Source organism: Mytilus californianus, unplaced genomic scaffold (genome assembly GCF_021869535.1).
Source record: "Mytilus californianus isolate M0D057914Y unplaced genomic scaffold, xbMytCali1.0.p SCAF_4, whole genome shotgun sequence".
NCBI classification, from domain to species: Eukaryota; Metazoa; Mollusca; class Bivalvia; order Mytilida; family Mytilidae; genus Mytilus; species Mytilus californianus.
Window position 1 is genome coordinate 91946179 of NW_026262690.1, and position 121896 is coordinate 92068074.

General features: G+C 31.8%; 3 protein-coding genes across 6 annotated transcripts; all 3 read right to left on the reverse strand.

Moving 5' to 3' along the window:
- Nucleotides 1-3397: 3397 nt before the first annotated feature.
- Nucleotides 3398-13022, reverse strand: LOC127738889 (uncharacterized). 2 transcript variants are annotated; one of them, XM_052250363.1, is made up of 3 exons: nt 12866-13022; nt 8651-9300; nt 3398-4899 (listed from the first exon to the last, which is right to left on the reverse strand). In XM_052250363.1, exons 2-3 carry the CDS (start codon nt 9297-9299, stop codon nt 4277-4279), a joined length of 1272 nt encoding a protein of 423 aa, XP_052106323.1. In that variant the 5' UTR covers nt 9300; nt 12866-13022; the 3' UTR covers nt 3398-4276. The 2 variants fall into 2 exon arrangements, with proteins under 2 accessions (XP_052106323.1, XP_052106324.1); XM_052250364.1 differs by lacking the exon at nt 12866-13022 and adding an exon at nt 12224-12368.
- A 10523-nt stretch (nt 13023-23545) lies between these two features.
- Nucleotides 23546-43852, reverse strand: LOC127738893 (protein MEMO1-like). The gene is made up of 9 exons (XM_052250367.1): nt 43718-43852; nt 42183-42264; nt 40845-40913; nt 36465-36577; nt 34351-34462; nt 30905-31047; nt 29544-29620; nt 27630-27734; nt 23546-23828 (listed from the first exon to the last, which is right to left on the reverse strand). Exons 1-9 carry the CDS (start codon nt 43767-43769, stop codon nt 23691-23693), a joined length of 891 nt encoding a protein of 296 aa, XP_052106327.1. The 5' UTR covers nt 43770-43852; the 3' UTR covers nt 23546-23690.
- A 7067-nt stretch (nt 43853-50919) lies between these two features.
- Nucleotides 50920-111351, reverse strand: LOC127738886 (steroid hormone receptor ERR2-like). 3 transcript variants are annotated; one of them, XM_052250358.1, is made up of 9 exons: nt 111231-111351; nt 105972-106038; nt 105456-105584; nt 94750-95298; nt 80174-80290; nt 62054-62164; nt 61441-61614; nt 60755-61027; nt 50920-60170 (listed from the first exon to the last, which is right to left on the reverse strand). In XM_052250358.1, the coding sequence occupies exons 4-9, from the start codon at nt 95237-95239 to the stop codon at nt 59929-59931; spliced, it is 1407 nt and encodes a 468-aa protein (XP_052106318.1). In that variant the 5' UTR covers nt 95240-95298; nt 105456-105584; nt 105972-106038; nt 111231-111351; the 3' UTR covers nt 50920-59928. The 3 variants fall into 3 exon arrangements, with proteins under 3 accessions (XP_052106318.1, XP_052106315.1, XP_052106316.1); XM_052250355.1 differs by having other exon boundaries at nt 105456-105587; XM_052250356.1 differs by lacking the exon at nt 111231-111351 and adding an exon at nt 110564-110712 and having other exon boundaries at nt 105456-105587.
- Nucleotides 111352-121896: the final 10545 nt, after the last annotated feature.

Consider the following 121896-nt stretch of genomic DNA (forward strand, 5'->3'; position numbering starts at 1 on the left):
TTTGTAAATACAGCTGTTTCTCAAACCACGCCTCTTTTGGGGAGATATTTAATATTCATAGGTATGTTAACTTGTTAACGTACTGGTTCCAATTGATGATCTCTGTGTTTCATCTCATAGAGACATCACTTGGGAATGTAACCAGTATAGAAAAACATGGTAGCGGCTAAATTTTAATTCTTAGGAGGTCCAAAAATGGAGGTAAGGGTAGTAAAGAATTTTAGTATAAGTTTAAACTCTTAGAAGTTCAGGGCATATAAATGTTGAAAATATGCCGCACAGCCCTATATTTTGACCTTTGAATAAAATAGTAGTGCATATAAACTTTCCGTTCTGGGATATCATTTTTCACGAAACTTCATAGTAAAAGTGTCACAGTTTTAGCCGCAAAGGGAGTTCCTATGGGAAATTGCATTGTCTGTATTTACAGAATTGCAACCTATAGCCATCTATAAAAGACATATGCATTACAAATTGTGAAACGATTCGAACGGGAAAACAAACGGCTTGATATAGGACAATAAAAAAACGAAAACACAAATATGACAGGCAGCGACCAACGATATCCAGTGAACTACAGGCTCTTGACTTGGGACAGGCACATTAAAAATGTGGCGGTGTTAAACATGTTTGTGGGCGCCCAGCCCCCCCCCCAAAAAAAAACCTGGGACAATGGTTTAACAACATAACTTAAGAACAGACTATTAAAATCAGTTGGAAATGGTTTAATTCATCAAGTCGGTTTAAAATCTCGAAAGCATCTAAGATGAATACATAAAACACATAGTACCGATCTAAGGGTACTTCCAGTTATTAAAAACTTGTCCAATGCCAATAAAATCTAATAAACAAATCATGTTTTCTCAGACAATATTAAAGTGTAAAAAAATGATAAACTAAAATTTTATCTTTTATTTTATTCCATGGGTCAAAATGAGAAACTAAAATTTTATCTTTTATTTTATTCCATGGGTCAATCAGGCCAAGGTTCTACGTCAAAACATATGTGAATATGATAGATGATGCCTAGTAGCAAACATTACATGTATATCAGGACGAAAGAATGTTATTGGGATATAGATATGGATGCCCTTTGTACTAGACCGACATATAGAGAAGGATTTCAACGAATTCACAAGGTAACAGTCACACATAATTCTGACCAGTGTTTGATCATACTTTAAATACCGTATTCTATCTAGAACAATTAAAAACGGTAAAACATCTTTGTCATATCTAAATTAACTACATAACTGTCGATTGATATGTTTTACAATTGCAAAAAGCTATGGTAGCTACAATAACCTGACTTTTATACCTAACATTACGCTGTAGGTCCATTCAGCATTCTGACCTTTGCAGGGCGAGTATATCTTATAAATTAATTAAGATGCAAATCAATATAACAGACAACATTTTAGTTACTGAAATCATAAATGAGTGAAACCGGTGCATCGACAGAAGCTATTCTAGCATCACTCGCCATGCAAATACACACTCAATCAAAATTTCACAATCGGTAAAATTACAGATCAAACTACTGTTCTGGTATCTAAAGATCTTAGACTGCGTAAACATGTCGTGCGTGAGTTGAGACAAAGACAACCAATTTATGAAGGTAAAGGCTGATTACTCTGCTTGAGTAGTTTTTATGTAAGGATCACATCTCTGTTTATGAAAGTCTGACAAGTGTTAAAATGCATGAGCATAACATATTGAGTGATATATACAAACGCCATACGATAGAGCAGAAGGTATGTTACTTCTGAGAGATGGGAAGTTGGCCATAAGAAAGGTTAAATCAATACGTTTGACATTTAGTCTAGTTTGAAGTCGTCAATATGGCAATATCAAGGAAATTATCAAGATATGAAGCAATCCTTCTAGTGTCGGCAGTATCCTTAATCTCAAGTTCATTGGGATATATATATGATGCAAGCACTCACTGAAATGTGGGTTTTTTAGTGACAGGACATCATCAATATATCTGTCTGAGAGTGAAATTTAAGAATTTTTTAAGATACTTTTTCCCACCGACTTTGAGAAGGTTCTGTATGAATTCTGCATTATATGACCAAAACTCAGGTAAAGTTTTGCAAATTTTGTTTATGCGACACTTTTATCTATTCTTTTTCTCGAACATTCAGTATGTCACACTTTTGAAATGTTTGATTTCGAGCGTAACTGTTGAACGTTATTTCAGTCACAAGTGTTGTGTAATTGGATAATGATGCAATTTTCTTTGGTACCGAAAATATCAAAATCCTGACAATATGCACGCCGATGGCATCGCCAGCCAAGTCGCTAAGTATTTGCAGGAAAATACGGATTTTTGTTCAATCGAAATTTAGGAAACAATTAAAATGTCAGCATTGCTTCTCCCTTGTGCATAGCTCCGATTCCTTTTTCGGGTGTGCCTATACTTTTGATTCCTTTCAGTTATATCAACTTTTCAACACTCGTTTATTAGATTTTAGATTTTTACATGTTTTGGCATCACGCATCATTGAAAAGCATAATCTGCCGACGTGTGCATATGTTGTGGTAGATGCTGTACTGTTTAGTATTATGAAGCTTTACAAGATAGTAACAAAACTTTAGTAGGACTCGAGCTTTATATAAGTCTCGATGTTTAACTTTTTTTAATTTGAAAAATCTATATATGAGGTATTTAACCGTTTCATTGCTTAATTTAAGTATGTTGTAAATATTTTCCCTTTTACTTACTTTAAATTACGTATGGTTTTTATTTCATTGCAAGTATGGTTTGTGATTAGTATTTTCATCTCAACATTTGATATTTGTTTTCCTTTCAACATTTGATTAGCGTTTTCCTCTAAACATTTGATCTGTGTTTCCTCTCAACTTTTGATTAGTGTTTCCCTCTCAACTTTTGGTTAGTGTTTTCTCTCAACATTTTGATTAGTGTTTCCTCTCAACATTTTGATTAGTGTTTCCCTCTCAACATTTGATTAGTGTTTCCTCTCAACATTTGATTAGTGTTTCCTCCCAACATTTGATAAGTGCTTCCTATAAATATTTCATTATTGTTTTCGCTCAACATTTGATTATTGTTTCCTCTCAACATTTGATTAGTGTTTCCTCTCAACATTTGATTAGTGTTTCCTCCGAACATTTTATTAGTGTTTCCTCTCAACATTTGATTAATGTTTCCTCTCAAACATTTGATTAGTGTTTCCTCCCAACATATGATTAGTGTTTCCCTCTCAAATTTGATTAGTGTTTTCCTCTCAACATTTGATAAGAGTTTTTCTTTATAACTTGATATGTTTTCTCTCAACATTTTTTTAGTGGTTTTCTATCAACATATGATTAGTGTTTCCACTCAATATTCGACTAGTGCTTCCTCTCGATTGTAGTTAATAAAACAAATATATACTCGTAAAAAAGTAAAAGATTTCTTAGGGAGAAACTTATATTCAATGAGTTTAAATTTGTGAAGCACAAGAAATAAAATAAGAAACATTATATTAATCTGAGCTACATATGTACAAAAATGTTTGTTAAATCTGAATACCAGAAAACACAAAAACACAACAATGGGGGTATTTATAATGGACCGAGATAGCTTTTAAATTATCTTTTTTTCTGTCGATTCTCTCATTATACCCTTCCTTTCTCATTCGTCTACAACGATTTTTTTCAGTCTCTCGCCTTCCCTGTCCCTTTTCTTCGTTCTTTTATCATTCTCTCCTCTTGAAATTTCTCTTGTTTCTATCCCTTTCTATCTATTCTTCCCCATGTCTCCAAGCTCCCAATTTTCATCTCATTGCAGGTTCTTCTTTTATATGAATTGAGTAAATGTAAGTCGATATTAACAAAATGAGATGTGTGGTGTCTTTCAATAAGACATCAACCCAAAGACATAAAAAAAAAATTAAAAGTCAACACAATCTGTTCAATAAAAGACACGTGTCATTATTACACTTCGTCAAATTCTAAATCGTTTTGACAAATAGTTAAAAGATTTTAATATAGAATATTTAAGATATGTCATCAATTCCGCATTCCCCAGCCACACGCACAAAACAATTGGATAAAACAAATGGTAACCACTAATGGGGGTTAATTCAATAAACGAATATTGATAGCATAAACAAATATAAAATACAATACTTTGTGTCGGTATAAAAAAAAGATGTAAAAATGCAGCATTACAATTTTCATTTAAATCAACTTTCATGGCCATAACATAAAAAAATATCCCATAAAATCACTATTTATAAACAATGCAGTTTCAAAGCCTTCAGTATCATTATTGCTTGTAAGGGAGAACTGGAGCGGGAGGATCAAATCCCAATGGTGGTAGAGAGGCTGACACTATTTGTCGTTGGAAAAACATCCACATCAAACTTGTCATTGAAGCTCCCATAAACTGCATTTTAGTTGTTGTTGCTGGTGTTTGGAGTATGGTTATAAGTTCCCATCCTTGATTTCCCATATTTGCAATAACATTGTCCCAGTTAGTATCTATTACCATAGTAGACGTGCCAATCCCGGCTGATACTGACCCAGGTGCTTGGTATTCAACCATCGTTCCTTCATACATTGGTGTGTTGTCATTCAAACGAGACTGGGATTTCTCAAATATAAAGATTATGTTTAAAACTGATGTGGTTGAACTTGAACCAAAACCAGTCATACCAGTTGAGGTATCAGCTGACATGTCGTTAAACACTTCTATAAGACGCCACCCTGTTCCCAGATATTGATTCATTACTCCTTGCCAGTCTAATTGTAACCCCCAATTCTGATTTGGCGTACCGAATCCCATGCTAACATTTAACTGCGCCGTAAATTTCAGTGGGACAGCTTGGTACTGGTACAATTCCGGTGAAGGGTGTTGTGGTATTTCAAAGAATAAATCGACACCATAAACTAAAAACAGCAACAATAATAATATCATTAGAAAATATGTCGAATTGAAATAAGTTTATCGAAATTCCTACAGCAGTTAACGCCATACTCCACTAACTGTTATCTGAACCGTAAAAGAAAAAAATTAAGACATATATTTCGTAAACTTAAACATAATATCTTGTTCAGTTTCATTGAAGCACATTCTCAATTTGGTAATTTGATAACTTAATGACAGTCTTTTTTTCTATTTCCAAAATAAGTTATGCCACAGTGTGTTAAAAGATTTCAGCAAACTGTTGTTTGTCTCTTAATATTGCTGTTGCAAGATTCTCCAATTTGCTTGTAGTTTTATAAAACGAATTAAAAAATACAGGTACTATTGTATTTTATGTATACCAAGTGTATTGTATGATTGTAAGATAAAGGTTTTACTACGAGTATCGCATAAACTTTTAACATCACAATGAGGTCAAGGTCTGATAAATCCTGCCAAACAGACATGTACATTTACATCTTACAATTTAACATTACACTTAACATTGACCAAAGAACCATGCAAATGAGTTCAAGGTAAGATGATACCAGCCATACAGACATGTACACTTACGATCATTCCATACATCACGTGTAGTTGACCTAGCTATTACTAATAGTACTTGAAAAACAGACCTAAACACAAAAACTCAACATTGACCAATGAACCATGAAAATGAGGTCAAGGTCAGATGAAACCTGCCAAACTGACATGCACCTCTTACAATCATGCCATACACCACATATAGTTGAACTACTGCTTATAGTATCTTGAGAAACGGACCTACCCGCCTAACTTTAACCTTGATCACTGATCCATGAAATGAGGTCGAGATCAGATGAATCGTGTCTGACGGACATGTAGACGTTGCAAGGAACCCATATTCCAAATATAGTAATCCTATTACTCATAATAAGTGAGAAATTCACATGACAAAATTCTAATTATTTTTTCAAGCAGTCGCTGAACCATAAAAATGAGGTCAAGGACTATGGACATATGACAGACGGAAACTTCGTAACATAAGGTAATCGCATTCAAAGTGTGAAGTATCAAGGTCTTCTATCTTCTGAAATATAAAGCTTTATATATACAAATAGTTTACATCGCCACTGCCGCCGCCTGATACTAATCCCTATGACTCGCATACTGCGACGAAAACTTTCGTCGCTCGCAGGCGAGAGAATAATATCACGTCGCTGGTTTAATTCCCATTATTTAGGATGTTGTTATCCAATCACAACGATTTAGTATATGCTTTTGAAATTATTTCCCAGAGTTTTATTACATTTTGAACGGCGTATTACGGACAAAATAAAATTAATTGATCTTGCCATGAGAGCTAAATCTTGTTATGTTGATTTTAAACAGAAGATGACTTTCAATGGTATTTTAAACAGGTTGTATGTAAGAGAATTGTGTACTTTTTCGAACACAAAACAAATGGAATTATGGTATATAGGTTGTTGGGGACCAACGTTGGAGGCTAAATACCATGATATTCATGCAATCAATAATCGGACAATCACTTTACACAAACGACAAAATGTTCTATAAAAACGACAAAAAAAAACTAGTCTCCTAGGGTGTGCAGTAGTAACCTTGTTTACTACTGATTCGAGTTTTACAGTACCTAGGTTTCTAAGATTCTGCTGTATTCACATTTTTCTTATAATTACTTATTAAACCAAATTCAAAAAAAATATTTATAGTCACTCGCAAAAAAAGTACAAAACTAATATGTGACATTGGTGAATATTTGTGTTACTATTGAAATTTATTTAGGAGATAAACGAATAATTCATATACAAATTCTTACTTTCAAATAAAAACTAAAAACCATGCCTACAAAATCGTTTAACATTTTATTTTCACCTCAACTGACGACTTAAAACTTTCTTCCTTTAAAGGGGCATTAGCTGTCAAATTCGTGTTCATCGATTGACTCAAATTCTCATATTTGATTTATTGCATACTATAACGTATATCCAAATTACAACAGGCATTCTGAGAGTATTGCATGGCAATACATAGTCCCCTACCGGGTAAAATTTTTATCATACTGGAACAAAATGCTAACTTGTTCTATAACTTGTCATGGTGTAAACAGAAAGTAAATATCATGTCAATATCTTCAAGCATGATTAAAAACAGTTTGGAAAACTGATTATATGAGTGAATTTTTTCAAGTCCAAGGACCATAACTCTGCACAAAATTATTAGACCGAGACAAAAATTTGAACTTGATCTGTAACTTGTCATGATAAAACTATATACCAATTATCAATCAATATCTTATAAGCATGATGAAAAAAACATTAGATATGATTAATAGTTCTCTAAAATTAGATATGATATAATACAGTGTATATCTATTTTCAAATTATAATCAAATATAATTAATAGTTCCAAATATTTTTTCTTTCATTTGTCACAAACTAATATAGATTTGTAAGTTATCTATAAAATGTCAACAACTTTTATTTACACAATGTAATGTATTGAAATATATACATTAATAAAAATAGATTATTATCTAATAAAAGGATTTCTCTTCATAATTTTTTTTTATATATATAGCATTCAGAAAATTAGTTTATACTAAATAACAAACAAACCCGCCAAAAAATTCTTCAAATAATTTAACAAAGAATGTCTTTTACAAAATTAGTTATCTCCCTTTGTACAGAAATATGGTTTAACATAGTACTCTAACATTAGATATGGTCCAGAGTTATGGTCCATAACTCTGGACTAAATCATCAGACCGGAACAAAATTCGAAATTGATCTATAACTTTTCAATATAAAACTATATACCAAATATCAAATCAGTATCTTCAAGAACGAAGAAAAAAAGTGTGGAAAGCTGATTTGCCGGACTGACGGATGGACAGACGGACAGATGGACAGATGGACAGACAGACAGACGGACAGACAAACGGACAGATGGACAGACAGACAGACGGACAGACGGACGGAGTGCAAACCTATAGTCCCCTTCGACTTCGTCGGTAGGGGACTAAAAAGTCGAAAAGAAACAGTTAACAATGCATTGATTCTTTATAATGTATCAGCATTTCGTGGGTATTTAAAGAGGCATTAGCTACGAAATATGAAAAAAAAAGAATATGATTTTGTTTTGTTCAATCATTAATAAAAGATTTCATGTACTAGTATTGGATTAAAACAAAAAAGTAATTCATCGTTTTGCCTATGTAAAAAAGATTTTTTGTGTGCCGAATTGTTCAACGAAATCATGGTTTTTCTCGGTGTCTCCTGTGAATATACGTTTGAAACACAATAACCAGAAGAGTATATCCAATTATCTGATATATCGGTAGGCTCAATCTGATTGAAATACAGATCCTGTGTATCCAAGCTTTGCTAACAAGCACAGCTTAGACACGGGATCTGTATTTTAATCAGATTGCTGTACCCCCAGTTTTGTTTTTTTCTTTAGGGCTCATGTAGCTTAATCTTTAGTTTTCTATGTTGTGTTTTGTGTACTGTTGTTTGTCTGTTTGTCTTTTTCTTTTTTAACCATGGCGTTGTCAGTTAATTTTTAACTTATGAGTTTGTATGTCCCTCTGGTATCTTTCGCCTCTCTTTTGTAAGCAGTATATTGGATAAACTCGTCGGACCTCTAGTTCGAATAGGCATAAAATTGAAAGGGACAAATTCGTGTGTTTGGCCTGTATGATTTCAGGATAGTCCTTAAGTTAATTGTACTCACTCCTGCTCCTCGAATGCAAGTGACCCTGTCCATATGCCATACCACTTCCTACTCCCATAGTCTGAGGACCGTACATATTCAGATCTTGTGGAGGTCTGTAACATCCGGTGATCTCTATACAGCGCAGACGACACCCTCGACATGCGTAGTCATTTATCATTTGATACAAATGCTGAGTTTGCGTCTGTGTTTGTGACGATGTATGGGACATAAAATGAACTCCAGTAAGAAATGTTCCAGATTCAATCGATGACTTGATTACTTGCAGCGAAAATCTTTCATCTGGTTGGAATTTTGGTTCATTCTTTCGGAATATTGCCTGTGCCCGAAGTGTTGTAGTAGATGTCATGGACATAAATCCGGATGATTGAATAGATCCCGGCGTTAGCTGGAAGGACAAAAGCCGGTACCCAAGATCATACATCTGCGTTAGATGCGGTACATATGCATTTGGATCTGATGTAGCCATTTGCATATTTGGATTGCTTAGAAATGATAAGTTCATTTGAATAGTAAAAGGAATGTCAATTCTAAGAAATTGGTAATCACATGGAATGCCATTGTAGGGAGGTTGCGTCGGCTGGACAGGCTGTTGTTGTAAAACTTTCCCCTTATTGGAGTATCCGGTTTTGCTTGATTTAGCACCCATTCTGTAAAGAAGAAAATTTTATTATGCGCAATGAAATGCTAAATCTATGACAAATGATGCACTACTTCACCAAAAAAATATAAAATAGTGTCGTCTTTTTTCCTTGAATTTTGATGTAGCATAACTTTTTGACTAAATATACATACACCATGGAACTTCTATTGAGATCGTCAAACTGAAGTTATATGCGTGATATTTTTCATTATTAGAATACGAATTCTGTTCGCAAGATAACCGAAATAGAAGGACAAAAAAAAGAAAATTAAAAAAACAAGTTTGGTACTGTGACGGTAACTAACTAACAATCATAAAGTTAGCGTTATCTTTATGACATTAAGAATATTACTATATCAGGGTAACTTGTTTGTTAATGTTGTGTCGTTCACTAAGGTAATCGTAACAGCTTTAGACTAATGAATTAATTATCATTGTTAAAAAAAATAAATGGAGAATGTGTCCCCATGGACACAGATGATGCCCCCGCTTGCATACAACATTATAAAGGGACATAACTCAAAAAAATAAAAGTGACGCTACCCAAATTTGTACTTGATCTTAGTTTTGTGGTAATAAGTATTGTGTATAGGTTTCATGTTTGGTTGGGGCAAACTTAAGTTACAGAACGGAAACTAAAAATTTTGCAATTTTTCGATTTATAAAGGGGCATAACTCAATAATGGTTAAAGTGACACTACCCAAATTCAATTTGATCTGTGTTTTATCAGTGGAAGGCAAAATTAAACATTGCATTGTATAAAGCATTGATTGTTGTTGATTCAACTATAATCATGGACAAAGGAAGATAACTCCAATTTTAAAAATTACTTGAACAATGACATCATTGATATTTTTAGAAAAATAATGAAAAATTTAGCAAATTTTCCATTTGCAAATTTTCCATTTGTAAAGGGGCATAACTCTAGAACAGTAAAAGTGACGCCACCAAAATTCAAACTTGATCTGTGTATTGTGGTAATAAGCATTGTGTACAAGTTTCATAACATTTGGTTGAGGCAAACTTAAGTTGGAGAACGGAAATGAAAATGTTTGTAATTTTTCCATTTATAAAGGAGCATAACTCTAAAACGGTTAAAGTGACGCCACCAAAATTCAAAGTTTATCTGTGTTTTGTGGTAATAAGCATTGTGTTTAAGTTTGATAACATTTGGTTGAGGCAAACTTAAGTTAGAGAACGGAAACCAATTTTGGGACGTACGGACAGACGGACAAGAGTAAAACTTAATGCCCCCTCCGCTTCGGCTGGGGCATAAAAAAACAGAACATTTGCTTCTATACATGTTGTCATTCAAAATATGCTACATCATCGTTATTTTTTTTTTATTTTTATTTTTTCCTTGTTGTCGGACTGTTAAAATAAAAGTTTAAGGATCGAAATATTCTTTCTTGATTTCATTAGACTTAAAATTGGTAATTGCTGCTTCTCCGCTAAGCACGCGGCTTTTATAATTTAAAAGAGCAAAGACTGGTCGGCTCAGAGTTTGAATAATGTGTGCAGGTAGGGTGGCACGTCTTCCCACCGACTGCTAGTTTGTGAACTAGCACGTTACACATTCGGTTCAGTGTTACAGTCGGTATGGTATAACATCGTATAAAGCAGCTTTCGTGTTTATATAGCATTTACATGTTCTCGTTCTGATATGCATGTGATATTTGCCCACTAAATATTAAACACCAATGCATCCACATCGTCATCTTCTCTAGCCAAGGGTTACGATCGAGGCCCCTCCTCTGAGAGGAGGGGACTGGATCGTAACCTTTGGCTTGCGAAGATGCCACATCGTCATCATCATATAACTTCGGAACGCCATTCAACCCGGCTATACTTATATGACCCTTTAGTTACTTTGGCCACACAGTTACATGTAATATATCGATGGAAAGCTATGTTTAGGGGGTAGTTTTTGGCGTTTAACTTCCTACACAACAACTTAATGCTGTAAGTCTGACGGAGCTACATATACAAGTACATCCGTATATTTGAACGCTTAACAAAATAACTGAATAAACCATATAACATACTATGTCAAAGCTTTACTGACATGCAAAATTAAACCAAATGTAATGTAATTACATATTTTGCCGGAAGCGGGGATTATAAATCTAGGTTTTTCTATAATAGTTTTTGGTCTGATCGTCAAATTATGTACATTCTTTGTTACGCAATTCCAAATAAATACGACTTAAAACTATTAAAGTTTAAAATACATGTTTCTGTCGTTATCTGATCGATAAAGACACGAAATTATAGCAGAGACACATATACACAGAGATTGCCAACTCCGTGAAATCACGTTAAATAGCGCGGCCCCGAATGAGAATCTCGCCGATAATTACTATACAAATCGGGGACCAATAACCCCCGATAGCTAACCAAGAAAAATAATGGGAAAACTTATCTCAGATTAAATCATTTCTTTTCTAAAAAGCTACTAGAAATCGTTGTATTTATGTCTCTGATTATAGCAAACAAATAACAAGAATTTTAAAAGTAGAACTACAAAAATAATTGTAGAGAGCATATGAATATAGACAAAATTATACAAATGCGACATTTTACTCGTTGATCTGTTTGGTTATACTTATTTGCTTTACCAGAGACTTCAAACCATTACAGCTACCAAAGAGATGAAGTACCTTTTCAGTTTAATGAAAAATAAATATTTTATTGAAGACCGTACTTTGACCTATAATGGTTTACTTTTATAAATTTTGACTTGGATGGAGAGTTGTCTCATTGGCACTCATACCACATCTTCTTATTATCTATATACATTGAGCCCATCAGTGAACATGATCATAACCATTAAAATCCAATGCAACCTAGCTCACTCGGGTATCGTCTCATTGTATTAATCTTATACACAAGGAATCTATTAACATTCTATGAGATAAAGGTAACTTACCTGAGACGATTGTTTTGGATCGATGACTTAGTCAACACTTGGAGCAATAGAAAAATTATGTATTATCACAGGTTAGACACAACAGGTGTATCGGGTATTTTACACAGATAACATCACCACGTACATATACATGTATGTCTTCGAAAGAAAATAAACTCCTATATGATCTTCTACATTTTTATTCTATATATAATTTCAATAAGACTTTTATATTACTGCAATGCAATAATACGTATAAAATATTTGCCACTGAACGTTAAGGCAGACAACAATCAATATATGCTAGTGCCGGGACAGTCACATAATATATTATTAGTATACTATTTCCTGGTCAGTGTAACATTTGATTAGGTTCCTGTTGAAAGCCTCTAAATTTTAACCGTCTCTGAAACAATCTGTTATGAAAACAAAATCAAAGAGTAGCTTGTGATGCTTGAACTTCGTCGATATGTACTCCAATATTTTCACATGTTGTCGTATACATGTAATGTCAGGGTAAAAGGCCTGGATATCTCTGGTAATGGCTATTTCAAAATAATGACACAAATTTTATAATCAATAATTGTATCATGATATACATGCGTGTATATATATTATACACACTGGTAACAAAATACTATACAATCTTAAGTTCATACTTACATCCGTTAACCTCTATTTCCACAGCAGGAACTGACCAGTGAGGTCAATTTACTTAGCCGAGTAAAAAAGTCGTATATAAATATAACCACGTAACATAAATTTGTAGAAACTAAAAATAGCGCTTTCAATAAAATAAACAACAGGTAAAAATCTTCATAACACACAATCTGATTGAATTAGAACATACCCACCCCTTCTCGTCCAATGAAAAGTAAGTTTTTCCCTTCTAATTGTCATAGTACATGGCTTAATTTCCATGCACTATGAAATGCTTTACATGAATGACTTTTCATTGTAGATTAATTATGAAAGGGAAATCTTAATAACTACACTAACGAAGTGTACAATCTCCTAAGTCATTTTCCCTGGGAAAATAGCCTACTGATTAAAAATGAAAGAGAATAGAATTATTAAATACATTTTGAATTTTGCAAATGTTTATCATGGTACATATATTTAACAAACAAAAAATGAAATGGGGCAAAGATGTAGGTAAGATAATTTTTTATTCAATTTTGATACCAGAATTTCGAGTCAATTATTTTTTTTTTTTCTTTCAAGAAAACAATGTCAGACTACTGATATATAAAGCAAAGGATTTTTTTTCGAAAAAAAACACAATACATGCACATTCATCAATAAAAAGTAAGCATCTGATTTTGAATGGTTGTTAATCAAATATTTATAGAGTGAGTTTTATAATTATCAAAAAATATACAAATTTCAAAAAGCTGATTTATATAACATTGTGTGCTTTTTAAAATCAAGAAATTTAAGGTATATAAGTATTAAATTTTACCTGAAGCAGAAGAAAAACTCAATGTTTGAACAATTTATCCTTTTTGTCCTCACAAAACTATGTTAGTGCTATTTCATTCCATCCATTGAAATGATCATTACCTATGTTATACATTCCAATTCTTATCAAGGTTTGAATATTACAATGGGAAAGGATAATTTTGTAAGGTCACTCGAAAGTGTGAATATGTTTTAAATTTGTCAGACAATACTTGGTCATGTTTTATGAACATTTAAAACCCTCGGCTACGCCTTGGGCTTTAAATCTTCATAAAACATGACCAAGTATTGTCTAACCTTTACATATATATCCTGTGTCCACGCTTTGCTTACAGATATTTCAATCAGATTTACTTAACACACTTAACCAATTAAGCGTTGTAAATTAACATCACATGCGCTTGCATGGGGAATGGTTCCCCTTTTTAGCTCATCTGGCCCTGTGGGCCAGGTATGCCTTCTCATCACTTGGCTCCGTCGTCGTTAACTTTTACAAAAATCTTCTCCTCTGAAACTATTGAGCCAAATTTAACCAAACTTGGCAACAATCATCATTAGGGTATTTAGTTTATAAAAGTGTCCGATGACCGGGTCACCCCGATAGAACATAGGGGTAATATGCAAGTTTTGTCTATTCTCTTGAAAACCGCTATAAATAGAGAAAATCCGACAAAGGAATTAATGTTCAGAATGGTAAAATCTACCTTCTTGTCCATTTACATCAAAACTGTCAGACGACTTCTTATCTATAGGAGTTATTGCCTTTAAATGACGAATTTTACCATTTTTTTCAATTTTGTTTATCATCTTGAAAATTATAATATACGGAGAGAAATTTGGCCAAAAATAATTAGCAAGACAAGATCTACAAACAAGTCAACATATCCGAAATTGTGAGTGGACTCTTTATTCGAGTCAAAGATTTGTATACAAATCCTTGTTCGAATGTTTGCTCTTCATTGACGATTTTTACCAATATTTTACGTTTTTGCCTATCATCTTTAAACTATAAAAGATAGATTAGTAAAAATGTTCAGCAAAACAAGATCTACAAATAAGTCAAATTTTGCTGAAATCTTTATGCCAAATCAGGAGCCTGTAGTTCAGTGGTTGTCGTTTGTTCATGTCTGTCATATTTGTTTTTCGTAAATTGTTTTGTTATAAAGTAGGCCGTTGGTTTTCTCAATTGAATTGTTTCATATTTTTCATGTCCAGGCCTTTTATAGCCGACTATATGGTATGGGGTTTTCTCATTGTTGAAGGCCGTACGGTTACCTATAATTGCTTACATCCACTTCATTTGAACTTTGGTGGATAGTTTTCTCATTGAGAGAAACTGTAAACAGAAAAAATTATCAGCAATACAAGATCAACAAAATGAGATTTTTGTCATGAATCTGTTCTAGTCCACAATATTGGAGAGTGTCCATTGTTGAAGATGAAAATAGACCTAGATGAGCGACACAGGCTTTCTGGAGCCTCTAGTTTTAAATATATAATATATCAATTATTTAATTAAATAGTCTATAAAAGGATAGCTGACAATTTTGATACTTTATAAGGATAGGTAAATATCCCTCCAGAAAACTAGAAATATTCGTCCCCAGATGCCTTTTGACCGAATAGAGCGAGAACATTAAAATATGTTTAAAATTGTTATACAATGCCATTGTACATGAGGAACTTTGTTGCATCTTGAATATAGACAACCATAATGAAATAGTTAACTTTGTGGACGATTTTCGAAAATTGTCAAGATTATTTTATCACATTAAACAGAGCTAATGAAGATAAATCTCGTTGTAATAACTATGGTTATAAACTGTTACATTTCTGCAAAAATGATAGTTTGTTTATTGCGAACGGTAGAATTGGTAAAGATACTGGAATAGGTAAAGCCACAAGCAACAAAAATAGTTTGAAAGATTATTGTGTAGTAGCAGAGAAGTTTAATACATATTGATAGAAGGAAGGGAGTTGTTTCGCCTTCAACATCTGCTAAAGGATTGCAAACAAGACTAAACATCCTGGAAAAATATTGTCAAGATTGGCGTTTAAGTGTAAATTCCACCAAAACAAAGGTTCTGATATTCAACAAAGCAGGCAGACACATTTGTGAAAAATTTACTTATGAAAATAAGTTGGTTGATAGTGTTAATAATTATAAATATCTTGGTTTGCACTTTAGTGCATCAGGGTCATTTTCATATGCTCAGACTGAACTGTATATAAAGTTTTTGAAGGCTTATTATAAATTGTATAAGAATTTGTTATCACTTAATCCAAGCATAAGTACCAGTTTACATGTATTTGATCATACCATAAAACCAATACTCCTATATGGGTCTGAAATATGGTGAACTTTTAACCCATTTTCAGCAAGATTCAGAGAAAGAACTTTACCATTTGATAAAGTCTATTCCAGTTTAAAATGTGAGCGACTACATATCAAATATAATAAACGGTTTTATGTGTTCATAAAAAAAAAAACCTAATTTTGGAATTTTATCTCAGCTAGGGCGATTCCCATTATATTATGATATAATTAAATCTATGTTCGATTAATGGTATCGCTTGGAAAATCTTGATTCCAGATTTTCTCTTCTCAAAGACGTTTATGTAACATCTCAAAAACTTTTTCATTCAAAAAAACCATCTTGGTATGGCTCTATGAAGTCAATTCTTGAAATGATCCCAGATATCAATCATATATCTTTATCATTACCAAAAATTAATAGCTTCAAAGCTAATATGAAAAAAATTCTAAAATCATATTTTATAGACTTATGGCACACTGAACTGGTAAAGTATTCAGATGGTAAACTTAGAACTTATGTTACATTTAAATCAAATTTTGGAAGAGAAAAATATCTTTCCATTATGGGGAATTATGAACAGAGACGAAGCTTAACAAAACTCAGAATTTCATCACACCACTTAAGAATTGAGTCCGGAAGGTATCAGAGTACTCTCCTAAATGACAGAACTTGTACTCGTTGTAACCCCAGATATGTGGAGGATGAATATCATTTTCTATTCCAATGTGTTAAATTTAATGATCGCATTCATCTATTTCAAGAAATAACTAAAAGTTGCCCCAATTTTTAAACTCTTAACTCTGTCACGGAATAGAAGTTCCTTCATAATATAAGTTCCAAATGGAAAAAATATTCTGGAATATTATTTCCACTGGAATAAATATTACAGCAAATGTTCCTTACGGAATAAATGGTATAGAATATTTGTTCCAACAGGAACAGATATTATGACATTGTTTATAAAAAAAATTCCAGTGGAACTTCTGTTAGACGGAACAAATATACGTTGACAACTGAAGAGATAAACTGATATGGCTTATGAACACAGAAGATGTCAATTTTCACTGATGCTGGTAAATTTATTTCTAAAAATTGTTAATTATGTGGCTTTTTTGTCTGCTTCAGACACGCGGACTGTGTAAATAACACAGCTCCTTGAGCACCGCCCCTTTGTGTTTGTTGCAGTAGGGAAACCTACACTATTCTCAATACCTATTACTGCAGTATATTTTATTTGCTGTGAATAAACTTGAACTTTTGTTACATTTACGTTTGTTTCTCTGCATCAGATACGAGGAGGCTTGTTAGAGCTCTTAAGCTCACAATCCTAGAGCATCGTCCCTTGGTACCTATTGCAGCTAAACAATCAATTATATTTATACATTTCAGGCAAAAATATTATAAAATCAAGTGAGAAGAACATTTGCCACATCTCTGGAGTAGCAACTCTTAAATACTTTTATTTTAACATATAATAGCCTGTATGACTTTATATCAATATTTTAGGTGTATTATATGAATGTCATGTAAAATACTGTATGTTGTAAAGATTATATTTGTTATATGTGTATGCCGCCCTGGGGACCTAATTTGGAAAATAAAATATCTTATCTTATCTTATCGTAAATGAATTTGAAGTGAAAGATTTTGACTCATTGATCTCTGATGTATAACTGCCGATTCAATCATGCATGCAAATGATTAAATAACAATTACAATCCACGATAGTGTGATTGAAAACCAGTTCGGTTGGTTGATCAAAAGAAAAAAATTATTTTATAGACAGTATTGTAAAAAAAATGTTAGTTGATGCTTGGAGTTTGACAAACAAGCTGAGTGAGCTTGAGACGAATAGAGATGATCATTTGAATATTTTTGTTGAAAATCTTAATAATCTGTATACTGATACAGCTGCAGGGCCGTTTGGTTCAAAGCCTGTACCCAAAAGTAAATATTTAAAAATAAATTGCAGCCGTGGTTTACATTTAAGTATCACGAAAAGCGACATGCATTTCATAAGGCGAAAAAATAGCATATTATAAAAAGAACAGACGAAAGTCGGTATAATCTTAAAATTGCTAGTAAAGATTACAATGTGGAGATGAATAGCAGTTTTAATGCTCACCATTTTTAGTTTACATGTAAATCGAGTCCTAGAGATCTTTGGAAAGTTTTGGAGTTTGAAATTATACTAGACCAAACAAATTCTCCTCCTAGTCTCCTATATCTATTGATGTTTTGTATGATTTTTTAAAAATATAAATGAAGATGTTAAGGATGAAAAACATTTTCTTTTGTATTGCAGGAAAAGCACTTCCATTAGACCAGTTTTTATTGAAAAATTAACAAAGGCTAAAAGTATAGAAAATTTTAGTATAAGCCTCAATGAAAATGAAAAATTCGTAAGGGTTCCGCGGAACCCAGTGTCTCGCCTACTTTTTCTGTTAATCGCAGGCTCAACAAAAATGAGGAAGTAAATCAATAAAAATATTCCTCTTGATACTATCTTTTGATTGTAAGAACTTTCTGTCCAAGTTTGGTAAAAATCCAGGATAGTGTATGACTCTAATAAATGTTTAAAAACTTTATCTGCAGACTGAATGTAATGTTAACTTGAAGAAAACAAAATTTCCTTCTAGATACTAGCATTTGATCATAAACAAGCTTCTGTTAAAGTTTGGTGCAAACCAAAATAGTATAAGAAAGTTATTAAAATTTAAAAAACTTTAACCACAGAGTGAATGTGTTGTTTCCTGACAGGAAATCTAAGTCCATTTAAAAGTAAAATACGGAAAAAATGGATTTATTATTTTACAAAATTTCCTTCTAGATACTAGCTTTTGATCATAAACAAGCTTCTGTCCAAGTTTGGTACAAATTCAAAATAGTATAAGAAAGTTATTAAAATTTTAAAAACTTTAACCACAGAGTGAATGTGTTGTTTCCTGGCAGAAAATCTAAGTCCATTTAAAAGTAAAATACGGAAAAAATGGATTTATTATTTTACAAAATTTCCTTCTGGATACTATCTTATGATCATAAACAAGCTTCTGTCCAAGTTTGGTAGAAACCCAGGATAGTTTAAGAAAGTTATTAAAATTTTAAAAACTTTAACCACAGAGTGAATGTAATATTTCCCGGCAGAAAAACTAAGTCCATTTATAAGTAAAATACGGAAAAAATGGAATTTTATTTTTACAAAATTTACTTCTGGATACTATCTTATGATCATAAACAAGCTTCTGTCCAAGTTTGGTAGAAATCCAAGGTAGTTTAAGAAAGTTATTAAAATTTCAAAAACTTTAACCACAGAGTGAATATTTGTGGACGCCGCCGCCGACGACGACGACGCCGACGCCGACGGAATGTAGGATCGCTATGTCTCGCTTTTTCGACTAAAGTCGAAGGCTCGACAAAAAACCATAAATATTCTTTGCCCATCAACACAAAAACAGGTAGAAAGCATAGGTTCCTTTATAAAAAAGTCATTGGCACTAAGGATAGGGGACTCATAATTGAATTTTGAACTATTTTCATTAGTTTGTTTAATATGATAATACATGCTTTTTTCTTGTCATTATGTTAATGTTGTTTTTGTCACAAATCGTATAAGTTGGTTTATATGGCAATAAAAGTTTGATTTGATTTGATTTTGTTAAGAATACTTCAGATACGAAAATTGATATTCCGGAGTGTGATGATGACATAATAAAATAATGATATATTAAATGGTAAAGATACTGCAAATGAAATTTGGCAGTTGTTCAAGATCTTTAATCTAGTAAGGTTTCTGAATATGATATGATAGTTAATGACTGTATAAAGGCAACTATTAACTATGCATATGGTCACCAACTTCCTTTTTGGGCTAATAACCAATCTGTTACCTAGTTTGCTGTGAAAAAACATAAAAAATCAACATTTTATGGCTTCGTGATGATGATACACTTATTTCGACCTTTTGTGGCATTTATTCACCTAGAACACCACTTTGAATGTATACCGTAAAATCACAGATGGTGACCCTTTTATTATTTCTTATCATTAAAATGGAAATTTATGAAGCAACAACATATTGTTTTTTTAAGAAAAATAAAAGTATTTGAATATAAAAAATTTGATGAGACAAATTTAAGAACATTTTTCACCAATTTTATGTGCTTTCCATGGGAGGATCCAGGATTTTAGTTTAGGGGCACAAACTTAAATTTTTTTTGAGGTAAAATTATAGACATATTCTTTATCAAGCTGAGGACAACCAATGCTTTGCAAATTTTAGGGGGGTGCACGCCCGCCACGCTCCCGCCTGAATCCGCCCCTGTTTTCTATTATATGTTTACCTATTTTGAAAGAATTCAATCAGTAATATTTAAGATAATAAAGAGATAAATGCTTTTTTTTTTTGGTCTTTAGTTACAGTTATACAAGCCAAAGTTATATGCATAATTTTACCAAATCTGTGACAAAGTCCATTTAATGTTACTTGCCCGTAAGAGAAATGTTGTTCTACTGATATAAGATTAGAGGGATAAATAAACACAAGAACAGAAAATTACATTCCATTTATTAGGCTTTTAATTTTGAATTGAAAATTTTGTGGAGGCCTTTTTAAGTTGAACACGGATATTTTAAGTCAGAAGTAAGTAAACGACTTGCATGACTACTAATGAATACAAATCTACAAGGGTCTGGGTGGGGTTTGCAGAATAGAGAATAATGGGAAAAAATTGCAGAATATAGGGCAAAAAAATTAAAGAGTAGAGAAAAAAAAAAGCCCCATAAAAATAATGAATAGAGAATAATTGGGCATTAAAATATAAATAATGGTGAACAATAGGCAAAATAGATAAAGAATAAAGAAAAATGATCTAGAAAATAAAAGAATAAAGAAATGAAGGACCCCCATCCAGACCCTCATCTACTCTAAGGGGATTTTTTTTTAAACATATCAAGTGGTGGACATGTAAAAGTGATATTTTCTAATAAAATGCTCTGCTGGGTGGCAGCTTGATACGACCGACCGCAGAGGTCGAACCCTGAACAGTTGGGGCAAGTATGGACACAACATTCAAGCTTGATACAGCACTGAATTTGGATTGTAATTAAATATTTGACACAGCATAGGTTTCTGACACAGAATGAATGTGGTCTAAAAACTTAAAAAATTTTAATTTACCTATTCAAACCATATCATTATTATTTGCTTTTATATATAAATCAGAAATAACCAATTTAAAATGGAAAATTTTAAAGAAAAAAAAGGAAAAAAAAAATCCCCCCCTCTAATTTTCTGAACCCCCTTATGATTCATCACCCCCAAACTCAATCCCAGCCTTCCCTTTGTGGTATGTCACCTTGCAGTACAATTTCAGAGAGATCCATACACTTGAACACACGTTATTGTCTTGAAACTAGAAAAATGCTTGTTTTTTGGCCCCTTTTTGGCCCCAAATTCCTAAACGTTTAGGGTAATTACCCCTAAACTCAAACCCAGCTTTACCTTTGTGATATGGAACCTTGCAGTACAATTTCATAAAGATCCATACACTTACACAAGTTATTGTCCTGAAACTAGAAAAATGCTTGTTTTTTTGCCCCTTTATGGCCCCTAATTCCTCAAATTTTGAGGGAATTACCCCCAAAATCAATCCCAGCCTTCCCTTTGTGGTATGGTACCTTGCAGTACAATTTCAGAGAGATCCATACACTTGAACACAAGTTATTGTCTGGAAACTAGAAAAATGCTTATTTTTGGCCCCTTTTTGGCCCCTTATTCCTAAACGTTTTGGGCAATTACCCCCAAACTCAATTCCAGCTTTCCCTTTGTGATATGGAACCTTGTAGTACAATTTCATAAAGATCCATACACTCACACACAAGTTATTGTCATGAAACTAGAAAAATGCTTGTTTTTTGTCCCTTTTTGGCCCCTAATCCCTAAAATTTGGAGGCAATTACCCCCAAAATCAATCCCAGCATTCCCTTTGTGATATGGGACCTTGTGGTACAATGTCAGAGAGATCCATACACTTACACACAAGTTATTGTCATGAAACTAGAAAAATGCTTATTTTTGGCCCCTTTTTGGCCCCTTATTCCTAAACGTTTTGGGCAATTACCCCCAAACTCAATTCCAGCTTTCCCTTTGTGATATGGAACCTTGTAGTACAATTTCATAAAGATCCATACACTTACACACAAGTTATTGTCATGAAACTAGAAAAATGCTTGTTTTTGGCCCAAAATTCCTTAACTGTAGGTACCATAACCCCCAAAATCAATCCCCACCTTCCTTTTGTGGTATTGAACCTTATGGTAAAATTTCATAGAGAACCATTCACTTAAACTAAAGTTAGAGTGCGAAAACCAATGTGTCTTCGGACGACAACGACGACGACGACGCCAACGTCATACCAATATACGACCGCAAAACTTTTGCGGTCGTATAAAAACAAATCATTTTTTACATTCTTGAAAGAAATTTAGTTAAATGTAAAAAAAAACAAAAAATTTTATTCACATTATGAAATTGATTGACACTTTTGATTCAAATTTTTCATATGAAGAAAATAAAAGATATTTTTCCATAAATGTAAGAGAAACATTTTAACTTATGAAATTATAGTGAAAATATGAATAATATGCTCCTATTTACTGAGTCCTGAAGGCCTGAATTGCTCACCTGAGCCATAGTAGTGTGCCATTTTGAAATTTATTTTCACCTTTTTCACAATGAATTTTTTTCCCCTGAAAAACCTTATAATTTTCTAATACTAGTATATAGCTATGTCAGTGTGATCAAGTTACAATCAAGGCAAATAAAATATCTTCTTCAGTTCCAGGATCACATTAGTTATCTAGGTAAAGTGAGGATAAATACCATTATAATTTTGACTTTTGAATTAATGTATGCCTTGTTCCAGGGTCTGGATGGGGGGGGGGGGGGGGGGGGTATTTTGTTCAGTATTCACTATTTTTTACATTTTAGCACCCCATTATTCTCTAATTCTGTATTTTTTGCCTATTTTTCTCTATTTTTTTTTATTTTTCTCCCTTTATTTTGCATGTTCTGCACATTATTCTCTATTCTGTAAACTCCATCCAGACCCTCAAGATGTTCAAGTTTGCAATTTTGGTTTTTCAGAAAAATTTATGCTTTTCTTTGATGAGGACCTCAGGGAAGATTAAAGAAGAGTATAACAGGGTAACCCTCCTAAAATAAAGTGTTGTTGTTGTTGTTGTTGTTGTTGTTGTTGTTGTTGTTGTTGTTGTTGTTGTTGTTGTTGTTGTTGTTGTTGTTGTTGTTGTTGTTGTTGTTGTTGTTGTTGTTGTTGTTGTTGTTGTTGTTGTTGTTGTTGTTGTTGTTGTTGTTGTTGTTGTTGTTGTTGTTGTTGTTGTTGTTGTTGTTGTTGTTGTTGGTGGTGGTGGTGGTGGTGGTGGTGGTGTTGTTGGTGGTGGTGTTGTTGGTGGTGGTGGTGGTGGTGGTGGTGGTTTCTGAATACCCTTAAATTAAAATATCAATCTAATTTGTGAGGATTAATGTGCATGACAAAACAAAAAGAAGTTTAAAACTGCTATGAATTTTATGTTAAATTGTATAATATTGCTGTATCACAAATCAACATGTACATATGCAACATAATGGAAAGGTTTTGTCCAAACATCCTGTGATGAAAGCAAATGTAGTGACTATTATGCAGAATCTTTCGTCATTCGATCACAAGCGCTCCAGATGCATAACTGACTGACGAGTCTCTCATAGATTTACACTGACTGGATTGTGCATATTTCACAAACTTAAATGACATTTTATGTCCATTTCCAGTTTTTGTAATAGTATGCACTGCCTGGAAAATAAAAAAATACAACAATGAAATATAACATATAAGTTAAGCACTTGATAAGAAGTGAAACATGTATTTAATGAACTTGTATTGTCAAACTTGCATGAAATGAAATCATGAAATCATTACAAAGAAAGTTTTTCAGTTTAAGGTTGATCAAGTGTCTTTTTCTGAGCATCCGTTCTGGGCATGTTGCACAAATACTATTATGGTTTTAAAATGTTTTACCAAGTATCATTCAATATACAAAAGAAACATCTAAAACTTGAAATCTAAAGATTAAACTATCAAAAAGTTCAAATTTTCAGAAAAAATCCTTTTAAAATCAAGTTCAGATAATTATATTAATTTTGATAGGACATTTTGTGTTTTTTCAAGACAATAAGGCACATCCTTGACCACCTATTTGTATTTAATTAGTATTTATGAAAAACAATTCTCTCAGTGAATTGTAACCAATTCTATCTTTGAATGTTTCTTCATTAAGGAAAAATTAAGTTACCCCAATATAACCCATATAAAATAACTGTGATTTCTTTAATTTCAATTTAATTTAAAGGAAAAAAAACAAGGTCCATTACCCCCAGTGTTTATGTTATAGATAATGCATATTTTAAGGTTTTTCTTGTCGTAGAACACACCAAGGGGTATCAGGATTGATCAAATGAAAGACCGACCGTAGGGAGGTCTTTCTTTGAGCAATCCCGACACCCAGAGGTGTGTTCTACGACAAGAAAAACTTTAAAATATGCATTATCTGACTTATATACCGTCAAAAAAATATTGTTTTTTTTATAAAAATTTGCAAAATTTAGCATCCTATTTTACCGACCACACTAAAGTTGGATATTCCTTTCTAATGCGTTCAGGTTTTAATACGCCCTACGGCTCATTTAGAATGTGAAATAAAACTCACTAATTAATCTAGATATAAACCTTAGAAATTATTATCCATACACAATAAAAATATTACTGTAACTGCATGAAGTAAGACACAAATGAATTGTTACCATCTGATAACGGTGTATGAAAAATAATTTATTGTACCAACTTAGTTTATGGAAAGGGGGAGGTGCTATGTTTTTTTTTTGTCGATTTGTAATGACATTTTATCGCTGAAAAGTGATTATTTTTTCAACAATTTTAATTGAATCGAATGAAATATTCAGAATGATTTTCTTTTGAATAGCAATACATTTTTTTAACAGATAATCAGGATATAATTACATACCCTCCCCCAACCCGACCTCATTATGAGGTATGTGAATGTTATTCAATAGAATATAAGAATATTTTATTAGTTAATCATTTGATAGAGTAAAAGGTATACATAAATGTTAAAAAGTTAAGAACTGACACAAAGGGGGCACGAAATCTTGATACATGTACATGTTACACGAAAACAAATATCAATACATGTAGGTCACAGTATGATTTCCTATTCAGTGTGTATCATCCTGAACATGCATGAAATATTTGCCACTGGACTTTAAGTAACCATCAATCAATCAATCTATTCAGTATGAATCAATAAGATTTTCAAAATCTTACACACAAATATGTTAAATCTGGCTTTATTTTAAAGTGTTATGAAAGTTTTACATTAAAATTCATCTCGCATATATGATAATGTCTCTGTATTGTAGCGATAAATTAACAAAACTTCACATTATTTGTTTCTAAAATTAAGATTCGGGCAATGATGATTTTTTTTACACCTATCATAGATTGGAACTTTAAAAAAATAAATCGGCAACAGAAACTATCAGACTAATACAACTTTGAAGTAAATTATAGTTTGCATTTTTATCAAGGAAAATAATGACCTCACACAGGTCATTATTTTATGCCTTGGAGCATATTTCATTGAAACATGGTATCGTCTGGGTTGATTCTTCGAAAGAATGACCTATCGTTCTGAAAGAAAATAACTCCATATAGGTATATAAGTTGAAATTTGAAAGTACACTGACCCATAAGTCTTCTACTGAAGTTTAAGAAAAAATCTATTGGTGATTTTACACAGTGAATGTTGGCGATTGTGGGTGATTCACTCTGATCTCTCTGTATATTCTATTGGTGATACATGACAACGTCATTTCCAATCAGCCTATTTCACAGTATTTTAACAGCACAAGTGATTTTTGTCGAGCCTGCAACTTTTGTCGCAAAAAAGACATAGCGATCCTACATTCCATTGTTTGCGGCAGAGGCAACGTCCACAAATATTCACTCTGTGGTTAAAGTTTTTGAAATTTTTATAACTTTCTTAAACTATCCTGGATTTCTACCAAACTTTGACAGAAGCTTGTTTATGATCATAAGATAGTATCCAGAAGTAAATTTGGTAAAAAAAAAATCCTGTTTATCCGTATTTTACTTATAAATGGATTTAGTTTTTCTGCCAGTTAACATAACATTCACTCTGTGGTTAAAAGTTTTTAAAATTTTAATAACTTTCTTAAACTATCCTGGATTTGTACCAAACTTGGACAGAAGCTTGTTTATGATCAAAAGCTAGTATCTAGAAGGAAATTATGTAAAAACTTATTTCCTGTTTTTCCGTATTTTACTTATAAATGGACTTAGTTTTTCTTCCAGTTAACATTACATACAGTCTGCAGTTAAAGTTTTTAAAACATTTATTAGATTCATAAACCATCCTGGATTTTTACCAAACTTATTTAAAAATTACCTTTTTTAACATTTGTTCATTCAATAAATTTATGTTTCAACTCTTTTATAAATCTATAGATTTGATTGCATACTGTATTCATTTTTTACAAGCATAACTTTTTTCATACATTTCAAACGTTTTATTTCATTAACTGTAAATCTATTATGTGCATTCCCCTATCACACTGAAAACATAGACAACAGCAAAAGTAGGCGAGACACTGGGTTCCGCGGAACCCTTACGAACTTTTCACTGGATAATTATCTAGCATACAAATGAGTACAGGTTATCTCCCTTGACATCAGGGTTACCATCTACCCAGAATGCCAATGTTTCTTCCATCGTGACTGAATGTAATGGAGGTAAAAAATTGTAGGTGAATACTTTGTCCTTTTATTTGTTAAAACAAGACAAATGAAAGAGAATGGATTAGTCTTACAACTTTACATTTAAAGGACTTTCAACAAATCAGGTATAAGACATTTAAATTCATTATTCTTCAAAAAAATTCCATAGAATTGAATTTGATGTTCCTGTGAACCAACTGCTCTGCACACTAGGTTATAAAATGATTATTCTATTTCATTTAAATAAAAATTAATGTATAAAAAACATATAAACTTTTTTTTAAATTCATGGCTTAAAAATGGAGATTTTATAATTTTAAGACAAATTTAAGACATTTCAAGAGTTTTAAGTGCTTTCAATATATTCATTTATTTTGAAAGAATTGGATTAGTAATATTTTAGAAATGTAAATGCATTTTTTTTTTTAATTTTCAGTTATAGTTCAACGAGCCAAAGTTGTATGCAAAATTTTACCAAAATCTGTGACATAGTCCATTTCCAGAAACTTGACCTTAACCCAAACTAAAATGGTTGGTAATAAAAATGTCTTGTCCATTCCAAACTCCATTGCATTCAGTCATCATAGAAAACATGCTTTAATTGTTGTAGAACTGTACCCAACAATGTGCAATTTCAAGTTATATTTGTTGATACATGTAGTCCAGTGAAATTTCGTTCAGTTCCGTGATTTATAAGTTTCCATCGTACTATGCCCCTTTGCAAACTACCTCACAAAGATTATATATCTTTTGAGAACTAACAAATCATATGATACTCACATTTAATAAAACACCTATTGGATATCTTCCACAAATTGTATTATGATATTGCTTTAGATAATCAGTAAACTGTGCTGGGTTCAAAGATTCTATTATATCCATTCCCTGAAAAAAGATTTGTTTAAATGTACATTTCCGTTTGAATGGTTTTACACTAGTAATTTTTTGGGGCCCTTTATAGCTTCCTGTTCGGTGTGAGCCAAGGCTCCGTGTTGAAGACTGTACTGTGACCTATAATGGTTTACTTTTATAAATTTTGACTTGGATGGAGAGTTGTCTCATTGGCACTCATACCACATCTTCTTATATCTATATGTGTACTATAAACTTCTTTGCAATTACAAAAAAAATTGACAAAACTTATTCACCACTTTTTTCAGGGATATTCCATTAAAATAATTGTAGGATAGTAGGAGGGAAGCTTTCTTTTATGACATGGGTTGAGGGTTGTTTCTGATTGTATATCCATTTGATGTAGTAATATACCAAATTACTCAGGAAAGTATGTTGGTTGCTGGGGAATTATAGAAGTCCACATCTAATTTGATGAAAAATCCGTAATTAATAATTCTGCAAAATATATTTGCACTGATTTCACTACTAAAGATGTTGTGAATTTATAAAATAACAAAAATGCATTGTCGTAACTCAAAGTATTGAAAAACTTGAATCAGGTGTCTGACAGATCTATAATGCACACACACACATTATAACTGAACTCATATCAGTAAATTAAAATCAAACTAAATATTAATATTATTGTTATATACATATGCACATTCATGGCTCTACAATCTGTCGATACCTGTATCTTGGCATTGCACAAGGTCATGTTTTTCTCTGACTGTTTATGACGTCTTTGGATGTACAAGTACCGTCCATGTCCACTCTGTGTTTTTGTTAGATGTATTTCTATTTGTATCCATCTGATGAGTTAAGCCTTTTTCAACTGATTTTTATAGTTTGTTCTTATGTTGAACTGTTACACCACTGTCCCAGATTAGGGGAGGGTTGGTGCCTTCAAAACTAGTTCAACCCCGCCACATTCTATATGTGCCTGTCCCAAGTCAGGAGCCTGTGGTTCAGTGGTTGTCATTTATCGCTGTTTCTCATATTTGTTTATAGTTTATTGTTTTGTATAGTTTGCTCTTGTGTTGTGCCGTTGCATCATTGTCCCAGGTTAGGGGGAGGGTTGGCACCAACAAACTAGTTTAACCCCGCCACATTCTGTATGTGCCTGTCCCTAGTCAGGAGCCTGTAATTTATTGGTTGTTGTTTGTTGCTGTATTACCTATTTGTTTTTCATTCATTATTTTGTACATAAATTAGGCTCTTAGTTTTCTCGTTTGAATTGTTTTACATTTGTCATTTCAGGGCCTTTTATAGCTGACTATAAGGTATGGGCTTTGCTCATTGTTGAAGGCTGTACGGAGACCTATAGTTGTTAATTTCTGTCTCATTTGGTCTCTTGTGGAGAGTTGTCTCATTGGCAATCATACCACATCTTCTTTCTTATAATCATCACTGTCGAGCTGATGACTAAATATAAAGAAATTCTGTGCAGTAGTATTGGAGAATTATGCAATGACATTTTTTTATGCATTCACTATATTGAAAAAAATAATAATATTGGCAAACATGAAGTTAGATTTTATACACCATTAAAGAAAATCATTGAATACAGTTATTTATTTGAAAGGTAAACAACAAAAAGTACATTACGAATTTCAGGGTTCGGTATATTACTATGACTAACTTCAATTTTGTATCAGTTGACCTAATGACATTTACAAGATAATCTCTTTTAGTCTGTTATATCACTTGTTTTCTGATGTGTTAAAAATAACATGAAAACATTTAATTCTGTAAATAAAAGACAAACTCTAAATTGATGTATAGCCAGAATGAACCTACCATTTTATCTAATGCTTCTATGGACTGCCATATCTGACCGCATGATTGGTCATGGTAGGTATAATGAAATCTCTGACCTAAAAATATTTAAAACACAGGTTTTATTTAACCCTCAATATCATCTTTATACCTAGAAATTTTAATTTTCTTGGGTGTTCTAAAGTTCTATCTATCAATTTGTGAAATGTATCAATAAATTTTTTTAATGTTATATGTTATTATTATATTATATTGTGTTTCAGATCATTCAGTATTTCCAACACAATTCAGATGAAAGCCACTGATTGATGGATATTTCATATGAAACATTCTATTTCAATTAAGAATTGAATGCTTCTTTTTGTAATTTTAATAGGATGTAAAAGCATTGACCGAAGCACATTTTGTATGAAGCGTGGAAGCACTTCATACTAAAAATGTGGGCGCGATCAACACTGTTACAACTCTATAAAATTACAAAAAGAAGTATTCAATTCTTATAATTACATTATCATGCTAAACAACCATGAAATTACAAGTTATAGCTAATTTTTCGTTCGTTTTCCTATGCAATGTTGTAACATTGTGGGTGAAGGTTTGGTACCATTAAAAAGTTTAAACCCGCTGCAATTGTTTGCACCTGTCAGGAATCTGATGTTCAGTAGTTGTCGTTTGTTGATGTGGTTCTGTAAAAAGTGTTTCTCGTTTTTCGTTTTTTATATAGATTAGATCGTTGGTTTTCCCGTTTGAATGGTTTTACATTAGTAATTTTTGGGGCCCTTTTTAGCTTGCTGTTTGGTGTGAGCCAAGGCTCCGTGTTGAAGACCGTACTTTGACCTATAATGGTTTACTTTTATAAATTTTGACTTGGATGGAGAGTTGTCTCATTGGCACTCATACCACATCTTCTTATATCTATATATTATAAGAAACATGTGATGTCATAAATGTTAAATTTTATGGAGAAATACATTTTGATATTGGAATGCCTCATGATTGCTTTCAAAAAATCAAAAGTATGGATAGTTATGAAACATAAATGTAATGTAATTATGAAATAAATGGAGAATGTGTGACACAGATGATGCCCCTGCTTGCATACAACATTATAAAGGGACATAACTCAAGTATGATAAAAGTGATGCAACCCAAATTCGAATTTGATCTGTGTTTTGTGGTAATAAGCATTGTGTATAAGTTTCATAACACTTGGTTGAGGCAAAGTAAAGTTAGAGAACATAAACTAATGTTGGGACGTACAGTTGTACGAATGGGATGTGCAGTTTTACGAATGGACAAGGGTAACACTTCATGCCCCATTCGCTACTGCGAGGATATAAAACTAAATGCTTACAAAGATGAACTGGTTTATAATACTATACCCCAATGACAGAAGTCAGACGAAATGACAAAGAGATTCTCCGGATCAGCCAAATAATTTGCAAATATTCTGCCATACGTTTCTTCCTTATCCACAGATAATGACCCTACAAGTACTGGAATGATTGTAAAATGACCTTGCCTCCTGAAAACAAATAGTAGAAATTTAACAGTCATAATGAGTCTAGTATTCATATTTTTTTTTTCAACTACAAAAATAAAAAACAAACCTTTCAAAGGGGTTTCTGTTATGTGGCAGACAAATCTATTAGACATGGGTTTGCAATTTATAAATTATTTGGATAGATCCTAAAGGACTTAAAAAAAATCTTAAGACAATTGAGAATGTGTCTGACCTTTTTAATTCAAACTTGTCAAAATGAAAATATCCATAGAAATGCAGTTCTATTTATATTCTACCACTCCATCAAGAGACTGAGTGATACAATATTCATCCTCTTGAAACAATCAAATTTTGGAACTTAAATTAAAAACGAAGACTTGCTGAGCATTTTAGATATTTAAATTCTAATTGCTGAGGGTTGAGAAATATCCTATCTCACAAGATATTGGGTTAAATCTGTTTCACTAATGAAATTATAAACAATAATTATATGTAGGCAAATTTAACCTTATATTTCTATGATCTACAAAAAGATTGCATTCCTTTTATGTGACATCATTAGGCATGGTTGCCTTTTTTTTGACATCACAATTGCATAATCAAAGAGAAAAAAGAAAGTTTATCTGCATAAATGAAATTTGACAAACTTAGAAACTGAGACCAAGCAAAAAAAAATATAATCAACTGTTCGAGGAAGTATAAACTGGGTCAGAATTAGAGAATTAGATATACAGTCAATTCTCCTTATCTCGAAATCAGCTGGACCAGAGAAATATTTCAAGATACCTGTAGTTCGACTCAAACGAAAACCAGAAGTTGAACAAACCAAGGGACACAACTCTTGCATAGCTTGGTAAGGCTAAAATAAATCCTGATGAATATGGGTAGGGGATCGATATTCTGGTCTCAGATCGATGTATTTGTATGTTATGGTCTTATATTATTATACTAACATTTTATGTTTTCGTCTCTTATTTATTTCTTTGTACAGTTACATTTTTAGCCAAGAGAGTAATTTCTAATCGATCTTAGCATTATTTAAAGTTGACACAAGAGGCTGTCAGAGAGACAGCAAACCAGATTTTCCTGCAGAGGTCGAACCCTGAACAGTTGAGCAAGTATGGACACAACATTTAAGCTTAAAACAGCTCTGAATTTGGATTGTGATTGAGTATTTGATACAGCATAGGTTTGTGACACAATGTGGTCAAAGAACTGAAAATTTGAAATTGGACATTTACCTATTATGGTCCAATATCCAAAATCTTTGTACATTGCTAGAAACAGCATATCAAGGAACCCCAAGAATTCAATTTTTGAAAAAATACTTCTTAGTTAAACCATTTTTGTTCAAAGGGAAATAACTTTATTTCCATGAACCAATAACGTAAATCTAAAATTAGATATGATTTAACTATAATTCTCTAAAATTAGATACGATGTAATTAGATATGATGTTATATTTATTTTCAAATTATAATCTAATATAATTGATAGTTTTCAAATAAATCTGTGACTACTACAATTATAATTGGGTGATTGACTATTACCAGATAGTGTGTTATCTTGATAAAAGTTGAAAATTATTTAAAAACACTTTGTGTAATCAAACTTTATATATATAGTTAATAGTTCCCAATTTTTTTTCTTTCATTTGTAACAAACTTATATATATCTGCAACTTATCTATGAAATTCTACAACTTTATCTACACAATGTAATGTAATGAAATATATCCTTTAATAAAAATAGATTATCAGCTAATGAATTTGCAAATTTGGAACCCCAAACAGGATCAAGTAAAAATCAAAATTACAGCTCTTCTATAAAAGTATGCATAACAAACCTTTGATCAACTTGCTTGGTTGCTTGCATGGCAGTTGTTTTTCTTTCCCTTATATTAGCTCATGACTATCTATACAAGGCAGTTACTTTAACTTTCCATAACTTTAGCCATGCATGGCAATTGTTTCCTTTTCCCTTATATAAGCTCAGGACTTTAGATATAAAAGGCAGTTACTTCCCCTTTCTCTTATATTAGCTCAGGACTTTAGATATAAAAGGCAGTTACTTTACCTTTCCATAACTTTAGCTATATATGACAGTTGTTTCCCTTTCCCTTATATTAACTCATGACTTTAGATATAAAAGGCAGTTACTTTATATAATTACCTTTCCATAACTTTAGCTATATATGACAGTTGTTTCCCTTTCCCTTATATTAACTCATGACTTTAGATATAAAAGGCAGTTACTTTATATAATTACCTTTCCATAACTTTAGCTATATATGACAGTTGTTTCCCTTTCCCTTATATTAACTCATGACTTTAGATATAAAAGGCAGTTACTTTATATAATTACCTTTCCATAACTTTAGCTATATATGGCAGTTGTTTCCCTTTCCCTTCTATTAACTCATGACTTTAGATATAAAAGGCAGTTACTTTATATAATTACCTTTCCATAACTTTAGCTATATATGGCAGTTGTTTCCCTTTCCCTTATATTAACTCATGACTTTAGATATAAAAGGCAGTTACTTTATATAATTACCTTTCCATAACTTTAGCTATATATGGCAGTTGTTTTCCTTTCCCTTATATTAACTCATGACTTTAGATATAAAAGGCAGTTACTTTATATAATTACCTTTCCATAACTTTAGCTATATATGACAGTTGTTTCCCTTTCCCTTATATTAACTCATGACTTTAGATATAAAAGGCAGTTACTTTATATAATTACCTTTCCATAACTTTAGCTATATATGACAGTTGTTTCCCTTTCCCTTATATTAACTCATGACTTTAGATATAAAAGGCAGTTACTTTATATAATTACCTTTCCATAACTTTAGCTATATATGGCAGTTGTTTCCCTTTCCCTTATATTAACTCATGACTTTAGATATAAAAGGCAGTTACTTTATATAATTACCTTTCCATAACTTTAGCTATATATGACAGTTGTTTCCCTTTCCCTTATATTAACTCATGACTTTAGATATAAAAGGCAGTTACTTTATATAATTACCTTTCCATAACTTTAGCTATATATGACAGTTGTTTCCCTTTCCCTTATATTAACTCATGACTTTAGATATAAAAGGCAGTTACTTTATATAATTACCTTTCCATAACTTTAGCTATATATGACAGTTGTTTCCCTTTCCCTTATATTAACTCATGACTTTAGATATAAAAGGCAGTTACTTTATATAATTACCTTTCCATAACTTTAGCTATATATGACAGTTGTTTCCCTTTCCCTTATATTAACTCATGACTTTAGATATAAAAGGCAGTTACTTTATATAATTACCTTTCCATAACTTTAGCTATATATGGCAGTTGCATTTCTATACTATGTTCATCTTCATCTGTATCTATTTTCATAGTTTCAAACCGTCCAGTTGCATATAACTCTTCATTCACTATATCAAAAACAAATCCAACTAATAAATGTTCACAAACTTACTTAATAAGGCCAAATAAATATCTTTGTTTTATTCTATTATGCCCTATTCCCTGAAATTCATATCAGTATTTTAACAATTTTACTTTAGCAAAGTATATATTTTGTTAATAAAGTTAATGATGGTAAAAGAATTTCTATTGTTATAATCACATCTGATGTTTAAATAGGTTTTTAAAAACAACGAAAAGGAGCAAATAACTTTCAACATCAGATCTTTATAATTAGGCCAAAAAAATATATAGTTCTGTTTCCTGCCTGCCTACCTCTCCTAAATTTCCATGGCTACCCTAACACATTTTATTCACCGTTAAAGAACATTTATATATACATTATCTCATTGTCAATAGATGTACTAGAAGTCTATGTAAAATAAAATGCTCCGCTGGGGCGCAGCTTGATACGACCGCAGAGGTCGAACCCTGAACAGTTGGGGCAAGTATGGACACAACATTCAAGCTTGATACAGCACTGAATTGGGATTGTAATTAAATATTTGACACAGCATAGGTTTCTGACACAGAATGAAAGTGGTCTAAGAACTTAAAAATTTTTAATTTACCTATTCAAACCATATCATTATTATTTGCTTTTATATATAAATCAGAAATAACCAATTTAAAATGGAAAATTTTAAAGAAAAAAAAGGAAAAAAATTCCCCCCCCCAAATTTTTTGAACCCCCTTATGATTCATCATCCCCAAACTCAATCCCAGCCTTCCCTTTGTGGTATGGTACCTTGCAGTACAATTTCAGAGAGATCCATACACTTGAACACAAGTTATTGTCTGGAAACTAGAAAAATGCTTGTTTTTTGCCCTTTTATGGCCCCTAATTACTAAAATTTTTAGGGAATTACCCCCTAAAATCAATCCCAGCCTTCCCTTTGTGATATGGTACCTTGCAGTACAATTTCAGAGAGATCCATACACTTGAACACAAGTTATTGTCTGGAAACTAGAAAAAAGCTTATTTTTGGCCCCTTATTCCTAAACTTTTTGGGCAATTACCCCCAAACTCAATTCCAGCTTTCCCTTTGTGATATGGAATCTTGTAGTACAATTTCATAAAGATCCATACACTTACACACAAGTTATTGTCATGAAACTAGAAACATGCTTGTTTTTGCCCCTTTTTGGCCCCTAATTCCTAAAATTTGGAGGCAATTACCCCCAAAATCAATCCCAGCATTCCCTTTGTGATATGGAACCTTGTGATACAATGTCAGAGAGATCCATAGACTTACACACAAGTTATTGTCATGAAACTAGAAAAATGCTTGTTTTTGGCCCCTAATTCCTAAAATTTGGAGGCAATTACCCCCAAAATCAATCCCAGCATTCCCTTTGTGATATGGAACCTTGTGGTACAATGTCAGAGAGATCCATACACTTACACACAAGTTATGTCTGGAAGTTACAAAAATGCTTATGTTTGGCCCCTAATTCCTTAACTGTTGGTACCATAATCCCCACCTTCCTTTTGTGATATTGAACCTTATGGTAAAATTTCATTGAGATCCATTCACTTGAACAAAAGTTATAGTGCGAAAACTAATGTGTCTTCAGACGACGACGACACCACCGGACAACAACGCCAACGTCATACCAATATACGACCACAAAAATTTTTTTGCGGTCGTATAAAAATTACGGGTAAGCTATTTCACTCACCTACATTGTACCTGCCATCAAAATTTTCTTCCAGAAGGCAAGAAACAAGTATATATATTTTTTTGGCCTTATCATTTACGACATCCAATGATAAACTTAAGGAAGAAATTTGGTTCAATACCTTAAGTTCAGCCATCTCAAACACTGAACCTGAATAGAACTTAGATCTGAAAGTATGTTTCAAATTATTTTTTTTTAATTTAAATTACTTGAGGTATAAACTCCATATGGAGGGGCTCCTTCATACAGGAGGCTGATACATAGAAGAAGTTTTACAAATTGACCTACATTGAGAATCTACGACTAGATCATATAATGGTGTTTGATATTTTTCTGTAGCAGTTAAGGCACAACCAGACAATCTAACATGGTGGGAAGGTCCTAGTATAAAAACACGTTTTCTGAAATAGAATACATTGATTAAAAATGAAACTGTTTACATGTATATAAAAATAAGAAGAAGTGGTATGATCGATTGCCAGTGAGACAACTCTCCATCAGAGACCAAATGAAGAAGTTAACGCCTAGGTCACTGTACAGCCTTCAACAATGAGCAAAACCCACACTACATAATACATATCTGACAAAACTGTAATTCAAGATCAGATGCAAAACTGTATATTTTTCACAAAATGTATTGTTAAGACAGTTATAATCATGTAAACACTGTAAGATTTTTTTTTCAACTTTTTATAATTATCATACATCTACTTCATTTGAAATATGGTGGATAGTACTAGTTGTATCATTGGCAATCATACCACATCTCCTTATTTTCTGATAGAAAGAACTGGCTAAGAGATAAATTTTCTCATCCATCAACCACATATTTGTTTGTAAAAAATTTGTTTCTTCTAATGCTTTCTTTAAACAGATACATGTACCCAGTTTGTCATAAAAGGACCAGTTCACATAATTTTATTTAAGAATTGTAGACAGTTTAATGAATTTCTCTTAATTCTGCATACAATGCATTCATGTAACAAATAAAATGCTTCGCTGGGGCGCAGCTTGATACGACCGCAGAGGTCGAACCCTGAACAGTTGGGGCAAGTATGGACACAACATTCAAGCTTGATACAGCTCTGAATTTGGATTGTTATTAAATATTTGACACAGCATAGGTTTCTGACACAGAAAGAATGTGGTCTAAGAACTTGAATTTTTTTAATTTACCTATTATGGTCCAATGTCCAAAATCAAAATACATGGTTAGATTCAGCATATCAAAGAACCCCATATATTCAATTTTTGTTAAAATCAAACAAAGTTTAATTTTGGACCCCAACTTGGACAAACTTGAAAACTGGGCCCATAATCAAAAATCTAAACACATGTTTAGATTCAGCATATCAAATAACCCCAAGAATTTAATTTTTGCTAACATCAAACTAAGTTTCATTTTGGACCCTTTGGACCTTAATGTAGACCAATTTAAAAAACGGGACTTAAAATTAAAAATCTAAATACACGGTTAGATTTGGAATATCAAAGAACCCCAATAATTCAATTTTTGATGAAATCAAACAAAGTTTAATTTTGGACCCTTTTGACCTCAATATGAACCAATTTGATAGCGGGGCCCACAAATAAAAAATCTAAATTCATGGTTAGATTCAGCATATCAAAGAACCCCATATATTCAATTTTTGTTGAAATCAAAAAAAGTTTAATTTTGGACCCCAACTTGGACCAACTTAAAAACTGGGCCCATAATCAAAAATCTAAACACATGTTTAGATTCAGCATATCAAAGAACCCCAAGAATTCAATTTTTGTTAAAATCAAACTAAGTTTAATTTTGGACCCTTTGGACCTCAATGAAGACCAATTTAAAAAACGGGACCCAAATTAAAAATCTAAAAACACGGTTAGATTTGGCATATCAAAGAACCCCAATAATTCAATTTTTGATGAAATCAAACAAAGTTTAATTTTGGACCCTTTTGACCTCAATATGAACCAATTTGATAACGGGGTCCACAAATAAAAAATCTAAATACATGGTTAGATTCAGCATATCAAGGAACCCCATATATTCAATTTTTGTTGAAATCAAATAAAGTTTAATTTTGGACCCCAATTTGGACCAACTTGAAAACTGGGCTAAAAATCAAAAATCTAAATACATGTTTAGATTCAGCATATCAAAGAACCTCATATATTCAATTTTTGCTAAAATCAAACAAAGTTTAATTTTGGACCCTTTGGACCTTAATGTAGACCAATTTGAAAACTGGACCCAAAATTAAAAATCTAAATACACTGTTGGATTCGGCATAACAAATAAATAAATGTGATCAAAGATTTTACAATTCTAATGCGCCATACTGTGCAATTAAAGATTTCTTCTTGAAATTTTTCAATATTTGAAATTTGAAAAAAAAATAATATTTGAAGAATAATTTTTTTAATTTCTGAAATCTGAAATGAGAAAAATTGACCCCCCACAATTTCTTTTTATCCCCCCCCCCCCTTTTTTCCCCAAAAAAATTCTTTCCCTCAAGATATGGTCATAATCTCAATTCAAATTTCCAATGGAGTTGGCAACCATAATTACCCATTTAAATTTACCATAGTGCTAACTTAATCTATTTTATAATAGAATTAAAAATATAGTGTCAAATCTTTCATATGGATTTTTTGGTAAAAAAAAAAGATGCAACATTTGCAGATATTTTTACTGGTCTTCCTTTATAAATATGCATTTCTTTAAACATAATTTAAAAGCAGTGTAAGGGAAGTAACCAAAACGTTGTATTTGGATTACCTCCCTTACACTGTTTTAAATTATCTTTATTGTTCATTAACCATTACTTTATACATAATTTAAAAGCAGTGTAAGGGAGATAATTTCAATGATGTATTTGATTTATCTCCCTTACACTGCTTTAAATTATGTTTTGTACTAAAGTATTTGTCCATTAACCAGGACAACCTTGTTTTTCCCCCTTTTTTGCCCCTAATTCCTAAACGGTTTGAGCCATAACCCCCCAAAGCAAATCCTAACCATCCCTTTGTGGTATGGAAACTTGTAGTATAATTTCAGAGAGATCCATACACCGTTCCACAGTTATTGTCTGGAAACTAGAAAATGCTTATTTTTGGCCCCTTTTTGGCCCCTAATTCCTTAACTGTTGGTACCATAACCCCCAAAATCAATCCCAACCTTCCTTTTGTGGTATTTAACCTTATGGTCAAATTTCAAAAAGATCCATTTACTTAAACTAAAGTTAGAGTGCGAAAACCAATGTGTCTTCGGACGACGACGCCGAACGACGACGACACCAACGTCATACCAATATACGACCACAAAATTTTTTTGCGGTCGTATAAAAATCAAGGCTTCATTATTATTATTATCATTCACTGACGTTAAATAAATTTCAGCCAGGCAAAATAAAGTTGTTACTTTTCCACCAGTTTTGAATTTTAAATATTTCTATTTTGTTGGTAATGTGAGGCATTGTTAGTATATCAAGATGTAATTTACTTTAATCAGTAACTTAAAAAAAGACTTTGAATATGCATAGAATTGTTAAACTGTTTCAAGAAATTTCTGTTTAAATGCCTATTCTAAACAATTCCAGTCATGTTTGAAATATATTTCATTTACTTATTTTTGTCACTACAAATCTGATTAAAATCTCAATTCAAGGACTGAAAACATAAATTCACCAAAATTTTATTATGTTCCAAAAATTAAATGCAAGCAAATATATAAATAAAAGAAAGGACATTGTGTAAATATTGTTGCTGTCCAGTTGTTTTACAAAATGTTACTGTACCCCACCTTCATTCACATGTAAACAGGGAAATTTGTGATATGCTATTTAGATGTCCTTTTGCATTGCTTTTTATGTTTTCACTCTGTATTTTATGTGTTTGATTTTTGAGTCAGTGGCAGATCCAGGGGGGGGTTCTGGGGGTTGGAACCCCCCCTTTTTTATGTGACGATCAATGCATTTGAATGGGGACATATAGTTGGAACCCCACCCTTTATCCTGGGTTAGGAACCCCCCTTTTATTAATGGCTGGATCTGCCCCTGTGAGTTGTTAATGTTCACAAATATTTGTAGGTTTTCAGCAGTAAGTCAATACAGAAACATATTATACAAGAAATTGACAAATCCATTTAATGGTCATCTTATTATCTAATGAAATATTCTGCAACTCTCTCAGTATTTTTCTAACTAATTTTTCTCACACTGACATATTCATTTTGTTTTCATTTGGAGTAATTTTTATAAATTTAAAAAAAAAAATCTTTTACGGTTTGAAAAACATCTTTTAAAACAAAAATTTTATTAAAATTGTAAGTAAAATATTTTACATCAAGATATTGAAAATTCAATGAAGTTACAGAAAGAGTGATGGTTTATTCTTCGTTGTTGCTAATACAAGTGTGGCTCCAACATAGTTAAATCCAACCTGCAACCTTGGGAGTTTGGTCTAAGGGTACACACTGGAGCCCTAAAATTATGATGCAATAAAATATGCAAGTCTAAATAATTTCTTGATTATTTTTCAGTCTTAAACATTTTAAATGAAGTCTCGGGGGATCGAGTCATATCACGAGATTTCATCTAAATCCCAATCTCTTATATTACAAAATAGTATAAGTCTCTGGTTATTACATGTATTTCAATTGTGCCTAAGAATACTTACATATGGGTGGGATCTATTTGTTTGTATGCATGGCCACCACACGCTCCACAATAGTAATATCCAGCATGTCTGAAATAGTAATGTTTCATTTTGTAAATCGCTTGCTATTTGGTGAAGATGAAAGGAGTGAGTAATATTTTCATTTACTTAACAAGGATAGATAACAGTCATTTATTTTACGATAAATTCTATTGGATATGTTTGTGTTATCTCTCTCAGCATTAGTTTTATAATGCATTCTATAGAATTTATATCTCCGGGAAGGGTCCGTTTGAAAATTTAAAGAAAAATTTCAACATCCTTTTACATGTTTATTCTATATCAAGATATAAGATATCAAAACAATTACTTGTACGGTTTTCACCCATGGATCACAATTTGCTTGATTCTGTATACTTTTTGTATTCATGATGTACCTGTATTACATTTGCACATATCTGTATTTTTTTTTATTTCTTTAACTGTGTGCCTTATGATTTAGAATTGTTTGTATGTCATTGTGTAGTTACTGTCAAATGTTTGACCAACCATTTGATTAAGCAATCTTTTTAAAATGGATTCTATTGTATGAAATCTTTTTTCCCCTACCAAAGCACATATTCTTTTTCTTTCATCAGGTTTCTATTCTTAGATATTTTCTGTCTCTCTTGGCTTTTATTTTTTACTGTGGGACAGTGAGTGTGCTAAAAAGCACCAAAAGCTTAACATTTCTACCACGAACGTCTCTACTGACTTAAATTGCTTTCTATGTAATTGCAATGCTAAATTCTGCAGCCATCAACTTTTTACTAGAACTACAAGTAAATATATGCAAAAATGTTCAACTGACTTTTCATGAGGGGCAAGAGACTTTTAGAATAAAAATAAAAAATTCTGGGTGGATCCTTAGTCTTCAATTAACGAATTAGATAAAAAAAAAAAAAAAAATAACCTGTTGGATTGTTAGAAAACAATGTCAAATTTTACCACATCTCATGTTAAAAATAATTAGAAAAATAATTTTTACCATTGCACTCTTAAAAATTTTAATTTCAGAAACCACAAATTTGAATACTGCAAAATTTAGAAATCATTGTGAGGTTTTTATTATTTCGAACTATAATGTGACTGGGTGCGTATTGCATATAATAAGAACTCACATTCTTATATCTGTATGCAGATTTTCCTAAAAATTGCTACAATTAATCTCACATTTTTGTCCATTCTTAAAAAATTACAACACAATAACTTCTGCATTTATAGTACTTGAAACCATGATTGTCTCAAGTGGAGAAATATTGATCATGTGAAAAACGTATATATTGAAATTAATATATTCACAAAAAATTAACATATTACGGTGCAATAATTGCTCTAGCTGGTGACTGAATAGGTTTGGCTGGAGCTAACCAACCAGATAACTGTGAGCTTAGCTCTGCTCCTACAATGGAAAAATAAATTTTAATAAAACACAATAATATTTACTTTACATGTATATATAATATAGCTAGTGGTGGATTGACGACTTTTAAAGAGGGACAAGTCACATTCATCCCTACAATCTCAATTGACAAGCCAATGGAGGACCATTTGTGTCTTCAATATAATTGTGAGTTCATGTGTGTTGGGAGGAAAAATTTTCCTTACAGCCTACCATTCTGTCATTTGAAAGTAGGTTAAAGATCTGATGCATGGTATATTAAAAGATCTAATTGAGATTAATTTACTTATAACAAATTTAAAAGAATGATTCATAAAACAAGACTGACCAAATATATATTTGGAATATGGCTTACAGGTGGCAAAAAATATATCTAGAGATGCTGCATCTTTATATATAATTCATATTCATAGACAACAAAGCGTTTCCCCGTAGGAAATTTCTGCAATATATAAAAATTATATATTCATCTTGCAATCAACCAACTACATGTATTGTAAAAATAACAGGTACACAAATAAATTTCTGCTTTATTTGTACTTGTACAAAAAAATTCTCCTGTCATCAGCTTCTATATTAAGCAAAATGTAATGTGAATATTTCTTTTTTTTTGTGACAGTTCATTTTTGGGTCCTCATTGTAGTCTGTTTAAACTATGTCGATTTCTTTGAAAAAAGCGGAGACAACTGTTTGGATTTTAACAACTGGACCTTAAAGTGCCAGGTGTAAATTTCAGGATAAAAATAAAATATGTACATTGTCAGAAATATAAAAATTATTTGTTACTCGCTATGAAACAGGAGAAAAGCTTCATCTTTACCACATTAATTACTCTGCACCCTTGTCATGTCTTAGTATTACTTTGTCCTTTGCTACAGCCCTTAGGCGCCTTTGAAACATGTAAAAGATGGAGCATAACGTCTAGATGACATCCAAAATTATGCGAATGGAAATAAACTATAAACTCAAAACTCTATCTATTTTTCATAATGTAAAATAATTTATTTGAGAAAAAGGTAAACAATAATGAGAAGACACTGTGAGAACAAATGTTGAAGAAACATATAACTTTTTTATTTTCATTTTGAACATTTAGTTTTGACACATGTATTGTTGAAGAGGCAAGACTATACACGAGGGTCTGGATGAGGAGTTCCCCTTTTCTTTATTTATTTTGCTTATTATTCTCTATTCTTTATAGTTCAGCACCCCATTATTCTCCATTTTCTATTCTTTTTGTCTATTTTTCTTTAATCTTTATTTTATTAACCATTAACTCTGCACTTTTTGCTCGTTATTCTCTATTCCGTTAACCCTATGACATGGGCCTATACATATTTAGTCAAAAAGAAAAGTGAAAATCAGTCGTAACGGTCTGATCAGCTGATGATACTACAGTGAAATTATAGACATATAGGCCCACTATCAATCCAGTTTTGTCTAAAATGCATACCATCGTCTGTATACCAGCTGCCTGCATGCGTGGCACGTCTGACTTTCGACATTTTCGAACCAATTTTGTTGAATATTTGTTTTCGTGCACCTTTGTTTATGTTCAGTCTAAGATCCGGAAGCTTATAAAAGCATAGAACGCATGCGTAAGAATGTAGACAAAAGCGGGAAATTCAAAGTATTTACATTTAAAGGAAAAGCCTTTAAGGTTTGACAAGTCTGCTTTTTATCTCCCTGAATAAGAAAAGTACGAAGTGACTGGTTTAAATTCAACAAACAAAGCCCTCAGATGTCCACAGTTCTGTCGATACCAGAAATGTATATTATTTAAAATTTTCAATTCGACGACAATTGGGTCTTAATATAACATATAACCAAGGATTTGTATACTATCCAAATCCTTGATATAACTCTTAAATTCACAAAAAAATCGAAAATTTTCTAAATTCCATTTCCAAATACGAATATTTTTACATAGAACAACATGACGCGGCAAACCAACTCTTCCTTGGCAGGGGCGTAGCTACCCGGAGGCACGGCAGCACGTGCATCCACGTCGTTTTCACAAAAAAAAAAAAAAAAAAAGAGAGAGAAAAAGAGAGAGTGCATGAGGGACAAAGTTAACATATAGGAATTGGTCTTTCTATGTATGCATTTTAAAAACTACCGTGACAAAGAATAAAAGCAAGAGGAATACACATGCAGCGGAATTTTTAATCCTGTAAGACATGTATGTGTACGATAAATACATACAACTGGTGTAAACATAGAGTAACTTTTTATATTACGGGCATTGTTTAGAAAATACCAGCCACATAGTTGTTGGTACCACAACCATACCGTATACTCGCTTTGAGTGTAAAAAAAACATAATCCCTCTAGGGTTAACAAAAAAACTTGAAAATTATTATTTTCCGCTTCGCTCCAAAGCACACATCTTACTAGAATGAAGACTGTAACCTTGTGAACTAGTTCAATATTGACTAAGTATGTAGGTCTTGACAACACGGATAGTTCATTTTCACATCACGTCAACGTATCTCGTCCTGTGTGCATGTAATATTTGCTACCGGACATTAATAACCATTCAATCAATCAATAGTTTCCGTATACTAGTAGATGAGAAGTGGGAACTGCTGTTATTATAAAAAAAGTACACATTTTCCAGTACATGTTTTACGTTTTTATTTATTTTACAAATTTTTTTTTTATATAGATTCGATAATTCGAAGTCGTTTCTATATGGGCCGGCTATACGAATGGTTGATTGTAATACCATTTAAATAAATTGTTAATTCTAACTCGTTTTACTGGACTATTAGGTCATTCAATTTTAAAAAGAACTGACTGTCCGAGTAGGACACTAAACTGCTGATTCTTTTTCGAAGGATACACCAAACTTTTATTACACGTATCTTCACTGTTATCATCTAGATATTGCCATACAACTGGTCGAATGCATATGCATTTGTTAATTAGCTGGCTAATTAAAAACGCAGATCATGAAAAAGATCGTGATCAAAGTATCATTTACTCTGAAAAAGTTCATTAATTTCAACTTCGAATATTCCTAACTACGTAAAATTCGAAATTCCCATCTCTCTCTTGTAGAGTTTACCCACAAAATTTTTAAACATCTAAATACATATGTTAAGCAAAATATATGAGAATGTGTCCACCAAGTATTTGGTATCCATGATGTTTTGCTAACAGAAATTCCACATATAGTATTGTGTTTATGTTTATTGTTTGTTTTTTTTAAATCTACTTTGCTCAATACAAATACTAGCATATGGAACAAATCTCCGTGATTTTAAAAGCTTTCACGTACAAAAAACGCAAGCGACAATGTTAAGTCTTCATTCGACTTGAATTAAACAAATAGTTGACCAAAAAACCACAACAAAAATGTCCAAGTTTTATTTCGGTTGTGATTGTTTTGAAACGCTATGCTTCCGGGGGGGGGGGGGGGGGGGGGGCTTCGCCCCCCCCCGGTCTCCCTACCAGGGCTTTGCCCTGGACCTACAGGGGGCCTTAGGCGGCCCCAAACCCCTTGCCCTATAGTTTGTGATTCCACTTCATTAAGAAGGTAGCTACGCCCCTGCTTGGTTGGTAAGCTGTAACTGTCTTTTGCCTCAATAATATTTTACTTACGATAGTCCACGCATGTACGGTACATGTGGGATTTCAACTCTCCCGAGTTGAATACCAGTAACTCAATTTACTGTGAATAGAATATTTGATATTCCTATATTTCAATTTCTTTATTAGAATATTATTCATATAAGTAGATTTCAACTTTTAATGACTTACCCATTTAAATGTAAGTGAATCTCAATTTTCCTTGACTAAAATATTTGATGTGAGTAATTTTCAACGTGCTAGATATTGTTGCTGAATCATAATGACTGTTTATATATGAGGCAACTGAATTGAAAAAAAAAATAGATTTTACCAATGAATGGCATTGTCAGACACACTTCTTTAGCTACTTTCATTCATTTACTCTTACTTATAGATAAGGTTGCAAATAAGGAATAAGCTTTCCCATGAATGACATTCCCAGACTCAGTTCTACAAATATTTGTAAATATACAATTTTATGTTGACAATAATCATACCTACATCCTATTGATACTGTAGATTTTCTCCTATCTGCAAAAGTTTTGTTTAATGTATTGTGCAATAATGGTTTTTTTGGACCGTTGACTTTTCTAAATCACTCTCGTTTTCTTCACTTTTATATCGTGAGTATGTTGAAGTTTGGACTCAATTATATAGCAAAACTTGCTTGCGATTCCAGCACGGTTCAGTTGATACTCTCTGGGTTGTTACTTCTTAATCATATCATTACACAAACAAAAAGTTTGCTTCATCATTCACTAGCTTTGTATCGGCTACTGAAACTGGTTTTCAAAAGTATTCCCTCATTTGGAGAAGAGGTCAAACTTTGGACTGCATGTGTTACGGATTGTCAAATTCAGTTTATTGTTACCACATGATATCTTTAGGTTCTTACAACTGTTTTATAGCAAAGACTCCCCATAACACTTACTAAGCATGGCTATCAGCTACGACGTTTCAATGTGTTTCTTATACCATACGGAATCTATGGATAAAAACGGTTCATCTTGAATAAAAGGAATAACAATAAGCAAAAATAAAATCTTCGAATGATATGCAATCACATTCAGAACTCTTTTTACCTCAGTACAACTTTGATAATAAACTACCAGTCACTGAGGGTACCACCCACCGAGTAATTGTTGTTTTGGTACTGTTGTGATTCAAATGATACATTTTATCTGTAAAGTCCCTGTTCATAAATTATCTAATTTTGCTAAAACTAAGGTGGCAACTTCCTCCGGCAAAGTTGATCGTACATGGTTTTGTCTATAATTTTAAGGCCCTTATTGTCTCCATGTTCTATAGACGACTTATTTTTTGGCTTTGTTAAGTTTTGGAATGAGTGTATCTAAGAGGGTTATTTTTTATATTTTCTCCCATTGATCGTCGGGACGTCTGCTGCTACCTGCATATCCCCGTCGAAGAATGTTTCTTACCGTTACGTTGTACTCGGTTTACATGATTTATTTGGTTTCGATAAAAGAATATGTGGGGTGTCAAGACGTTAATGAGAGGGCAACCCATGTGCCAATACAAAAATACATCTTGAGGCCAACAAACGGTGTTTACAGCAAGAGACAGGTGTCTATATAACAACTCTCAATCGATCTAGAAAATTAGTGAATAACGTTACAGAGAATATCAAAGATCTCCAATCAACACCAAATAAACTCATTCTAGATACCAGGATTGAAAATTTGTACAATTTATCCAAAATGATAAAAAAATAAACCATCAAGATATCACCTACGACAACCGTTTCTGAAGTTACTGATTTTGGACAAGCACATGCACGGACGGCGGGGTTAAACATTTGTTTACCTCAACCCTTCCCGTTAAGACATTGGCCAGTTGACTAATAAAAGTTATATCATGTATCTTACGTAAATGCAGTGTTATAGAAGCTAAATCTTTAACAAAGTTGCTTTCCTTGTCTTCTCTTATGCTTAATTTGTGACTTCGTGAAATTTGTACATTTAGAGCATTGATATTTGGGAATTTTTCTAAAATGTGAGGGGCCTCGCAGTTCATCTCCAGTATAACTAGCCTGTCAACACTGAGGTTGTGAATTCGAACCTTGCATGTGGTAGGTGAGTTCGATTAAAATATTGACTGGGATTGTCAGTTTAGCCTGGGATCCTTGCCAACTGCTTGACAGTAGACGAAGTATGAGATTGGGTCAGGGTGCCAGGCTATTGTCAGTTTTCCTGTCGAAAGTTGGTAGTTCAATCCAGGCAGTCCGGTTTCCTCCACCAACAAGAAATGACCGATACGATACAGCCAACAATCAATCAACCAATTATGAAATTATGTGCATTAGATCATACAAGATATTCTAATTTGGAAAAAAACTCCAATATTCCGATTTCGGATATGCCTAAATTTTATCTACGTGAGATGTTGGACATGCTTATTAACACGTATATCCAAGATGTCAACTAGAGGGCGAATCATTTTAACCCCTAGAATGAATATTCGTTAAAATCATTTATTCGAAGTGGCAAAGTTTGATGTAAAATGTATTTTATCCTTCGTAAGATTAGAAATGATTAAAAAATATTCTATGTTTTCTGACGTGACAGATATATTGTTCGATGTTATTAGTTGGATAGTAAGTCACAAGTTATCTTAACTTTGTAAGGATAAACAAGGGAGCTGAACACGATGTAATAGTTTGGGAGTAATTATATGATGAAGACCCATCGAGAAGACACGATATCTGTTAATGATCAATATGCAAAATACTAGTAGCTAATTTCAATTTGAACATGAATTCGTCTTACAGACGACCTTATTGAAAACAAAATACACAAGTCTTTAATTTTTGAACGTGAGGGCTGTAACGTCTTACATGCACGATCGGTACGGTAAACGAAAATGACATTCAAGGAAACTACGGATTAAAGACATGGATAATTAAGAATCAGTTAGCTTCTTTCTAATTACAATGAAACTAGTAAACACTGATAATTCGGATTACATGGACACAGTTATAAATGAATTCATGGTTTTGAAATTCATAGTTCCACTTGTTGGATCAGGAAATTATCTGTGAAAGACCCCCAAGAATTATAATTCGGAGGACATATAGACGACTTACTGTTTACCATTGTATCAAACTGTATTATGATTAGGTTTTGGTTTGAAAATGGTCCTGATAGATAAATTGGTAAGTAACTTTCAATTTTGTTATTTTTTTCAGTACCTGTTCGTGATCAGGAATTAGACCAGGTGTATTAAGTTGCATTTGCATATAATAGACATTTCTGCATATTTCAATAGAAGAGAGGCGGACGATACAAAAGGGATATTTAAATTCAGAAGTCAAAATCTGACAACACCTAGTGGATAAAAAAAGAAAAACAATGAAGACTTACAAACCATCTACAAAATACGCCATAGAAAACAAAAAGGCCGAGCAACACGAAACCCATCAAAACAGGGGAGATCTCAGTAGCCCCGGAAAGATAAGCAGGTGCACCCATCGTGTTGCTTCTGTAAGTACAAACCCAATGATGTCTGATTAGGTAGGTCACATTCGGGGGAAAGAGGATGGATTTGTGGTTACAATTGGAACATATCTGTCGTCATCTGTGATTCCAGGTGCTGCGGAAGAGTAAGTAGATCTGCTCCACATATGGCATCCGTCATGTTGCTGATGCAAGTAAAACTTCGATGATAAGTCTCATTACAGTAAAACAAATCTGTTTGTCCACATGCAGCAGCTATAATCACAAGACTTAGAATGTGTACACACTTTTAATATTTTCAGTTAAAGACATGACTGTGAAATTGGTTAATTTTGAACTGATGAACACATCATGTTTGATTACTAGTGCTCATGGTTACTTATCAATATGCAAATTTTCGTACTCATTGTAAGACAGTAAAAAGTTTCTGCAATCGAAAATTGATGCACAAGTATTTTTTATAGTATTTCCTACTAGGAGTCAACTGTTTGTTATTCACAGGAAGCAAAATCGTTTGAATCAGCCAGGTTTAGGTAGATTTTCTATCTGCATAAAAGATTTACCCACTGTATTCCCGGACTGAACTTTACCAATCATTACCCTTGGCCACTAAACAATAAGATGGGTTTCGTAAGACAACCTGATATCTATAGACTAATATTTGTTTGGCTAAGATAATTCCCCTGTACAGAATATGGTTATGTATGTCAATTAATATTCCCCCTGCTGATATCCAGTACAAAATTTGTGCTCGAAACACCAAATCTAGTATTTTGATTAGTTGATTTTTGAGTCGGAGTACGATAGTTGTACTGGAAATGTTTATGACCCCAGAACCAGATGTTTCTACCCCCAAAAAATTGTATTTCACATGAACACTAAGAATGTACCAGAGTTAAATCAATAAATGTTTCTACTGACGATTTTTAAATCTGTTCAAGTCATTCAGTCGTTTCAAGCGCCTGAGATTTCCCAGTTTTCGATGGGGGTTCGTGTTGCTCAGTCTTTGGTTTTCTATCGTTGTGTTTTTTGTACTGATGTTTGTCTGTTGATCTTTTTCTTTTTCAGCCATGGAGTTGTTAGTTTATTTCGACTTACGAGTTTGAATGTCCCTTTAGTATCTTTCGCCTCTCTTTTTCAGTGTCAAGTGAAGAACAGAGCTTGAAGTGCTCAATAAAGAGAGTACAGGTCTGTCTTTTCACTCTAGATGTTTATTTTTAGATTTTATTGAATTACTCTTTTAACTTATGATAATTACAGGTGTAAATTTTTCCTTGTAAAATGAATTATTATTTTTTGTTACTGTCCTTGTACAATAACTGTAAATTCTGAAATTATTGCAAGGTTTTTATTACTGCGAAAAATGTGATTGGGTGAACATCACAATTATAAGTATTCACATTTTGATTTCTGTAAGATATATATGTATGCAACTTTTCCGGAAATCGCAATAAATAATCTTGCATTTTTTACCATTCTTCAAATATCGCAATAATAAATGCATGCAATAATTTCTGAATTTATAGAATGCTTAACTGATATTATACAGGACTGTTAACTGACAGGCATTGATAAAACAAAAAAACAAAAAAACAAAAACAATACATTTCTGTGACAAGCTCCATTTTTAATATTGAACAGTTGACTGTTGTAGCAATTCTGTCTTGACAAAAATGCACACAAAATATATATCAAACCATGCAATTTCCTAAGTATGGGTAATGAGGTACTGGATGCTGCCTAAGATAATGATATGATTTAGAACCTCTTCATCACAGATGGGCCTGAAGAAGCTATGGATTTTGCTTACATTGAGATCACTTCATATACATGGAACCTTTCAATTGTAGAAAAAAATATTTGCTTAGGCTATTATTTTGTATTTGCTGAAGCTATTGTTTTATTAATACATTTTATAAAAATGACTCAATTTCTTTATAACTACATTTTAGTTGCAATGTTACACATTTTCCACTATGCATGTTTGGTAAAGATGGTTTTCAAAACTAAAATGTTTGAACTTTAGATTATCATCAAGTTGTTTCAACACTAAGATAATTTAGTAAAAAGATCAGTGAATAAGTCACATATATGACAGTACATAAAAACATTAATTTTCATTATTCTTACATATTTTTTGAAGATAAAAGACAAACTGTCTCTGTTTTGCTACTGAATTTGTTCATAACATATCTACTGCATATCGTTTTCCATAAAATCATATTGTCTTATTTCCAATGTGTTTTGTTAGGGGAAATCTGCAATTTCTGCATGGTTTGGTGGCATTGGTTAAATATAAAAACTAACAATAACAGAAACATTACATCAATAACAACGGGCTATAACAGATGTGCATGTAAATATCTAAAAATAATTATAAATGTACCAATGGGATGTTCAATTTTATTGAAACAATTTTAATCAAAACATCAATGAAAGTTATAAAAAAAAAAATACTTCATGCACCAAAGTTTCATTTTTAACAGACGCCTATACTAAAGTGACTATGTCAGACAATATTAACAAGTCAACAAAATTTCCAATGATAAGGACTTTTCCAGAAATAAATGTATTGAGGTGTTAAAATGCTCTTTTTTGTTTATTTTACTCCACAACATAAACAATGAAATCAAACATTACTAATAAAATTTGAACTGAAGTGCCTTGCAACCCCAATCCATTTTTAAGTCCTTACCAAATTAAACTCTTTAAATCATGCATAGCAAGCTAACAAAGATTTCAAAACAAAACTTTTATGTTTTTTACCCTTAAAAATCTTTTTTATGCTTGAAAATGTTAACATGAACATTCATTTTTTTTCGAATTTAATATAAATCTGAAACAAAGATAAGATACATGACTGTAAAAGAAACACACACTATTAATGCTAATCTTTCTTTTTATCCCATTTACAAAATTTTAATATGACTGAAGTTCATGAATAAATGTTTTGAAAAAGTCAAAAAGAAATATAATTTTGGAAAATACTGGGGATTTGTTTCCTTCAAATTCAGCATTCATGGATTTCCATTAGCAAGTTGAATGTTTAACATGGAATAATGATGATGAAAAAGGAATTTTGCATGGGAATATATTGTGCAGACAAAAATAAACACTTCAAATCACACACAGGAATGTAAAAAAGTGGGATACATCAAGTCTAACTTTTCTATCTCAATAAAAAAACTCCTAGAAAAATAATATCTTTTCCTTATGCAATACAACAACAATAAGCTTAAATAAACTGCATACACAATGCTGGTATTAAGCTAACAAATAATATGCCATAACTATACTTCTCAAGGAGATGTTCCTAGTACTAAGGTAACAAGATAATTTTTCAAATCTTTGTAAACAATTACAAAAACAAACAACAGCCCAATTATCATTTCTCTGTACTTGGTATTCAAGTAGTTAAAAGTTTGATCAATAAACAAGGGGTCAAAGTGATACATTTTCATATCTTGAATTATTTTCATATCAGGAACTTTTAATCAAAAACAAATTGGAATTTCATAAAAATAAAAATTTATTTAAATTTTGTTTTTGTATGTTTTAATGATGCTGTTAATTGAATATAAAGAACCGTTCTGAGAATCAAATTGTGCTATTAACTCTAGGATTTTATTCATATTGAGACTTGTTCTACTAACAGACCTATGTAAACCAACTATATTGAAATCAAAGTGCAAATACAAGCACTCGTCATAAAAATATTAAAATAATTGTGTGCATAAATCAAATTCAACAGTGTATTTTGTCTAATTTTGTCCTTTTATACATACTAGGTAACAATTACGAGATTCTACCCTACTTAAGCCCTTAAAACTTTTTCCAAAGTTTACTGTTTACAATTTGCCTGTCACAATGGGATTTGTGTAATGCCACAATTGGTTGTGGTGTTAATATCTTTACTAACAATTTTGCTCCATGTTCTTAATGGAAAAATAATATAATACTGTTAAAAAAATGGCTTTCCTTTGATATTATAAAAACAAAGTTGTTCATAAGAGATTCATTATCATATTTACTGGTAAATGCCCTAAAATAACTGTTTCATAGAAGTTCTGATAGTAAAGGGCATTACATTTCTAATTTGAATAATAAATATGCTCATGTATATATATAAATTAAAAATTATCACATTGTTAGACTAATTTTTTCCAGAAATTTTATTCAAGTTAAAAGCCTGGTATCTATGAGTTTTAGCTGTCCAAAAAGCAACACTGAATAATCATGAATTTCAAAAAAAGTGTTGTTTTAAATGAATATCAGGGCATAGTTTGTATTAATAGGGAACTCTGTTTTCTTAAGAAATGGCCATGCTACAGATTTTTTTGTGAAGAAATTTCAAAAAGAAAAAAAAATCTCCATTACTCATAATTTAGAAAATAAAATAAATCCTTTATGATACCATTGCTTCAAAAGGGCTTTTATAAATAAACCTTTTCAGAATTCCCAAAACCAATCAAATTGGAAAGTAAAAGATGTTTAAAAGGGTCAGAAAAAAATAGTTGATATCCGTAAAGTAAATCAAACTGATCAATAAATATAGTTTGAATAGATTCACATATCATTCAAATAGCATTCCTTCAACAAGATTAACTTTTACTTTAATTATATTAACTTTTATTCTGTCATTCACTTGCAGATATGTAATAATATCCTGGAAAGAGTTAAAACATATTAAAAATATAAAACAAAACTAAACAAAACTGGGTTGATCTTTAGTCAAAAAAAAAAAGGCAATCTTAATTTGTTTTTACATTCTTATATTTCATTTATTGGCACATATAGAAAGATGGTACATGTATAAAGAGTAACAGAACTTAAAACAGTACAATGAAGGTACATATCCAAGAAGTGTATTTTTCCAAAAAATGGTCTTAAAGTTTCAAAAAAAAGTTGTACTTTTTTGTAACTTCTTGTCATTCAGAGACAAAAAATACAGCAAAGAAGCCAATCTTTTTTACATGACCAAACATTTGTAGGAATAAAAACAAGAACATTGGAAGATCTTGATCTATATGACATTATAAATTTTAAATAATTAATTTAAGTTTTGTTTTTATTTCCTTTGGAAATAGTGCTTTCTTATCCATTTCAAAGAGTTTGTTATCAACCTAACAATTCTTTCTTTGTAGATGAAAAAAAAACATATGACATTTCTTCAGAGTGTGACAGGAATAGGGCTATAAAAATATACTGAAGATACATTACTTTCCTCAATACTGTATGTACCCAATTATAAGCCTTGTGATATGGATTTTCTAGAAAAAATGGGGAGTGTAAAAAAATCAAGGAAAATCAAATTTATAAGCACTGAATTTTTTTAATGTAAGGTAGTAGTTCTTCAAGAGATAGGTGATTTGAAAAAAATCACATTTGTGTCAGACAAAAAAAAAATAGATAAAATTTACTGTGAAACAGATAAAACAGTGAAAAGAATAATCATCAAACTACAACTTAAACATGGAAATGATTTGCTTGCTTGTTTATTTTTTTATGAAATATTACAGATAACCCTTTAACTACCAAAAATTTGAAGGGGATAATAATAAGGATAGTGGCTTACATTATGGTAAATACAGTATTTAAAAAAGTAGCAAGTTGAAAAAAAAATATTTTGGAATGATGAATCATGCCCACAAAAAAAGGCTACAGGCTTTTAACAAAAAAAAAATAAAACAAAACAAATACAATATAACAATGAATCCATATAACAGAGGGTTAAATATTCTAGATTATCATGTTTTATTGAGTGATTTTAAAAATCAACAAATATTTACACAAGTTTGTAAGACTATAACAAGTGCAATGGTAAGTTAACAGGAACAGCACTATCAAACACTACTGTACTTTCATTCATCTTTTAAATGGTACACCCAAATAACAGTGGCCATAATAAGTGAATCAAGATTAATACATGTAGAAAGAATCACTGATGTATATTTAAATGTTTTAATACTTGTAGCAAGAAAATTAATTTGACCAGTTGCAAGAAAAGATCCATTTACAGTATCATACTTCAAATTTTCAAAAATATCAGTGATTTAAACTTCTCGACTGTAACAGTTATTTCAAAGATGATAAAAGAATAAAAATCAAAGTAAAATAAATGTTTTTAAACTGAAAAAAAATTATCTGTGTGATTTATTAACAACAGGCAATTAATTTATTATGACAAATATGTTCTTGGAATTACACTTCATGCGGAATTTTTTTTTAAATGAAATAGACTGCTGTATTCATTTCTGTTAAATGCAAAACTAAAAAAACAAAATAAATATAATATAATATATATATATATATATATATATCCTTTATATTTAATTTAACAGAATCTTAATGCCATCTGTAAAGCTATTGTGTAAATAAATATGACCAAAGGAACAAAAAGTGTACACATACACATTCAACCATTCTCGTAAAACCAAAAAAATTCTAAGTACAGTCAAAATGGCAGTCAATAAAATGAAATATGCAAGCAAAAGCAAGCCACTCAATGAAATCTGTCCATTACTTTGAAGAGTTTTTTAAATTTATTATAAAGACTTCAAAAGCATGAAAATAATTTTAGTAGTAGTTCACTTCAACTATTGGCATTGTATTTCTCGTAGAAATCTAATTAAAATATTAATTAAAGCGAGGGATAAAAAATTAATTGTTTTGGTCATCTTGAATGTAAGATGACTAAAAATAATTAACCTCTAAAGCAACTTGTTTCATTTCCTGCGGAAAAAAATGAATTAGACCGGGAAGGAAAAGCATTATTTATTGTTATGTCCTAAAACAAGGAATTCTAAAGCATTTACATGTTCAATAGCTGTTATCCTTACATTTTTACTACACAGACATATTTAAACAGACACTTTTTCCACATCAACATGCAAGTCTGACACACTTAATATAATTAAAATGATATGTGGCGTAACAGGCAAGTTTAACTATTCTTTTGAAACTTTCAATACATGTACATGCAATGGATTTTTGTTCATTTGATGTACTCTGGACGGATTCATAACAGCAATGAAATCATTTAAATACAATAAGACAAAAACAAAGTTAAACTATTGAAATGCAAGATCTTTTATAAGAATGATATATATGTTATCTATATTCTGTAAAATGATCACAATAAATCTTTTGTATTCCTTTTCAATAATAGTATAAACTCTTCAAAGTAACTTCCAATCAGAAGAAATTTCATACAATTTATCTCTCAATGACAAAAAAGGAATGGTAAGGTTCACACTCAAACAAAAACTCATGATAATCGTCCATACTCTCAATGGTGAATTTAATTCAATAAATTTAATAGTAGTATCACATTAATATATAAGTGTCGGTTATGTGGGATTTGCAATTCTTTTCATATTTTTTTATTTTACTTTTTAAATATTTTTTTTACTTTTTTTTAACAATTTTATGATTATATCACATTCTTTAATCTTTGCTTTACGTAAAGGTTTATTTCAGAAATATATCAAAAGGATGATGAAAAGAACATAGAACATAGTTGATAATTATCATTCAGTAATACAGACAGGCTATAGGAAATAGCACACTGCAATTCCGACGATATTTAGCAAATGTCCATTAACCATCATATGCATCCTTTGTTTATTCATGAAACAACCCCATAATACAGATTTTCCTGTATTTACTGGGACATTGTGTTTTTTTTTTTGTTTTTTTTTAATTTCATTTTCTATTTTTTTCTACCTTTTTTTCTTTTTTAATATTTTTTTGTAGTATTTTATATTTTTCTTCTTTTTTTTTTTCTTTTTTTTTTAGATTTATTTATTATTTTTTATTATTTTTTATGAATATTTTCTGGTTTTTTTTTCTTTTTTTTTTTTTTTTCTAATTTTTAACTTTTTTTTTTTTTTTTCAATTTATTTTTATATATCAATTTTTCTTTGAATGATTACAATATATATATTTTCTTATATACACATTAAAATAATCCATATTTGGACCTTTCATGCATTCCTTCAATTTTGAAACTATACTGACAATGATTTTAAATGTAATTTCATTCTTTTCTAATACTTATGATCTATATGCATTTACATCATGAATTCTGATGACTTGACTAGATTCTATTCATTCATATACAAGTATGAATGAACAATCATGAAAAAAAATCTTCTACTTTTTTAGTCTATGATATTTACAATGGATTTCTTCATAAAAAATAAGTTTGAGATTAAATTCACCAATGAAAGTAAGGACAAAAATCTTGTCTGCCAAGGATAGCAATGATAATATGAATAACCTATTTCAGTAACTGGCCTGGTATCATTCATGTATAAAACACATGAACTATGTGATTCATGATTATTATTTAAAGCAATATTTTCACCACAGAAGTCTTAACTAATTGTTTAACAATTCTAATAATCTTGTAATATAAAAAAAAAACAAGAATATGTGTCCGTAGGACATCATCCCTGTTTACACTATCATATTTCCACGTTTAGTGTGAACTGTGAAATACGGGAAAAAGCCTTATTTAGTATCTATTTCTAAAAGTTCATATCTAATGAAGCTATGTACTAAGTTTAAAGTTAATGTTACCGCAACTTAATGGTAAACCAAAATAAACAAAAACTTCAGCCCGATACAGGATGGACTGACCAATGGAAGCACAGACTGGAAAAACATAATGCCCCTTACTATCACAGTAAGGTATACAAGTAGCCATTTCTTTAACATACAATATTAGTAAGGTACAAAAGAGTGTTCAGTGGTCTGTAATATTGTATTTATTCACTTTATTGAGAGAGACATTGTATTTGAACTAAATCTATAGCTAAAATCTGAATGTCTGCGCTTTAAGATCTTTAAGACTACTTATGTTTATGTTGAGTATTTAATACTTCATGATTTGATTCTAATAGGGTTTGTTGGGAGAACATTCATTAAACTAAGGACTTTTTTTTAGTACTGTTTTACCCCTGATGCCAAAGGTTAACCCTACATGGAAATGAATCTTCCTGTAGACCTAAGAATACATTGTATTTTGTTCGGTATTTTTAAAAAAAAATTTTAAAATAGAGAAGACATTCTAAGTTGCAAAACTGATCCTATTGTCATTGTTTTTGGACAATAAATTATGTTCAAACTTAGAATATAAACCACAATATGTAGAATATTGTGATCTTGGTCAAAATAGCCACTCCCATTGATGTACATAATTCACACAGACCATGTTGAACAAAGTTATTAACTAGTAAATTTCATAAATTAAGTGTGTAAGTTTTCAAATAGTTGTCATATATATTCGTAAAAATTTTGCATAAAACGGACATGAAGATAACAGCATAACAAACATGGATATGAAATATGGCAAATATCCCTGACAGACATTTTTTACCAGGTAAGGAGATAAAAAAAACAATACTTCCTGATCCTCTAACAACTATAAAAATGGTTATTTTCAAACGTAAATAATATATCACACTTTAGTATAATAAAATAAATTGGAACACATTTTTTTTTCTATTTTCACCAAGTCTTTGATAACAGATTTCAATTAAAGGAAAATTTATGACTAGAGGAAAGATGAAACAGTTTGAGCCTCCATATACTTTACAGCATTCAGCATTCACATGTTAACCAATTTTCTTAAGTAATTAATTCTATCAAGACTTTATTTAAACTTCTGCAATTCAAAACTGAATTAAGCTGTTCTAAATTGGATTGAAAAATGAACTTATAATTTGTTGACAACATCTTAAGTAAACTAATTATCTGCAAGAAAATTGGTTAACACATGGATGAGTTCTGTTGTAAATGTACCAAATTTTGTAGTAAATACCATTCTGCTTACACAAAATTTCTTGACAGTCATCAATTCTATTCTGACAGATTATAACATGAATTATATGATAATTTTACAGCTTTTGAAATCAAAATTGCTAAGGTTTGACTATGGTTAAATTCACCAACTACAAGTTGTTTCACCAGAGCTATATTGATCCAACAGCTGACAATATTTTACAAGGACATTTTTGTAGTAGAAAGGTGATTGCAGTAAAACATACATTTCTGTCTATCTGATTAATATTGAAAAGTATCACAGTTTGTTTGTTAGTTATAAATCCCTAAGTCAAGATATTTTGGTCATCTGCATAACCCATCATTCTAGTTTTATTTACACTTTTCAGTTCTCACTTTATTGTATTACACATCCTTCTTTTCCTTGATTACTCTATAAATAATAATAAACTAATTATGGGTAACTAAAAATTTCATACTTTATATTATATTACTTTTAAATAGACAAGTTCAATAAATTTTTACTGAACTTTATAGATTCTTGACTAAATATACCCTCTACCAGTTTGCATAATTTGTTTGTAACAAGTAAAGCAAAAGAAGGACGAAAAAGCATTACAAAGGATAAAGATTAGCTCCATTATCTGTCTATAATCCTTTTCAAAGACTTGGTGCATCACACAATATCACATGTCTCTAAATTGACACGCAAATCTACATAACAGTATCTACAACAATAAAACTTCCTGATTCTAAATATAACTATTTTGAAAGCTCTATTTTTAGCACTTTTAAAATATCACACAAGTTCAACTATAAGACTGCTTCATCAGGAATCTGCCTCTAACATTTCTAGGAATAGTTTGTGCATCATTACACGTCCATCTTTTTTAATGTCAAACCAGTATTGTTTGGTGAGAAGTTTCATGTGAGTTAAGGATGGCAGCAACATGTATAAATGTCCAACTCTCCGTAGATTCCCAGAGTAACGATTCTTGACATATTCTAACAGAGCATCTTGTAGTCGGTCTTGTAATGCCTTTATAGCTTCACTATTTTCTATAACTACATCTGCAATAAGAAAACATACAAATCTTTAAAAACACTTATATCTTATTTTTCTTTTTATGAAGGCATAATTGAATTTTTACACCCCAGCCTCTCATTGGTCTAGAAACTTTAAAGTGATAACCTCTTTTGAGCTCGTTTCTGTTACATGTGACTAAAGGACTGTATATAATGTAGCAAGTTTTTCCACATTGGAAATAGTTTTATTTGGGTTTGACTAATTACTCTGCCATTCCAAACAAATGGGCATGCTTAACAGTGCAGTATCAAATAAAAGTAAGATAATAGAATTTCTACAAACAGTCATAATGATTTTTTTTACATTCAATTTGTTGAAAACCACAACTGTCATGAATCATACAATATTTTTAACAAATCATGTTTATTTTTCTTTTAAGCTATGCAATTTCTGTAATAAATTTGTTTTTATTTGTCTATTAACTTTTTTTTTAAATTTTCAAATGATTGAATGATTTATGTTGTGCCACTTTCAGAACTCCTGGCTTTATCATGATGAACAGCTTTTATTGATTGAGGAAGCTGTAGCTCCCATGGAGAACCATCTGATTAGAATGAGGTAAACATACCTGTATTGCATAGTGTCATGGCTTTCAGAAGAAGGTATTCTTCTTTTGTAACACCCATATTGGTGAACTTTTTGGCAAGTTTTCTAGTGAGATTATCAAGTTCTAACGAACACTGGCATTGTTTGCTTTCATCTGGATTAAGTTGCAGATCCTCGGCAAAGCGTATGTATGATGTATATGGACAAGATCTATACACCAGGTTGAGACAAAGTATTTCTAACCATGAATGTTGTAGTAAGTTCATTTGGTCACTTAATGACAGGTTGCAAAAACCTGGAAAAGCAAAAAGCAAATAATTGGTTTCATTATTTCCTATATTGCACAATAATCAACCTACTTTTCAAAAACTGAAGGAAAAAAACTTAACCATAATCTTGTAATCACAGAAGTGCCCAAATTTGTAATTTTAGGAGAAGTATACAGGTATGTTAACATACTTTTTTTTAATTGCAAAGCACTTCAGAGCATTTACTGAAACATTTAATTTATACTACCTAATGCAATTTAAAGTTGTTTAAAAGACATTAAACAAAACTGTCTTTCTATAACTTCTGCCATTCACAATATTCTGTAGACTAACCTTTTTTTTTTTAGAAGGAGACTGGAATATATTAAAATTTGAATATTAAAACCTTTAGCCAATTGAATATTTTTTCGGACCTCTGCATCCTAATAATAATATCTACCTGGTACTTGTTTGGCCCAGCTGATTGTAATGACAAGTTCTCTATCGGCTAAATCTGATACTGCTGCTAAGAAACGAATTTCGTCACCCTGAAGATCTGGGTCAGGATTTGCATACAGTTTATCTAACTGCAATTCTATACTGCCCAACTGTGTTAAAATCTTATTCTCACACACTGAAATATAAAATGTGTATCATTTCAATATTTATATATTTGTGTACAGTGTCTCAATTCATTGAAGCAGTTCCTACAAGAAATTAGTAAATATGTTTTTCTGTTCACTGCAACAGTAGATTTTCATTAATTGCTAAGGTGAATTGTATATTTGTACTGGATTCCTGCTATATACTTTGATTTATTTTGAGGGAATGATACATTTTTTTTTTTTTTTTTCAGTTGTTTAATACAATCATGACCAGCCCCCTTCCCCTTTTCTCTAACCTTTGATATCAAATGGTTCTATATTAATAAGATAAGATTCATAAAATCAATTAAAGGGTCAGAACTCAAGTGTAACAAATGCACACACCAGTAGTGTAATTTCTCAGCTGCTAGCAATGTTGGAAAAAAAGAGTAATTATTCAATAGTTATCTCCCTTTGATCAATACACACCTTCTATACAAGCTTTTTTCACCATAGGGAGGATATGTTGTATGATAGGCTGAGAATCTACAGTTCTCTTGTATTTCTGTCTGCCACCACGCACACGGTCTAAACGCACACCTGAAAAATACAAATTATAAATATTCAATTTCCTTTCATCTGCAACGAATGACACTTATTCATAACCATAAAATATCATTTGAACATGCAATTTAATGCAACTACGAAACATACAAATTAGTTTTCTTGACAAGAAAAGACATAGTTTGAATGTGAATTATTAGAAGTGAATGACCTATGTTTCATTTCGATTTGTATCAACACTATAACATCTAATGAAATGCCCTGTAATATTCCATTAAACAACTAGCCCATGGCTCAATTTGTTTTAAACAAGATAATACACAGCTGGAAGACGCTGACACAGACAAAAAAATTACCATTTATGTCTACACGATACCTTCTATATTGAATATCTTTCAATATATTGATTAAAATTAAAACGTCAAAGCCCAGCTTTTTCTCATGACTTCCTTTATTGAAGTAAAGTTTGCGACATTTTAAACTTTAACTGAACTTTCGATGAATCAACAATTTTATTTACTGAACATATTTATATCTCGGCCACAACAATGTACCCATCAATACTTTGTTTACATTTTCTCTAATCGTTTACCTTTGCATTCATTTATAATTCATCTAACAAATTACAAGTGAAGCATTTTCTGATTACATTACAAGTGTGCCAAACAATTAATACCAAGGGAATAACATATCTCTCTTTACCAACATACAATTAATTATCTTGGCAATCTATGTTCAATTCTTGCAATGCCTGTATGATATTTTCAAATTGTATATTTTTATTATTTCAGATTTAGATTTGTTTGGGATTGATGTAATTATGAAAATGACAAACAAACATGACATTTGCATCTACTTTATACAGTGAAATATGGAACTAATTTTATTTTGGCACCTGAGATTTCATTTTCCAAATGTCAGCGATGCCACTAGTGCATCATGCATGCATGCTGACATTTTCATAAAGTTTACAAATATTTGATATTTTATAGATTGCATGAGGTTTTAGAACATAAGCTTTGTTCCAAGCATGCTGGCATTCAAGTAATTGATATTATATATATTGCATCAGGTTTTAGACATGTTAGATGGGTTTTCTGTCTATGATGAACATTGGGTACTGCTCAATTTAAACTTAGAACATTAGCTTTGTCTGAAATTCAAGTATAATTTATTGCTAGTTATAAATAATTTGATACAGATAACACTAGTTCTATGCACTTTGGGTACAACTCAAATTAATTAACTTAAACATTGACTTTGTCTCAAATCATCTGAAGATTACTAAATATCATTTGCTATAAAGTTATCTGATCCATAACACCTAATGTTTTGTAGATGTCTTATTTGTCTGTTACAATTCAAATGCGGAAGTGTTCTATTCAGTAATCGATTCTATGAAATTGACCTCAGATAGTTCATGATTAAGTACCTTATAAGTATAAACTAGCTGAATAAATGTTGTTATACATCTCATTGAAGAGAATACTAAATTTCCTATCTTTTGCCACAAACAAAGAGTTTCATCATTCTTTTCACACTTTAGTAGACATCATTTGGAATGGTGGTTAAAAGGCTTCTTTGATTTTGCCAGTGGTCACTTATCCTGCCTTTCAAGTTAATAAGTTCTGTTATACATACAATGAGTGGGATGGCTAGCTGCAAGCTTCTTTACAATAAGGTCTTATATTCCACAGACAAATAACATTGCCTATTGATATATTGATTTATCTAAAACCTTACAATGCTTTTTACTATACAACCAAAGGCCTTGCATAAATAGTTCTTTCAAATACTTGCAAAACACTGAATTTCTCATTAGTGGGAGCTTTTGTAGAATACCAGAGTACCAGTTATAACTGAAACCATACATGTATTAACAAATCCTATTGATATATTGATTAATCTAAAACCTTACAATGCCTTTTACTATACAACCAAAGGCCTTGAATAAATAGTTCTTTCAAATACTTGTTAAACACTGAATTTCTCATTAATGGGAGCTTTTGTAGAATACCAGAGTACCAGTTATAACTGAAACAATACATGTATTAACAAATCTTTTGCAAGTAGTCAATAATATTCTAATTTTATCAAATGAAACTAGAATAAATTTAAGGTAAAATCACTTGAGGTAAGATGTCTTGTTTTAGAAATACTTATAACTGTTAAAACAGCTCCTGATAAAATCCACTTTGAAATAACAAGTTGCAACAAAAATATTTGAAAGAGATACAATTTTGGTTGTTAAGTACAAAAGAAATTTTGAATTTAATTTAACTCTTGTTATATAATACTCAAATGTATTTCTATTGTGAATTGTGATTTGAATGTATGACATTCTGTTTCATTAGTTTCTGAGCTCTTTCCATTGGATTTAGATATGCAAAATCAGCTTCGCAAATAAAGAAATCAAAGCCGACTGTTTCCCATAATCTATAATACAGATCTTGACATTTACTTAGAGAACACAAGTATACAACTTTTACAACAATTTGATAATATTCTGCATAATTAAGGGACTTTAGGACAAGGCTTATCTATTGATATGAGGATATTTATTACACAGAATTTATGGCAGATTCATTGTAAACAAACTTGTTTTCATCATTCAGTCATCCATTGCAGGGTAAAGAGATACATTAAATATGTATTCTATCACTGTACACCATTTATCCACTTAAGGAATTCAAATTCTCGAACTTTTAAGAAGGGGACTGCCAAGTAATTTTTGTACTTAAAATGTGTGTGAATAAGTAGACAATCATAAACAATGAACCACTGTGCCTCAGGATGATGTAGTAAAATCATGTTGTTTTTTTTATGAATTTGACAAAATATTATAAACTGACAATGATATGTAGAAATATTTACAATTTTGAATGAATAACAAGTGTATCAAACAGTTAAGTAACTAAAAAGTCAACAGTAAAAATCCTGTGTAAATAAATCCCAAATTGAAATCAAAAGTACAAAATATACAAATAGGCACCTGTTTATTGAACTGTTGAAGACCATATATTGACCTCTAGATGATTATGGTGTTTTTGTGTTGTTGGGTTGATGTGTAATCGACATAATTATACCATTAAACAACATATCTCTTTTTTAATCAAATTAATAAACTACAATTTTACAAAGAAATGTGAATCAGTTATCTTGTAATAGTACCATCCCCCCTTTTCATTTCAAAAGACTTGGTTGCTTTAATATCAGTTTCTGAATAAATAATTATAAAAATCATATATCAAAATATTTCTTGATTAATTGACATTTAAAAAAGAAATTACACTCATCATCATTATCAATTTCACATCTAATAATGGATCTAATCTTTGTAATTTTCTTACTGTGCACATATGTAGTTTTAGTAAAATACAATTAATTTGAAAAATCAGTGAAGCCATAGAAACCATTAATCGAGCTAAAAAGGCCATCAATGACATTTTTGCTATCCTGCAGCTGCTACACTCTTATTTCTAATTCCTTAACCATATGCACATCAAACAATTTTACTACTCACTGACGAGCAATAATCCCCTTGTATTCAGAAGCTTATACATGAAGTGGTAAGTACTCTTTTATGCATCTGAACCTATGGAACAATGATAATTACGTCAGAACAATGTAACCAGATTCACACAACCAAAACACCCAAACATTAACCGATACTTAATTTCTATTCACACTGAAGTGAAGTGTACTGAAGCACTTTTTAAATACTATTTTCAATGCTAACTGTGTAAACATGTAACAAAAAATATCCAATATAAATTGCTCATAAGTGGACTATAAGTAAGCAATTTCAGAAGCATTCAACTATTTTTGCGTTCAATTACGTAATACCATTAGATAACAAGGCCCTCTAATTCAATTTTCCATTTTAAACAAGTGAAATGATGATGCAGGGAAATCCTTAATTGAACAATATTGCATTAACTTCAGTTCATGATGAATCTATTTTACATTTGACAAAAGAGCTCTGTGATATCTTAAACACTTCCATATTGACATGTGGAAAGCATGTGCTCTATAATAAATTTACTAAATTAAAGAATAATAAAAACTACAATGTAATAATGTAATTCTATGGGAAAAGAGTCCAAATCCACTGGATTATTTTGTACATTTGTATTAATATTTCCAACACATCAAGAAAACAGAGTTTCTTTTCTACGAAGCTTTTCATTAAACAAGGTTTTACATAACATGTAAATGAGGAGAGAGATAGAAAGGAAAGTGCATGTTCTGAACTGTCTCCTGACAGACTGAATTTGAAAGAAATTTAAATAAATGAGCAGTTAATAAAGAATCAGTTTAATTAAAATGTAAAATGTGTACCTACTGAGGTACAAAAGTTTTATTGAACAGCTGGGGAAAAAAAATAAAACCATCGAAGTGCAAAGATGAAAAAAGAGCATGAGATATGAAAGTGAAAATTGAAATATAATCAAATTGAACAATCTTGATTGCTTTTTACAGATTATATACAATAATTGAATACATAACTATATATACCAGGTTCTGAGGCAGTAAGAACAAAATTAATCAAGACAAATTTGGTAAACTTCCTTTGTTTGGTAGAATGTTGCAACATGTATATGAATTAGGTCAGACCAGTTTTATTATAAGCAATATTTTTAATATAATTTTCAAAATCATTGGCTTTATTGAACTTTATGAGGACTAAAACATAAAAAAAAACCAATAAAAATGTAATAAATCAGATAAACTACACATCTACGAAAATGATATCTTAAAAACCAAAGTTCCTCATTTGTTTATATACCTAGTTGAATCTAGCTGAATCTACTGTCCTTGGTATTCAAATAACAAGTAAATACATCATTTGTCAAACAGGTATAACAAATTTGTTTACTGATAAAAACAAGAGATTATTTTTATCACTTGACCACAAGCAGTGGACAGTCCTGGTAAAATATTGATGTCACATTTCTAACCTGTGTCCCAACTCCCAACTTATATTTATGTCAAAACGTTGTCAGTTTTGTGTCATTTATCAAGAGTCAAGGCCATAGTACTGGTCATTAATTCAGCAAACAAATATAACAGGTCCAAATGTCCTATCATACTGGACAACAACAAGTGTATGATTATGGACATTTAAAGTCAAAAATTCTGTCCTGGATCAGTTTCTCATCTTTTTAACAGGGTTTGAAGTTTAGTTCAACCCTATTTATGTCATGAGACCTTAACTTTTCCTGGTATAGTTGCAAAATAAGTAAAACAAGTGAAAATTTGGCAATGAAAACTGAATTTTCCCGACCTGCACACAAGTAATGTATCTAGAAACCAAAATTGTTATCAATACTTTCTTCAGAGCCCCAATATAATTTAAGGTCTAACAGGTCTGAATTTTTATGAAAGGCCTGCTGGATTTCTAGAAAAATTTCAGGAATTGTGTGGAACAATGAACCACTTGGATCCATTCAAAAGAGGTACAAAGATCAGAAAACAAGACCTCAAAGACTGTCCTTATTCAAGGGTTTATCTATCTGAGGTGATATGGTTGTATACAAGTAATGCAACTGATCACAAGTGTACATATCACAGTGGTCAGGGAGAAGAAGCAAGTCAAAAATTGTTATGTAACTTTGTTGAAACAAAGTTCAGGCAGAGTCAAGGCTGGTTAATTACCTGTTGGCAAAGTATTTACCTTAATATCAAGCATACTTATAAGCCAAAAGTACCTTAACTTTGTTTTACAAACAAGTATGTGTTCAAACAGTCCTCTCAGATTTACTCTTTTTTAGAACCATAATATCTACAAACAACTGATTGATTTTGAGTAATGTTGTTTAATCATAAATTTTTCGTTTAATATTTTGTGAACTATTTTTTGTTTGTCTAGCTTTTTTTCAAATAGAACTCAAATATAAGTCATCAGAAATGTCTATAAAAAGAAAACTTCGATCAGATTAGATTCATAATCAAACTAACATAAGCTGATCAACACTGCCAGAGTTCTAGTTCTCTCAAGCTATGCATCCTCATTTTCAAATTGACAATGTTTACGAAATTGATGAAGGTAAAAGCGGTGCGTAGTGGCCTGAGGTGAAAGCCGTCATCAGTTTAAACACATCAAAATCAAGAGTACAGATTTATGACTAGCTTAAGAAGCTTTACTTTTTCTAACTGTGTGAGAACCAGTATGTACCAGGAAAACAAAGCATGAAATAATAAATCATGTGTATTTTACCTGAAGCAAACAGCTGATGAGTAATGTCTTAAATCATAAGTACATATCTCACCACAAATGTGCTTATGTGGTTAGGTGTGAAGAAAGGTCACCGATCATTTATGGCAAGATTGCCTGCTGGACATATTGAGAGAACAAAACTCTATTTGTTTTAAAAGCAAAAGATCATTGTTGATTTCTTCACCTTCCAAAGCAGCTTTAAGCCTTATCCAACTTTAAAATTAAGTTTCTGTACTGCTTTGTCTCTGGATGACGGAAGTAAATAAACCTATCACTATTTAAGATAGTATTCTTTAAAGTCTCTTTATGTTTTCATTACAGCAAAGGGTTCAATGTAAACCATGTTTTGAGGTACACTAAACAAATTTATCAGGCTGAATTGAATAAAAACGAGAACTGAAGAATTGTAAATTCAGAAATTTTTGTAAAATTTTTTGTTTTTGTGATTTTGCAACAAGATAAAAAGTTGCATTTCAAATTGTGACAGCATTATTTATATGCAGCATTTCCTGAAATTGCAATGATCAATCTCGCATATGCGTCAACAATCTCAATAAAAAATGAACACAATAATTTCTGAATCAAAAAAGACTTCAATCAAGAACATTACAAATTCAGTTCGCATGTAAAAATGAGATGTGGTATGATTGCCAATGAGACCACTACCTGCACGAGTTGAAATGAATTAGATATAAGTAATTATAAGCCACTTTACGGCCTTCAACAATGAGAATAACCCATACCATAAAGCCGGCTATTAAAGACCCAGATATGAAAAATGTGAAACAATTCAAACCAGAAAACTAACGACATTTATAACAAAACAATTTACGAAAAACAACTATGAGACTTGAACCAACGGCAACTACTGAATTATGGGCTCCTGACTAGGGACAGTCACATAAAGAATGTGGCATGGTTAAACAAGTTTGTGAGTGCTCAACTCTCCCCCTAACCTGGGACAGTGGTGTAACAGCACAACATAAGAACAAGAGTGCACACGCTGAAATGTCTCGCCTTCTTTACTAATCATTGATATTATGTTGATAGTCCTAAATATAAAGCTTTATTACAACTGTCACATAAACTTAACATTAACCAAGTAAACTAAACATTGACCAATGAACCATGAAAATGAGGTCAAGGTCAGTTGAACCATGCTAGGCAGGCATGTACAGCTAACAATTCTTCCATACAACAAATATAGTTGACCTATTGCTTATAGCTTAAGAAAAACAGACCAAAACACAAAAACTTAACACTGAGCAATGAACCTTAAAAATGAGGTCAAGGTAAAAAAAAATCTGTGTGACTGACAAATAGATCATAAAATATTTCCATACACCAAATATAGTTGAACTATTGCATATAGTATTAGAAAAAAAGACCAAAACTCAAAAACTTAACTTTGACCACTGAACCATGAAAATGAGGTCAAGGTCAGATGACACCTGCCAGCTAGACATGTTCACCTTACAATCATTCCATACACCAAATATAGTAGACCTATTGCATAAAGTATAAGAAAAACAGACCAAAATACAAAAACTTAACTATAACCACTGAACCATGAAAATGAGGTCAAGGTCAGATGACACCTGCCAGTTGGACATGTACACCTTACAGTCCTTCCATACACTGAATATACTAGACCTATTGCTTATAGTATCTGAGATATGGACTTGACCACCAAAACTTAACCTTGTTCACTGATCCACGAAATGAGGTCGAGGTCAAGTGAAAACTGTCTGACGGGCATGAGGACCTTGCAAGGTACGCACATACCAAATATAGTTATCCTATTACTTATAATAAGAGAGAATTTAACATTACAAAAAATGTTAACTTTTTTTTCAAGTAGTCACTGAACCATGAAAATGAGGTCAAGGACTTTGGACATGTGACTGACGGAAACTTCGTAACATGAGGCATCCATATACAAAGTATGAAGCATCCAGACCTTCTACCTTCTAAAATATAAAGCTTTTAAGAAGTTAGCTAACGCCGCCGCCGGATCACTATCCCTATGTCAAGCTTTCTGCGACAAAAGTCGCAGGCTCGACAAAAACTGTATTGAAGATTTGAATGCTTCTTTTTATAATTTTATTGAGGGTGTAAAAGCAATATCGAAGCACACTTTGCATGAAGTGCGGAAGCCCTTCAAATTGAAAATATGCTTACGATTAACACTTTTACAACCATGTACAAGAGTGCACACGCTGAAATGTCTCGCCTTCTTTACTAATCATTGATATTATGTTGATAGTCCTAAATATAAAGCTTTATTACAACTGTCACATAAACTTAACATTAACTAAGTAAACTAAACATTGACCAATGAACCATGAAAATGAGGTCAAGGTCAGATGAACCATGCTAGGCAGGCATGTACAGCTAACAATTCTTCCATACAACAAATATAGTTGACCTATTGCTTATAGTTTAAGAAAAACAGACCAAAACACAAAAACTTAACACTGAGCAATGAACCTTGAAAATGAGGTCAAGGTCAAATAAAACCTGCGTGACTGACATATAGGTCATAAAATATTTCCATACACCAAATATAGTTGAACTGTTACATATAGTATTAGAAAAATAGATCAAAACTCAAAAACTTAACTTTGACCACTGAACCATGAAAATGAGGTCAAGGTCAGATGACACCTGCCAGCTAGACATGTACACCTTACAATCATTCCATACACCAAATAAAGTAGACCTATTGCATACAATATATGAAAAACAGACCAAAACACAAAAACTTTACTATAACCACTGAACCATGAAAATGAGGTCAAGGTCAGATGACACCTGCCAGTTGGACATGTACACCTTACAGTCCTTCCATACACCAAATATACTAGACCTATTGCTTATAGTATCTGAGATATGGACTTGACCACCAAAACTTAACCTTGTTCACTGATCCATGAAATGAGGTCGAGGTGAAGTGAAAACTGTTTGACAGGCATGAGGACCTTGCAAGGTACGCACATACCAAATATAGTTATCCTATTACTTATAATAAGAGAGAATTTAACATTACAAAAAATGTTAACTTTTTTTTCAAGTAGTCACTGAACCATGAAAATGAGGTCAAGGACATTGGACATGTGACTGACGGAAACTTCGTAACATGAGGCATCCATGTACAAAGTATGAAGCATCCAGGTCTTCCACCTTCTAAAATATAAAGCTTTTAAGAAGTTAGCTAACGACGCTGCCGCCGGATCACTATCCCTATGTCGAGCTTTCTGCTTTTGTCGCAGGCTCGACAAAAAACAGTGCATTTGGTTTACCTCAAACAAGAATGCCATCAGTTATTTCTACTACTTTTGCACTTAAAATTTCTTCTGCTGATATGGCAATTTTCTCTCTCTCAGAATAATGAAATAAATATATGTGAATGTCCCTTAAAGGCTTTTATCATTTATGTCTAAATGCAGCAATATAACAACTTTTTGATCGATCAAATAGCCCTTAGATACGAGTTATTACATATATTTAGACCTATGTTTCTATTAATAATTGACACAGTTTATTTTTTTAGGTGTAAGACAACCTAGATGACTGATATTGTATGCATGTCACTGACATTAGACGTGATTCAGTTATATGTCAACCGCAGGTATTAGTTCAGCAAGATCAACATGACAAGAGAGAGAGGAACGTATACAGGAAAAAAGGCCTAATCATACCGTTATCTCAATCGTTTTAAAAATTTTCAAAACTGTTATTAATCTATCTGGTTTCTAAAACATGTAGTTGTATAGCTCTACTGTTCTTTAATAATAAGCTTTTTCACATGATAAAATCTCTAAGAAAATTCTGCAGTCAATGATCATCATTTTACTATTGAAAAAAAAAAACCCTACCCAAGTCTGATACAGCAAAATGGTTAATTTTCAAGGATTTCAAATTTCCTGATTCCTAGGGCCAACTCTTTTTCACATGGTTTTATTTTCACATTTAGCTTGTCCCTGATCTTGATCTTCCTGAAGTATTAAATTCATGCAAGGGAAAATTTTCATCTTTTTTTTATCTGAATTGTTTAACAAGCAAATATAAAACATTAAAATACCCATTTTTGGTAATTCATTTCCCAGAATTTGACATAAATATGCTTTTAGAAAAATTAAAGCCTTAGGTCTAAGGATGGACCAATACCTCTTACAATGGTCTTCATCCATAAGGAGTAAAGCATACATCCAGATAAATAGTGGAATTTTCATGCAATGTTGAAGTCACCTATGATGAAATCATACAAAGATGCATTTGAAAGCATTACAATGCTGTGTTATATGGACACAGTGTTCTTTGGAAGGCAAGGCTGCAGGTGTGTTAATTGGTTGCAACACTAGACGATGCTTAATAGAAATACACTGCTCAGTGAAATAAATGACCAAAAAGAGGTATTCTAATGGTTAATAAATACATGTCAAGAAATATAATTTAAAGGATATCTTAGGTAAACATCAAAAAGGGCAGCAAACCAACACTAAGCTTCAACACAAAAACAGACATCAAGAGGTCATTATATATTTTCCTTACATAGTAAAGTAAGCTCTACATTGCCAAATCTAGACAAATGTTAACAAGTTCAGCAGAGACAAGCAAAGAATGAACATCAACATAAAAAAATCTCTATACTTTATTGGATGAAATAAATCAAGTTGGTGACAACCAGCCACAAAACTTGACCTGACTTGGACAGACACATGAAGAAGTGGTGGCTAAAATAGTTTTATGAGTATTTTAACAGTGGGAGGAAAATATTCTGGATTATTTGTTTCCGAGCATGTCACAGTTTACCTATCTTTCCCAGAATGCATCACAGGGAAAATTACATAAAAATTAAATTAACTTGGTGCAACTCTCCTTAGAAGGCAAAAGACTTCACTGCACTATATTCAATAGGGATAAACATCTTCTTCGGTTGAAGGTTAAAAAACTCATTACAACTAGAATTAATTAGGCCTTTAAATCAGGCTGTTGGCCAAACAAAAGTGTGACAGATAGCTTTTTTGGTAAAAGATGAAACATATCTTAAAAGTCATGACATAAACTTAATTTATATAGTAATTTACACAATACAGCAATTTATAAAAACAAAATTTGCTGTAGGGGTGATATAGTTCCCATACTAATTATTAACCCCTGACAGCAACATTTCGCAATACTTGACCGCTAAGCAGGTCAAACATATGTACGTCATATACACCCATATTTAAATAACAATTTTCATAACCAAATGAGATTATGAAATGTACCAAAGTTTGTCAACAAGAAAATTTGAATAACTTTTGTCTGTTATCAGAAGGAAGTACTCTCTATTCAAATAGCTTAATTTTCAAATCCTCCTTACAATAAGCCAGTTTTAAGCAAAAGTGTGTGAAAATGATGTCTCATGTTTAATTACTGTAAAAGTATTAAATATTGCAGCCACTGTAAAAGCATGAAACAATATTTTACAGTACAGTATAAAATACGTTTTTATTTAATAAAAATTTAAACAATTGATTAGTTACGAAGAAATTCAAATTCAGTAGGAAATAAAAAAAAAAAAAATAGTCAGCGCATTAAGATCTCGACCAGGTAAAAAGAGATTTAAATTTTCGTATTAAATTTCAAAGTTCAACTGTCCTTGAAGAGTTATTTCAAAGGCTTACTGAGGACAAGGTTTGTTATCACGTTGTGACAGTAAGGTTATTTACCACCATTTACATTCTGGATAATTAAGTATGGAAAAGTCATTTTTTCAAAGCATCTTTTTCTTATTACAAGAAAGAGGGATATAAAATATGAATGCTAAGCTTTTTTTAAATCATATTCGTAAACTGATCGAAGCGCACATATCACTTGGCTATAAAAGCTGCATGAACAGAAAAATAAAATGCCAGCTCAGCAGCAGTGATTTCCAAGGGTCTTTAACAAAACAAGAAGAATGTCCATATATTGATATTTATATGTACAGAAACCGAAAAAAGCCGATATACCAACTAAAAGCTAATTTGATTGGAATTTTCTCACAGACTAATTACAAAGTTTCCCACAACTTCGATTATAGTAAATCGAATCTACCAAGGCCATATTCACTACAAAAAGCTTTTCAACGTACTGAATGGAGAGGGAATAAATAATGTATAAGAAACATTCTACCAATTTCAATACTGTGTGGGACTGACATGAAAATAGGCTTTAATTTTTAGCAAGTTAATATAATTTTCCCAATAATTTTCACAACTTCATCTAAAAAAACATTTACAATCAACTGACAAGGCAATTTGGCATTAATATCTTCATGCTTGGCTAAAATGACATCTCATTCAATCCAACATGTAAAATTAATCATTATCAATGTTATTTTATGATAAAAATCTTCTTAAAATGCAATTTCATAGCATATTATCTATTTCATGACTTAAAATGATATTTAACATCAGAAATAAATTACTTTTATATTTCAATCAATTCTTAATAGCCTAAAAATACTCTGACAGCAGATCTATTATAACTGGTGAAAAGTGATATCATTTTATTCTGTATTTGCCTTACTCAAACCACATTTTTGTTGGCCCTGTTTCACAAAAATGTTCTAAAGAAATGGCAATGGTCAAAACCTACAGATTGCTTATAATTTTTTCATGTCCTTCCACAGAAAAGAATAATCGTTGATCAGTAATTTTTGTACCAACTTTCAAGTGCATGTTGGTTTTCATTCTTTTGTTTTTAAAATTTTCAGTCACTTATCAGATATCCAGTACAAACTTAAGGATTGGAAAACTAAAAAAGTAAATGCACTTATAAAATATTTCGTATTTTTTAATTAATATTATTCATCTTTTTTTAATCAACATAAAAATCTTTTTTCATCAGCATAAAAAGATAGGTATGTTAAGAAAATATTTTTGTTCTAGAACCTTGAAAATTAATAATAAAATGGATAATTACTTCTGAAGTTGGCAGAAATTTCATCTCATCTGCTTGTAAGACATTTGTACTGTTTATTGTGCAGAACACTATCACAGTAATAGTCAATAGTTTGATACTAATTGTGCTTACATGGTTTATGATAAGTGTCTTAACGCCTTGCCCTACAAATTAGTACAAATGTACCATCATTATAAACAACAGTAACCTCACAGCTGTTATGTAAATCAATGTTTTCTTTGGGTCAAAGATAACTTTACTGAGCAAATATTGAAAAAGGTTTAATCCATTGATTTCACCTGATTTTTTGAAACTGAAAAATAATTAAAGGGTTCTTATATTCATGAAAAAATAATTGGTAAGGCCACCCTTAACAAATTCTTTGTTTGATGTTGCCTACCATGTATATCAATTGTATGGTCATTTTTATATTTTATAAATTTGCTGTTTGCAAAAGTATGAATTATTTTAATACTAAATATTTTCTTATCACAGGCAGATAACCTAGCCGTATTTGGCACAACTTTTTGGAATTTTGGGTCATCAATGCTCTTCATCTTTAGGCCTGGCACCTTTGATAACTATTAGCTTGTCGTAATGTTCTATTGTATTGTTTATTTGTGTGTTTCTCTGTCCTGTATGTTCTTCCATTTATTTGTATTGTAGTCCTGTCATGTAATGTTGTCATTTAGTGTTATATTTAACATTGCCATTAAAGCAGGAGGTTTGGCTAGACACAAAACCAGGTTCAACCCACCATTTTTTCTTAAAATGTCCTGTACCAAGTCAGGAAAATGGCTATTGTTATCTTATAGTTCGTTTCTCTGCGTTGTATTTTAGTGTTTCTGTTGTGTCTTTGTTCTCTTATATTTGCTGTGTTTCCCCCAGTTTTAGTTTGTAACCCGGATTTGTTTTTTATCAATCGATTTATGAATTTCAAACAGCGGTATACTACTGTTGCCTTTATTTATCTACCAATGCCTTATAGGATATTAATTAATTTGTTTTGGACAACAACATAAGTTACAAGTTGTAGACAAGAAAACACCCCTTAGAGCATGAGAAAAACTTTTAAAAAAACTAGATTGAAACGATTTGTGTTATAAATTTTTTGGGGGCAATCTGATTAAAATCTGATGTTGTGATACGGTGGAGAGAATTGTAGCGAAAACTAACAGCTGATTTTAATGAGATTGTTTTTTGGGTAGGCTGCTTTTTAGGGGGTAGGTAGGCAACATCAAACAATTCTAATTTTGTTTCTAGCCTTATTCTTCTTTTAAAACATCTTATTTGCTATTGCCATACAAAACTCAACTAAATTGACTCGCAAAGTACTTTTCTTTAAGAGAACATCTCTCAGGTACACAGCCTATTAGCCATAGCCAAGGGGTGAAATTTATTAAGTAATACCAATGGGACAAAAAAAAAGTTTTTTTTTAAAGTTTTGACCAATATTATGTTTCTATATTTTTTCAGGCGATATTAATACATATCTGGTGGTGTTTAGTCTGACATGGCACATTATTTCATGCTTTGTAATTAAATATAAGTTCTATAAACAGAACACTTTTTTTCAAAGTAAACACTTGATGGACATATCCATATATTTTTTCTAGATCACTTCTTTATGAAGATGTGTTATCACTTTATCTCACATGCACTTAAAAAAGCTGTTACAGAAAATTTACATTGTTTATTTAGTTTTTAAGAGAAATATAATGTAATTTTTAGTGTTATTTTTGTAAAGTAAATAATAGTGTCTTCTTTGACAGAATTGAAATTTTGGACTTGTTGTGGAGGCCTATGGGTACTGCCAGGCTATAATTACAGGGAAAGTGTGGAGATTCCAGTCCTACTCTCTTCTCCCAATATGACACTTACAATAATACCATGACAAGAAAGAAGAAAGCTTGTTCACTAAAAGTTCATTGACCATAGCTGCAATGTGACTTTAAGTCTTAAAATTTCAGGATAACGAGAACAATGCTTCCAAGGTTTGCCAAAATATTTTGTTTTGTTTACCTCAAAAACAATGAATTCCCTCCTCTTTGGAATTTAACACCCAATTACTTATATAGACATTTGCCCTTGAAATGATGGAACTGTTTGTCAGATAAAAACATAAACTTCTATAGTAATTGATCAGGTTCCAACCTCATCAAGTGAAAGAGGAAGAAATCACAGCACGTGCTTTTGCTTGTTCTTTCACAGGAAGAGTTGGTGCTAATTAATTGTAGCATATATGAAGTGTTAAGTAATAAATAAATCGTTCAAGATATAAATAAAGATACAACAATTAAATAGATAAAAGTAACAAGCGAAACATTATCTGTAAAACTGTCAGGAGTTAACATTGTACATCATTATTCATTAATTACTGTCATTTCCATGGAATACTAATGGATTTCCATGGAATACTAATGGATTTCCATGGAATACTAATGGAAAATGACTCCTTACTATTTTTTTCTTTTTTTCTTTTATTTACATGTATTAAGTACTTCCTTATCAAACTGACAGATCAAGTTCACCTTATGTTTTCCTCAGAAGTTGTAGGAGGTTGCTTTCATTGTTGCTAAAGTACTTTTCTCACTTCATGCCAACTTTTCATGTTTTGTGGTAATCTTTTGTTAGTGTAGGAAAATGGCAAATTAAATTGCAAGGACAAATACTGACAAAATTCTAGATTTCTAATTTGAAAATGAAGATAATTTTTGTAAAGGATTTTCCTTGATTAAGAAATGCAAAGATATCTATGCTTTTTTATTTTAAAAGTTATCAAAAAGATATCTTAAATCTTATATAAATGAAGGGAACAGTCATCTAAGAAAACTTTCACAAACAATTACACGATCAATTATGATAATTTCTTTTTTCCCAACAAATGATTGAACTTCTATCAATAATAGCAGGAGCTTAGCATCATTAACAAGCATTCCTTAGTGTCAGTGTTCTCTTGGTGCTACTGTATACAGATTAGTTTTGCATATTTATGTAACAGAGACGAAAAACCTTGACTTGTGATGGGCCAAGTTCAATATCCCCTCTTCAACCTTGTATCAATAACACAGTGCATCAAAATAAAAAATAAACATATTTTTTTTTAAATTCCGGTACTAAAATTTCAATCAACCCAAATACAGCATATATATAAGGCTTCATGCTGACAAAGTAACAAAGGTTGACAAAAGGTTTGATCCTATGCCAAGGGGATTAATCATACCAATTCTAACATTTGAATGATCCGAATTTAAAATTGGTATTTCAAAAACTATCAATACAACCATCAAGCTTGTTTGATCATATGAACAGGAAAATTAATGTCCATCTAATTTGTTTACCTCCTGCAGTATAAATAGTAAACAAAGGTGATGAATGTATACTTTTTGCCTTTATCAACATTGGTGAGAAGTATGAATGAGATAAATAACCATGCCAAAATATCTATCAATCCAGCAACCTTGAGACAGACCATACTGCCAAAAAATCTGATATCCTAATCTTGTCATTTCAATAAACTCTTCTAATAAACACTGCATAAAATTATTTACGCCAATAAAATTTCAATACACTTTCCATCTTTAAAAGCTTTGGAAGCAATATTACCTATAAAGTCAATGTTAATGTGTTCACACCTCATGATTTGCTTAATAAACAAGTTTAAGGATACAGTTTATATTTGTTTTCCTATTCATGGAGTTTGTAAATATATTCTCAAGGATGAAGTTTAATTACTTGGTTTTTTGTCCCATATATGTAAAGTGATATAAGAAAAAAGTATATTCACTTCATTTGAACTCTGGTGGATAGTTGTCTCATTGGCAATCATACATCTCCTTATTTTTATGTATATCAATAATCAAGACCATGTTTTTGGAAAAATAATCAAAATTATTATTTCAACCTTTCCGTAACTCATTAACCTTTTTGAAAGTAATAAAATAAATTACCATATTAATTTTTTTGTAAGAAAAATTATAATAGCCTATTTCGGTCCATTATCGATTTTAAAGCAGTGTATGTTTAAGCATAATTTATAAATATATTTCAATGAATATTAAATGAAATGGAGAACTCTTGGATTAAAACTTTTGTGCTAATGGGTCATACTAAGTTGAAATATTGGAACCAGATTTCGTGACCTGACGTCTACACCTTTTATACTAATTTCATATTATAGGCAATTTTGTATATCCTTCTGGAGATTTGCTCTTTTCTTTTTTTGAAAACCCAATCTTTTGTCACATTTGTTTCAATATGAAAAAAGGATTAGAAGAGTTAAATGACAACAAGACAGTAACCTATCAATACAAGTTAACCAAATGCACATAGAAAGGTCCCTTGAAAATCAGTGCCACAACAAAACAGAAACTAGGATGAAAACAACTGATTTACAAAAACCAAATTTTTAATGAACGCTCCATAATTATACATGAAAAAAACCTTCAAAAGCATATAAATGGTTGTGTGAATTCAATATTAATTTTTTAAATTATTAAATCCCCTTTTCCCAAACGTGACCTACTGAATTAAGACTTATTACCAGGTTTGTACTAAGATAAGCAACACCATGGGTGCCACATGTGGATCAGGATCTGCTTACCCTTCCGGAGCACCTGAGATCACCCCCAGTTTTTGGTGGGATTCATGCTGCTCAGTCTTGAGTTTTCTATGTTGTGTTTTGTCTTTTTCTTTTTAGCCATGGCCTTGTCAGTTTATTTTCGACTTGTAAGTTTGAATGTCCCTTTGGTATCTTTTGACCCTTTTTTTAAATCCTTTGTGATCTATTTCAGTTTTGTAACTAGTTTTCAGTATTCAGTAAAATGACAACAACTCTATCAGGCTAGTAGGGGAATTTAACCAATATCATTACCCTTTCTGTTTGAACCTACCTTCTCGTAACATGCCTACTCTCAGACATTTCTGGAAGCGACATGCTTGGCAGGCTTTTCTTCTTCTTTTGGTAATTTCGCAATCCCAGTTTGCAGGGCAAGAGTATTCTATATTTCCTGTAACAAAAAAAAATTTATATGACTTTCTGGAAAGAAAGAAAAAATCCCAACACATACAAAACTTTTATAGGTACAATCAGAACATGCTCCTTTTCAAACAATGCCAGCACACCAGCAATCTGTAATTAAAGGAAAATATCATGGATAAATTAGATTTCAAAGCATTGGCAACGGTTACATAAAATAAACCAAAACATAAAGTTCAAAGAGAACTCTTAACCTTTTACTTCTGAACGTAAAACCAAAATTCATTCATGTAAAGACTAATGAGTAACAAAGTAACAATGATGAAAGAAGCTGATTGAAAATCCAGGACAATACATGATCAGAAATACAACATTGGAAACCAAACACCACTGGCACACATCATTCTTACATTTACAGCAAAAGTAATAAGCATAAGCCATAGCTAAGTTTGGGTAACCAGAAAATTTAAAGTATAACCACAGTTAGTACCTATGACCAGGTAATCTATCTGGCAAGTATGGTGTTTTGGTTCTATTTGGCAAATATGGTATTTTGGTTCTAGGCAAGTATTGTTTTTTTGATTTTATCTGGCAAGTATGGTGTTTTGGTTTTATCTGGCAAGTATGGTGTTTTGGTTCTATCTGGCAAGTATGGTGCTTTAGTTCTATCTGGCAAGTATGGCAAGTTTTGGTGTTTGGTTCTTTCTGGCAAGTTTGGTGTTTTGGTTCTATCTGGCAAATTTGTTTTGGTTCTATCTGGCAAATTTTTTTTGGTTCTAACTGGCAAGTATGGTGTTTTGGTTCTACCTGGCAGTTGATTTTTAGACTCTGACCAGTTGACTTATGCAGATTTGTTGTGGTGTACAATATTTTCGGTAATTTCTGGTTTTTTTTTATATATATATATTTATAAATACAAGTATTAGGGAAATCTTCATATGAAAAAAAGCACAACTCTGTTCCTTTATCGAGCACATAATTCAGCAAATACACAAATAAAGGTTTACAACAGAAAATTAGAGATAATCATCGTTTGCATTACCGACAATACAAAACGGCCTTTTTCATATGATTTACCACAATTCTGCAACTTGTTACATAATATCTATTATCAAGGATTGATTTACTTAAGACAGCAAAATAATTAACCAAGACAGGTAATGGAGTGAGTAAACGTTAGGACACTTACAACAAAATATCCAAGATGTTCAGCATTCTAAACAGGACAATGCATCATTGACAATGACAGTAATGAAGGTTACAAAATCTGTTATTAAAACTTACACTTCTTTGTGTGAAAAGGGTGAATATGTTGTGCTGTAATACAACATTAACATTGTAAAGTGTCCTTGATAAAAAATATTCATTTTTGTTGTAAATTCACATTTACACCATTTTACAAAACTGCAATACACTTCTAATACAAGACCACTAGAAAAGAATGTCAAAAATTGACTTGCAAATTCTAACCTCTCCAATGGGTTCTTAAAAAATTAAACCACAAAGCCCATTTGGCAAGATCAAATTTTCAAAATGAAATGGGCTGCTAATTTTCTTGTCTGTTAAAACAGTATTTTTTAACTTCTGAAAGCCAACTTAAACTTGGGTTGTGTTTTCAACATGTGTGCAATTTCCACACGGTTAAATCTTACCCAAGGCTATGAGATAGCTACTAGTATTTAGATAGAAGTAAACAAAGAAAATTAATAAAATCTACACAGTCCCACTTATCAACAACATCCCTGTCTCATGTAGAACACTCGTGTTCTGCCTTCCTACCAGGCAGTTCTTTGGCAGAAGATAGCAGAATTGGGTGTTTTTAGTGGCTTGACATTTAGATTAAAGTGCAAGATACTGATCTCAAATTCCACCAAGAATAATACAAGTGCAAAACAAAGTATGAATGTTTACCTATTATCAGAATAGTTTAGTGTGACAGTACTTTATATTTAGTTTAGATCAGAATTAATCAACAATATTTCTTTTGGGACACTGATAACTGGAACAATCGATAATAACATTTAACGGTATTTCAAATTGTTCTTCAGTAAACAGTCATGAAAACTAGTTCTACATAATGAAGCTTGGTAAATCATCTAATCTGTTATAATCACAGGAATCCTAAATTGACACATTTTAAAACAATGAGCAAAAACACAATTGGCATAGCAAGTTGCAAAACTGGACCAAAGAATTTGAACATTAATTTTTGTTTATACCATATATACATGTATATCAGTGCCGTCTTCTTAAATAATAACTCTTCACACAACAATAGATTGTTAAAGGTTAAAAGAAATCATGTCTTAACGTTTCACGAACTACTTACTTACTTTTAGAATTGGACAGAAAAATTGGAACAGAATGTTTTATACAACATTGTAAATCAGTGTCATCTTCTTTAAACTAAATAATAAAACTTCAGATAATTCAAAGGTCAGAACAAGTCCTGAGAACAATGGTAGTATATTTATATATATATATACATTCTTTTTTATTATCTGGTATATAAATGCCATTTTTCAAGAACTTGACTGCAAACCTGACATTTGGTTAAATCAAAGATTCCTCAATTAAATACACAGATAATCATATATATATATATATAATATAAAAATAAGAAGATTGTGGTATGATTGTCAATGAGACAACTCTCCACAAGAGACCAAAATGACACAGAAATTAACAACTATAGGTCACCGTACGGCCTTCAACAATGAGTAAAACCCATACCGCATAGTAAGCTATAAAAGGCCCCCGAAATGACAAATGTAAAACAATTCAAATGAGAAAACTAATGACCTGATTTATGTACAAAATAATGAATGAAAAACAAACATGATATACAGCAACAAACGACAACCACTGAATTACAGGCTCCCGACTTTAAGTTTATATGGAAGTATGGTCCATCAAAACATGACATTTACATCCCAAGAAACAAGTTCATAAATAAACATGTATTGTGAAGTAAAGCCATACATTCAGCAATATCTTTACCAACTTAACAAACAAGAATACAACGTCAAAAGTGACCAGGCAGAAAGTCAAACAACAGCGGAAAGAAAAGTTGGAGGGCCCCATTCTAGCATTAATTTTGGTCTTTTCTACATTTTTTCTGTGATCCCTTTATTTTGAAAATCCTGGATCAACAACAGACTATTTAAATATTTGGCAAAATATTCTGTATTAAACCAAATGAAATCATAGAGCAGAGATTGATGTAAACAATGGTAAACAAGTTACTTTGATTTCAAAATTTTGCTAAATTTTTTTTACAGAATTTTCCATTCCATTTAAATAAATGCATGTGAGCACATGCTGCAAAACACACGACGTACAATGTAATTAAATGAGAACAAAAAACGTCTAGAGATTTAGTTATTTCGTTACATATCATTTAATTCCGTTATACAATCTGTTTAAGCATGTTAGCTGTTTAAAGGTAGAATTAAAAGGATCACAGTTAAATTTATTATCGTTTCAAGTTGATCAAATCTGTATTGTATTGAAATTCTGCCTTATTAGACAAACATACAAGGAGGTAAACCTGCCGAAACAAGACACCATTAAAAAATAGAACAATTTATCACAATTAATAGGTCCTTCACCATATTGACCTGAAATATAGGCCAACAGCAGCAATCAAATGATTAAAAGATAAAGATAATAACAATGTAGCAATACTATAAAATGTGAAAACTGTTAAATCTAAAACTGCACAGACAGCCATAAAATTTAGGACACATCAATCATTCATTGATCTGAATAGTCACAAAAAGATCAAATTATCTGCTATTTTAACATTTAAGAATGTATACAATTAATTAGTCATCTTCACAAATAGATTGAAACAAAGAGGTGCTGATCTTCTGAATTATCATTTTTAAGTTAACGCTGATAAAACAAACATGTCATATAATATTACTTACTAGCAGGTCTTATATGGGCATTCAATGTTAAAAAAAGTTGACATGAACTCCTCAAACATGAACTTGCCTCATGATATTACTCATAGGTTTGAAAACAAAAAAAATCTAGATTTAGACTTAGTAAACCTTTGTCATTTTGTGGGACAAATACAGGAAAAATTAACTATTTCAGCAGAATAAATAATACAACACAGAAAACCAAATATGAATAGAAAAATCAATGCCAATTGATTGATTATTGTTTTCTTAATGTCCAGTGTCAAATATTTCATGCATCTTTAAGGTGAGAACATATGAACTTTAATCCACTTTGTAAGTTCTGCCTAAAAAAAAATTTAGACTGTTTTTGAAATATGGGTATGCTGGATAAGGATAAAAAATAAGCCTTGCAACAGGCCACGTAATATGCAGATAGCATGGGACTCTCCCTAAAGAAGTCTTAAAGATGAATGGCTCCATTGCCAGCAGGCAAAATTGCTCATTTATAAATTCCTGACAGTCTAAAGGAAGCCCCTCAAAATGAATTTTACTGCTAGATGGAAGAAGTCAAGGTGAACATATGCATTACACCAAGTTAACCCTTTGTCATTATAAACCATTATGCCAAAATGAAAAGTGCTTCTGAATTTAAACAAACTTGTGAAGCTTCTTTTTCAGAAATTTCAACTTTTGCCACAAGGGAATTGAAACTATCATAACTCTACAACTCAAATCAATACAGAACTTCAATAGCTCGAAATTCAGCAAGGAAATCCCAATAATGAAAAACAGCAAATTACCAGTGATATTGATGAACCATCTAATGTTATACCTGGAGCTATCTATCTATACAAATTATCAGATTAAATACCATTTCATTGAAGGCCATCATTGGCAGCCTACAAATTATAGATCTATCTTGACTGCTGGAACATATCAAACTTTGATTGTTCTGGTATAAATACTAACCTCAAAATAAAATGTATTTGTGTAGGCAGAGCTTTCAAGGCTGGAATTGTGTAATTTGCAGTTAAACCGAAATACGCCCTGCATATAAACAACAATAAACACCACCGTTATTTTTTCTTGGTGCAATTAAGAATTTAAAACAAATTTTTAAAAATCTTTTTTTAGTTTAACAAAGACATAATCTTTAAATTCTAACACAACTGTCTAAATCTGCAGTAGCAATTTAAACTTGTTTTCCTTAAACATGCATGATGCTGATGCCTGTTCAGATGCACATTTATTATTAAAGGTTATTTGATACCTCTAGCAGGCAGAGTATATTGTGGTATCAATCATGGTATGCTCTGCTATCCTAAAGAATGGCCACGCAAAATCATATATATGGCATCTAATATAAAATAATACTCAGAAATTATAAAAGCTTCACAATTTTTCTCTCTTTGACTAGTTTGAACACAGAAAATATTTATTAGTTTTGTTAAGTTATGTCATTTTTCAATTCTCATATAAAAAGCTTTTCTGCAATGGCAATAAAAATCTTACTAACCAGTAGATCCTGGTTTAGGTGCAGGTAAAGAAAATTTAATTGAACCTTGTGTCAACTTCCCTTTAAGCCAAAGCAAACCCAGCAAATCGTTGTGTGTCATGGTGTACTCTGCTATGCTTCAGTATGCTTAAACAAACATATTATGTTTTACAGACTTTATTTTGCAATTAAATCAATGACTAAGGCTCTCGACTTTATGAATAAATAGATGAATACAGGATCGGCTCTTAAAGTTAAGGCCCTTTCTGGTATTCATTTTCAAAAAGTTAAAGACGTTTTCCAATTCTAAAGTTCAAACTATGAATGAACATGCTCAAACACATATCTTACGCAAAAACACTGAGTGCTTTTGTTTTTTATTTCAAAAGGCACATGTATTTAATAAGCAGATTTCATACATGTACTTACTTACAAGATTAATTTTCACACTGAAGTAAACAATTTATCATTATTTCTTTAGATTATACATGTTAATCTCCTTAATTCTAATCAGTTGATAGACTATTTGACATGTGGTTTTTATATAAGTACCAAATAAAATCCTTTTAAATATTGAACTGTTGTACATGTACTGATAAAAAAATTAAATGCTTAGCCACTGTTTTATAGATGTTGTATGATTGTCATTTGCAAATGAGAGACAGCTATCCACCAAAAGGCCAAAAATCTGAACAACTACAGGTCACTGTATGTCCTTCAACAATAAACAAAACCCATACTGTAAAGTAGATTATACAAGGCACAAGGATGATACAGGGAAGTGAAAACCAACCCCCCTATTCGGCAAGAATGAGTCTTCTAAAAAAAATTCTCTCTATATATTATTGGAATGTAAATGGTTTACAAATAATTACAACTAATGTTTCCAAAGACAAAGGTTGTACAACACATTAAAGCAGAAGGCAGTTAAAATAAGCAATTTACTTGTCATCGCTTTTCATCGACTCCATTTACCTTCAAGCTGAAGGCAATGAAAACAAACAATAATATCTGTTCAAAACATAAGGTTTATCAACCCTTCTGGTGCGATTAACATAAGAGAACCGATTAACATAGAACCGAAAGTATGAATGCCAAACATCTATTTATAGATCCCTAATATCTGTCTGCCAAACTCATTACAGCTACCTCCTAGATTATTTGTGTAGGTGTACCAAAATAATGTCAAAATATTAAGTAGATTAACAAACTATTTGGTGGTTATTATGGATAATTAAAACAGCCACACAATATTGTAAGTCCTTTTTAATTACACATACTTGGTTGAACATTCCCAGGAATAAAGAATGATTGAAAGTGATGTAACCAAAATATATTATATATACATAATATATAAGAGATCAATAATGAAGTCTTAAGAATTATTACAAATGCAAACTGTCATCTGAACACCTTTCATCTGGCAGCTAACCTCAATATATCATATGATTTACTGAGAAAATATTATGATAAATTAATCCCTTACTTGATTTAATGTATCAATCAACATGAAGAGATTTTTTTTGTCTTACTCTCCTACAGTCTACTTGATAAGTAGGTTGCCTTACAAACAATAATCGATCATCAATAATATATCAATCCAAAGCAAACACAAATATACTAAAACCACTCAATCATATTCACCTTAAAAGAACAAAGTTAATATCATCAAGACCCAATATAAGGAACATACATTTTTGCTGAAATTTTTATTTTAGGTCAAGTTTAATTAAATTTAGCCTAATTTTTTTATTCTTATTCTTTCATATTGCAAATTTAATAACATCAACAGGAAGGTTAAAACAGACAAACTTTTACTGTTATGAAAATATAGAGGAGATGTGTTATGATTGCCAATGAGACAACTATCCACCAAAGAAAGAGGATGTAAATGCTGGTCAGTAATGCGTAAAATTTAGGTTACAAAGACTATATCTTCATGCAAATTTAGTGAAGCATGGATAAAAAAGAAGCTGATTATGATCTTTTTTTGTTTTTGAAAAAAGAATGGGACAATGTGATGTACTCATAGTTTGCATACACATGTACAAATGGAAATTTAAAGTATCATAGAATGTCTACCTTGAATTAATTCTAAACCATACCCCAAAGCAAAATAAAACAGGTCTAATCTCAAAACATTTTTTCTTTGAAAATTTTATCAAATGCAAACAACCCTGGGTTGATACAAGTTCAATGTATTCACTCAAAATTTTTCAGAGACACAATAATGTGAGAAATTTCAAAGTTGATAAAGTAATACATGTACCAAGTAAACTTCAGTCATTTACAAATCTATTTCCCAATGTACCGAGGTATATTGATAATCTATATGTAATCAATGATAGTAGTTGAAAAGAAGTTAGTGGGTCAATGCAAGAAAGTCAAGTTTATATAACATCTATATCAATGAATAACTTCACTGTTGGTTAACATGATATTGGGGTATTTTTGGACCAAAGTACAATGAGTAAGTCTGAAGGGTTTATCAAAAGTCAAGGTAGCTCGATGAAGGGGGGTAAAGTAAGTCTTGAAATTTAGATTGGTAGGTATTTTTTAGTTGGCAAGCTATACATGTAGAGTCAAAGATTGAACTTTTTTAGGATAAAACATTTTTCCCTTGTAATTGGAAAAAAAATCCATAAGATTTTGAACTCCAATCCATGCTGATAGACAGCTTCAGCAAAAACTTTGTAAATGTAAGAGGTAAACTGAAAAGGGGGGACTCCAACTTCAAACATAGTCACTGAGGAATAAAAGCATAGTTATTCCAATCCATTCCTTTGATCGCTAACAACCTAATTCCCCCTTAAACTGTTGAAATTTCAGATAAAAACGACCCATAATTTAAACCGTCTGATAGTATATGACTAAATCATCCCATATACAATTATATTTATTTTCTTAATACAATGTATTCTAGAACATTCTTTAACCGAAAATAAAAGGTTATTTAAAACTTTGCCAAACAAACATAACCTTATCTAGACAATTTCAATTGTCAGTTCGTTTTTTTATTTACATTAAGGCTAAAAATTACAAGCAGAAAACATAACATTACAAATAAACCTGTTATATTATTGTGTGAGAACTAGAAATGGATTATTAAACCCTGACATTCTTTATTATTACTATACAATAGATCTATGAAGATTCAATGACCAAGGATGATATAATATTCTACTTAACTTTACTTCATAACACAAAAGCAGACATATTATGCCAATCATTTTTAACCTAATCAGGGCAGCATGAAAATGTACTATAATCTTTTACAAATTAATTACAATTTAATAATTATTATATTTTATTAATTATACACACTGAATCATCTGTCATGTTGCAAGGTAATCAATTTTTAATGGCATAAATTAGTTCATTCTCCTTGACTAATCCATTCGTGCACACTAGATATCGTGTTTTCTTGTCATCCATACACAGGGCCTTAACAGACAGAATAGGTTTTACTGTCCATACAGGGTGTTTTAATATTTTTGACATGCAAATAAACTACTCACTACTAATAATTCAATTATAAGCCATAATTGCCATTTATAGTTAATAATATTTTACTACTTAAAGCACTCTATAGAATATTTATGGTACACTATTTGCTGATTGTCTAAACTATTGTCTGGATTTTCCCAAGGAGAGGGCTAGGATATATACAAAATAACCACTACTCTGTTTACCAAATGTTTTGGAAGTCCATGTTGTGAAAACATGTTAGAATTTTCAGTTTTTAATGCTCTTCAACTTTTATTTCATTTGGCCTACCAATTGTTTTAGATTCAAACACAACTGAATGAGTCTGATGAAGACAAACATGAGTCTGGGGTACTAAATCATGAGCCTGGTATCTTTGAAGAATTTTTATATCAAATAGCTTTAAAATCAATTTTAAAATTATAAGATTTGAAAATTTTACTTGTTTCAGATGACTTAACCTCAGCTTCACCTGAGTATAATGTTAAAGCTGTTTACTGAATTTTAATAGTTTCTGTAACAATCAGAATGTTAACAACCCATATGCTAAAAAATTGGTTAAGAATTAAGTAGTCTGTGATATAAATCTTTCTTAATATTCTTAAGATAGCTATTTTTTTAAGCCTAAATACCAGCATAAGAGCACAATTAATTGAACATACAGAGTCCTCAAGAGGGGAGGAAGTTCTGGGGGGTTGGACCCCATTGTTTTTTGTAGATTCTTTCAGTCACTTAAAGATCGACATATGTTAGTATTGAAAACCCGGCACTAAGTTGAACTTCTTTTCCCAATGGCTTGATCAGCACTGGGGTGTGTGGCATGTCCTTGTATCAATTTCTAACAAAATTAAATATAAATTTACATAATCAATTTCACGAGAGAAAAATGAAATTTCATTTCCTGAATAAAAGTTGAAAAAGTACAGATCTTAACATCCTGCTACATGTGCATGACTAAACAGGAAAAAAAGTCTGTGTACATGTGCACTCTTCTTCTTAAAATGACTATAATTGTCAGAGAATTATACTCCGAATTAGTGCCTCAAATATAGAAATGGGATGAGGGATCAATGAGTTTTTTCTAATGATGTAAGAGAACCAACGTCACATCACAGAACAGACGTCATCATCAGCCTCTACAACATGTGTTTTCTGGCATTCCTGCTGTATAGATGTTATAAATAGATATCTTCATTGATTTCTCACAAAAAAGATCGTCTATATATCTATTTACATGCAAACTCAAATTACAGTGGTTACGTGTATACGATTTAATGTCTGATCATTATATATCACTGCAACTATAGAAAATAAGATCTAATATAGAATTTTATTTTATCAATCCTATAAGTATTGAAAACGATATTGGAATACACTTTAGACCAATTTAAGTGCAGTTTCATTGATTTCCAATTTTACTACATTAAATTCCTGTTAAAAGCTGGTCTTTGGCATTTGTTGTAAATTTAACAAGAAGCCTGCTTTATTTCCTGGTTCTAAAACATGATGATATATACTTAGATTCAAGTGTAAGTTCAAGGACCCTTACACAGAGTTACAGTAGGTTTTTGGACTATAAGCCTTCAATCAAAATGAAAATAGTGAAACTCTGACACTTATGATGTAATAAAAATCTAAATAAAGAATGGGAAATGGAACATCAAAAGTCAAGGACATATATACAAGATCTTCGGACTTGAATTTTAATGACTGGGTTCTTTAATTAAATCTCGTCACTGCTGATGTAATATCTTGTGTTCAAACATAAGTATTAATGTCATTCTATGGTTAACCAATAGTAGATATCTCAATACAAAATGTGTGTGTGCGTACATGTGGACAATTGAACAGATTATAACCAAAAAATTCAAATACATTATGATGAATATCAATAATTCATATGCAATTACAGCAAAAATTACGTATGTTACCTTTTAAGGTAGATAAAGACTACGTCATACGGACCAATGCTTTGCGATCTTTGATCTTTTGTTAGGATTTAAGTAAGTCATTGCCTTCTAACGAAATAACACCATTCTTTACCCTTTTTTTTTGTTACAATAAATTTCGAATTCTGAACAGATCTGTCATGTTTAATACATCAAACATCAGAATTCTACTACTGTTTTTCTTGTTATTACAGTATGTACACAGATCTACTACAATACATGGACAAGAATACCTAAAATATTTTATGTCTGGCTGTCAATAAACTTAGTCGTTTGTAAAAACCTGAAACAATTTTGACAATACATTAACCAGCCATCAAACAGGGGTTTGGGCATATTCAGAAGTGAAATTTGTACTATTAATGTTAAATAGATATAAGATGTGGTATGAGTGCCAATGAGACAACTCTCCATCCAAGTCACAATTTGTAAAAGTAAATCATTATAGGTCAAAGTACCTACAATTATTTGTATATTTTAGACAAGTAATAAAATACAAACAATAGTCTAGCCTGTCATTCTCCATCTTTATTGGTTCATTCCAGAAACAACAACAAAGCAACACAACAAAAGAAGCTGCAAGGATTTTCAACCATCCAGAAGTTAAAATCATAAATAGCCATAAAACACAAATTAAACAAGAGATGATATCCCCAATAGGATAACGATGTCGCCTAGACAGAAATCACTTATCCACCATGTTACAACCATCGTTTTTATTGCTGACATAATGTTTTATAATTGATAAAGTTTTGCAGTGATTTTAGTCCAGTTTCAGGACAAGGTCAGAACAGTGACAGTCAGATTCTTATAGCAGATCTATAGATCTACGAATCTTCCCATCTAATAAAAATTCAAACTCTACTATTGATCAGAAAATCACTGACAATACAGTGTTCCCTTTAAAGTAATGATGGCCATAGATTAGAAGCAAGTATGTTTGTCATCTCGAATAAAAAAATATCCTAGATTATAATTGTAAGAAAATCATACAAGAAATATCAATCTTTATCATTCATTTCTCCTATTCGTACCGGTCTGTCGAGGATATAGTATTTCCGTGATGAGTTCCTAATCGATAATGATAGAGTGTCTAGTTAGATGACAAATTTTCCATTCAATCCAAAGTCTTTGGTCTTCAAGATCTACGACATCAAATACAGGCTTATTGATAAAACATTTGGCAAAACTGTTAATTACGTAACATTAAAACTGAACAGATTCTCAATCAAAGTCCTGTGCAATAAAAACAGCCAAACTTTTTCAACATTAAAGTTGCCAATTGATTGTCTGAAAGCTCTCTTCACTTTCATCATTGTGCTGTAATCTTAATATAAAATACAGCATTTGGTGCTATTTTAATATGCATCGATTGCCAATGACTTAAGTAAACAGCCATGAAGCTTTAAAAATGTAAATATCACAGACTTGACTACTGATATGTAATGCTCACATCACATATCTGATTATGCATGTACAAAAAGACTGGATACTCTATATTTTGAAATGTTCATAGAAACACATGTGTAAGTTACGTCAGAGAGATATATATTTTGCAATAACTGGAGCAACTAGATAACTGGAACAACTATATAAAATCGGATAAAACAAGAAAATATCCAGTGACCAAACATTTCTGAAGTTCCTGTACACTCTTTATCTTATATTACCTATTATGGTTTAGATGTTCAATGTCATATTACAATTGAACTTTTCTTCAACACGTAGTTAGCTGCACCAAGGCACTTCTTTTTTTGTTGTTGTAAAAGTCAATTACTACTTAATGTATGGTCTGTGCAAAGTACTTTTAAATTGTTTACTTCCTAGTACAAGATGGGTTTATCACTTATGTTTCATTTTTCGTAAATTTAAATTTATTATCATGATGATCAGGCTATTTAATTTGATTTTTTGCAATTTAAGCATTTAAAATGAAAAATAATATGAATAAAAAAAGCAATTTTTGTAAGGACTTCTTCATCTAAATTTAAAATAATAACAACACCATATACTGATATAGGATGGGACATCACACCATTTAAATAGAAAAACAAGATATACTCATTGCAGTTCACAGAAATAAATTCAAATAACATTTAGTGACAACATTTTAAACTTAATGTAATAAAGCTTACATATGTTTTTCCAAAACTAGGTCATTTTGTATGTGTTCACAATCTTAAGTAGATATATGTAAAAGACGAAGTCCTTTTAATGAAGTATCCAAATAAATGCTTAATTACCAAAAGAGAGCAACACTTCTGCACTAAGTTTTCACTTTTTATCTCAACAATAAACAATGAGACAGATGCTTGCAAGCTTTTGTACGGACCATGTCTGAAGAGCATGACTGCCTTGAAAAACTCTAAAAATCGGCCTACACATAAATTCTGAATGAAATTGGTATTGTCACTTGTAGATATATCGGTGACATCCAGTCGGCTTCGTCATTGTCTGTCAGTTTTCTAGAGCAATCCATCATTTCCAAATGGTTGGAAACTTTTACAATATGCAAGAATTGTGGTAAGAAAAGAGAAAAACCCCAAGAAAACAAGTTTGACTACTTTTGTGCACTTGCCCATAGTAAGATGATAGATTATATGAATAACCCAGTACTGTCAGAGTGTTTATATCTTACAACAATGTACTTTATAACTGACAAGACTTGCTAACGGTACCTATGTACTGCTTTTTTGTTCAACTCTCTTGATCACAGTATTTCGGTTATGAAAAGTAAAAGTAAAAGCTGAAAAAAACTTGACCTGTGCACCTGTAAAATTTTCAAGTTTACCTGAAAATCCTGTAAATAAACATGTTAAAGCTTGGAGATGTGCGACATGTCATACAATAATTTCTATTACCTTTCCTCGTCTTATCATCCTCACCATATATTTTTTGTGGATCTATATAATTAATTGTGAGATACTATACAATTACAATGTCTTTTGACAAGGTCAATATGTGGCTTTATTGACTTCTGAAAACCAATTTTATAACTGAGACATAGAACTGAAGAGAATATCCCATTGTGTACAAGTCATTTAAACCATATATTTATGGAATCAGAAGATAGTATATTTTCCGAATCAGAATATGGTACACAAATGTATTTGTTTATTCCATATACAGAAAAATACAAATGTTATTAAAAATTTAATAAAAATATGAATAGTATGAAAATAAAGCAAAACAATGCTATCAAACAATGAAATAAGAATTAAATAGAGTAGTGTGCCTCATTTAGCATTGCTCCATCATTCATTCATTTTTTATAAATCCATAAAAAAATTCTATCTTAGGTTTCTGAATTCCTATGAAATAAATAAATTTATGGAAGAAAATTTGTGAAATTTCAAATTTCTGTTTGCTATGAAAGAAGCAAAGCAATTTTTAATTCAATGCCATTTAAAAACAGCAATTATGACGAAGGGAAAATGGTATCCTCTTGTTTTCAAAACGAAATTTGCATTTCCCAAACTGTAAAAGAAGGAATATGATGTGGTTGTACTTGACAAGAAAAATCTCTTGAAATGTTAGCAATACCCAAAATAACAGTGCTTTTATTGCTGATCTTCATCATAACAGTTACTGGAAGATCTTCAACATTAAACTAAAGAGCTATCATTTCAGCTGATATATGTATGCTTACCTTGAATGGTTCGTTTGAAGAATGCTTTACAAGCTTCACATGATGAAACACCATAATGGTAACCAGATGCTATATCCCCACATACTAGACAAAGTCTCTTTGGCCCATCTACATTTTCCAAGTTGTCGTCCGATACAAAACTGATATAGTCTACTTTGTTATTATCAAAATCGTATCGCAACGATTCAAAGTCAACCTTTCCGTTTTCTAAGTCAAGTTTGGCACTTTCGAAATCCATTCGACCATTATCTGTACTGCAGGGCGATACATTGCCAGAGGTATCAGCACTCGGTGAGGAATCTCCCGTTGGGGAGACATCACCGCTGGTGTTACCACTGTTTCCGTTATACGACCCATCAGATCCATATCCATCTGTATTGAATTCGGCAAATACGTCTCGTCCAAAACTCTCCTCTAGAGATAATTGTGAGCATTTTCCAAAACTAATTGGGCTTCCCGGTTCACATTTCACAGTAAAATCAAGCTCCATTCGTACCTTTATACTTTACAATTTAATTCTGTAATCTGTTATATATATATCCGCTGCACCTACAAACAGTCCATTTCAGCAAAATCAGTAACGTAAAATCAATAGTATATATAACTCCCAACTAGTTCATACAGCGAACAAGGATATCAATTAATTGTAATTAAAATTACAGATATAGTACTGGTTGAGTGAGCTCACACAAGCTAGAAGAAATACCGACTGATATTTACATCACCTTCCTCCAACAAAATGAACATTTGCCAAGCAGAAAATGTGATGGCCAATTCTATAATCAACATTCAATAATACTACAGTTCATATAGTAAGTTGAATGATTCCTATACATATCCCAATAATTTGTATGGTTAATGTTATAAGTATATCTCTTTCGTAATCAGTCGATTTACCTGAGTATTATGAGTATATCATAACACTATTTCCTACACAGACAGGTATAGACATATATATGCAATTAAACATTCAAAATGCATATTATTCACAAACTTCTTCTTGTCTTGTTATAAAAGTCACCAAGTTGAAACTGCCTAAAGATCTCTGTACATGTAAATTTTGTCAGCTAAATGAAATATATGCATCAACTAATGGAAATTTTATATAAAGAAAATTTAATCTTTTTTGATTTATAAGCAAAATAATCCTCTTTTTCTCCAATAAGCCAAAACATTTGAGCTTCTACACATCAAATCTGCCTTGTAAATATCAATAAAATGACATCTATTAAAAGACACTTTATGAGTATGAAATTTTACAATCGGGAGTCAGAAAAAACTGCTTTTAAGTTGTGTGTGCTGCAAGACATTAGCATTCAAAATACAAATCTGTTTATCTCAAATTTAACAAAAGCACAAATAAAAACTCAAATTAGTATACTATTGCTATCTCTTCTATATTCTAGACCATAAAATGTCCTTGTTTAAGCTCTGGAAAACCCCTATACGTAAGTTCAATTTTTTTTAGTCAATAGTGTCTGGAATACATACCAATTCTATTGACTGATATAAAATGCACCAGGTATTTATTTGCTTAATTTTAACAGGAAAACTAAAAGAAATAATAAGTCAAAATAGTTGATAGTAAAATTAAGAATCCATTTTTTAACTGCAGTATTTTAACTTTAGACACTCAGTAGGTATTTTTATCTTTATTAAATAAACATCATCTGTTTTAATCTCCAGTTAGAAACAGTTTGAAAAAAAACATATCTTAACAGTAGATTTCCAATACGTGTAATTTGCTACTTCTGTTTTTATGCCTTTAATGTGAATTAAATGATTGATTGTTGTATACTTAATGTCCAGTGGCAAATAGTTCATGCATTTTCGGAACAAGAACGTGAAATGAATACAGAAAAGTGAAAAAATAAATGTGGATAGTGTCCACATGTGGACACAGATGATGCCCCTGCTTGCATATCATATATTTATAAAGGGACATAACTGAAGAATGGTAAAAGTGATGCTACCCAAATTTGAACTTGATCTGAGTTTTGTGGTAATAAGCATTGTGTGTAAGTCTCATAACATTTGGTTGAGGCAAACTTAAGTTAGAGAACTGAAACTAAATATTTTGCAATTTTTTCATTTATAAAGGGGCATAACTCTAGAATGGTTAAAGTGACGCCACCAAAATTCAAACTTGATCTGTGTTTTGTGGAAATAAGCATTGTGCATAAGTTTCATAACATTTGGTTGAGGCAAACTCAAATTAGAGAACGGAAACCAATTTTTGGACGTACGTATGTACGTACGTACAGATGGACAATGGTAAAACCTAATGCCCCCACCGCTACAGCGGGGGCATAAAAATGCAGATTAGGCTCCAATAGACAACTGTTTAAATTCCAGATGGACTTACTTCATACTACACATCCACTTCACAAGAGTAATTAATTTCAGTATTTATAACCAAAAACTACCATAAAACTTGCAACTGACACAGTGACAGGACAGAATAAAATAAAAAAAGTCTTTGAGATAGCATAAGTTAAGGAGACTACTTTCCAAGTCCGTCACTTGACATATTTTGCATCTTGAAGAAACATATCAAGTACTGTTAAGATAACACAGTTATATAGGCCACATAGATTTTAGTGAACATTATATATCATAATATCAGTCATAAACTCCATGATACTGTCATTCTAATATAAGTCTCTAAACATCTAGAAACCCCTCAGCAAAGGTGTCAATGTGACTTTGAGATGAAGAACAGCAATAAAAGCGTTGTTTCTTCGCTGTGGGTTTTATCTAGTTTGCATGAAAGAAAATTTTGTCATGGATTAATACACCATTTCTTTTACACTTAATTAAACCTGTTGAGGGATGAAATCAAATTAAAAACCATAAACAAGGAATTATTTGAATCTGGAATAATTTTGAATTCTGGAAAATTGATAAGAAATGTATGATGAAAACTAACCCAACTTAAGTGGGTTAGCCATGCGCACATGGTTCAAGTTACTTTCACTGATATTACAGTATGAACTAACTAACCCCCCTTAGCCATACATGTAACCCTATTTAGTTGAGTTAGTTTTCATCAATGATTTGTTATCAATTTTCCAGATTTCAAAATTATTCCAGATCTAAATAATTTCTTGTTCATACCATATTGCTTTTACTAAATGACAACCATGATTACCAAAAATAAAGCAAAAATAAGACAGACTTCCATAAATCATTTCTTAAAAAAACATATACTGCTTAAAGTTGAATAAATAATTACTGGATCAGAAATTACCTTCAAAAGTCTTAAAATCCACTTTCCCAAATGAATGCAGGTATAAAAATATACAATTCACAAACTGTTCAGATAAAACCCACCAACTACTAAGGCGAGTTAAGTTTTTCTACCTTATGTCCAAAACTAGACACCTTGATGGACCAAACTTGACATTTTATATTTATCATATCTTACAACCTTCTGTATGTGACAAGCAGAAATGAAATATGACATTAATAGTGATAATGAACCAAGTTATTACAATTAGTTAATAAAAGAAAAAATGGACTGAAATTAAAAGATTACCATTTGATAACAGTACAAACCATTCTCTATTGCTCATTTCTATGTAGATTGAGACAGAAACAACTTAAAAAAGAAAAGGTAATCAAACATTTGCTACCGGTTTAAACTGTAAATCAGGTAACTTTACGAAGTTTATTTAGAAACCTAGAGCCTGTGTATCTAAATAAATAGAATTGACCAACAAACAGCCTTTTTCCCAATGATGCATTATGAAGAAATGAATCAGACTTTAAAATTTTAATCAGCTCTTACTTTAAAAAGTATCCTCAATCGGGACGGGATGGTAAATCCTTAAGGGTTATTATTAGTGTACATTCACCTCCTCACAGGGTCGTGAACTAACAACAAATTGGAAACCTCTAGTCGCAAGTTCAAGGACCAAAACAAAAATAACATTTGTTTATATAATATCCACCCTTCCTTAAGAATAAACCAATTATAAAACCAGGAGTCGGTAGGAAAGATTTTCAGTACACTTATGCAGTAGCTGCAAATGATAATTGCTTTACAAGAATGTTGACATTTGCTCAGGTAATTGCAACTCTGCATCTTTCTTCCTAAAAAATTGATTAGACAATAAACAACACTATCTTTATTGGAAAGTTATTGATTGAAAGCTTCATTTTAACTATAGATTAAAAGCATCACTGGGAAGAGACAACAAAACAATTTTATTCCATGATAGAAAGTTCTGTCAGCTCAGCAAAAAAAATGTCCTGAAATAGTTCCATAGATTGACAGCATTGTATACTGCTGTGTTCAACTATTAACCTGAAACTTATAATTTGCTTCTGATGCTGTCAACATTTTCACACTTAAATGTCATACCATAAAAAGGAAACAGACCTTCACAGTCAACAACTGAATGCAAAAGAGGTGACAGACTATCAATGTGTGCATACTAATTCCAAAGAACAAGGAAAAACCCAGTTTTGTCTGACATGTAGTGTTTTACTTATACTTATAATTCTGTGATATAAGCTTCTTAAAAATTAAGGAGTTTAATTTTTTTTCTGCATTGATAAAAACCATCATTTAAAGAAAGCTTTTTTGATTTCAAGCTTTTATAATACACTACCATGACTACACACCTGTAGTTTATATTAAGTTTATAATAATTTAATAATAATAATTACATTTAAATAATAAAAATACATAATTGTATAAAAGATATATATATAAAGTTGTCTAGCCTTGAAGGTTCAGCATGTTTATAGTTCTTCCAGTGTCACCAGCAAGCAAGATAGCAGAGTGTTATCTTAAATGCTGCTTACACCAGGGGATCATCATCATACCTTAAAGACTAACTGGCATGCAGTATAAAAAACTGAAAAAATGTGAAATTTGTTTGAAAATGTGAAATAAAAAAAATTTAATTGGTCTAAAGGACAAATGAAAAACATCAGCAACATCTTAACGCCAAGCACTCTGTCTTGTAGAAGTAATTCTTTACTTATCATTTTAGTAAACAATGTAAATACAACATTGAGAAAAGCAGTATGCTATCGTCATATCTAAGGGACCAATAAGGACTCTTATCCTACTTTGCACTTTGGACCTAGTCCTACTGGTTTTTAAATCTCTTCAATCGATAGGAAATAAAGTACAAGATTTTCAAGCTTGGTCATGTTGAGATTTCAAAATTCCAGATAAAAACCATTTTCTGCGAACTTCCCTATCCGGAAATTTGTCATAAATTTTGTCCTTAACAGTTAAAACAAATATACATTTTAAAAAATACTAATGGAAAAATCTTTAATTCGAAATAAATTTTCAGCTTTACGGATATTCAAAGTTATAAATCAAATTTATTATATAACATTATGTAAGAGGTATTCATATTAACTTTAGAGAATTAAAATTACTGAAAAGAATCATTATCAAATCAGTGAAGACAAATTTGGAGTTTACTTCCATTCTGAACCATGTACATGAATGGAGCATGATTTACGGTTTTCTAGGATTTCCTAATGACATTTTAGTTATAATATTGTGGTTTCAATTATTTTCATGGGTACCAATTTTTATGGACTGCCGAAAACTTGCATTTTCGTGGGTATTTGCTTTCGTGGTTTTGCCAAAGTCTGCATACAAGCCTATAGAAAATTTGGGATTCATTGAACATATAAATACATGGTTTATCCATACCCATGAAATGCCAAGAAAATTGGTATCCCACGAATAATAATGAATCCACAGTATATATGAAAAAGTATCAGGCTTTAATGACCCATCAGAACACATGTATGCAAAATTAATCCACAGTCAAATAATGGGGTGAACTTCCTTTTTGTATTTCAAATTTGGGAAGAAGACCACTTATCATGCAGAATACAGCATATTAAACATTCCCATTAATGATAAATCACAAGCAAATTTGATCTACTGAATCCATACCTCTATAGCAAATGTTTCTCCGTTCCCTGTGCACTCTTAAACTTACTGATCAAAGCACTTTTCAAATATAACACTGCAGTCTGGTAACAGTACAAGTCATGTGGAAATTGAACTCTTAATCTTTTTTTTTTAATTCAACTTTACAGTTCGAGAAACTTTTAAATTCCAAATATAGTATACTAAAATTCATGTGCATATATCACATGTACATTGAACTCTTAAGCTTATTTATGAGTAGTAGTCTCCTAACCATGGTGGTATATATGGTATTAACAGTAATCCCTACTGAAATAATTATCATGGTATGATTAAACATGATTAGAAGTTTTAAGCTTCTTAGGAAATCTTTCGATGATTTTAGGACATACTTACATGAGGTAATGGCTATCATATAAGTACAGTGTAAAGACTGAGTAGACATCATACATATGTACAAATCAAACTCAAAGCCATTGGAGATACTCAGTATTCATGATTAGCCACAGGCCAACAAGGCCAAGCTTGTTAAATTATTATTGGGCCTGTAAGAATTTCTACTTCACTGAGGCCAATAGATCTATAAAATATTTCAATAAAATGAGTGTAGGGCCTACCGCTACAAAGTTCATCGTGAAGACTGGACCAGTCAAAGGAAGTCTTGAGTTTTGGCCGACATTATTGGGCTACCTTATTTTGGTCCCTTTATTTCCAAAGAAGAAAACCAAGGAGGTTTAAGTTTCAACGCAGCCACATGTTTATATGCCCATCACATATTGATCTTGTATAGACCTTATCACTATATTGGAATCGGCAAAACTAAACCTGAGAATTTGCGACACTTGAACTATTGATGTCATACAACAATCACTTTTGCATTGCTGCATACAATATTTTTTCTTATGACCTTAAAATTTCAAGGTAATGTCTCTGATTGCCAGAAGTGGCAGTCAAATAATACAAAGAAAGGGTGTATTTATTTGTTCTTGTGTCAATTCAGAATTACGTGTAGATGTCAGATGTTCATTTGTTTCTTCAATTCATTCATAATATGTCCATGTTTGTATTGTTTATATAAATATTAAAATATACATGTGTAGCTAACAGGATATATTAGTTATGTAAGAAAACTTAAAAGTACATGTTTATCAGATACAAAATTTGTTTTGACGTTTCCGTTTCTACAAGTTTTACAAAAAAACTTCTCCATGTCAACATTGTTAAATAATACCTTTGTCACTTTCTATACTTTTTTAACAACAAACCTTCATCCATTACACAGGAAGCCATGTTTCACTGTCTTGTCAGACACAAATTCTTCGCCTAGTTCAATTACCTATGTATGACGCAACAAGAGACAAAGGCCTATTACAAGAATCCAGCTTGAACAAAGATCAAAGATTATTTCCCCTCCCTTTTTCGGTTCTTTTTAACTACATAGTCATATTTTTGAATGTCTCTCAAGTATTGAGCAATTCCTACTTTTTAATGGAGAATCAAAATCAAAAATTATTTAGGGTATGTTATTGCTAGTGAAATAACAGACATAATTTTTTAATGTATCTTGGTTAGGGTGAAACTATCTCATGAACCTAAAGGCAGAGTTCTTGAAATATTTTTTTCCCTGGTGGTCCTTGAAGGTATAGAACCATTAATTCAGGCCCGTTCGGAAAAAACATACAAGAAAGTAGTACATATTTTAAACAAAATAGTTCCTACACATAGCTGTATCTTTGTCAATAGGTGAAATATTTGGGTAGTTTTGGTATCAAGTTAGGATAAGGTATAGTTTTGACATGAAATGACTGCCACTTTATTTGAACTTAAGACAAAGTAGCCATTAATGCTTGAAATTGCAGAATTTAACATAGAAAGTAATGGGGCTCTGAATTGGTGGTTTTATACCTGAAGAAAATCTGCTGGTCCTCACAATTATTTCTATCGCAAAATCCCAAAATTGTGTCAGTCCTTTGCAAAATTTTGGTGGTCAAAACCTTCGGATCACCACTTTTCGAGGAACGGTCTGAAAGTCTTCAAGACTATATATTAAAGTCAGACTGTCTTGGTACAATTGTTATTGATGAAAGTTGTGTTCTGAACTTCTGGAATTTGGAAAGTTAGAAAATTTATTCATCACAATCATGAAAAGAAAGATACTTTGGAGCTCATTTTAACAAATTACTGCAGGATCACAAAATCTTAAAAAGTTTACATAGATATTAATCTGTCTCAATTTTCACTCGATCTTCAAATGGTTTCATATGAAGAGATTTTAACAGCATATAAATGCATGTATAATGTGTGCACTTTGTATTGAGACTATTACTAAAAAATGCCTGGCCCTAGAATAATTTGAAATCTAAAGACTTTAAACATCTGAATACATACAAATGTACATATATTCAGTGTTCAGCTTTAAAATTAGAATCATAATTATTAAACTTTGTATTTATAACTTATTTTAAAGGTTAAATGCGAAATAGTAATTATTCAGTGTTAAAAATTAACAATATAGGCCAGCTAGTACATGCAGGTACCCAGTATGAGGCCAGTTGAAAGACTGTCCAATTAGTGTGCAAATCTTAAAGAAAATCAAATAGGAAACATTTTTTAAAACATCAATCCATTAAAATTTTCAGCAATTTATTAGATCCTTTAGAAAACTGCTGGTCTAAGACCTTCTGTGTTGAACAATTAAATTTTAAATGAATATTATCTATATAATTATATAAGGAAACATTTCTGTGACATAATGATTACCGCTTACCGATTTCCTAAAAAAAACTCTTAGGCACTGAAACTACTACAAAATATGTTGAACTATGCACATACAGCTTTTTAAAAATCTTTGCATAAACATGTTTATTTTTGTACAATATAAGTTCACGATTCGATGCCAATCTTCTTATTTCAGATGATTAAATGCCTTATTTGAAAATTAAATTGTTTAGTGGTAATGAGATTTCTGCAGCTTATTCTGCAGAAAAATAAAAATCCAAATTAAATAACTTTATTAGTTTTTATACATAATGCATTTCTTATGATGTTTTAGGTCTGAAGATTATCAGTTATATCGTGACCCCAATATCTTGATCATGTACGGTAATGATGGAATGTTTTGATCTTTTTCAAAAATCATATATTTTATAACCGCACAAGTATGAACTTCTATACATAAGAATTTTTGAAAAATTTATTACACAGAAAAAAGGAAAGATAACACTTGAACAAAGATATTTACGTCACCGTAATTGTAAAGACCCACTACAAATGTTAAGTTCAAAAGTGTTCACAATACATAATAATAATTGATGCACTTAAACTATAAAAAAAACATTTAATAGTCAAATGAATGCCACATTCAATTACTTATAATCAAAACTAAGTCACAGTCCTTGTCGAGAAAATGAGTTATTTAAATATATCAGTAGATATTGTCAACCGATAGAAATATTTGCATACAGTAATGAATGCCAAATTCCCCTGGACTGATAATAAATTCTGCTGATACAACTGAACCTAACCTATGTCATAGTATGAACTGTATTAAGAAACCGAATGGTAAATATAACCCAAGAAAAGAATACAAAACAAACAAGCATTCACTTTCAAATCAAATGTTTTTGTGTAAAATCAATGCACTTGATTAGTGTGGTGACGACAGACAATTGCACAGAGATCTATTTCACTATAGAAGTTATACCAATGACAAAATAAAATAGTTTAGTTTATAAACCTACAGAATAATAAGGATAGCAGAAATCACCTAAAAATACTGGACAATACATGTACAACTGACAACATCAACCACGGACACCCTAATATATTCAAATAAATGAGAATACTAATCTTTTGTCACATATCTAATTACATACATGTGTATGCCGGTATATTATTGAAATACATAAAAATTGTAAGACTATATACATGTATAACATGTGCATACAAACACTCAGGATAACGAAACAGAAAGTTTTCAATTTTTCAATCAGTGAATCATTTCCTATACATGTACAATTTATATAGAAAAGATATGGAAAAAAAAATTCATATTGTTTACAAATTTTATTGCTTTTTACCATCACCCAGAACCTAATCTCAATTAAAAATGTGCATAGACTTTTCCACTTTTCAAAACATCTTCACACAGATTCGTTCAAATACAGGAAGGATAGTTTGGTGCTCTGAGGAAAAAAAATAGCATCACAATTACACATTAAGTTTCCAGTAAAGAATAGGGCAAACCATTTCTCATCTTCCCGGACGATTTGTAAATCTGAAGTAAAATTGGCAACACACTATGTGACAAAGGTACAATGAGACCTTTTAAAGAAATGTCTCTATTTCAAGTTTACTAAATTTACAAAACTGACCAAGAGAGTCAATTATTTAATTTCAGATTCCTTCTTCACTAAATAACATATTATAAGATTTATGAGGACCATGAGTGGTAGGCCCTTCATCTAAGTTACAGGCAAAATGAGTCTGTATTATCTTTTGGTAGTTTTCGGAACCATTGCCAGGGGAAACCAGGACCCTACATTTTCAACAAGGATGCAGCAAACAAGAATATATTTATTTAGGCCTTAGTTTTGACCTGCTAAAATATCTTATGACATAATCATGTGAAGGTTATTGCAACCTTTTTTCGTAACATAGAAAACACATTAGGCAAAGTCAACAATGAAATCACAAATACCTAACAAAATAAAACTTCATTCTTTTGACCAGGAGTCATGATCGACACAAAGAAACCTACGAAATAGGAAAATAATCTTGACTTTCAAGTACTTACTGTTTTTTTCTAATTCTTTAAATCCCAAAAGTCTAACTGTAGGCTATTTCACTAAATTTCTTTATACTTTTGATTTTCCAAAATTTCTTTGTGGTGAGGTGGCAAATGTCTGTATTAACTAGTCCTTGTCTACTAAAGACATAAAAGTACATCCTAGTTAATTATAACATGCATTCAAAAATTAAAAATAAACCTAAATGCACATCTAAGGTATAAGTAAACATGATGCACATTTAAGGCATAAACACGTAATTTTCGATGATTTGCTTTGAAGATGCTTTTCATAACACTGTATTTATTTTATCTACAACAATATCTTACAAAACAGGTTATAATATTATTTTACCATAGCCTCTAGATATACATTTAACTTTTAATTTGTAAAAAGTCATTGAAGTGAAAGAAAAGACATAAAACATTGATATAAAGCATAATATAATTTAAAGATGAAATTATAGAGATTCACTACATGTACCTACAGAATTTTCAAACCCGACTACAACCCACTCTACCTACCTTCCTATAAATACTGAGAGTTTGAGAATGCCATCATGTAAAGCTTTGATTAGTTCGGTTCTGCAATCTAAAAAAGAATTTTTAAACGGTTATTCACCATAGCAGAATAAAAGGTAGATTAACATATAATAATCTCTATTAACACAGGTAGACTTATGTATAATCATCTACCATAATCTGTATTCAAATGTATTAAGTTTGCGCTATAGCTCGATTAACTTTATATCGTCCCAGGGCCGACGAGCTTGGTAGCATTAACTTGTAAGGACATGGTCAAGGTCTTCTACAGCTCTAAGCCAAGTCTTCAATAAATCAATACTACCCAACGGTTTATTCAATGTATCTATCCATAATGAGAGAGATCTTTGTATGATAAAAGACTAAATTAAAGGTCTAGATTGATGGGTTTAAGATTAAGGCATCTTCTATTGTACAAAATGTTTATTAAAATTGCTGAAACATATTTAATAATTAATTGATTAAATAGTTTTGAACACATTTAGGCCCCATGAATAATGTTTCTTCCACCAAATTACTGATTTTTCTTTAAAAAAAATCAGATCAGTTCATAGGTCCTAAATTTCGGTTTAAATTTGTGTGTGCTTTAATACTGAGGATTCTACAAGGAACAAATTTTTACTCAAGTTTTTCTACCATATTTAGTAGCTACCTGCATCTAGAATGTTGGACATTTCTACACCTGACTTCAGAACTTCAAGATGTACAATAATAAACTAAGTGTATGGTCTCATATTTTTACAGCTATTGTATATTTATTTTTTAGATAACTTTTTATATACAATGTGTGTACTACATTTGTTTTTTATTGTACCCTTTGTACTGCATACTTCACATTGCCAAAGAGGTTTTATCAAGTGCATACATGTAGGGATTTTGTGTCGCGAATCAATAAACTAAATCCCTACTTTTCCTTGATGTAAATAATTTATCTCATTTTGCAGAGGAAATCATTAAAACTTCTATATAATCAATTTTTGAAATAACATCCTGTTCTTTTTTAAGGCATACATGTTGTAACATAGTAATTAAATTAGAAATTCCTTAATGGATGTTGAAAAACAAAATAATTCTAAAAATAAATTGGCTTACAAACAAAAGTTTCTGGTTAGTGAGGTTAAAAGAAACCAATGTATTGTCTTTAGGCTATTGTGATTTCAAAAACAGTTAAAGGAATCATTCCAAATAGAAATAGCAAAGTTAAAGTTGTCTAGAGTTTCATTTGCTAATTTTAATTTCTCTGTAATCAACAGCCTACATTTTGAATAGGACCTTCGTGGATCCTACATATCCTAATTGCTAACAATACATATCTTGAGCAAATCTGTCCACGTGTTCCTTTCTGAAGAGATCATTTTTGATACCCATAAGTTGTGGTTTTTAATATCTCAGAATAGACAAACTGTACAATGCTGTAGCTAAAAATTTTCAAGACAAGTTCCCCTCAAATTAATCTTATATCAATTGGACCTAAAAGCAGCATGTTCTACCTACTGACCCAAATGGTAACTAAAAGAAAACTTTTCCGACAACATTCAGTGGCCAAAGTCCATACAAAATTATGCAATTACATTCAGGTTGATAATCAGGTATGTCAATACATGTAGGTCAATGTACTCTGTCAATGTACTCCACACTCCAATGTGTTATCTTAAATTTTACCAGATATCAAAAGAAAAGATTCATGGAATCATTAAAAATAGGAGTCCAAGATTATAACCTCTTAAAAAAATTTTATTTACCCTATATCAACAGCTGCTACGGCTAGTTTCCAGTGGTCATGGTGGCAGATCCACGATTTTCAAAAAGAGTGACCCGGAGAGTGAAAAACAAACATCCTTTAGGATCAGCTTTTTCTTTCAGTAAGAAAAATCCATGCAAAATATATAGACCATGAAATGGAATCATGTTGGACAATAAAAACAGGCCAGGCTTAAATTGATGGCTTTTTAGTCCTAAATCTGGAACAGAACTGAGTACAAAAAGACTGAAAGTTTTATGAGGTCATTCAACATAGTGCATCCACCTGACAAATAAATGGTCTCCTGCAATTGGATATGGACTGATGTCATTCATGTCCAAAATCCAAAACAATTTTGTCAAAACAAGCATTATTGACCCTATAGCTATAAAATGTTATTCAGCTTGTGGTCAGTACTATGGCCACGTGATAACATTAATGTCCATCATACAAGCTCTTTTAAACTAGAGTAGATAACCGTTAACACACAAGTAATATTCAAAGTTGTTGCATACTTCTGTTTGTAAAATCAAATGTAGGCCAAAAAAGTGTGTGTAAGGGTTTTTGCTAAACAAAAAATCATAGTCAGTAGGGTTTATTTTTTTACGATAACAAATTGAAAGCAGAGTCTAGCTTGGTCTTTTTCTTTTTTAGCCATGACGTTGTCAGTTTGTTTTCTACTTATGAGTTTGGATGTCCCTTTTGAATTTGATGCGACTGTCAAACAAGTGAGAGGTTTAGCTAGCTATAAAACCAGGTTCAATCCACCATTTTCTACATGAGAAAATGCCTGTACCAAGTCAGGAATATGACAGTTGTTATCCATTCGTTTGATGTGTTTGAGCTTTTGATTTTGCCATTTGATTAGGGATTTTCCTTTTTGAATTTTACTCGGAGTTCAGTATTTTTGTGATTTTACTTCTTTTTTTTTTTGGTAACATTTGCAATCAGTCAATGCACAAAGACAATGAATAACATGATTGTGATCAATTCTGATGAATATTTAGCTACAGAAACTTATGTGTTGTTGAAAATTCAATGGTAAAAGAGTGGCGTAAGATACCAAAGGGACATCCTCATAAAAGCAACACGGTCAGGATCATAGTTCAAAATTAAGTAGGGTACATGAATACAGGAATTAAGATTAGCAGGGCCATGTAGCCCAGGATAATTAATTTCAGACTTTGCCCTTAAACTTTAGCTGAAAAAAATCAATAGTGCTTAGGTCAATCGTTAATGTTGTGGCAAATCGGCAATATTTTTCCCTGATATACACATGAAGCTGTGTTTCTTTGAATTTTAGACTAGTAAAGATTCAAAGCTTTTTTTAAAAAAAACTGGAGTGGAAAATTTCAGGGAAATCTATGTCTTACCCCTTATAACTAAATGGAATGTACATGTATGCAGCTGTGCCAGGTGTAGTGAATTTTGATAACGATTGAATTACATTTTGATAAAAAAAAAATAAAAAAATGGCATGGAAAATTTCAGGGAAACTATGCCTAATAACTATAAGCCTACTGTATTTCTTATTTGGCCTTATATGTACTACAACATATAAAATCACATGCCCAATTCATGTGTCTTTCTAACCACAATCATATTTCCCCATCTCTTCTGTGGTTGCTCATCCAACAAAAATCATCATATATTAAAATGAGAAGCTGTCATACAAACAGTCAACCTTTGTTTAAATACAAATTGTCTTAGTTAAAATCTGCTACAGGTCCATTTAAATACCCGAACAGTCATTATCATAGATACAATATGTCACAATACTAAATTAACTATAGGCTATAGTAGATTATATCATTGCACCGTTATTAATTGTCACTGGATATACCATTGAAATATATTTTGTACATGCTCACAATACTTTAACAAATTGGTAGTGATCATATAGAATAGGGTCACTATGACTTAATTAATTGCATTTCAGCATGTAAATGTAGGGTAGGCTAGCAACCCTTTAGGTGACGGAAGAAAGAAAAAGCGTTTTGGGTGACATCCTTCAGATCTGTTTAAATCATTTATCAAAATCCACTATTGATAACAATAATTTTTAATTATCATTCATTACATTCTGGTAATTGAAAATAAGAAATGTATAATTTTACATTTCACAAGATTCAATTTCAACAATTTATTAAGAACAAATATATTTGTTTTACAACCATCCTGGTGTGGAACTCAACATACAAATTCAGGTACCAACGTTTGACTGGGATTTGAAACCCCAACCTCCCCAAATTCATATATTGATTTATGTGAAAAATCACTACCCATTTAAAAGCATTCATATATTTTTCAATGGAAAATCACAAATCACAACCAAGTTAAATATATATATATATATATCCCACTTATCATGGCATCTTATTTGGACATTAACCACATGGTATCATTCATATTATTAGATAAATAGATCAGAACACAGTCTTAACAGAAGACCCGTCTACTCTACCCATTGGTATGTTACCCCTCCGTGAACTGGAACCCCATTGATATATTTGACATGCCAAAAAAGTTACCCATACCAGCAGCAGGTCTGTGTATACCTTTATACAGGAAGAGACCCCCCCCCCCCCCCCCCCTGAAATGTATGGCAACAGAAAAGTCCATGTCAGATTAATCATACTGATTCAGAAATGATGTCTTTAGATGATTTTGATTATTAAAGGTTGCTTTTCAGGATGATGACTTGTTAATGAACTGAGAAAACACCCTGTTTTGTACTAGAACAGCACACAATTTTTATCCTGAAAGCTCACACTTGCACATGTACTTCAAGTATTAAACAGTTCACAGAATAAAATTTCACCTTACAACTTACAAGTACAAGACACATTATTCGGACTCCAGCAAACCAGTTCAGACTCATGAATTGTGTTAGAATATTATTTCCTATCCTACATAAAACTTTAGCAAGAAAATGTAAACTTCAAGTCATAAAATGCAACCAACTTGAACTAATAAGAAAAATAAACTATTTCATCAGAAATTATATTTATATAAAAATACGGAGATGTGGTGTGATAACCTACATAAAAGATAAATTGTACTTATATACTTTATTTATGGTACAAGGTATTTCGAAATATCACTGCCTTCCAATATTCATTGGTCAAAGTGAAACACACCTCCAGTTATTAAATATATACGGCCTTGACACAACTGCGGAACTTACATGCTCCAAAGTGACGTATGAACCAGGTTAGCGCGACAAATAAAATACATTTATAGTGTATAAAACAATTCAAGGAATTGACAGAAATTGTTTAAATATTCAATAAGAATGTTTAATGTCTGATTTCTGACAACAATTTTCACTTACTTATGTGTGTTTCATATTTTTTCCATTGTTGACAGAAGTCACCGGCTTTTTTTAAATTCACTTGCTTTTCTTATGAATCTCATTCCGTACACCAGTGATATCAACAAAAAGTATAAATTCCTCTTAAAAGAACAATATAATACAAAAAGGAAATTAATTAGTATACCTTTTCATTCATAAATTTGCACAGTTATTCTCCCACTTGCAGCATGCGTTCAACTTCAGACGAACCACGTTGATTATTGACTTGATAGTTGAAAGGTATCCACGCATGCCTTAATTCACTTCCGGTTAGAACCGTGTTATGTGTTCTGCAAATTATTACGAAATTGTTATTGTACTTAATGTGAAAAGCGTTTCCATTTGAATCAAAATCCAAGGATATCTTAAAAATAGATTTGCCAAATATTTTTGTGTAACACGTGTTTAACACGCGCTGTGTTCGTGGCCTGCACTCTATCATTGCACGTGTGCTGTTCTGGACTAAAGAAAAGCGGGAAATACGTTTCGCTTTAAAAATTAAACAAAATATTTCCCTCGCAAATGGATTTTGTTTGTTAGTCTCAGAGGAACTGCTGTCAAAGTTACAGGAGCCTGTTTCTTCCGGTGCTTAAAGGTCCGCCACATCGCTGCAAAGATCTGCAAAGTGCGGAAAAACTGTCATGTCACAAAACTTCAATTTAAGCCCCATTCAGCTTTCCAACAAAACTTATGGTTATCTCGGACCAACATGTTGGACCCAGATGCTATTGATTGAAATACTTACTTTTTATAAAAGTGGGAAAATCTTTGTCACGAGGGAAAACACTGCTCCCACTTCCACTCCCACAAATAAAGATGAAGTATGGTCGGTGCTAGTCCAGATAATATTAAGACGTGTTACTGAATAGCCTTTCAACACGTCATAACAATTTGGACTAGGTCGGTGCCTAATCTGCCGACCCGTTGATCGTTTATAGCTTGGACTTATGGAGTGAGAGACCCATATTCGCCGCATAATTTGTTCATTTCCACTTACATCCGATCTACATTCGAATATTTGGAACTTTTTATGACGGAACTGGAAGGGTTCAGAAATTTAACTATATGAAAAAAATGTTTGATAAAGAAATTATCTTCAAAGTTAAACATTGGTTAATTGTTCTAAAAACGAACGCAAACTCAAGAGGAAATCAAGTTGTTCGTGTACCATGAGGGACACATTTTCGCCGCAATGTATGATATGACAATCCTCATTATCCTGACCAGTATATTGTAAAAACGAATGTTTGAATTAGCTCGAGAGATCATTCCTATACGATTTTTCTCACAAATATTTACTTTAAGACTGCGCATGATTGCCATATAAATCTTACATAATTGTCAAAATCATTTAAAAACACCTGCGTATTTCTCAATATGTGCGAATAACCTTGGAAATGGGGTAAAGAGGAATATCAACAGTTGTAACATTACAAACAGCCTTTACCATCTATTTAGGCAAGTATTGGGTAAAGGCACACACATTTTACAGAAGAAATAGCAAAACGGCGAAAATGTGTCCAAGGCGAATATGCGCCACCCACTCTACATATAACCTGTTATATGTTATATGTGATACCCCTAAATCCGCCTCTGCCGATTATCGTCTTAAATGTTAATCAACACAGTGCAGTTACTTTTTTTTCAATCTGCATCCGATATAACTATTCGTGAGGTAAAATTCGGCAAATCACAACTTGATTACTACAAAAACAATTGGATCTATGATTTTCAAAATGTGAGAGACAGAATTGAATACAGTATACATAGGTAAAAATCAGAAAAGACTTTACCCAGGAACATATATATTGTTAAATATACTGTTCCCAGCTGTACCTGAAACTAAGTTTGATCATAACTTGAAAGAACGAAGTCCTTGGGTCCCTGCGATGACTACTCAATCTGTTTCGATATTTTGTTAAGCTATGACTTGAGATTTCACAACCGAAAGTCACTTTAAAAGAAACCGAAAAATCGGTTTCATTCCCGGCTTTTTGCACCGGCTATATGTATACACTGGGACCATTCAATTGTTATACTTATAGTATAATAGTCCCAGGCCTGTTTCCATTTATATAATTATGAAAGACGCATACGTTTTGTGCAATGCTTTATGTTGTGGATCAGCTTAAATGTAAGAATGTAAGGCACTATAGTAGTTTAACGATGTTCAGACCTCATAAATCCCTTCAGAACATGCAAATCGAGGTTAAAAGCACTGGCACTTGGTGAATGCCCCCCCCCCCTTTTTTTTTTGCTATGTATGCATAGTTTTGTGTTTTAATCAGCTTTTTTAATAAAAATTCCTGAATATTATAGGGTCTTATCCATACAACATTTTACAATAACAGTAGTTTATATATGAAGCCCCTCTATATTCTTATCATTTTCTACAAGCGCAGTTAAAATATCGTAATCTGCACGCCTCCGCACATTTTATACACCATGCATATTTCTTTTAAATCATACAAATTTGGACATGCATCGACTAATCAATGTGGAAATGTTACATATATAATGTTTAAAATGTTTACCCTAATGTGAAATTGCTCAGAGTGGAACGTGCAAAAGTTCGGTGTTGTCATATTCGAGGAAAAGAGGACGGGATTGTGGTGACGACAATCATCCAGTGAAACATATCCGTGGTCGTCTGCGACACAAACATTTCATAACGGTCAACCAATTCGTGATGGCGTCTATAAAACCTTCGAAGGGATAACTTCAACATTACCTCTCAGTGGAATTCTTCTTGATTCAAAAACTTCCTTGTAAGCAGCAACCCTTTATCAAAGAAATCATGAAAGTAAGCACAAGCTCTGGGTTATTGTATCAACTAGGAGCTATATACTCTATGTGCTGGTGCTGCTGGAATGTTGCTACTTAGAAATGGAAAGTTAAAAATTGTGAGGCTTAGATCTAAATCTTCCTTTTGTCCGTAAAATTTTTCTCACCGACACCATTGTCTATTTATAGATATGTCAAGATATTTATAAGGCAAACTTGGCTGTTAGATAATGTGAACATAAAATCTTATGATTTTCAATTTAGTGCGCACGAAACGTGTTTTTGATATTCTGGATATACGCATGCACTGAACGTTCTCCGGATTTTTCTTCTATATTTTACAACAGGGCATATCACCATTCTTTTTTAAAACCATAAAGGAATAGTGGGGGGGGGGGGGGGGGGGGGGGTTATCCCATCCATGCAGACGCAAAATATATCTGTTATGCTTTTACCCATTTGTTAGATTTCCAGTTCATAAACTATGTGATTGAATACTATAATAAGGTTGCAACTCCTTAGGGCAATTCGGTTGGCGTAAGAAGGTTTGGTTTGATTGGCTTTTTATCACGGCTTTCCAGACATTTTATATTTTGGATTTTCAAATATGATGAAGGGCAATTCGTTTGGCATAAGAAGGTTTTGTTTGATTGGCTTTTTATCGCGGCTTTCCAGACAGTTTATATTTTGGGTTTTCAAATATGATGAAGGAAGAGTTAGCGCATGCAGTGGGTTTTTATTCATCCAATCATACTTATGAATTTTAGTGATACTTAACTCTTCGGGGATTCTGTGCACGGACACATAATCCCAAAAAGGGATTGGTAATCACAATAAATAACTAATTTATACATTCTATCTTTAATTTTAAGCAAGGTATCACTCATTTATATTCTGAGATCGCATGTAATTGTAGATTGTATTACCCCCATCTTAGCCTAATTCGGTATATATATATATTGTTTCCGTCATTTTAATTAATTTCTTGTTATAATAATGCACGTTATTTTAGTAACATTTCTGAAGGTAAATATACATGCTCCTCGTTAGGAGAGTTCATCGTAAGAACTATCGTAGGTCTTTTTATCAGGTTCGGTATTAGTAACCGTGTAAGGGGCATAACGATAGAGATCTAGTAGAATTTGCTTTTACCTTTTATTTCTGTTAAATCAGAAATCAGTATAAACCCGTGCTCCTTACAATCACTTCTGCTCAATCAGTTATTCTACGTGAGCGTCTGGAAGGGGGGGGGGGTCCTTTATTTCTGTATTCTTTAAATTTTAAGGCCATGTTTCTTTATTCTTTATACTTTTTGGTCCATTCTTCTCTATTCCTATATTTTATGCCCATTATTCTCTGTTTTGTAAACCCCCATCCACACCCTCCTTCGTGTATCAATGTCCATTCTATTCTTATATACCCTAGTATGGGACCGATCTAGCAACCCAGGAGGACTTGAGAAGAAAGTTCAGGAACTATTCCTCGGACGTAATTTTCTAAAAGACACCTTTCTACCCTCATCTGTATTTTCACAATACGATCAATGCCTACACACCTGTTCAATTTCCCTGTCCAAGCAAGTAGAAAACAAAACTGTTTTCGCTATACAAACTGTACAATAGACATCCCGTTTTTTGGGGTTTTTTTTTTGTTTTTTTTACGAAAGTAAAATTCATTTTGAAATACCATGTGCAGTCACGTAATGAAAGCGTGCATCCTTTATTCTCTTAAAGTTTCTCACGGCTATGGTAATTTTAAGCGAAAACCCCCTGCAGTTGTCAAAATTTTAACAGTTTTATGCTTTGGACAAAGATGATATCAATAACAGAAAAACGATAAAAAAATGACACAGAAAAAAGATAATTACAATGACATAGTGACATGTATATCAATTACAACATCATGTCCTTTATGAGAAGATACTGCTGCGTAATTGAAGAATCATAGTATATATTTACAGTATAATGCAAGAACATATTGTAAATCAAAAAGTGAAGCAAACGTTGTGACACATAAATTAAAATTAGCATTAAAAAAAAAAGAATCCAAAATAGATCAACAGAGTACTTATGTATCAGAAGGCTAATCACAAATTTCAACATCTTTTAGGTCATTTTGTAAAGTCAAAATTTCTGAGTATCAATATAAAAAAAATGTTAATAAAACACTGAATGCCGGTTAAAGATAGGATAATGTCTTAATCAAACTTCTTCAATTTTAATGTTAAAGTATTGTAGTTTTATCTATTGTTATTTTAACTTAGTTGGAAATTGATTCTTTCAACCTTTTTACAGTGATATACCAGACACGAAAATATTTTTTACAGGAATGATTAACACGCGTTTAAACATATCATTGAAGCTGCATTCTCATAAGTAATCGCGAATGACATAGTATATATACTGTTCAAATTTGTTTAACAAAGTTTATGTTGAGCTGATTTTGCATGGAATACCTATTAAATACATATAACAAGAACTCGCTAAATCTTATCTTTGGAACGTGAAGTCAAGAATGCATCTAGACGTAATGCTGCTCTTTAATCCCTATGATAATGAACCCTCGATGGTATATTTAACCGTGGTGTAATTGGAAATATTGTATGGTTTATATATAACACAAATTGAAATATGGAGTCTGCCGTCTACGGTCAAACAGTGAAATATGGAGTCTGCTGTCTACGGTCAAACTTTTCTTCGAAGATAGAAAATAACAGGAATCAATATTTGTTTACAATAGATGTGACTATTTAATACACACGTAAATAAATTTAATATGTGGTTGCCTGTCTATAAGCTAGGTCTATGGGTAGAGATTCATTGGATTAATATGGACACTAATTGATTTATTTTATAATTATAACAATGTCCTGACGTTACTCTTTGTAGTAACCAGTAGCCTACTTTATGTATATAGCGGATGAACCTTTTATAGCCGACCATACGGTATGGGTTTTTCTTTATTGTTGAAGGCCGTACGGTTGCCTATAATTGCTTACATCAACTTCATTTGAACTTTGGTGAATAGTTGTCTCATTGGCAATCATACCACATCTCCTTAATTTTATGTAGGTAGATAAACTACTAACAGCAAAAAATCTCAGAATAATCATCATCAAATGCATCATTTTTTTATGATGATGCAGAGAAAATGATCAAGATGTGCACGCTTGATTGATTGTTGGTTGCTTAACGTCCAGTGGCAAATATTTCATGTATATTCAGGACGGGAACAAATTAACAATAGGTAGGTTCTGTAATAGGGGTGTCCGGGATTAAGTCGGACAAATTTAGACTGCCACAGGAAATGAAGGTATATTGGATAGGGACAGAAATTTAGCCTTGCAACAGGTCACCTACGGACCCCTCAAAGAGTTGTTGCAAGGGTTCTTAACGTGCAAAGAGCGTGGCACTCGGATTTAACGTCCCCATTCTGACCGGACATGGTTGCAAATTTGTACATCCCGCACAGCCAAACGGACGCCCCACTTTGGCGAGGGTTTTATGTGTATGAAGAAGAACAGAAATAACAAATAAGATATACAATATGCAATTGAGAGAGGAAGTTCTCATTTATGTTGAGCTTATTTGCCTTGACAGACACAGACAAAGGCAGCAATAGTTCCGTTTTGCAAGGGTTAAACGTAGGATAGCCAGAGATGCTTTATTAATTGGCAGTGTCATACTCGAAATATTTACTTATTTTTACTTCTATTTGTAATTTCAGTTTGAGTTGTCCCTCTTTATTCATTTTTTTTTCTCAGTTTCTTCACTTTGCCGACTGGTCGACGATCTCGTAATTACTGTGACTGTCACTCTTTTACTCGTTTGATTCTGATGGTGCCTATTTTTCTTCTACATATACGTTTGATTGGCTATTTTGTGTTTACTTTTTTTATTTTTTCAAAGACTTCGATCTCCTTATCTTGAAATATTGCATGGTGGTGCTTCTTTTTCAGAAAAAAAATACTTGGTTAATTATGTTCACGTGTAGTTATACATGATAAAACACTATTCGCTTCATTAAAAAATATTACACTTGAGTCATGAATATTTGTACGTCGCTTTTTGATGTAAGAGAAATAAACTTTGCATATTATTCCATGGTCAAGGAAATCATGATTGGTGTTCGTAAAACTTTCGACTTTCTTTAACTTTATCTTTCAAATCGTTCGACTCTGTGTATTTTGTAACCCTTGGTCAATAACTCAATTCTTTGTAAGCAGCCAGTTCTATCAAGTAAGGCATAGTAGGAAACGCAAACCGTATTCACTTTAAATACACTAGTGAAGCAGGAACAGACTTACCCTTCTGGAGCACCTGAGTTCACCATGAGTACACCTCCAGATTTTGGATGCGTTATTTTTATCAATAACTAGTTTTCTATACATGTATATTATTCTGTTTTGTGATCTTTGTGATTGACCCCTTTGTATCTTCTCTATTTCATTTTAGAAGAGATCGGCTCTCCGTGTCATGCATGGCCTTTTCCGATTCCAATCGTTCTGAAAAGTCTTTGATGACCAATATGCAATATGATAGTTGTAAGTTTTGTATAGAGTAGAAACTCGTTTATAGAGATATTACGATCAGTAGGTGATGTATAATCATGATAATAACTTATTTGGTTGAAAATATTCACCACATTCACCGTACTGCAGGAAAGACACCATAGAATACCTATATCAATTTTGTACTTTTTAACCAAAAGTACTTGTTCGCAGTTCTCAGTTCTAGAAAAATAAATACTATATCTTTGATAATCGGTGTTTTATTTTTTCACATCTTTTTCAGGTACTTAAAAAAAGGTTACACAAAGTTTTATTCATTGGTGTTAAAACTTTGAGGTGTGATCCTTCATTTTGATTTATTATGAATACTGCCTGATTAAGGTCCAGTTACAAATATTCATAAATATTCGAGACTAGAAACCATGATTCAATAAGGTTGGCTCTTCAAAGTAGGTCGGATAAAAGACGGGAAATTTTGAGTGCCACCAGATAAAAATGGCGATATTCTGAATAAAGAGAGTATTAGGTTAAATGGCAGTTTCTATCATCTAACATTGTTTGAACTTTCAATATGCAGACTATTCAAAAAGATTGATTGCTGTTTGCTTGACGTCAAGTGACACTTATCATTGCAATTCATATTCAGGCGAGTGAATGAGCACAATTTGAATAATTAAATATATAGATAGGATGAGCACGGAATCGGTCGATATGAATGCGAAGAGTCAAGCGATTTAAAGGGTTAGAAATTGGAATGTCACAAAAGAAGATTTTGTGGGTATGGTCCGTGAGAAATTTAATTATCTGTGCAAGAAGTCATCTACGGTCATATGATGAGTTCCTTTATGTACAAGGTCATGGCACTCTCAGTAATAAATCATTGTATTATACTATAAGTTAATAAAACATCGTTGTAAACGAAACATTAGAAGTCATAATTTGAGTAGTAGATCTAAAGAACAACTTACCAGATCAGATAGTAACATATTACACCATTGACAAATTTTAGAACAAACATGAAAAGCATTGAGAAAACGACAAACTTATAGACCGTTGGTTTTCCTGTTTGAATTGTTTACACTAGTCTTTTGGGGCCCTTTATAGCTTGCTGTTCGGTGTGAACCAAGGCTCCGTGTTGAAGGCCGTACTTTGACCTATGATTGTTTACTGTTTACACATTGTGACTTAGATGGAATATGTTGTCTCATTGGCACTCATACCACATCTCCTTATTTATATATTATGTCTGACTATCATGAATGAAAAGTATGAACCAATAAAGTATGAACCAATAACCGCTAGAAAGCCATACTATAATATAGAGGGAAAGAAAAAGAGAACCAAAAGGTGCTGAAGGCAAAATCAACATTAAGAAAATGTTTTTCTGCTTTGTATTGATCTGATGAGTTAAGCCCTTTTCGACTGATTTTTATAGTTTGTTCTTATGTTGTACTATTGCACCACTGTCCCAGGTTAGGGGGAGGTTTGAGAGCTCACAAACATGTTTAACTAAGACACATTCTTTATATGCCTGTCCCAAGTCAGGAGCCTGTAGTTTAGTGGTTGTCGTTTGTTCATATCTGTCATATTTGTTTTTCGTAAATTGTTTTGTTATAAATTAGGCAGTTAGTTTTCTCAGAAATCGTTTCATATTTTTCATGTCGGGGCATTTTATAGCCGACTATAGTTATGGGTTTTTCTCATTGATAAAGGCCGTACGGTTGCCTATAATTGCTTACATCCACTTCATTTGAACTTGGGTGGAAAGTTGTCTCTTTGGCAATCATACCACATCTCCTTATTTTCATATTATATAAGGTAAGGTTTTTCATAGATTTAGCAAGGGCGTCGAATGCGATGAAGCTATAGTAATCTGAATTGTTTTGGGAAAAAAAAGATATGTTGGAGAGTTATTGTAATCCGTGCAAAAGTGTGGTACTCTTACAGCACAAGCCATAGGTTTTAAGGACTTTTAACATCCCTAATCTGACTAACGTCGCTGTGTATTTATACCACCAGGACTCAAAAACAGATCCCCTTAACATTGGGCTTACACTAATTTAGTGTGGTCTTAACTTTTGCAATTGAGACTGCAAACATTCGGTCATCTTGTCTGTTTAAAAGTGCTATTGGTTCAATATGATTACTTTTAAGTACAGCTGCCAGTATTTGAATATACGATTTACTTTCAGAAACAATGAACATTTTTAGTAGGCTACAATTTATGATAATTAGCTTGTCACAGTCTCCACAAGTATAAAAGACAACAATACAGAGGTACAAGTAAATTATCATAAATGCAAAATTTGACTATCTTAACAGTTTTAAATTGTTCTTTTTTTCCATATGATTACGCCAAAATTAGAATGTTCGATGACATAATTTAACACCAGTAGATCAAGTACATTTAGCTTGCTTGCAGAAACTGGAAACACTCTTAAATATGGTATAATTTATGATAATTTGCATGTATCAAGGTTTTGTGGTTCTTTATACTTGTATAGAGTTACACTACTAACAAGGTGATTGATTTAAAAATTATTCTTGTAAATGTTGAATCATGGAGTGCAAACAGGATGATGTCTATATATTTAGAGTTTTAACCCTGATTTACAACCCTATTTAGTACCGATTGATTTGTGTTTGCATGACGTCCAGTGGAAAATATTGTATGCATGTTCAGGAAGAAAACAAATAAACAATAAGTACAATAGGTATGTCATGCAATAGGGATCGACCGCTTGGATGAAGGTCGGGAAATTTGGACTGTCACCGGAAAATGAGGGTATATTTGATAGATTGAGACAGAAATTTAGACTTGCAACAGCCAAGCTATGGGCCCTCAAAGAGTAGTTTCAAGGGTTCTTGACTTATTAACGTCCCGAGAACGCGATATTCTCTTTACACGTGGCATTCAGTGGCGGATCCAGAAATTTTCATAAGGGGGGGGGGGGGGGGGGGGCCCACTGACTGCCATTAGAGGGGGCCCGCTTAGTCATGCTTCAGTGATCAACCAAATTTTTCCCCCAAAAGGGGGGCTCGGAGACCCTGCCCCCCCCCCCCCCCCCCCCCCCAAATCCGCTTCTGGCATTGGATTTAATGTCCACATTCAATCTAATTAAATTGGTCCACTTTCTGACTTGACGTGATTGCGTATTTATACATACCGCACAACCAATGGTTTTTCTGCTGTTTGGAAGAAGACCTAAGTGAACATATTTCTATTCCCCTGTCACACACGGGGCGTATCCTACACAGTTTAATACATTTGGATTAACCTTGAGATATTTCGGAGTATGTCATCCAAAATCACCATCATTTACCCACAGGCACTTGTCTTTGAAAATAATGACCAATATACTTTTATACAACACTTTAAAGTATGTAGGTTTTTTTTCAAAGACAAGTGCCTGCGCATTTACCGTATGAAAAATAACAACAAAGAGAGCTTTTCAATTGGTGTTCTTCTATGCTTCTAAGCATATCAGTTATTTATTAAGCATGCAACATTATCACT

Coding starts and splice junctions, on each gene's coding strand:
- LOC127738889 (XM_052250363.1), bottom strand. CDS start 9,299: ATGGGTGCTAAATCAAGCAAAACCGGATACTCCAATAAGGGGAAAGTT. Junction 4,900..8,650: donor CTTGCATTCGAGGAGCAGGA/GTGAGTACAATT, acceptor TGCTGTTTTTAG/TTTATGGTGTCGATTTATTC.
- LOC127738893 (XM_052250367.1), bottom strand. CDS start 43,769: ATGTCGAAAGTCAGACGTGCCACGCATGCAGGCAGCTGGTATACAGAC. Junction 36,578..40,844: donor CAAATAGATCCCACCCATAT/GTAAGTATTCTT, acceptor ATTCTATTTCAG/AAAACGTGTTTTTATACTAG. Junction 29,621..30,904: donor GTCTGACTTCTGTCATTGGG/GTATAGTATTAT, acceptor AAATATTTTTAG/GTCAGAGATTTCATTATACC.
- LOC127738886 (XM_052250358.1), bottom strand. CDS start 95,239: ATGGAGCTTGATTTTACTGTGAAATGTGAACCGGGAAGCCCAATTAGT. Junction 62,165..80,173: donor AGTAGGCATGTTACGAGAAG/GTAGGTTCAAAC, acceptor TGTATTTTTCAG/GTGTGCGTTTAGACCGTGTG. Junction 61,615..62,053: donor GAAAAAAGCTTGTATAGAAG/GTGTGTATTGAT, acceptor TTTATATTTCAG/TGTGTGAGAATAAGATTTTA.